General features: G+C 40.6%; 6 protein-coding genes and 1 pseudogene across 13 annotated transcripts; 5 read left to right on the plus strand and 2 right to left on the minus strand.

Moving 5' to 3' along the window:
• Nucleotides 1-6,808: 6,808 nt before the first annotated feature.
• LOC146556745 (ATP-binding cassette sub-family C member 4-like) lies at nucleotides 6,809-45,771 on the minus strand. The gene is made up of 32 exons (XM_085248937.1): nucleotides 45,692-45,771; nucleotides 45,474-45,588; nucleotides 44,902-45,012; nucleotides 42,132-42,252; nucleotides 41,809-42,033; nucleotides 41,633-41,722; nucleotides 41,096-41,259; nucleotides 40,868-40,993; nucleotides 40,448-40,697; nucleotides 40,244-40,351; nucleotides 39,919-40,008; nucleotides 39,393-39,584; nucleotides 39,172-39,266; nucleotides 39,003-39,089; nucleotides 38,829-38,925; nucleotides 37,487-37,715; nucleotides 37,157-37,284; nucleotides 36,970-37,007; nucleotides 36,584-36,678; nucleotides 36,014-36,160; nucleotides 30,432-30,511; nucleotides 22,167-22,317; nucleotides 21,412-21,531; nucleotides 21,139-21,249; nucleotides 20,931-21,031; nucleotides 20,326-20,517; nucleotides 14,668-14,823; nucleotides 11,808-11,897; nucleotides 11,176-11,348; nucleotides 10,610-10,715; nucleotides 9,198-9,332; nucleotides 6,809-7,782 (listed from the first exon to the last, which is right to left on the minus strand). Exons 2-32 carry the CDS (start codon nucleotides 45,545-45,547, stop codon nucleotides 7,705-7,707), a joined length of 3,960 nt encoding a protein of 1,319 aa, XP_085105063.1. The 5' UTR covers nucleotides 45,548-45,588; nucleotides 45,692-45,771; the 3' UTR covers nucleotides 6,809-7,704.
• A 111-nt stretch (nucleotides 45,772-45,882) lies between these two features.
• Nucleotides 45,883-49,613, plus strand: LOC146556746 (zinc finger MYM-type protein 1-like; annotated as a pseudogene).
• Nucleotides 49,614-51,378: 1,765 nt separating this feature from the next.
• LOC146556747 (claudin-10-like) lies at nucleotides 51,379-57,186 on the plus strand. Of its 2 annotated transcripts, none has more exons than XM_085248931.1 (5): nucleotides 51,379-51,592; nucleotides 55,547-55,708; nucleotides 55,784-55,865; nucleotides 55,963-56,067; nucleotides 56,173-57,186. In XM_085248931.1, exons 1-5 carry the CDS (start codon nucleotides 51,379-51,381, stop codon nucleotides 56,327-56,329), a joined length of 720 nt encoding a protein of 239 aa, XP_085105057.1. In that variant the 3' UTR covers nucleotides 56,330-57,186. The 2 variants fall into 2 exon arrangements, with proteins under 2 accessions (XP_085105057.1, XP_085105056.1); XM_085248930.1 differs by lacking the exon at nucleotides 51,379-51,592 and adding an exon at nucleotides 53,163-54,839.
• cldn10l2 (claudin 10-like 2) lies at nucleotides 57,187-60,844 on the plus strand. 2 transcript variants are annotated; one of them, XM_085248927.1, is made up of 5 exons: nucleotides 57,187-57,626; nucleotides 59,288-59,449; nucleotides 59,537-59,624; nucleotides 59,762-59,869; nucleotides 59,960-60,844. In XM_085248927.1, exons 1-5 carry the CDS (start codon nucleotides 57,395-57,397, stop codon nucleotides 60,150-60,152), a joined length of 783 nt encoding a protein of 260 aa, XP_085105053.1. In that variant the 5' UTR covers nucleotides 57,187-57,394; the 3' UTR covers nucleotides 60,153-60,844. The 2 variants fall into 2 exon arrangements, with proteins under 2 accessions (XP_085105053.1, XP_085105054.1); XM_085248928.1 differs by having other exon boundaries at nucleotides 59,351-59,449.
• A 635-nt stretch (nucleotides 60,845-61,479) lies between these two features.
• Nucleotides 61,480-63,451, plus strand: LOC146556749 (claudin-10-like). The gene is made up of 5 exons (XM_085248929.1): nucleotides 61,480-61,778; nucleotides 61,871-62,032; nucleotides 62,119-62,200; nucleotides 62,312-62,419; nucleotides 62,537-63,451. Exons 1-5 carry the CDS (start codon nucleotides 61,547-61,549, stop codon nucleotides 62,727-62,729), a joined length of 777 nt encoding a protein of 258 aa, XP_085105055.1. The 5' UTR covers nucleotides 61,480-61,546; the 3' UTR covers nucleotides 62,730-63,451.
• A 15,462-nt stretch (nucleotides 63,452-78,913) lies between these two features.
• On the plus strand, nucleotides 78,914-92,516 carry dnajc3a (DnaJ (Hsp40) homolog, subfamily C, member 3a). Its single transcript, XM_085248408.1, has 12 exons — nucleotides 78,914-79,162; nucleotides 79,644-79,754; nucleotides 79,849-79,973; nucleotides 80,297-80,371; nucleotides 82,269-82,421; nucleotides 82,557-82,738; nucleotides 84,809-84,928; nucleotides 85,398-85,503; nucleotides 85,598-85,718; nucleotides 91,108-91,240; nucleotides 91,651-91,799; nucleotides 91,987-92,516. Exons 1-12 carry the CDS (start codon nucleotides 79,081-79,083, stop codon nucleotides 92,127-92,129), a joined length of 1,500 nt encoding a protein of 499 aa, XP_085104534.1. The 5' UTR covers nucleotides 78,914-79,080; the 3' UTR covers nucleotides 92,130-92,516.
• A 67-nt stretch (nucleotides 92,517-92,583) lies between these two features.
• On the minus strand, nucleotides 92,584-136,349 carry uggt2 (UDP-glucose glycoprotein glucosyltransferase 2). 6 transcript variants are annotated; one of them, XM_085248404.1, is made up of 42 exons: nucleotides 136,226-136,349; nucleotides 135,667-135,811; nucleotides 134,061-134,143; nucleotides 133,831-133,961; nucleotides 133,125-133,237; nucleotides 132,814-132,991; nucleotides 129,677-129,773; nucleotides 129,526-129,598; nucleotides 129,274-129,374; nucleotides 127,659-127,758; nucleotides 127,144-127,204; nucleotides 126,779-126,870; nucleotides 126,109-126,259; nucleotides 124,963-125,082; nucleotides 124,483-124,568; nucleotides 124,218-124,353; nucleotides 123,827-123,958; nucleotides 123,571-123,735; nucleotides 122,962-123,085; nucleotides 122,785-122,883; nucleotides 121,456-121,550; nucleotides 120,717-120,923; nucleotides 118,272-118,403; nucleotides 116,717-116,847; nucleotides 116,284-116,379; nucleotides 115,978-116,080; nucleotides 112,180-112,259; nucleotides 109,606-109,795; nucleotides 109,323-109,481; nucleotides 109,104-109,189; nucleotides 106,499-106,583; nucleotides 105,474-105,556; nucleotides 105,130-105,153; nucleotides 98,712-98,816; nucleotides 98,515-98,599; nucleotides 98,235-98,417; nucleotides 97,947-98,107; nucleotides 97,290-97,502; nucleotides 96,914-97,028; nucleotides 96,712-96,828; nucleotides 95,962-96,127; nucleotides 92,584-95,826 (listed from the first exon to the last, which is right to left on the minus strand). In XM_085248404.1, the coding sequence occupies exons 2-42, from the start codon at nucleotides 135,789-135,791 to the stop codon at nucleotides 95,804-95,806; spliced, it is 4,806 nt and encodes a 1,601-aa protein (XP_085104530.1). In that variant the 5' UTR covers nucleotides 135,792-135,811; nucleotides 136,226-136,349; the 3' UTR covers nucleotides 92,584-95,803. The 6 variants fall into 6 exon arrangements, 5 of the variants coding, with proteins under 5 accessions (XP_085104530.1, XP_085104529.1, XP_085104531.1 ...); XM_085248403.1 differs by having other exon boundaries at nucleotides 92,584-95,829; XM_085248405.1 differs by lacking the exon at nucleotides 105,130-105,153 and having other exon boundaries at nucleotides 92,584-95,829.
• Nucleotides 136,350-137,387: the final 1,038 nt, after the last annotated feature.

Genomic DNA, 137,387 nt, shown 5'->3' on the forward strand with positions numbered 1-137,387 from the left:
AAGCAGTTATAACAACACTCAAAATGTCAAGGGCAATGTGATTTAAGCATGAGGGTTGAAGACAAGAAAGGCCGGTATCACAGTTGATAATTTCATTCGGCTCACAGCTAAAGTGCTCATGATGAAGATGAAAGCTCAAAGAGCACCTTTCCTCCCCGACAACTTCTCGCTAGTCCCTCGTGGATTTCCAACGCCAGCTGCAACCCAGCATAAACCCATATCGACGATGGTGAGAGCCGCTCAGTCCAGCGCCGCAGGTTAATCAACATCTGAAATTAGCCGGTGCATGTAGAAAATGGATGTGTACAGTGTGTTCGCAGTGGTTCTACAGGGTAAACAGGCATGCATCTAGGAGAGTAGCTTGATATTCTACTGGCTTGCATCAGGCATGTGTGTTACGCTTGTTAGCTTAGTAGACAGTTAATTGCCATGGTGGGTGGTTAGAGTGCTAGGAGCCTGATCTCAGGAATATGTCACATTTGCTAATCGGACATGCAGATGCAAATAATGTATGACAGACTGTGACCAACGCTACCGGAACATAAATACTGTTAACTTCAGAAATGTTCTTGGCTCAGAAATCTCACTGCATAAAGGCTATAATGACAACCCACTGTTTATCTATTTATTTATTTTGTTTAGCTATTTCTGTTCATGGGCCAATTTGACAAAAGAAGTGCATTAACAATAAAAAAAAATCCTACTGCATTACTGGCCTGATTATGTTATCTCCTAGAATTCATGTAAACCATGTGAAATCTGAACTGTGCGCACCACAAATGGAAGCAGGACTCAGTTCGCACAGCCTAATTCATATTCCTAGAAGGATTTGTAATTTGCAAAACATATCAGGTATCTGACAGCAGGGCACAGCCTCTTTAAAACTATGCTATTCAAACTTGCATACAGTTTGAAAAGCGCATCCATAGATTGATTAAAGTTGTAAAGATTTTACATCAGAAGCGTTTCTGATTAAAGCCACATGCCACAGAGATGCTACTCTTTTGAATCAGCCCAGTAATCTACCGCACTTGGTTGAAATTGTTGTTAACGCAGGAATAATATCAATGCAAACTATATTAATAACCATGCCGAGAGACGCTGGAGCAATGTCACTTAATCAATGAAAACAAATCACGTACACCTTGTTATGATTATCTGGAGCAGTTTGAATATTAATGTGTCGGTTGAAATCAATTTTGGGGTTGCATATATTGCCACCGGTGTTTACTCATGGTTAAGAAATTTCTGTCTTTTATATTTCTGCTGCATCCCTGAGAGAAATCAATGAAATATTAAATAGAGATATGATGCCGGCTATTATTGTAATTCAAAAAACACCAACAAAACAAGAACAATTGTATTATTGTAAACTATAAAGATGCGATGTTCAAATTTCAATTAACTTTGGTTTGTATTTGCTGATATTAATTAAGAGGGCTTGCAGAAGGACACAAAAGAGACAGGTTCATTGTCTCAGATTATTCTCATGAAAGTAGCATTAGTATGTAGCACAACACTACCTAATTAACTGGCATGGGAGGCAAGGCATTACACTGGAAACCTTTTGATTTGTGGGCGGTAATAGCATTGGGCAAGAAACAGATTCTTTATTTCATTAATTGATAAGAGGGCCTTTAATGAAAATATCAGCCCAGGAGCAAAGCAAGTCAGCATCACTACTTTAGTGTGGAGGAAAGAAGAAAAAAAAACTTGCTTCAAGGAGTATTGTTGCAGGCAATGAATTACCTCATGACTACAGTTCATTAAATAAAATGTGAAACACACCTGGTGGGCTAATGGAGGTCAAACGTGTAAGCAACAGCAAGAGCGTAAGGGGATGTGGCAATAAAAGACAAAGCAGCACCTAGCCTCTTTTTTGACAGGTTAATAAAATCCCTGCCGCTAAGTGTTCAGGTTGTGGGACTCGGCTCAGTCGCGTCTCCCATAGTCTGGAGATGTGACAGTGTTGTATCAGTGTCACTGAGAGCAATCATAACATTCCTTTCCTCCAAGTCCAAAGCTTGTTTTAAATTCCCTTGGCAGCAGACTGCTTTAGGGGGTCAAACAAACCAAATCTCTGCACAATAATGACCGCCTATCAGTTACATCTCTCACCTGTAATCACTGACTCGCATTAAAAGCATCTTTTTTTTCGCTCTGCATACTTGACTGTGAATGCTTTTGAAATGAGTATAATGTAATCTGTGCCGCAGATATCTTCAGCTTTTGTGCAACTATCCAAGTAGTGAATGGTTGGGCCTATCGGTTACTCTCTGGAGGTGATGTATACACTTTCTAGAACAATGCCACAAACAGATGAAGGCTATAATATGCTGCCTATTCCTATTCTGTCATTTTTCGGGTTTATTTGGATTTTTGGAAAAACAATTTAGGTGTATGCCCCCCCCCCCCCACACACACACACACACACACACCACCACCACCACAACAACTTTTATTTTCTCGAAGTAAAAGCTCATTTTTAAAATCTGCCTAACTCGGGTGGACTTGCTGAGAAAAGTTTACAGTTTAGCTACGAGCAACAGGAACTTTTTCGTGAAACACTTAATGTCAACTATAACTTGCACAAATACAAATATAGCTACACTAGTACAATGCAAAATGTACGTGCTATTTCATTTATTTATTTTTTAAAAATCAATGTAATCAATAAAGTTGTGGTGCAAACACGCAACACAGTGCAACAGCAGAAATCCATATTAATGCAACCGACGAGACATCAAATTTCCATTAGCCGACATATCATTTTGACATTATCTTTGAGATATAAAAGTTTTTATTCTTTTGACTGTGATGTGTGCCAGATTATCCACCTGCCTGTCTATCTGCATTACCGTTTCATTTTCACACTGACGGTTGTAAGAATAAAGACACAGGGTTTAAATATATCTCCCCGCCGAGCAGACATTCTTCACCAGATGTGCAACAGATAATGTCAGCCTAATCTTTGAAAGCAACAGCACCAACTTTACCATGTTTTTTTAATGATCTCCACAGATTATGATTTACATCAGCTTTGAGGTTAAATGTCACTATTTAATTAGAGTTGAGGGTTTTTTTTCTGCACATGAAAAAATGCAAAGAGAAGTCTGAGCCTTTGTGCACTCAACATTTAATTTGAGAGGCTATGCAGACAGAAAAAAGGATATACGCGCAGTGGAAGAAGCCATCTTACCACTTATTAGAGAGGCAGTAACACTATGTCCCACTTTATCAGAGATCTCCAGCATTGTCCATAGGGAGTTAACTTTTAGACTGTTTACTGGCTCAAAGGCCAGGCATGCATCTGAAGCCACATAGGCAAGATAATGTATCCCAGGCAACAAAAGCAGGCAAATCACTGTGCATTAGGACTGGACACACAATAGACAACAATAGCTTGCATAAACACTATTTAGAACTATTCACATGGCATTGAAGAGATGGGCGTCGACTCACTATTGCTGCAAAGCCGGCGCATTGTGCAAAGGTGAAAAGAAGTCTAATGAACAGGAAGCCTTATTTGAGAGAGCTGACAGTAACCATACAACGGCCGCATTGTGCGCTTGCCACCAACCCTGTGGGTCTCTACATTAGGAGAAATGATGAGAAAGTAACCCGAAAAGACACAGTGGGCCCTTGGACCCACGTAAATGCAACCAGACAATAATGGGGGGACACAAGCTGTCCCCACCTTTACCCAAAGCTGCACGTTTACATGCACAGAACATCAACCGCTCTCATGTCTAAGGATAAAAGCCCCCTGGCCAGATGGAACTTTGAAGTACATTTGGGCTAGTTTACCACCAAAGAGTGCAATTTTAGTGCAGCAGCAGTTAAAATATATGTCATACATTTTAAATTAAATCAAACTCTCCAGGGGAAAGTTCAGAACTCCAGAGTTTGGTGCACCAGGCCTCTCTTCACACACATACATTCACATTATGCCCCCTGCCTCAAGCTTCATCAATCTTACACAAAGGGATGACATCACCAATAAGCATAGCCTTTTATGTCTTTAAGCAATAAGCCTTATTTACTGATGAGATAAGCCCCTGGCTATTGTCTACACTCCACTTTGCTTCTTTCTCTCGCAGTTGAGGAATCAAACGGTACTTTTGAAAGGTGGCAGAGCATGTCCAGGATTTAAAGCTAAAGCATGCAAAGAGGTTTCCTATTTGTTAGCCTTTCAAAGGGCCACATTAGCCAGTTTAGTTCAAAGTAGTGGAGACAGGTAAAACTGCAAAAATGCGTAGTTCTTAGAAACCAAGTTGTTTTTTTGTTTTTTTATTGTTTGAACAACTTTTAGTGCTTGTTTCTCTGGAAATATTGCACAGAGTACTCAAGCTCTAAAGAGCTTGAAACACGCCACAGCCTGGATAATTTACAAAATATAATCATCCATTACATGCATGACCTATAATTATTGTTTGTAGCAGTATTACTCAGCGCGGTCACTAAACTGCTGAGGCACCCTGAGTCAGTGCGGCTTATTAAACCACATGTGTACACGGAGAAAGGAAAAAGTTTGAGCTGCTGTTTGTGTTTGTTTATGGTGTTAGATGAAAGAAACGCTGCCAGTTACAAGTCCTCTAATAAGTTGGAAAATGACACTTGGTGGCTCTCATTTTTGTAGTTTGACAAAGTCTGTCATGAGGAAAACTAGGTCTAACTAGATTGTTGCACCGATATAGAAAATATAGCATGTTTCGAATTGAGTGCCTATTTTTAACAAGATAAAAAGCCATTTTCTAACACAGTGCATCCAGTGTCACCACACGTATCTTCAAAACGTGCCATTTGTTGTTTGTTTTTCTTAGCTCTACACAGGGTTGTGTCAGGCCTTGGGAACTTGTCAGATATTCAGTTTGTAGTCACTTTAGAAAGCCTGAGCAGAGATTCTCTGGGGAATCGCTCCAGTCTCCCCATCTCCCCCCACCCCATGTCACCAGCCAGGAACAAAGCCGCCATAGTCAATTTTCCTAATTTCACTGCAGCCTGTCGAAAATCCCGTTCTCCTTTTCTCCTTCTCTTCAACAAGTACTTTATGTTGGGATCAGTCAGGTCTGAGTCGCCCACAAAAACCTGAGGCTCTCGCTTCATCGTCTTTCAGCACCAGGTTTGACACTCCCCAGCTCCCTGCCATTCAGACGCCTTCACCGTGCAATTTGTTTCCATTTGTCAAACAGCAGTATCAATCACAAAAGAAAATGCTGGCACAACACAAAGTCTGTAAAAAAATAAATAACCCAACAACATTGTTTCCTAAACCCAAAATGGCCTTCAGTCGCCTACTTATAGGCCAGTGACAAAACAATCTTAAACAATTTACAGCACTTTCACTTGTTACAGATACTTGTTACATTATTCTTCTCCAAAACTGACAATAAAACATCTTTAACTGAATACGGCAGCTGTCCCCAACCTCAAATCAGCACCAGTGTATCACTTCTCTCTTAAAAGTGTGGATGAGCTAGCTGCTGCGGTTTGAATTCATCATTTTATTCACTGCCTCCACATTGTGCTGACTCTTATTTTGCGTTTTATTTCTTTGGGATTAAACTTCATTGTGTGGACAGCCAGGTTTCCCAGACATTTGTTTATTAAAGCTATATCAGCACTATGTTGACAGCACTGCTATTCGCACACCTATTCAGATATGTCCTAAAATGGTGCTATTATTGACGGACGTAGGGAGGTATCTGGTTAATAATACATATTGTGCAAACTTTGTTGTCACCATTCTTGCGCTGGCTCTTATCAAGGGGAGAGCAGAGAGGATATATGCTGACTCTGATGTAGATAGTGCCATGAGTATTTCTATTGTGGCAGCTGCCATGTGGTGCAGTCCCTGATAGGGTTTCGAATGCTGTCAATGCTGCGTCAGGTGCATTAGCACCTCAGAGACCCGTGATGCTCCAGCTGCCGTGTGCCTACGTCTCCCTGGGCCCTGGCCGCCAGCCTGACACCCGACACAAAGTAATCACAGATCACAGTGTTTAATCACTGAAACAAGCACTCCAGAGGACCCCACTGTCAATATCCCACTCTCTCATTATCTGTTTGGATTGCACATCCACACTGTCAGATAAACAGAGTGGAAAATTAAGATTAAAAATATGGTAATTTCATTTCAGGCAGCAGGCTCCTCTCACTGGCCCATTATGCTATTGATTACCTCTGAATTCAATTTTTCTTTTCAATGTAAACTTTAATCTATTCGCAAGCCAACAATTCAGCTCCCAAGGGGCTATTTGAGAGTAAGTAACCATTTAATATGACGCCGGCTGAAGATTCACTGGCTTTAATGAATTGTGTAAATCACTCAGCTTTTAAAGGAACTGATGTCCCACAGTTCATGACCCAAATACGGGCCTGGTTAAATACCGCCTTTTAGACCGAGCTAAGTGTTTACTGACAAGAATCTGTGAATGTGTAATCACTGGCTTTGCGCTTGTCTGTATGAAGCCAAATTAAACAGCTCTTTTCTAAGAGAGCCGCTAATGACAAAATTACATTTTAAGACTTAATCATCTTATTGCACTACTGACATGTTAAAATAATAGAGTGCAAGGCCGCGCCACTTTACCACTGAAACAGAATTAGAAAATCACTCGACTCAGCACGATAATCACACGGTCGCTTCCTTTAACCGCTTACCAGTTTGTAGCATCGTGTTCAACTCCAGCTGTAACCACTGACCTGAAGCAAACACACCATTCAGGCAGCTGAGTGTGGAATGAGCAACAGCGGGGAGGAAACGCTGGTGAGTCAGTCTCACAATGAAGCAAAATGAAGCGAAACGTTCAAAACAATACTCTTTTATTAAATGAAATTTGAAACAAATCTAGTGTCAGTTACAAGTGAGCATTCCTCGCACTTATTTATGACTTAGAAACTGCAAAGTGCTTGAAATCTTACCTTCCATTTGTGTTACGAGCCGTAGACAAAGATGTAAAAAAATCAAACAGCGCGAATAATTACCAGGATATAAATAATCTCACTCGGTTCCATCCACATAATTACCTGCATAAAAGTGTTACATTCTCAAATAAAGTCGTTAATCAAACAAGCCAGGACAGAAAGTTGAGAGACATCTGGTTCCTTGATATTAGTCAGTATCATTGCCAACTGTTACTGGTCTTTGCTTACTAGAGATGAGGTAGACATAAAACCGATAGAGTCAAAGTGCAGGGAAACCATTCAATTTACAAACAGTGCAATTACTAGGAATCAATCGCGTGATTAAGGCACAATAATTACAGAAAGCATCCGTGTCCCCTCTGAGGTTCTCCTTGGCTTGTCAAGCATTTTTCAAGTAATGAAAAGACTTTATTCCTATAAAACAATGTTTTCCCTAAAAGAACAATTTAAGCCACAGGTAATTTATTGCACACAGAATATTGACATTCTTTTGAGCACCAGTTCCCCACTGTAGATACCCCAGAAGCCAGGACACACCTACATAAATATAGCCGTTTGCAATCAATAAACAGCCATGCAGTAATATGCTGTCAATGGAAGGCACAGCCCACCTCAGGCGTGTGCCTCCTTTCTGTTCCATACCACGGGTCTATGCTAATCAAATGGAGCGCACACTACACTGCACTAGGCCTGAAGACATTTAGGAATATCGGTGTGTCTGCTAAAATACTTGGTCACTGATGGCTAACACGAGGACCACAGCGACACTCCAAACCGTCAAAGGGACGTCTCGAAGATGACGCGGACGTCCTCGTCACGGCGCACGTCAGTCAGCCGCTTTTTGTTCGTGTAAACCTGAAAAGCGGATCAGGGAAGCAGTGTCACAGAACACAAGCACACTGTCCAATCTGAGCTACGATCTGTTAAGGCGCAATTTATGACAGATCCAGTCAGAGCACGGCGAGGGGATTTATCACCCACTGAAGCATACAAAAGTGGCTTATTTAGCCCAGTAAACAACTGTTAGATTAAAGGCAGGAAAATTTTTGGAGATAATTACAGGAATTATTTGTGGAGTTAATTTTCTCTTACGCTGGCTCCTAAGCTGCAAGCCGCTATTTAGAAAAGCCGGATTGCAGTGTTTGCGCCTGCAAAAGGCATGGCTTCTTTATGCCGAGCCGCTCTGACAGCTGAACAATTTCAGCAAGAAAGTTTGTGGAAAAAGAGGCAATGGAAGTGAAAGCTTGGCCATAGCTTGAGATATATGTACTGTCTACTCTGGGATTCTCTTTCAGCACGACAAAGGAGCTAGAGGTTGATATCAGATTATTGAATGTATTTAAACCTTGACTGACAACTATAGAAACTTGACACACAACATGCGGACTATCTCTGTATTTAATAAGTGGTGCTAGACAGTTATGGATGCTGCAGTAATCTGATCAAAGAAGAGCATCCTACAATAAAGAAAGGAAAACGTAAGGGCCCGAACAATGCCACTACCAATCCGCCAGTGTGCAGGGTAAGACGAAACCAAATAATACCACACTGTGCTGAGTCTTTGAAATCAGTATTTTACTCATTTCACTCCTCTGGCTGAGGAGATACAGTTCCGCTGATAAATTTGTGCGAGGGACAGAGAGAAAATGAAATGATGCCTACTTTTTCTTATTTCACAAAGACCTGTTTGAAGTTGCAATATGGTATCTGTAGTCCCAGACAGATGCACATAAAGTGGAATTGAACAATGAATAGCTGGCTCTTATCTGTTCAGTGTCTGAAGGGGAAATACATCACAAATGAATTTCACAGGGAAAAAATATGGACATTCTCTATTACAGTAATCCCCATAGAAAGTTTATCCCAAATCGCGATGAAGTTAAACCCAATATTTCAAAATAGATACAGTGCAAAGAAAGCTGCTTTTCTAGAATCATCGCTAAAATGATCTCAAAATTACATTATGAGAAAAAAGATTATACAGAGACTTTTTCCGATAATATCAGAGGATGTAAATCTACAAAGGGACAATTTCTCTCTTGAAATTAATGTTATGGTGTCGCAATGCTCCAAGTAGACACTTTAAATTAAAATGGTAATCAAGTGTCTTTGCATTGTCAGGGCTACACATATCTTCTGTTGCTTAGCTGTATTATTTTGGAGGTGAGCAATGGAGCCTGGAGTTAAGGGGAGAGTCTGGGATTACTGTGCAACGACTGGGCTCTTATTTAGGGACAGGCTTGTCCTGGGACAAAGGTGGATGTGGTTACCTGTTTGGCTGTGTGCAGGAGCGAGGCAGCCTCGGCTCTGCCTGTCTGTTGGACCATCTGGTAGAAGAGCCCATCCTGGTTCTGGAGCAGCACATATGGCTCATCATACTCCTGGATCATGCCAGCATCCAGAACCTGCAATCACACATACAATGGTGGGTGTGTGTGTGTGTGTAAGTGTGTGTGTTCCTGTGTCTGTATACTTTACTTTGGGGAAAACTGACATTTCAGCTGTTTCACTGCTGAGTGATGCAAGCAGACAGCGCAAGCTGAATGGGGAAACAGTAGTTCGGTGCACATAGGAACCATCTATTTTATGTGACTCATGCAACAACAAACACGGGTGCCTGTTTCTGCTCGAGAACGCCATGCACAATGAGGGTAACCTGTTAGCAGCGTGAAAGTCTGGTGCGCTGACTCTGACAGACAGGAGATCAGGGATTTATCCATGTATTTATCCTAGCGTTTCAGAGGCCTAGGGGTGGTCCTCAGTCAAATCCAACAATCACACCTTTAAGACTCGCTAGAAAATTACCATCATTTCTATGTCATCACATGCCATGTAAACCACACAAAGAATAGTGCCAATTCAGGCAGTTTGGAAAAGACTACAATTATATCACAGACAAATTTTAACAAGCTCGATCCCCTTACAGCGTTAATGAGCAGTTTGTTATCAGTAAAGCCCACTTTCAGGTAGTGTTTAGTATGAAAGGGAGACTTCTGCAGCTGCTGTCATAATCAAAAGTTTAGGAGCAGGCTACCAGGAAATGCAATTCGATTCTTGCAATTTGGACGATTCTTCCGGGTCCCAATTTAATTTTCCCAGAGTGTGTGACAGTCTGGGGGCATTTAACACGAGTGTACGTGTGAAACAGTCCCCTCTCTGTGATATTTGCCTTATTTCAGCAACCCTCTCAGTCACCAAGCGGCCACCGGGCCGTGCCCCGTCCTCCATAGACTCTTAACAAATGCCACCACAAATGGCACTAATTGGCACCTCTGCAGGCAGTAGCAGGAAAGGGCCAAAGATCAAGTGGTGCAAGCGAAGGTTGAATGAAAGGGAATGCTGCGAGTGAGAAATCTGCCCAGCTGTTGCAAAATAAGGTAGCGGAACTGAAAATAAAGGACAGAGGTGTTTAAAAGCTGCTTTTGTTTGGCATACAACAATGAGAATGAATGTGAAGTGCATGTTTTGCAGGGGACCCCAGATTTACTCTACAAATTCTGAAAACACTGAATGCAATATTTACTGTAGCTGGTGAGATAGTACAAGGGGTTGCCAAAGTTTAAGAGGGAATATCACAAAGCTACTTGCAGAGCAATGTTGGAATGAACTCCAGCAGAAGAGTCTCATTTTAAAACCTTCACTAAAGTGCTTTACAATGGAAATTTACTGCTTTCTTACTTACCAGTATTCTGTCACAGTCAATGATAGTGTTTAGCCTGTGAGCAATGGTCAGGACTGTGCACTCTTGAAACTTGTCCCGGATAGTCTGCTGGATGAGTCCATCAGTTCTAAAGAAGCAGGAAACAAAACACCTGAGAACTGAAAAGCTCTCTTCCTATACAGCCTTGGGCAGGGATTTTACGCAGCACAGAACAATGGCTCATCAGCAGAGAAATATGTGCAGCAACAGACAGAAAAAATACAGAATACCACAGGACTTCAGCTTTAAAAAGACAAGTGTGGTATATTTTGTTACATTTTTTTTAATTGACTTGATTTGATCTTCACCAGGTGAGATTTAGACTTATAAACCCATATATTTTTATTATGTGTGTTAAACAAAAAAAAATCTATGTTTGCACCGATGCTTTACCAAAATGATTTTAAGAAAAAAGAGAAAAGGTTTTATTCTATGCACTTAAAAATACCCATATTGTGTAGCACCATTGTACAGAAAAACAAGACACATGTGGAAGAGAGCGCTTCCACGCTGATGTATAATAATTTACTTGAGAAGTATAATCTGACCTTGGGTCCACATTAGCAGTGGCCTCATCAATAATGAGGATGCGGGTTTTCCGGAGGATGGCCCTGGCCAGGCACACTAGCTGCCTCTGGCCCACGCTGAAGTTAGAGCCCGACTCCGTCAGCACCGTCTCCAGCTTGCTGGGCAGCTCGTCCACCATGGCCTTCATCTGCACCTGCAGAGAGAGAGAGCTCAGCCCCTACCCTTCATTACTCCTGCATAAAGGCCTCCTGTGGGGATGTCTTTAAAGAGCCATCCAAACACACCCATTAACTGCCTGGCACAATGCAGGGCCAGGTCTACTGATGACCTTGGCCAGTGCTCTCTTGTGGCCAGCCTCTAGCTTTAATCCAGGCCACCAAACCCATTCAGAGACAGGACCAGGAGCTGAAGCCCTTCACTGTGGGGGAAGCCTTCATCCTGGTTGGCCTGACTGCCCAAACACATCTCCCCCAGCACTTTCAATGGTTACCCGTTACAAGCCGCACATTGAGCTGGGCCCCATGGCCCTAATGGGATTTCCCCCCATGACTTGTGGCGAGCAGGGAATCTGAATGGCAGCATTGTACAGGGGGACAGAGGGATCCCCCCCTGGGCTGGCAAGGGAGAATCATTCAGAGCCACGCTGGAGTACCTCTTGGAGTGCATTCCACAGGTCCTCATCTGTGTGCTGCTTGAAAGGGTCCAGATTCTTCCTCATGGTGCCCGTAAAGAGAACTGGGTCCTGTGGATAGATGGATATGGAAAGAGAAGGCCGTGGCCAGTTAAGATAATGACAAGGGGGAAGATGTATGAAAGGGTTAAGACAGGATTTATAGAAGAGTGCTAAGCAATGTGTGAGGGGAAGATGTTCACAAAGGCCTTGCTCCACTCAGGAGCTCTATTCAGTGCTCTAGCCAACTATGCTTCAGTAAGTTGATCTTTTTACTTGGAAAACCACAATGTGCGCATTGGTGCTGGTGGAGAATAGTCGTGCAAGGCTGTCTGAATGTATAATATGACACAAAAGGACTGTCAAGTTAACATTAAAATACAGAATAAGAAACCGTACTAACTAAATGTACAAGCATGTGTGAATAGTTAGGTTATCACATTAGTTGACTACCCTCATGAAAGGACAGCCTCACATCTCAGACAGGTAGGATGTCCAAGATATGTATTTATGGTAAGCCATGCACCTGTATCAAGGTTGAGCCACACAGCCCTCTTTAAGAGGGTAAATAAAGCTCTTTATTACAGTGTAAAGGAAAGAGCCTGTCCATGGGCACTGTTCCAACACGCCACTCTGTTTGTGATGAACTGATAAAAAGGAACAATCCCACATCATCTCATGTCAGGCCATATATAGTGTGCATTCATAAATCTTGCTCCAATGTTGAAGTGATTTACTCAGTAGAGGGCTCTCCTTGGACAGCATAAAGACCCTCTCGCTCACGGTACACCCCTGCTGCAGATAAGGTTTTTACATTGCATTTATGTCCACAGTGTTTGATCCGTGAGCAAAATAAGCAAGGTACTTAAATCGTTATAATGACTGTTTAAAGAAAAAAACAAGTTAATAATAATACAAGGCTGTTGAGTCTGCCACAGTTTGAGGTTGCACAGAGCAGCGACTGTCCATAACAAAAAGTGATGCTTCCATTGTATCCGCATCACAGTCAGAGGAACGCGATAACTCCAGCTTAGTCAAGATATGCATCTGACCTCGAATCAAGATACGATACGTTCATCTGGCAACTGTGAGATTAGACTAGGAGCAAAAGTAAAGCACACATTGAGTCTAAAAAGCTTAAAGGTTACAGAACTATTAATATATCCACACCTTTACATCTGTTCTCTTACAGGTCACCTTTATAACAAAAGAAAATGAAGCACACATTTGGGTGTGGAAGCACAGCAAAAATTAAAAAGTCATGTCTCAACAAGCCGCCATATAGGTCAGAAAGTGCAGGGCTAACTGCTCAATTTCAATCCAGAGAAAGTAAAGCTTTCAGGGTCTCATCCCTGCTACCTGTGCCTTGGAAAATGTTCCACCTCTTTACTTCCAATAAGCTTTTCCCTCTGTCACCAAAACACCACCTTGTCATTAAGCCAGCTGAAGTCCCAATTCAAACTAGTTCTGTGACACACTTTAATTGACGATTCAATGTTAGGTCGGAAAAACTGCTTTCAAGCACAGTTTTCTATACACCGATTATGTGCTCCACCAATTCTAAGCCCTCTGTTTGCCACAGAATTCATTTTTTTTCTCCTAAGTCATTCCTGAGAATTCAATAGAAACTGAAATGGATCCCTTTTTAATGCCATATGCTAATACAAGCTTATCATAATCAAATCTGTGGGCGTCAAATAATGAAACTCCTCAGCGGCAATGTATAGTTTACATATCAAACTCAAAATTCCAAATGAAAAGTACGACAACCAGCAATTTATGTCAAAAAATTTTTTCCAAGTGAAAGGTTGACTGCATATCATTTCATCGACGTCTAGCGGGAGAATAAAAAAAGGCTTTCAGATGAATTTGTGTAAATCCAAGAGTCTTCGCTCCATATATAAGTTTGTAATACTAACAACAGACTACAGAGAAACTCTACTCTCCCGAGTGCTGCCTACATAATGAAAATGCCATCCAGCATGTGATACAGATGAGATGAGCGTGCAGTTAAAGTTTTGACTCGTAACCTGCCACTTTGTAGCAGTCTCTCCCTCTAGGAGATGCAGAAAGAGTAAACAAAATCCCATCAAACATACATCACATCCATCGCAAACTAGTTTGGACTAAGAAGTGAAACTTTATCTGAAGTAGTAGCAATGCCAGAAACCTATCAAATCCACAGAAAAGCATTAATGAAACTGTTTTTGGGCATCTTGGCTGCACCCTAGAAATGTTTAAGACTTGAGCTAAGTGACGGTGTACAAGGGGACTCTGACTGTGAGGATGGGGGAGACTTCTTCTAAGCAGCTTTCCCATGTTTGGGGGGTAGAGGGCTAATCCTCTGTCAGGGATGGGGAACTGCTCTCTTCACAGTATAGGCCGTGGGAGTCTTCTCCCCTCCCTCCTCTCTGCTGACACTCACCCGCAGGCTGGCATTTTCTTAATGCCGTATCAGTTTCAACAAGCGGAAATAAAGTTAAACTGTCTCAAGGCATCCGTTTGTCTCACTTTCAGAAATCCCCTGAGTGACGACTGTAATTCTCCTCACTTGTTTTAGCTTTTTTTAAAAGCCAAGCGTCTAACAAGGGCAAAAGCATCCAGGCTTCTGTTACCGTCGTGCAGCTGACATTTCTGCCATTACTCAATCATGAGGAATCATGGGACCTTGGAGAAGGTGTCAAAGCAAAGCTGCTTTAGAACGAAAAGGTTAAACATGGTAGTAATTAATATATTATATTATAAGTAATATCTTTCTAACCTAGACTCACTGCAGATGATTATTGGTTACTGTGTTTAGTTACAAAACACAACTGCTGATACTGAAATTAAAGAAACGCACCTGTGGGATGATAGACATTTTCTGTCGCAGTGTGTGAAGACCAATCTCAGACGTCAGAAATCCATCAATCGTTATTCTTCCCTCAGGTTCTGCCAGCCGGAACAAGGCAGAGATCAGGGAGCTTTTACCAGCACCAGTGCGTCCAACAATGCCAACCTACAGTGGAAAGAGCTAGTATGTTATATCTGTAAAGTCTTAGTAAATGCCCACAAAAAACCCCATAAATAAATAAAATAGTGCTTATTATTTTGTCAGTAAGAGACCCAGTTGCCTGGCAAACTACAATATAAACCTTTGTACAATACTGGCATAAAAACTAAGGGAAGATTCTCTGTCCTATAATATTTATGTATGAAATTGTTTGTGTTTTACTAGACAGTCAAAATACTAAAAAGAAATGGTGGGCAATGGAGAAAATCCTTCCGTAAGCCTCTCTAACCCTCATAATCAAGATTTAAAGCTAAAAATATTTCCTTTAATCAAATCAAGTCATTTATATCTTAATCATATTTAAGTGCTTTAGCGTAATGCCACGTATAAATTCATTTGTAGCATTTGTGTTAGGGACAATTAACGTGTTTATAATTCAATTTAGCTATTTTTAAGTGTGCTATATTTATTTAGATCTGTGCTTATCTCATAAACACCAATGTGGGTGGGTTAGAAAAGTGTAGTTACTCATTTTAACCAACTGTAAAAGGTGACATAAATGGGGCTCTATAGTTTTGTGGCTCTTCTAAAAGTCACCCCATCAGAGTCAGCGTATCAAATCTATCAAATCTCATTGAACACACCTAATAAATTGGCCGAGTCAAAATTACCACTCACTCATACTTGTTTATGTCCAGTCCCCCAAACCCCTGACAGGCCATCACCCTCCTCCCCCTCCCTTTCTCCCTCCTCCCCACACCTGAAATTCACTGAGGAGATGATGGAGCGGGTCAATGCTGGGCTCAGATCTACCCCCCGTCCCAATCCCTTTTTGTCCCCCATAAACCCCCCACCAGAGCGGCCAAAGGTTCGCCATCGAGCCCCACCCTCAACAGAGCAATCGAAGTCACATTGCCCAGCCTCGCCCCCCTTAGTTCCTCTTCATGCCCTGTCTCCGCAGTCTGATGCGTGATGTGTGAAGGGTCCGGGCTGTGAGGATTATGGCAGTGATGACTTTTCCCAGGAGAAGCTGGGACCCTGTTTACTAGAAGGTTTTAAAATTTCTGTACTTTTAGGTGACAGGAGACATGTGGCCTGGTCAAAACACAGAGAGCTGCACTCTAAAAGATCTTTAAACATAGTAAACATACCTTGTGTGCCACAGACTGCTCCCAAACACGAGGGGACAAGTAATACCTCTAAAACACTTAAGTTGGCTTTATTAAACATTAGATCTCTAGCTGGGAAAACATTTTTAATTAATGATTTAATCACTGAGCACAGCCTTGATTTTATGTTTTTAACTGAAACTTGGTTGGACCAAAGTAACAGTGGAGCTGTTCTCATCGAGACGACCCCTCCTAACTACAGTTTTATCAGTGAGGTTAGGGCGAGCAGGAGAGGAGGAGGGGTTGCTGTCTTATTTAATGAATCATTTCAATGTAAGCAGCTATCTCCTGGAAGTCTTCAGTCTTTTGAATATGTGGCTTTACAGCTGAAGGCCCCATCCAAAGTTGTGTTTCTTAATGTTTACAGGCCTCCCAAATACTGCACAGACTTTTTTAATGACCTCAGTGAACTGCTGTCTGTGATCTGTGTTGATTTTGACTGTGTAATTATTGCTGGGGATTTTAACATTCATGTGGACAACCCTCAGGACAAAGGGACTAAAGACCTGAGTAACACTCTGGGCAACTTTGGGCTGACTCAGCATGTAACAGAGGCCACACATAATAGAGGACACACTCTTGACCTACTGATCTCCAAAGGCCTGAGCATTTCAAAGGTTACTGTGTCTGATGTGGGCCTGTCTGATCATTACTGTGTTTTCTTTGAAAGTAAAATCTCAGCCCACACAAATATATCAACAACAGTGATCACAAAACGGTGTATAACTGAACACAGTAGTGCAATTTTTAACCAGGTCTTCCCATTAACACCTGACCTGTCCAGAGGGTCAGTCAATGAGCTCGTCAATAGCTTTAATGCAAAAATGTTAAATGTAATGGATACAATTGCTCCCATTAAGGTGAAGGTTATCTCTGGATGGAAAAAGTCTCCATGGAGAAACTCCACACTGGTGAAAAATGAAAAAAGAGAGTGTAGGAAAGCTGAGCGCAGATGGAGAAAAACAAACCTCCAGGTTCATTATGACATTTATAAAGAGAAACTTCACAATTATAATTTACAACTGAGGAATGCAAGGAGGTCCTACTTCTCTGACATCATCACTAAAAACAGCCATAATGCTCGGGTCTTATTTTCTACAGTTGACAGGCTAACAAACCCTCCTGTGTCAGTGGCAGCTGAACTTCATTCGACCATGGCCTGCAATGACTTTGCCAAATTCTTCACTGAAAAAATCCAAAAAATTAGACAAGCAATTGGTACATCAACAGCAGATCCAGGATATGTACTGTGTCCACCAAAAAACTGTTTAAACACCATGAAACAGTTTCAACCTATTAACAGCAAAGACCTGGAGGACATCTTAGGTCAACTGAACTCCTCCTCCTGCTGTTTAGATGTCCTGCCAACAAGTTTTTTCAAAAAGGTCTCAAAGACTTTAGAGTCAGACCTGTTACAGATCGTCAACTTTTCTTTATTATCAGGTGTGTTTCCAGAATCACTAAAAACTGCTGTAATCAAACCTATACTGAAAAAGGACAATCTTGACAAGACACAAATGAACAACTACAGGCCGATCTCAAATCTCCCGTTTTTAAGTAAGATCATTGAAAAAGCAGTTTCTCAACAGCTCAGTTACTTCTTAAAACAGAATAATTGCTACGATGCCTTCCAGTCAGGTTTTAGACAGAACCACAGCACTGAAACCGCTCTGACCAAAGTGTTTAATGACATATGTCTGAATACAGACAGTGGAAAAATGTCAGTCCTAGTTTTACTGGATCTCAGTGCAGCATTTGATACAGTTGACCACAACATATTACTCAAACGACTGGAGAACTGGACAGGTCTTTCAGGAACTGTACTAAACTGGTTCAAAACATACGTAGAAAACAGGAAATACTTTGTATCAATAGGTAACTTCACATCTGAGCAGACAAGTATCACATGTGGAGTTCCCCAAGGTTCCATCTTGGGACCCCTTCTGTTTAACATCTACATGCTCCCACTGGCACAGATTATAAACAACAACAAAATAAACTATCACAGCTATGCAGATGACACACAAATATATATCACAATGTCACCAGGAGACCGAGGCCCTGTACAGGCTCTTGGTAAATGCATTGAGGAAATCAATGACTGGTTGTGCCACAATTTTCTCCAGCTAAACAAAAACAAAACTGAGGTAATAGTCTTTGGCGCCAAAGAAAAACGATTACAGGTCACCAGAGAACTTCAATCTATACATCTAAAAACCACAAACCAGGCAAGAAATTTGGGTGTAGTGATGGATGCAGACCTAAACTTAGAAAAACACATTAAGACAATAACAAAGTCAGCTTACTATCACCTCAAGAATATATCAAGGATAAAAGATCTGATGTCTCAACAGGACCTGGAAAAACTAGTCCATGCATTCATCTTTAGTAGGCTTGATTACTGTAACAGCATCTTTACAGGTCTACCTAAAAAATCAGTCAGACAACTACAGCTCATTCAGAACTCTGCTGCTCGAGTCCTCACTAAGACCAAAAAAGTGGACCACATCAGTCCAGCTCTGAGGTCCTTACACTGGCTGCCTGTCCGTCAGAGGATAGACTTTAAAGTTCTGATGCTGGCCTATAAAGCTCTGAATGGTTTAGGACCAAAATACATCAATGACCTCCTGACCCAGTATGAACCATCCAGATCCCTCAGGTCATCTGGATCCGGTCTTTTATCAGTTCCCAGAGTCAGAACCAGACACGGAGAAGCTGCATTCAGCTTTTATGCTCCTTATATCTGGAACAAACTCCCAGAAAGCCTCAGATCAGCTGAAACACTCAGTTTATTTAAATCCAGGTTGAAGACTCACCTGTTCTCAGCTGCATTTGAATAAAGCACCAAATCCACACTTTAAGCTTAAATTTCAAAACTTACATTTAACTACTGATTTTATCTACTGTTCTGATTTTATCTGTTTTGATTTTATATACTGTTGTTTGTTTGTTTGTCTGTTTGTTAATTAGTTAGTTAGTTTATTTGCTTGTTTTAATCAATTTTAAATCATGCTTTTTATTTGTTCTTGTTTCTAATGTCTCTGTAAAGCACTTTGAATCACCTTGTTGTTGAATTGTGCTATACAAATAAACTTGCCTTGCCTTGCCTTGCCTTGCCTATGTGCTCTATGGTACTACCCCAGGGTATGGTAACCTGCAGGCCATCACCCAATACTTTCTTTAAAGCACAAGGTCATACCATCCGCAGGTATCTGCTAATGCTGTACATATGTGTGATGGTAGTTAACACATAAAATGACAGTATAATATAGGTGTTTCCAGTATTTTACCAGACTTGGGATACCAAAGAACAAAAACTCATGCTGTGGGCTGAATCCAATGAACAGGAATCTTATTAGCATTGCACCGATTGCTCTGCTGAACTAGTGTCATACCATTTAGGTTTGTTATATGCTGTTGCATAGCCATTGGGCATGTGGATACAGAAAGATAAGTGGTTAGGCTGACAGGTAATAGAGAAGTAATGATATGCTTACTCTCTCATGCTACATCCATACTCTCATAGGAGCTATTAGAGTAACTCACATTCCGATTTTTAAAACACATAGGCCCTCCCACATGTGACAATTAAGCCCCACCCCCAGTACTTATACAGTAAGTGCCTACATGGACATTTAAAAAATTACCAAGTGCTTGTATGAGACTGAATCTGAAATCATGTCTCTGCATTCATCTGCTTTAACCTACATAAGAAGAATTCCACACTACATGAATGTAAATACACACCACAAAGTGAAAGGATCTTATACTGTAGATGGTAGGTGCAGGTGAAAGGGTGTCAGGGGAACTGTCAGGATGCACAAAGCCTTTTACCCCCAAGGCATGCGGTAGAGATCCCTCCCATGGGCTGTCAGAGCCAGGGCCTCTGCACTTATCAACCCATCCATTGTGAAATCAGCCGCCCTGGCCAACCGTAGCCATGCAAAATACACCCCCTGCATTAAACACAATTTCAATCATCCTCAACCATCTCCCTCAGCCTTCCCCTCTCTCGCTCTTCCTTCACCCCTCTTCCTCGGCCTCTCCTCTCTCTTATAGTGAATAAACAGTTGTCACCGTCAGGTAGCTCAAAATGCAAATTGGAGACAAATGGATCCACTTGAACAGTCTTAATTACATGATATGTATTCCATGAATCACAAATGGTATAGTCCTGAAGATTCAGAAGCACAATGCGGTGTCCCTTTAATAATTGATTTGAGAATAATGCCACATAAAAAAAGAATCACACCACACCTACTACACTAGCTGCATATCAACCTTAGTCATGGGCTATGCACTCCAGTAAGCATGCACAGGTGGGAATAAAGACAAGGACCTTTTCTCTAGATTTGAAGACAAGACTCAGGTTCTTCAGGACCAAAGGCTCACTGGCACTGTAAGAGAAGTTGACTCTGTCAAAAGTGATGCAGCCTGCTTTGGGCCAATCGCTCGGTGGCTGTTTGTCTGTCTCCCATGATGCCTCACTCTCCAGCTCTGCATACTCAACCACTCTCTCCACTGATGTCATCTGCAAAAATAAAGCATATAGTAGGCACCTTAAAATAATTTTTCCTCTTTTAACTATTTTATGAATAAATAAATAAGCTGCTCCTATATAACTTCATGTAACAGAAAATCCCTATAATACAATTTAATAGATTCTTTAAATTGACCCAGACTGGATATAACAAACCTAAAGTGACAATCGTTCTACCTGCATTTTTTTTCTTATGGCCAGCAGTGGCTATTTATCTGGTTTAATAAATCAGTTAAAATCTGTATCTGTGACCACAGTGAACACTATGCTGATGAGTTTATGGCCTCAGTCTCTAGTTTCAAGCCTAATTTAATACATCGTGTTAATTTAGCAAATTATGGTCACATTTGGACTCAAATGGAAGTTAACCAACCATCGAACCCTTGTTCATCACGTGTTCTCACCATGTTCTCAATTTCTGCACTCTGTCTGACGCCCCACTGGAACATGCCTGTGAGCGTAACTGCATAAGACAGAGCCAGACCCACTGCACCTGGTTCCAGTCCTGTATTATCAAAGAAGTAAACATGCAGTCACACATCCACGAGTCCTTCCTCTTGCTTCTGCTAATAATGTCTCTTAGCATGCACAGAGTCAAAACCCATACAGTACCATCCCTGAGGTAAAGACAGCCAAAAGCAGTAATGGTGACAAAAACTGAGCAAATTCCATCGAGTCGCACGGCAAACCAGCGGGAGGTAGTCAGGAATAAGAACCAGGCCTCTGTTAACAAAGACAGATTCCACATGTTGCATATGAGGAAATACTTCTTAATACAGTCTGAATATCATGAATGGCTTTAGATGAGACTGATAATGGAGCTCATTAGATGTTGATGTCTTGCATATTTGACCTTATAACACAAATATGTCTTTTTTGTCTCACCTGAGTGAAGATCTTGATACTCATCAAACATTTGCTGGAACCTCTGCTGAACCTTGAAGGCGCGGATGGTGCTCAAGCCTTGAAGAGAGGAGGAAAGGTGGGAGAAAACAGGACTCCGAGCTATGGGAAATATACAAGGCAAAAAACCAGCTTAGCGAGGCATTTAACATTTTTAAGAGTTTTGACCAGATTTCTAAATACAATTATAGTGTCAGGGTACATTTAATACTAATAGTCTGAACTGTTCGGTTTTATTTTGCAGCGTATCAGTATGAGAAGTGAAAAATATGAATGTGTACTCTGTTATACTAACAATAATACAGGTGATGCCCCTGATTTTTAGCGTGATTTAAGGAAAGGTCGCCATTTAGCCGTCTTTTGTTTCAACTCATTAGACTTACAAACTCCTTAACAAAACCTAAATGCCTCCTTGAAGGATTCAAACAAAGCATTTGTTCTAAAAGATGATGCCACTTGTTAGTCAATGTGCATTTTGGCTCTCAGCTTTGAATGAAATAAAGGAACTAAAGCTTGATGTGGCCTAGTCATGACCACTTGACATTTTTTCCTATTATATGTGAAGTCATGAACTCTCATCTTTTGAGGAAACTGCGTGTGACCAAGGCATAGGCCACTGCCATCTTTAGCCTTTATGCTAATGATCTCTGCCTTTTTCAATAGCCTATTAGCATTCCTGTAGTCTGTGCTTTTATTTCTTCCCAATCCCACACCACAAAAAATAAATAAAAAATTACTGGTAGATTCTAGACGCTTGATGTCCCTGGAGGTCTGCAAGAAGTAGCATCGCAGAAACAGGAAGACAACAAGAAGAGGAACAACAGGAATAAGAATCCAGGGGATGATGACAGCAGCTACTGCAATCACTCCGATGACTTGCAGAAATACCTGGGAGAAAAGGAGAGGAGTAAGCACAGTAATAACTCAACAGCATCAGCGTCAAAAGCTCTGCTTCTGTTGTGTGGGCTACCGATGGGGCAGTGAGGCTTATTTGTTAGGGCTGAACAAGAAAAACCTTTCAGCTATATTTGTGTGAGACCATCTCAGGCACATAGTAAGGTAACAGCAGGTTGTGGGACTGAGCTTAAGTGACTCACAGTGTGAAAAGAAAACGATCGCAGCGCTAATTCTCACTTAGTAGCAGGTGAGAATTTACCACTTGGCCACTGCAGCTCATATCCCTGGCTCTCTAGGGTTTTCCCTTCAACACTTCTGGCCTGTAAGCCTCCCTGGCAGAGCAGCCAGCCAACGGGCATGGCCACAGTGACTGGCAGAGAGCTCTGGGAACCACACTGTGGGTGTCTGATACATCACACTCAAACCACACAGCCCTCAACAACACAGTGACTCATCACCCGTGTTAATGGCTCTGTGACACATCTAGACCAGGATACCAGAGCTGCCTAAACAGGATTGCAGGCAATGAGTCTGACGGTTATCAGAGCACCTACACCTGCATAACGTTTAGAAATAACCACCTCATAAAGACTCATTATGACTATTAATCTTAAAGATAAAATAATCTTACCTCAGCCTATATTGATGGTAATTATCAGGCACTCAAGTATCATGTGAGGTGGCATATAAAGTTTTATTATAGAGATATTAAAATTGACATCACACAATGACTCAACAATCTGAATAAGAAAACATAAATGTAAATAATATTACCTTTGATACTAATACATAATAATTGCTGATTGATATATTTAAGTTAAAGTGAGCTAGCAAGGGTCGTTGCCATCAGTTACTTTAATACTGATACTTTTATTAAAGATCGTATTAAACACCAGTTGAGAAAAAAAAGAAACTACTTTTGAGGAAAGGGTGCTGCCATAAAAAAAGAACAGCTCACATTTTTAAGATTTTTGTTATGTTCACTTTATTTAGAAAATTATATTACATTTCAAAAGGGAAATGTAATCTACTTCAATTACATTTTTTTTACATTAAAAGTGTTGGGATATATTTACCTTGATACAACACTCAAAATAAATTTGTCTGTCTCATTGTTTCTTCAATCACCATCAAGTAAACTTGAAGTGAGCCACCAAACTTGGCACTGTGCCGGTACATCTTAAGGTTCTCATCTATGTTGCATATGATGTATTCAGGTTACCTAGCAACCAGCTAGCAAAGGGTTAAAGTTTTGGTGTAATTTTTCTTTTGCAATGACAAGTTCTAATTTGTATCAGTAAATCTTAATTTATACATTATATATAAATATGCCATCAGGTTGCCTGGCAACCACCTAGCAATCGGCTACCATGACACCAGAAAAGCATAGTATTGATTTAATTTTGTGGCCAACAGCATAAACACAGCAAAACAATACTGTAGCACAGACATGTAGTAGTAAAACATAATACATTACTAAAGATTTAAGAAAACACAGTTTTTGGTTTGTTTCCTTACTTTTTATGTGTTAAGCATTTTCACCAAGGAGAAGTAATGTCTCCTCTTTTAATTCCGAGTACTTTTTTTCTATAATACTTTTTTTCTTTTAAATAATCCTGCACTTTTTATTTAACAAGGGCACATGACTTCTGTTAATAATGTCTCTTGTTTACCATTGTGGTCTTAATAATTTCCTTTACTTGAAGTACAGTGGGGCAAAAAAGTATTTAGTCAGCCACCGATTGTGCAAGTTCCCCCACCTAAAATGATGACAGAGGTCAGTAATTTGCACCAGAGGTACACTTCAACTGTGAGAGACAGAATGTGAAAAATAAATCCATGAATCCACATGGTAGGATTTGTAAAGAATTTATTCGTAAATCAGGGTGGAAAATAAGTATTTGGTCAATAACAAAAATACAACTCAATACTTTGTAACATAACCTTTGTTGGCAATAACAGAGCTCAAACGTTTACTATAGGTCTTTACCAGGTTTGCACACACAGTAGCTGGTATTTTGGCCCATTCCTCCATGCAGATCTTCTCGAGAGCAGTGATGTTCTGGGGTTGTCGCCGAGCAACACGGACTTTCAACTCCCGCCACAGATTTTCTATGGGGTTGAGGTCTGGAGACTGGCTAGGCCACTCCAGGACTTTCAAATGCTTCTTACGGAGCCACTCCTTTGTTGCCCGGGCGGTGTGTTTTGGATCATTGTCATGTTGGAAGACCCAGCCTCGTTTCATCTTCAAAGTTCTCACTGATGGAAGGAGGTTTTGGCTCAAAATCTCACGATACATGGCCCCATTCATTCTGTCCTTAACACGGATCAGTCGTCCTGTCCCCTTGGCAGAAAAACAGCCCCATAGCATGATGTTTCCACCCCCATGCTTCACAGTAGGTATGGTGTTCTTGGGATGCAACTCAGTATTCTTCTTCCTCCAAACACGATGAGTTGAGTTTATACCAAAAAGTTCTACTTTGGTTTCATCTGACCACATGACATTCTCCCAATCCTCTGCTGTATCATCCATGTGCTCTCTGGCAAACTTCAGACGGGCCTGGACATGCACTGGCTTCAGCAGCGGAACACGTCTGGCACTGCGGGATTTGATTCCCTGCCGTTGTAGTGTGTTACTGATGGTGACCTTTGTTACTTTGGTCCCAGCTCTCTGCAGGTCATTCACCAGGTCCCCCCGTGTGGTTCTGGGATCTTTGCTCACCGTTCTCATGATCATTTTGACCCCACGGGATGAGATCTTGCGTGGAGCCCCAGATCGAGGGAGATTATCAGTGGTCTTGTATGTCTTCCATTTTCTGATGATTGCTCCCACAGTTGATTTTTTCACACCAAGCTGCTTGCCTATTGTAGATTCACTCTTCCCAGTCTGGTGCAGGTCTACAATACTTTTCCTGGTGTCCTTCGAAAGCTCTTTGGTCTTGGCCATGGCGGAGTTTGGAGTCTGACTGTTTGAGGCTGTGGACAGGTGTCTTTTATACAGATGATGAGTTCAAACAGGTGCCATTCATACAGGTAACGGGTGGGGGACAGAAAAGCTTCTTACAGAAGACGTTACAGGTCTGTGAGAGCCAGAGATTTTCCTTGTTTGAGGTGACCAAATACTTATTTTCCACCCTGATTTACGAATAAATTCTTTACAAATCCTACCATGTGGATTCATGGATTTTTTTTTCACATTCTGTCTCTCACAGTTGAAGTGTACCTCTGGTGCAAATTACTGACCTCTGTCATCATTTAAGTGGGGGAACTTGCACAATCGGTGGCTGACTAAATACTTTTTTGCCCCACTGTATATCAACATTTCTTCCAGCCATTAATGTGGGTTGGAAGAACACTTCCTAACCGAAAGGCATACGTTGTGTTCGACTGAAACCTCACACCCTGAAATTAGATACATCCAAAAAGATGAATCCTAAAACGTGGAGATTAGGATCATACTGTTACCTTCAGTGGACTCAGACTAGCCCAGAGAGATGAAAATTTAATTTAGCACCTTAATTACGGATGTTATCTGCTACTTAAGCACACATTTAAGCATGATCACTTTCAGTGTAGTTTTATGATGAAAAGCCAGTCAATTCCATTTGCAGTTCAGATAAGAGGGAATTACTAGTCTAACCATTGCAGTAGTGGAGCCCACACAATCAAACAGTGAGTCGAAGCTACTGAGCACAACTGATCCCAAGAATTTCACAGTACATAAGTTTCAATCTTAGCCTTGATGGAAGGCTACCAGACTGCAAAGTGAGATGGTGGCACACAGGCCATTACCGCGTGTTATCCAGCCTTCCCTTGCGGGGATCAAATATTAACTGAACAAATGTCTTATCACCTACACTGTTTTTCTTTCACTACCCAGTTGATGACTGGTGAAACAGTGACACTGCTCATTCACATTTTGCTGGTTGGTTAATCTGAATTCTAATTGGGCCCATTTCAGCAGTGGCCACAAACGTCTGAGCCAGGCTGGCTTTATCTAACAGTGGGGTCATCTAAGGGGACCGTAGGAGGAACAGGAACCATTAGATACAAGCCTTGCCTCCTCCTGCTCCCCAGGGCCCGCTGTCGCCAAGGCCCTGTTTGATGTGATCCATTTGCGTGGTTTGGCGCTTATCGTGTCAGGATCGGGGACACCGTGGCCCCCACCCACACTACACACAGATGACTCTGATAAGTGAGCCTACAAGTATACACCTCACCCCCTCAGACCACATCCATATCTCCTATGAAACCACACAGGAACAGAAAACTCCCAAAGCCACATCCCGCTGCACATAAAAGTGGATAAAAGGATGAAAGGTTTTGTATACAAACTGTTTAAATAAAGAATTAGCTCTAATAGCTCTTTAGCGAGAAAAGAAAGCTACCGCACGCATGCGATTCAGTCATTCAGGCAAACTGGGCGCACTGCTGTGTCCAAAGACCATTCAGATCTCTGCTGACCCTAATTGCTTTATTTTCTCAATTATTCTATCAGCTCTTTGATGTCCAAATAAATGTAGAAAATTGGAGTTAATTGCTATATTTGTGTTCGGCAATGATAGCGACTGTTGTTCACCAGCTGAAAATAAACACTTCGCTTTAATTAAACATCCCTCCGGACAGACGGAATCATTATGCTTTTTACAACTCCCTTTTTCATCCTCCCTTTATTTACTGACAGTGTGCAATATTTGCCACTGGGAAAGAAGTGCAAACAAAACAGGAAATGAGGGGTGAGCGTGGTAAAGAAAAATTCTCAAAAGAAGTCCTCTGTCATCGTTGGAATTTTTTCTTCTTTTTTTTTTTTAAACTCCACACTTTTTCTGTGACTGAGCAGCACAATAAGTTGCAAGGGTCAGTGGTACTGAAACAAAACAGGGCCGTTCCACTTGGGCTCTGGAACAATACAAGTGACCCAATCCATTCTACTCTGTGTTTGGGCTTTATTTTAGCATTAAATGCCCAGATGCTGTGGCTTTTCTTTGGGTGAAATGACTGTGGACACCTCCTTCACATTTTCCCTTTCTGGGCCATTTTCACTTCATAAAGCTGCAGTCAATGTGTTTTGTGTGTGGTGAGGAAGGTCTGACACATACTGTGGTGGTCTCAGACGCTGTCTACATTGGTGGCTCAAGTAGTCCTAGGATTAGGCCTTTGTGTGCTGTGAAAAGGTAAAAGAAGTCACTTATTTGGGCTCAGTCAAGCTGCTGATTTCCAACCCCATTTTGGAAATAAGAGAAAGGCTTTGAAATGTGGTCTCCCCTCACTCTCTACTATAAATCACTAGTGTCCAGCAAATTCATTCAGCCTTTTTTTTCCCTCCTGAAAACAACACACACACACAAAAAACAACAATTCAGAAATACAAAAGTCAGCCTAGAATTCATTGTCCTCGTCATTCTGACGTGAGGTGAGATTCAAGATTAGATTGGGACTTTGTTGTGTCAGTTCCCAGGCTCAAAGGGCCCTGGGTCTGGCCTGCATTCTGAGTCAGACCAGCTGAGGTGCTGGACCACAGCATCATGGGAGACCACACATACTCACACGGGAAGCTTTTGCTGGCCGGTGCTCGCCATCAAATGACCATGTGTGGTATTGCTGAGTGGCCAGTTAAGCGCACACAAATACACACGCAGGGTCACATGATGATGTTTTCCTCTGTTTCGCTTTATTTTTCAGGGAGACAAGCATAGGTCAGTGATCCTAAGGCCGCCGCTCACCTTTCTGTGTCACAAAGGCACTGTCATAAAAACAATGCTCAAAGAGGGTTAATGGCACAGCCTATATATGTTTCCACTGGACCATCTTCTGTGTTTCTCAGGCTAACCTGTGTAATGCCTGGAGCCAGTGCAGTCTTTAGTCGCCAGCGTGGTAAAGAAGCAGAGAAAGCCAGGTGAAATCCCATCCTACAGCGTCCACGATTACGTCAGCAGTTCTCATATCCCACAAAGCCACTAAAGAGGCCTGATACACAATGTGCCACAATATAGAGACTCACACAACGATCCACCCGCCAGTGTTTCTTTAGACAATAGCTGTCTTTTCTCTGCACTTGTGTGCGTGTTCAGCCCTTCAGTGCTTGGTTTGTCTCTGTTTCTTTTTTTGCTCTTTCTCACACGCACACAAAAGGGTTTATTGCCGTAATTTGTTTATTCCCGTCTTTATAAGGAATTAGCGTTGGCAAGAGCAGGCTGGGTCACACTTAAGTCAGCTGGTGTCTTAGTGAAAACATCCGGACAAACTGAATTTTGACTGGATAAGCAGGGCTATAAATGCAGTGCAGGTCCCAACAGTTGGTGGTGCGACTTGGTCAAGAGCCTTCACACAAAAATCCGCTGAAAGACCCCTGTACTCACCCCCTATTGTCTTGGCCTCCTCCTCTGCCCTCTCTGTGAAAATAGAGGCAACCCAGGATTTAAAGGTCAAGTCCACACAAAAGCTGACAGTTCCCAAAGCCTGAGGTGTTTTTAATTGACATTTCTGTCTTTGTCCCCTGACCATAAAGATGGAAGAGAAAGAGGCTTTTTCCCCAATATACTAAATTACTACTAAATGAGACCTGTGAAAAATAGGGCTCTGGGGTGTAACCAGGTTCCCCCAGCTTGAGGGAATCCCCTTGTTAGGCAGGTTTGGGGGGCAGTGCTGAAGGGCTGTGAAGTGCTTACTCCACCATAGAAAGGAGGGGGGAGAGGCTAAGGCACAAATCCCCACACAGAAGCGGCCTCTCTCCATAGAAAGAGATAAACCAGTTAGGGCATTGTTTATGAAGTTTCACTTTATTCCCTTCTGACAACCATTTAGACAATAACTATGGGGAAACGTCCCTCCACGAATGAGCAACAATAGTGGAGATCAGCAGCTTTTCTCAACAGCTAATACTTTGATAAAAAAAAGAGTGAAAATCTTCCTTCCTGAAAGCATTAAAGGCTGCTCCGTGAAAGACACCTGCAAACAAGAGCAGAAAGCAGCACAAACAAAAGTGCTTTGTCCAAAGGATGCTACCTTTGTCCACTCTAACAATCACATCCCACTTTCAGCTACAGCAAAAGACTAATGCGCACATATCCAGTCTGATTTTGACATGGCCTGGTCTAGATTTTATTTCTTTTACATCAAGACACAGTTAGAAAAAAGAGGAAAGCAGGAGAAATTCAAGTAAAAGTGCACAGCTGAAACCCATCTGTGTTTTATGTCAGGACGTGGTCTACTCTCACTGTTGTTGGTTGGACCTATTGGCCCTCTACAAAAGTTATTATTTTACTTTAACCATTATTCACCTTATTATCAAAATGAGGGGAACTATAGCAGACAAAAAGCTTTTGTGCGTTTATTCTTTTGTGCTTTCAGCATTTAAGATGGCTTTTGTCTACTGTGAGATGGGTATCTGCCACAAACATCATTCAGGCATTGTGGAGGGGGGATTCATTTTCAGCGCGCCTTTGTTCTATTCTTTGGCCCGAACCAAGGAGCCACGCCTGCTCCTCTACCTCGAATTGTGCAGCGAACATTCCCTTCTTTGTGGCGCTAGGTGCATGAGCTGGCTCATCTCCGCAGGGTTTCGTGGGAGATGGCTGTCATGGTGGCAGGGTGGCATTTGGTAACCTAACCTGGGCTTGCATCAGGGTGGCCCTTGGCTAGCAGGTCAATAAGACCTGTTAAGCATTAAGCGAATTGGGCTAAGAGGCGAAAGTCCAGGTGTACTCCTGTAAACACTTCATGTCAGACTTTTTCTCTTTGCCACTCGACACAATATCCTCACTTCACCCTCTCCTGACATTTCCACTATTTTCCCTTCCACATCTGACCCATCATGTGGCTTTATTTCCTCTTTGGTCCCTTTCTCTCTTCCAATCACTTCCTTATTCTCCTTACACATTCTCTGAAGATGCCACTTCTGTTGTGCCACGCTGAGGGAGCCACACCCTCAGCCTATGTGCACACTTTTATTAAATCTGTGCAGGCGCTGGGCTGCGCTGGCGGGTAATCCTACAGTAATTGTTTCCAGATTAGGGGACCCGGACCACAAAGCAGGTTTAGCCAGGCATGAAATGGCCTCCCCATGCTGCTGCGCCAGCAACCAAACCTGCCGAGGTGAGACTCACCTGGATAAAGTCCACAAACGTCCATGGAAGCAGAGAGTCCAGGTAACCGATGTCCTTCGAAAACCTGTTGAGGATTCTTCCTGAGAAAAAGCACAACACAAAAGAACAGATTAAAAAAATATCTCTATAATAGAAACAGCATTTTTCTTATATTGCCAATATTGTTATGCCATTTGTACAACAATAATAGTGTACTTAAGCGAGCTGAAAAAATAAGCAATTCCTTGAATATTTATCATATTAAGTTTTTTACTGTTACAGGTTCAGATATGACATTCGGAGCAACAAATCTAAACCAAATGCAGATCTGCTTTATCCATTAACTACTCTGCATTCATAAAAACAATATTTTGTTAGTTTCAATTCCGTTCGTGTCTTTAGACTATTAAGCAACTGTTATCAGAGTCCCCTTAATAGAACAGAGGTTACATACAGTGTGATATCAAATGGAAAACACAGGCCTATCTAGATTAAACAATGAATCATTATTTATCTAGTGATTCATAAAGACTGTCCTACTCTTGGCTGAATACACGAGGGAACCTTTTGTTAGGGAACAAAAGGCCAACAGAAGCTGCGTACCTGCCTTTATGTTCTGACTGGCAGTGTCAGTGACGTTAATTGAGTTGCCTCCAATCTGCTCGGTCATTCATTATTTTGGCTAGTGCTCTGCAGGTGCTGTGGCAGCCCCTTATTGTTACTCCTTTAGTAACTTTGCTCCACTATTCTGATCCCACAGCACATAAGATTACACTCCAGCTGCTTTCACACACTGTGTACTGCAGGGTCACTGATAGCCAATCCCCAAAGCACACTTCCTTAAAGGCAGGCAAGACAGAAAGGCTTTTACTATCTCTGTCCCTGAAGGAAGACCCCTGGCTCTCAGAGGCAGACAACAGGTACCAGAGCAGCGGCAGCACTGCCACAGCTTGAACTCTTCTAAGGTCAAAAGACACAAACAATCTGCAGTGTGCCTAAAATACGGCCATGATGTTTGTTAATGTATTTAGGAGAGCAGCTGTATTCCACTATGACAAATGGCTATGCACACAGTAATATCTGTCTGACGACAATGTAAATAAAGCAGTACTCACAAAATGCAGGGTGCAACCCCTGATAGAGTTAAACAAACCAATACAGGCATGCAGATGAGTTTATCTAGGCTCACAGAATACACCATGGAATAGGGTGTGACTTGGTAAAAGAAAAGACAAAGGAAACACTGAGCAACATGGTGGCAGAATGTGGTGGCATGGCACTCTGGAGGCGTGGTGGAGCCATGGCACGGCTGACCTAAAACTTGCCTCCGAGCCTCTTAGTCAGTCCTACGGAGGTGGGCCCTGTAATCACCTCTCTCCACGGCCGTAAGCAGCTTACAGCTTTATCCAAAATGCCGCTCCTGCCTAAAAACATGCATGCAGACGAGGCCGGGCTCCCCATAACAGCCATTGCAAAAACCCAGCCAGAGCATTATTCCCCGCAACAACCCAGCAATGCTCCAAATCAGCACTGATTCAAAGTCAAGTGGCGTAAGCATGTTGTACACTTGGAGGCAGACTAATCTTATTCACAGTGTGAGTGCCCCTTTAGCATACAGACATCCCGAGGGGAGGGTTCAAGCAAGGGGGTAGAGCGCTTACTATACCAATGCAGAATTTCGCTGCTTTAGTCTGGAAATAAGGGGGGAGTACTTGTCAAACTGTGTTTGTGAAAGCTCCAATAATATTTTACGTAATTTTACTGTCTAAGCCATAGATGACCCAAATTCATGCATATCTGACAAACAATGCCAATAAGAAAAGGATAGGTTTCTCTGGGTTACATCATACAATGGTTAGAGGGTGCTAGAGCAGAGAACATCAGTCAGCTATCAGCTGTTTGACAAGCGGCTCAGTTAACACAGAGTTTCAGAGGGGATGAAGTAAAGAGCCTTCTCCATCCTGCACAGACTATAGAGGGGATACATTACAGTGATGCAGTTACACAAAGACATTCACTGCATGGAAATGCCTATGAGGTAAGATCGGTGTGGGACAATGGCTTCAATCACTCTGGGTGGTTGTCAACAATATCACCTATTGTGTGCAGAGGGGTATAGACGTTTCAGGATATCAGCAGCATTAGTATCAAACAATTTCTCATGCTTTAAGACTCCAGGGGTGATTTGCACCACTTTTCAGGCTCAGGAAATATCAAACCCTCCCAACTAAGGTGGCCTCTTAGGTGGAGATATTAGGTGAGAAGGGCCCCCAATCACACTTAAAGAAGTGGAACAGTGGGGTCCGGCTAGAGCGGGGCGTGTGGCAAATCGCTGTTCCCTGTAAACATCAAGATAAGGAGACGACTCAGAGCCGCTCCATGTGTGGGCCCCAGTGCAGTTGGAGGGGCCCTTCAGTGAGACAAGTGTGATAATGAAGAAATACTAGGGAGGGGGCTGCCAAGGCTGGAGGTGGCACGGCTCACCTGCACTTCCATGAAGGGCCCGGAGGCCTGGGGCAGCCTCCCACCGCCGGCGCCTTGCTGCCAATACTAATACATTCTAAATCCATTCTCTTCGCTCACACCGCCAGGCTCCTGCAATCTCCTCTCCTTCCCTTTCATGCAATTAAATAGTGGAAGTGCAGAGCGAGGGGGAGCCCTATCAGCCATACTGCACACACACACACGGCTCCATCTCCACATTCAATTTACACACTTCGATATCATCATCCTCTCTGCAGTACTTCCTTCACTTCACTCCTAACACTCTTGCATCCCAGACCTGAAATACAGACATTAAAAACATTGCCTCTGTGGACACAATTAGAATCTCACATCAGTGACTACAGAAGATCTAATGTTCACTGCGTCAACAGCAACACCCAGCTCTGAGATGGCCCACTATGCTGATGGGAGACAGGGCTGTGGATGTGTGTCTGTGCATGTGTTGACTGAAACTCCACTCCTCGACTGTGCTGATGAGCTGAAGCCCTGGCCTGCAGTCTCTGAGGGGATTAGCCCACTCAATGACACTAAATTACAGGGATCAACATCAGCTCAACACATCCACCGCTGTCTGTGCTGCTCTAAATGGATCACATTTGGATGAACAGCTGCAATAAGACTGTACACATTACTCAAACGGGGCAACATGAATATTTAAAGCCATTTAAAATAATAAAACGGAGGAAAAAGCTGCTTGTGGTTTCTGTCATCTCTAAAATTATCAAAGAGTACTGTCACAACGCGAAAAAGAGTTTTAATCACTGAAAGCACCAACTTGGAAATCAACTATGTCTGTGCAGCACAAAAGATAACACAGTCACAGATTTAAATGGCGCAGTGGTATTCAGTGGCAGATACAGAAGAGCCACAATACCTCTCCGTCAATCATAATTCACCACAGCTGTACTCCATTGTTATAAACCACATTCACAGAATAACAAATAAGACCTTTGTGCAGCGACGCTTGAAATGGTAACCTTTAACTCTGAGGACAGCTATCAAACACCGGGCCTGTTCAGCAGCAGCAGCAGCAGCAGCAGCAGCAGCAGCGCACCTATCACTTACACATGTAAACAGCTGTCAAATCCTTAACAACACATGTGCACACAGTTACAAATCACTCACACTTACGACAAGACAGTAGTGAATGTAAACGCTGTGATGGAAGTGGCAGGGTGTTTTTTTTTTAAAGAACAAAAGTGTTTAGACAGAAAGAAAACATTAGGAAGGGAAGAAGAGGAGCTGACAACAGCTGCTTTTGTCATGCTGCTTTTTTACTTGAGGTAATAAATTAATTAAAAATACATAACAAAAGAAGGGGGGGGGGGTAAAATATAAGTACGTTGAATTTATTTACACAGTGCAAATAAAAATACTGATATATATTTTCTTAATTTATTGCTGACTGAATGGAGGAAAAAGGAAACGCAGACTCCGGGATAGTTGTGTGTGTGTGTGTGTGTGTGTGTGTGTGTGTGTGTGTGTGTGTGTGTGTGTGTGTGTGTGTGTGTGTGTAAATCCAGTCAAACATAGTGTTGTTTGCCAGACTAGCAACCGAGCTGTAATGACTGGACTGGTCACACAATGGTTACTGATAGCAGCACAACAGCGATCAGATAGCAGTGTCTGTTAAGCCTCTCCTTTGCTGCGCTATTAAACAGATTATTACATTATTCAAAGTGTTTGTTCTCCTCCTGTGCATAGATTACCGAGCAAGGCACACCCAGATAAGCTGCCAGGTAGTCCAATGCATAACACAACGGCGGCAGTAAAAACAAAAGTCAAAGATTAAGACACGCGGTGTTTGCTCCAAACACAGCTTTGCAAAGAAAAGCTTTGTCGCTACACCCACTTCTAATGCTAGCAGAAACCACAAGCTCCTGAACACCCTCAAATCATATTTAGACTTGTGTTACCAGCTTATTATGACTCATTATACAGATACAAGTTCCCCTTCTTGTTGAGAATTCCCACCCAAGCTGATTGTGTTGTACACGCATGTCACTATGAGGAGATTAGGCAGAGTAATTATCTACTGACGGGTGAACAATGCTCCAGAAAAATTAAAGTTATCAAAGTGGGCCACTTGACAGTTGACTTTGGATATGAATGACAGATTGTAGTGACATTACTTCACCTAATTAAAACAGGTCTTTAATTAATGCACTAATATTATGGAGATAAATTATGGAGAAGAGGGGAAAAAAAGCTAATTTAAGCAAATCTTGAATTATCCACTCACATTCATTGACGCCTATTTAAAAAAAATAAAGAAAAAAGAACTGCTTCCCTCCCTGAGTAAAGTCAGACACGTTTGGAGTGTTTGCTCACTTTTAAAATGACGTCCATCTGCCAGCTTTAGTGACCCAGCAGCTCCAGCCTACAAAGCTAATGAAATAATCAACATTTCTGATACAGCGCACAAAGCAAATATGTCTCTATTTACACTTCTTTATAATCCACACGCAACACCGTCCAAGATCTACTGCAAACACCATATATTCAATCTGATTGTTTGCTGTTTTTGTTCAGGCTCACAATGAAATAGATAGCAGTTTCTTTGCTGGTTCTAAGTACATTATGGCTAAAAAATGAAGTCATATCACCACCGTTTTGACACAATTAACATCTTGCTTGCACAGTCTTTACCTGCCAGCAGTGACTTTTACAATCATTTCATTTTAAACTTCTTTATTATTATTATACATCTTAGATAAATATTTATGAGTTGTTTATATTGTTTATTCACATTAAATAAAACATGACTGTTTAAAAACCTAACATGGGAAAAACATCTTAATTAAGCAGATTAAAATATTAATTAAAAATAAAAAAACAAAACATGAATGTATAAATGATTACATCATAAGAAACCTGATAGCCATGACAAATTATAGAGGATAAAGAAAAGTATTTGAATGTTTTTAAGTGGATGAAAACATGACAAAGTAAGGAGCAGTCTGCTCTCTAGTGGCCAGATGTTCCAGCAACGACTGGATGCAGGTCCTTCTGGATATAAACATCTCATATCACTGACCATGCTATAAAAAAGGCTATGTCATTAAAATGTGAACGCGAAAGGCTGGTGAGCCACTTACCAATTGGGTTGATGTCAAAAAAACGTATTGGCGTCCGGAGGATGGCGTTAAACATGTTGTTGTGAAGGGTCTGGGCCGAGCTCACCAGGACATTGAAGAAGATCAGACTGCGTACGAAGCCAAACACAACTGAAGTGGCTGTTAAACCTGACAAAAATACAAAAACTAACATCAGCACAGCATAGTCTTATCCTTGTGCTTGTTCTGTGATTAGCTATGCATTTCAAGTGACATTGTTGAGCATACTGTACGCACAAAAACACATTTTTTTCCTCTTCATTTGTGTTTTTTTTTTTTTTCATTTGCTTGAATGCTGATTTACCACTGTGAGCACAAAGCCTGAGCGAGTGAAGAGGCTGAGAGTCACAAGGAGGCAATCGGAGCAATCCAACGGCAGAGAACAAGAAAGGCACTGCTATCTCGCTGTACAGCTGAGGCCCATGTACACATACACTGGGCCTTGAAGGCCTTGGGCTACAGCCAAAGAACTGTGGATCTGTTCATTGAATGGCTGCGGTATTCAGAGATTCAGGAGTACACAAAAAGCAATATGCGCTCAGTGAGCTTCACCTGCGTAAACACCTAGGTACAGGTCAAGGTCCAGCTGCCGAGGGAAGCTGCCATTGAGGTGCTCGGTCACACTGATGTGCTTCTGTTCAGAGGCCCTGTCGAGTCAAGTCACAAAAGAAACAAAAATCCACAAGGACAAATAAACACAACAAAGGAATAAAGCTGCAACGTGAAGGCACTACACAACACACATTCCTCCCATCTCGAAGCACAAGGTCAGTTTCAACAAGTGACAGATAAAGTCAAGAAAGACAGTTTTGTTCACTTATGTTCTATTAAACCATTTTCAGTCCAGGTAAATGCGCCCAGTTCACTTATGAATCCCATTATTTGATTTTTTTTAAATTACTTAATGTATTTATTTTTGCAAAAAAACAAATCCTCACCAGCACGCAAGCCACCAGTCCTGCAGAACAAATGTAAGCTAAAAAAACAAAACAAAACATAGATGTTTTTAGGTCAAACATTAAGAAAACAACAAAACTGCTAATGTCACTACAAATAATCTTATGTTAAAAATTAATAATCCTTTGTATTTTTGCAATAATGATAGAAAGTAAAAAGTAAACTCACATGTGCAAGGGCATTCAATAAAATGAGGACCAAGAGGACCAGGAAGTTAGCACCTGCCATGAAATATTTCACATACATATGCAGGCCGACGTTGCCTTCAAAGCGGCTTTCCTCCTTTGTTGGTTGCACTACCTAGAAATAGACACTAGTGTCAATTCCAGTCATCTAGCAACACTTCAAAGCAGGCTGTAGTGAACGGTAAGCAGGAAAAGTTAGCTTCTCCTGCACTCTAGTGGCTTAAAGGATGCACAGCAGGCAGGCACATGAGGAGTTTTATACATGCCTGGTTAAAAACCTTTTTCCAATTAAAATCTAGTGCTTTACATACACCTACCATTGCAAGTGGCTCTGTTCCCTCAATCAAAGAGTAACGAGAGGAAGAAAGGGAAGACATAGATGAGTTGTCAGAGAGTGCGTGGGGGAGGCCGGAGACGGGGCCTGAGAGAGGAGTGGTGTTCTGCCTCTGCTCGTCCTGGTCCTTATCCTCCTTGAGCAGAGAGGTGAAATCTAGTCCAGAGCCCTGCAACTCACTGTAGGTCCCTCGGGCCACCATCTGGCCCTGACAGAGAGAAAAGAAATGCAGTTAATAACGGCATAGCTGATTTATATTGTCATAAAGATTCTATAGGCAACATAAAATGTAGGCTCAAGAAAATGTACTACTGCTAATATTACCAATAACAAACTCGTAGACAAAGAAATTAACAGTTTTGGCTTCTTTTTTTTCTTTTTTTTTGGCATTTTAACTTATTTTTAACTTATTTTCCTCAAAGTCAAAAAATGTATTGCAAAAGGGCAACAGTGTTGCAAAAAACCAAACTATTACGAAACACTCCTGTTAAAGTAGAAAAGTACATTGTGCCTTTTGCCTAGCTTTAATGCTAGTTTAATGCTAATCAATATAATATTACATTGAACATGGCCATGTATACTAATTAGATGGCAGGAATTCATAAATTTCATCTTTAAATGGAGATATTAAGTACAAAAAAAGGAGCAGAAGTTCATTTTTTTAGGTTGATTTTATTTTTTCTTTGTTTTAAAACATAATAATTTGGGGTATAGAACTGTTGAAGTGTTAGCGAGCTTTTAAATACAATACATCATACAAAATAACAAACTTTTAGCAGTGACCAAAATCTATGTCTAATAATACAAACTGTGATTAAAACTCCTTGAACGGCGGATGTACTGGTTATCATATTATTAGTTCAGTTCATCCCTTTTCAGATTATGAAACGTTTTTCCAATCGAACTCAGAGATTTTTGCCACTGACTCTGTTGCACATGTTCTCCTGGAAGTTCCTTTGCTAAATATATAGAGGAGAGTTATTAAATCAAGTGTGTAAACTGATTGGCTAAAATTTGCAACACACAATTTACACCTAATCGCGCTGATATTTAACACCAAAAAAGCCTGTCATACTTTTTGTGCTTGATACTGACATGAACTTATTCCCCCTGTGGTTAGAAAACAGCCCAACTTTTATAAATCACCCAAAAAACTAAACACAAATGCAATTTTTCCCTGTTTACTGGCCCTGGCCCTAAATGCACTGACACCCTGCCATGTGACTGGATGATTAGACGTTTGCATTCATGAGAAGTTACATAAGTGTACCTAATAAAGTTGCTGATATTTTGTATTTTAAATCAAAACTCAAGCTCACACCTCCTTTAAGACGACGATCTGATCGGCAGCCTTCAGATACTGTAGCTGATGAGTAACCAGGATACGAGGCTTCTTCCTCAGAAGTCCACAAATACACCTGCAGAGAAGAAATAACATGAAAAACTGCCAACTTCTTTTCACAAACAACAGTAAGATGCTGGCAACAGGACTTACTCCTCAAAGAGGTGCCGGCCCACCTCAGCATCCACAGCACTGAGAGGGTCATCAAGCAAATAGATATCTGCATCCTGGTACACTGCTCTAAAAAGACGCACACACAGACTTTATCTCTGTCACTGTTACCAAATAAGCCGGCATTTTTCTGTATTGTTGTCCAGCACACCTTGCTAAGCTGACCCTTGCCTTCTGTCCTCCGCTGAGATTGGCCCCTCTGTCCCCGACAATCGCCAGGTCACCACCTGGCAGCAGGTCCATGTCCTGATCAGGGTACAAAAGCAACTTTTCCCAACATTCCCATTTGCACCAGAGTACTGAAAGCCAAAATAGCTCTAACTTTGCTACAAGACTGTATTATTGACAAGCATGCTTCAAGGTGATTCTCACTCTCTTTAGGGCACAGGCTCTCAGTACTCTATCATACTTCTTGAGGTTGAGCTCCTTGCCAAAAAGGATGTTGCTTCGAATTGTACCAGGTAAAATCCAGGGTTGCTGAGAAGTGTATGTAAGCTCTCCTTTGACTTTGATGACACCACTTTCCTGGCTCAGTTCTCCCAGTATGGCACTGAGGAGCGAGGACTGAAATGCACAAACAAAAAATTAGGTTTAAACTGCAATATTTACATTTTGGGAAATACCTTTAAAATCGCTTTCTTGCTCAGAGAACTCAGCATGGAACTGGAGTCGAGAGGCCTAGCAAACCTACAAAAACTTAGGGAGGACATTTTAGTATGTATGTATTAAACAAGCATCATATACTAATAAGGAAACTTAAGAGGCAGGGTTTCTGCTGTGAAATTGGTGGTAAACACAACAGATTTTCAGTAAGAAGTATTTAGAGTTACCTAACCCATGTCAGGCTCATGGTCATGTGTGTGCTTCACTAAATCTGAGACTTGACAACAGACCTGACCTTTCCAGCTCCAACAGGTCCAATTACTGCCAGGAGCTGCTCTGATCTCACTGCGAAAGACACGTTCTGCAAGGTTGGAGTTTCAAGAGTCTGTAAGAAAAAGTAAGCCAGTTTGAACATCGGTGTGTGTAGTAAATACACAACAATTAATTTAATTCTTGGTTCACCTACTATGCATAGCTCAAAACCACAAATTTGTCTCACAAGCATCGCAGCTGGTGTAGCATAGTGTATAATACTAGCTATGCTTCGAGGGCTCAAAAGATTGCATGCGATACATATTTAGGATGAGAGGGAAAGACGCATTTCCCAAAATGTTTCCTACCTTATTCCAGTAGCATATTAAGTCCTGAATTTTCACCATGCAGTCCTTCTTCTCTGCCACAGGAAGGCCAAGATGCTGAGGAGCAACTTCATCCAGCAGAAGAAATTGCTTACAAGAATAGTAGATTATTTGTTTTGGTTTTTATACAAAGTAATCAGAACACACTACTGGAAAATATATAGCCTCTAACTGTAATATATTTACTTTAATCCTTTCTATGCTGATGAGAGACTCAGAGACCTTCTCTATGGCACAGGGGAAAAAAAGCGTGATGGTGAGTCGCACTGCCCCGTAGAGGGAAACTGCCATGAACACTCTGCTGGCAGACAACTTGTTCCCTGTTAGTACATAAACGCAGATGGTGACAAAGATGATGACCTTGCTGGCTGCAAAGAAAGACGCCATGTTCAGGCCACGCAGGTAAGAGCTTTTCATGATCTTAGAGATTTCCATTCTGTGGAAAACAAAATAGGATGGCAGTTTTTATTTTATTGCACTTTACAGTAATCTTCCTTCTAACTCACTCTAATATTCATATTAAAAAATAACTTTACAATATCACACTTGAACCTCTACAGGTAGACATTTGGAGGCTGAATATGTATATTGTTAGATCAACTGTACCTTCTGACCTCATCCACCAGCGCACCAAAAGGCTTCTCCCACCCGTACATCTTTATAACTCGGATCCCAGAAATGACTTCACTCATTGTGCGAATTCTCTCATCTGTTAAGACTGCTGTTTCAGCCCTAAGAGAAAAACTGAAACTATGGAATCAATGCAACACAACACGTGGAGGAAAAACAGCACATGTATGGCATGTTTAATGAATCTGGCAAAAGACTTCAAACCTCAGTCTTGAGAACAAACGTCCAAACATGGTCTGTACTGGCATCATAAAGAAGAAGACAGCCATTCCCGCGAGACACGACGGGCCGATCGCATACAACAACAATATTATCACAGACACTGCTTGCAGGGGACCAATCCACAGAAAGTGCAAGTATAATGTGACCTGTAAGAAAAGCATAAGCAGAAATATTGCAAAGGCAAAGAGAGTAAGGTCATCTATAATGCAAGTCAAAAGAAAAACATTAACTCAAAGATACAAGATAATAAATCCCTGCAGAAAAACCTACGTAAGGCTATAACTTCGTGTTTCTCTTTTAACACCAACACTCAAATAAATACAATGGACAAAATAATAGAAACACCTGTCAGTATATTACAGTATAGTTCAGCAGCACCACACAGCAGAGACTTCAAAATAATCAAAATAAATCAATCAATCAATATATGTATAAAACAGTTCCAAGCAAAATTTAGCAATATAGCTTTCAGGAAGGTAGCATTTAAACTGGAAGCTGAGTGCAGATATTTTCATTCACCTCGTCAAACTTGTTGACATCATTGGATAAGAGGTTCACAATCTGTCCTGTAGTTGTTTTGGCCAGTGCTGAGCTGTTAAGACACAGAGCCTTTGCGGAACAAAGGTGTAAGTTCAATTTACCACGGCAGAATTCAGAGGATGGCATTTATTTGCAGGCATATCATAATGACTCGCCTTTCGATAGATCATATGGCACACGGCCACGCGAATCTTCATCCCAGCTCGTTGAACGTGGTAGAAATAGAGATGGTGAAGGACAGTCAGACTGATGGTTGAGAGTGAGATGCCTGCAGCGTAGATGTACGCCTCAGAGACCGCAGGTGAGTTAGCTGGGTCGTAGCTCTCAAAGTACTCGATCAGCTTTCCAAGTAGCACTGGCTGAATGACTTTGATGACTTCCTGATAGCAAAGGGAATGTAAAACAGAAATGTCAGTGTATTTTACATTTTAAAGCTTCTCACTTCTTGCTGTGCACTTTCATTGTTACTTTGATATACCTCTATAAAGATGTACGATCCAATGAGCAAGTATGATTTCCAATAGCACTCAATGAGGGCCTTGGTAAGTTTAGGCGACCGTAAATCGTTTGCGGCCTGTTGAATTTCTTGATTCCAGTACCTTTGAAATGTGTCGGAAAATAGAAAGAAAACCAATTAATACTCCTGACAGGAAGATTTTCAAAGCCAGTAATAAAGCAATACACTGCTGGTGATTCCCCAGGAAAGAAGCAAAATCAATTTCTACTTAGTGTATTTTAAGAGAAGAGTGAAGGATTATAATTGTTAATTTATATTGCTCATACTAACTAACCAGGTATGGATCACTATTATCGCTATTATCACTACTGCTGATACATAATATTAACAATAAATACAATGCTACACAATGTGAACAGTATGTGGCATACACACTGCATAGCTGTCTGGATTTTACACGCTCACATCCTGTCATATCAACCTGAGACATAAACAAAGGTAAAAAGCAGGAGCAGGTTCGTGAATCCAGCTGCGGCTTTATCCACCATCAACCTCGGCCCTCTCAAAATGTATTTAACATTGCACAAAAAACTGTTCAGTTATTCTTATCCTCTCCAAACAATTCCAACAGAGTTCAACAATTCACTATTTCACAACCAATGTGAATGTAGCCTTGGTGACCTGCCAATAAGGTTCTTATGACCTCCTTACCTTGTCTGGCCCACTTCCCTGCTCATGTTTACTTTAATTTCAAATTTTGTCAAGAAGCTAGACAAAAACCATCTGGTCATTCTTACTCTGTTCTTCTATTAGAGTGGTTACTGTAACACCCCTTATTGTTACATACTAAGACTTTGCTCTCAATGCTTAATTCCAGGCCAGTCATCAGGCCCTCCTTGACATCAATGCCACATCGGCGTTTGTAGTAAAGAGAAGAATTCACCACTCAACTTTCTGCTAGTACTCTAAAATGCCATATGCACCAGACAAAGGTGCACTCTTTTCCAATAGCAGAATACCCAGCTGCGTAAAAGCCAACCAGAGATTCATGAAGGTCCCTGCCACTTCCTGGCACCTCTTTAATTGGACATCACCGATTTATGGGAGGGACTGCCCCCTGTGAGAGTGTTTGGCATTAAGGTTGACATTGTGCTTGGAGGTGAGCCCACCTATATATAGATAGCACTACTTCTCCATCTCCCACATGAGACCAAGCTCCTTACCCATGCTGCTCTTTAGCCAAATACTTGATTGTAAAAATCACTGTCTTCAGAAAAGCCTTGACATTATTAGATGTTTGTAAGATGCTAATGAAGGGATGAAACATCATTCTTCTAAAATACATGCTAAAGAGAAAGTTTCACATTTTAAAATAAGTTTAATTGAGTTGAGATCTGTTGACTCTGAATGGTTTTTATACTCATCAAATTATTCACTGATCCTTTGAGCACTATGGATACTCATTGTGGAAAAGACCATTCCCATCAGGATTGCCTAAGACGGTCACTTAGATTAACTTTGCACTAATTTACCCTTCCCTCTGCAGGTAAGTAAACCAAGCCAGGAAAATCCCAGATCCCCTGAATGCAAGGTAAAACGTTTAGGTCAGTGCATTTGTTTTGGGCAACAGCAGACATACCCTCTGTCAAGAATATTTAACCATATCCCTTTATTCCTCATCTCTGCAGACCAGTGCTTATGGATTCTGCACCGCTTAACTCTCAGATTTACAGATTGATTTCTGCACTGCAACTTTATAAAACACTGTTTGCAGACTGTTTTTCAAACACAGTCTGATCCTGTATTGACATTCTCGGTCTTCTGAGGAACACCTGCTCATGTATCACACTAACGCTTAAACATCTGCGGCGTACAAAAGAGTGCTGTCAACCATAACTTTTATGCCCTCAGAACTACCATCTAAATATAGATGGGCCCATCTCCAGGGCACACTTTTGATGCCAAACTTCGTCAAAGGGGGCAGCCTCTCCACACACACAGGGGTTTTAGCAGTGGAGAAGGGAGTCATTTCAATCCAACTGGTACTTCCCAGGAGTGTGCAGCTCTAGCTTCAATATATAGTAGTTCAGAGTACTGGAAGTGAACAAGGTCCTGAATGCCAAATGCTGACATTTGCGCAGAAAAAAAATTGTAGTGAGTGTTACCATAAGCTGGATGTTTCTACAGTTTTAAGCTGACATTTTCACTGCCATTTCCACAATCACTGATGCTGGCAGCAAGAAAGGCCCAAAGGTGGTTTGTGTCTGTCCTCTTCAAAAGCTCTGAAATGGAAGTGAACACCAGCAGGGAAGTGGGTCAGTCAAGGTAAAGAGGTCACAAGGGCCTAGTTGACACTGGCAGGCCACAAAAGCTGGAACGGCAGTGTTTGTAAAACCCACTCCATGAAGAGTTGCTCAGAGAGGACAAGCATGATAGAACGGCCTTTTGTGCTATCTAATAAAATGTCACAGGATACAGTACCGGAGAATAAAGCAAAAATGATGGCAAATGTGAATGTGAGTTCTGTTCATGACCCTGGTTCTGTGCTGTAATACTCGACCTGATATGAAGGCGGGAGTTGCTGAAAAGTCGGAACCGTTGTCTGAATCAGTGTTTGAATTTATTAGCACGTGAGACTGTTCAGTTAGTACTTTGTATAGCTTGACTTTCAGTGGAATCACTGTTAAAAAAGGGTGCCTTTATTACAATGAGGGCAAACTGGTAGACTGATTCTATAAGAAGCACCAAACAAAAACCTTGAGTACAATCAGACATAATAAATTTAAACCACCTCTGTAGTTCCTCTCCAAGTCGATCAGATGCATCCTCCGGGAGAACTTTGTACATGTCATCCTCTTGCAGCTTCCTTCTGTATCCAATTCTGAACAAGGGATTTAGCCAACTAAAGGAAAAGTAAACAGAAGCAACTTTTTTAGGCATAATTTTGTTTTATTTTGTTTACATTTTAAAGTCATAAGTAAATACAGTACTTTTTTTTTAATCACACCACATTTATGCTTTTTAATACACACATATTGTCCTAGTTTAAATAGCTGCATGTATATAGTACATATAATGTAAATAAAATGGGTTAATTAAAAAACTGATGCTAATTCTCCATTATTACACATTACTTGTCATTGCATCACTGATATTTCAACTTTACGGCACTTTACTCTAGAACAACTCTTATTTTCAACACCACGTAACAAACTTCACTCGGTAACCGTGTGGTTTATTCAAGGGATGGACCTTGAATAACCATGGACAGGCCTCATTGGGTGGTCACAAACTGTCAGACAGGAGAGCTCTTCACTCGGTTAATGTCACAGAAAGCTGTCAGCGTGAGGCCGGTTTTCTTACCAGAAGAAAATCTTGGAGAGAAGATTAGCTGAAGCCGAAGGATTATCTTTCGCCTCCTTCCGCGGAGGTTCCATGACCCAAACAGAAAAAGCAACCTGGAGACAGTCTCTGCCTGCTGTGTGGCAGAGGGGTTGTCGATAAACAATGAGAAGTGGAAACACTGACTGAGCAGCTGAGCAGCTGGGGTAGACTCCGACTACTGTCAATACTACACCTACCGACGTCCAGCACGGGATTATCCCAGGTGGCTGTCAGCCGGTTTGGCTGTGATGAGCGCGGACGATGCGTGGCCCGCCCACTGTATGCAGATTGGCTGATACAAGAGTCCATTACAAGGCTCCCTCTGCTTCATATGAGAAACATTTTTCTTTGCTGTCTGTTACAGATCCCAAGAGGGGATGGTGTCATGTTGTACCTTGTAGTAAATAGCAGTGGCGTCGTTAGGCCTATTTTAGGGGTGCTGAAGCCTCCCTAAAATATTCTTAAGCCCCCCTAAATAATTTGGTGGGGTTTTTTTTTTTTTTTTAACTTATTCGATTTTTTTTTTTTACAGAACTTGCAGACAAATTCAATATAAAGATGCAGGAATATGAGTTTAAAGAAATAATAATATAAACCTGTCGCTATTCACACAAATATGATCATAACTCGGTTGGTCCCTTTCGCTTTACATTGTTAAGGTAGCGTCAGTGCTTCGTTATCCAATCCCTTCCAGTTGTTCACAGGGGACATCCACATGACTGAAAATCCAGTCCTCGTTTTCACTGCTACTTTACACTCCGCTCGTATACACCTGCAGAAACACTAGCGTGCATGTGGCAAACGGCAAGAAATCATGGATATACGCAAGTTTTTCAAGAAAGTAAGTCTTCATCACTGGCTGGTAGTAACAATTAGTTAGCTCCAGCTAACAGCAGAGAGTCCCATGTAAATAATGAACCAGGTGCTCCCCATTTTGTAAATAAAAACCTGGCTAGCGCACTAAGTTAAATTGTTAGCATAATGTTAATTTCTGTCACTCGTTTTAGCTCTGAAAAATCCAGCTGAGCTCATTCAGGTATGGTTATCATCAGTGGAAATAATAATAATCACTCCATCCCCATTAACCTGTAGGAGTCAGGGCAGAGGAGCACAGAGAGGCAGAGGGGAGAGACGTCTGCTGGAGAGGTGAGTCAAAGGATGGAGTCATTTGTGATGGAGACAGTCTGATTAGAATTTTATGGGACTCAATATGGATATGAAATATGAAACATTTCAGTCACGGTACAACATATAAGACCTGTTTAACTTGAGCTTTTATTTAGGAGAGTCAAGGTTAGAAAGTGGAGAGAGCAAAGAGAGAGATATGTATATAAGTCAAATTAGCCTGACTCACATATTTTTGAGGGTTCTATTTTAATATTACTTCAATTCAAGTAATTTAGTAATATTTTTCAGGGCTTTAAATTGCAACCATTTTAGTCACATGCGTGCTCAAAATATAATGTTTGTAACTTCAAAATATTTGGGAGCAACAAATTACTGTGGAGCGGGAGCAGAAGTCATGATATTAGCAATTTACATTACAATTCAGTATGTTTTAATGTATCTTGAAGGGTGAGGCAGAAGGAGTGGCTGAGGGAGAAAAAGGTCAACAGGCAAGTTCAAGTCAGAGAGAGCAAGGAGAGACAGAGGAGCTGCAGCAAATAGATCGAGAGGCAGAGGAAGATCAAGTTATTACAGAGAGAGGAGAGCAAACAGGCCAAGAGAGGGAAAATGATGAAGCAGCTGCAGCAACTCATTCTACTACAGGGTTTGATTTAGGTGACAAAGACACAGGGCCCAGACAGGTGAAGCTGAAGAGCTATCCACATGATACTTTTGGTACACAGAAGCGAGCATTTAACCACAGCTGGTTTGAAAAGCACAACTGGTTAGAATATTCAGTCAACCAGAATGCAGCTTTCTGCTTCCCATGTAGAGTGTTTGGCAAAAACATCAAACATGATAGTTTGGTCAGTAACGGTTGCAAGAACTGGAAGAAAGCTTTAGTCATCTTTGGCAAGCATGAGATGGCACAAACACATAAGGACAGTGTTGTTACATGGAAAAGCTACCAGGGAACTAGCAAACAGGGAAACGTTGCACAGATGATAGCAACTGCAAATGTGAGTGAGATAGTCGAAAGAAGAGAGTATCTCAGACGAATTGTTGCAGTCACCTCTATGTTAGGGAGACAGGGACTCCCTTTTCGTGGTCATGATGAAGGTGAAGACAGCCCAAACAGAGGGAATTTTCTTGCGTGCATGGAGCTTTTGAAGGAGTTTGATGCTTTTCTTCAAAAACATAATCCCCCATCAAATGCACAGTATATCTCACCAACATCCCAGAATGACATGATTGACTGTTGTGCCCAGGAAGTTACTAGTGTCATTGTATCTGAAATGACAAAGTCTAAAGTCTATTCCATCATGGTGGATGAGGCAAGGGATAAAAAGGCAGAGCAGTTAGCTGTTTGTGTCAGGTACGTGTCAGAGGGGGCAGTGAAGGAGCGTTTCCTTGCACTTGCAGAGATAAAATCATTTGATGCCCAGTCCATTGCAAATGAGATTCAGCAGCAGATCCAAAACTATGGTCTTGCAGAGCTTAAGTGTGTAGCACAAACATATGATGGTGCAGCCGTTATGAGTGGCTCCACTGGAGGTGTACAAGCACATTTTAGAAGGCTCCATCCTGAGGCTATCTATGTGCATTGTTATGCTCATCAACTCAACCTGGTTTTGTGCAATACTTGCAAGGCTGTCCCAGAGGCTGTGGAGCTTTTCAGCTTGTTGGAGTGTGTGTATTCTTTCTTCAGCACCTCCCTAGTCAATCATCATAAGTTCATGGAGACTCAGGCAAAGCTTGGATTGACAAAAACTGAGCTTGTGCAACTTTCAAACACTCGCTGGGCATGTCAGTTGTGATCAATCAGTGCAGTTCTTGAGACATTGCCTGCCATTTTGGAGTGCCTATCTGCAATTGGATCCCCCATAGCTGTTGGTCTCAGAGCAAAGCTCTACAAGTTCTCAGCAGTCTATGCACTACTGATGTTTCAGTCGATTCTGTCTGTAACCGAAGGACTCCACAAATTCCTGCAGAAAGAGACTTTAGACCTGGCAGAAGCTTTTATCTGCAAACAAGCTGTGTGTGACACACTTAAGGGCAAACACTCAGATGCATTTGCTACAGAGCTGTATGAGAAAACCAAGGCCCTGTGTAACACCCACAGTATCCCTGAACCAGGTGCCAAGACAAGGCACAAACAGAGGAAAATGGAGGATTTTGTCCTGGAGGCAACTGTGGGTTCACGCACTGAATTGAACAACTCAGACACATTGAAAAGAGAGTTACTTTTCCCTTGTGTGGATCGGATGGTTGGCGAGCTTGATCAAAGATTTTGCAGTGTAGATGCAGGGCTGCTAAAAGGCGTCCAGGCATGCAGTCCTAAATCTGAGAACTTCTTGAGTGAACCACACTTGAATGAACTTGCAAAGCACTACAGACTTGACCTGAAAAAAGAGGAGGTTCTGGTGGCCAGAAACTTTCTTACCCGGAAAACAGAGGCTGGATGTCCACCCAAAAATATGTTGTCTGTGTACAACCTCCTTGATTCAGACATGTTTCCCTCTCTGAAGGCAACCATCCAAGTTGCCCTAACAGTGCCTGTCAGCAGCTGCTCGTGCGAACGGTCCTTTAGTGCACTGCGTCGGCTGCACTCCTGGCTGCGTCAAACAATGGGTCAGAAAAGACTTCACAGTCTTGCAGTCATGTCTATTGAAAAAGACACGCTTCAGCATCTGAGTCACAACAGAGTGATTGACCGATTTGCCACTCTTAAAAACAGACGTCATTCTTTGATGCTTCCACCCACCAAGTAACTGGTGATTGCAGCCAGAAAAATGTACTTTTTTATTTTCAGTTTTTTTCTTGTTATTGATGCAGCAAACACATTTCCTCTGTTTTTTTGTTGTACTGTATTATAAAGCAGACTGAAATAAAACAATAGATCTATTGGTGGCCTAGGATGTTTAATCTGTCCAAAAAAGTAGGAAAACAATTTCTCAGTCTTTGTTTTCTGTTTGTGAAATTTTGTGCTCATTCACTACGTTCGTTCATGTCGTGTGCATCTCTTGGGGGCTAAGCCCCCCCCTGTCCTTAAAACCTAGTGACACCCCTGGTAAATAGTATAATGTATCGCTCAGTAGTTCAGAGATCATGCACCCATTGTACATGATGACTCTTCTTTATGAATCTACAGTGCATTCAATTAAATGGTCAATAACGGAAAACACTGGGAGGAATAACTAAGTAGTACACGTTTATTTGAGTATTGTACGTCAACTTTAATACATTTTTTTAAGTAATCGAGTACACAAAACATACTTACAGTTATTCAACAGCTGAAGCAACTTTTTAGATTCACAATTCTGTTGTGAACCTCTGTTCTGTTTTCACATAATAGGTTGGAATAATATATCTTTCAATCGTTTCTAAGATAAGTTTTCTAAAATGCACATTACACATTTTTGACATGTGACAAGCTACAAAATACAGAATCTAAGAAGTGACCAGTGTCCAATTCAGAAGTCTCATGGTCACTGTGGCTTAAGATGTTAACTTATCAGAAGGTCGGTGGCTTGAATGCTCCTTGAGTGTTCTTTGGCATCTAAATAATGTCCTCTGGCAGGGTAGTGAACCATGAGTTGTTTCTGATGCATCCATCAGAGTGTGGGAATGTTAGGTTCAAAGCACTTAGGCACAGAAAAAGGTGCCTATGCAGATGAAGCTACAAAGCACTTGTAGCTACAAAGCACTTTGAGTATTCAAATTAACTAGAAAAGTGCTCTAATAGGTGCCAGTCCATTCGAGTTTTTATCTAAACTATTTATCAAATTATCTCAATTCAGTACAAGAGCAAAAATTAAGCAGTGAAAGTGCCAGGCCTTTGTGTTTTTTTCCAGCCCCTCTCATTTATCTGGTAATCATTTGGAAACGACCGGCCTCAACTAGACTAAAATTTCTAACTGCATATAAAGTAAGCAAAACCTGCTCCAACTTTAGCAGCTGAAACATGCAGTAAACATAGATTATTTTTTTAATTTTATATTTTTTAAGAGCATTTGTTGATAATATGCATTTTAATTATAGTAGGTATCATACTTCTATCAGATAGTTTCAGTAGTCATTTACACTGCTCATGCAACGAAGGTGGGACTTGTAACAGCTGATAAAAGGGCAACACTGGGCACAGTTTAGGGCTGACTGTTGTTATTATTGGCTCATCTCATTTCCAGAGGGAAGCTTTAATCTGACTCTTATGTCAACATGACTTGGCAGGAGTGGCTTTATGCCTGAACTTTTAGTCAATAGGTTGATTTAGTATTGGAATGAACACATATCAGTTTTTTTCTTCTTTTTTCTGTTTTAGATAAGTCTGACAGATTTCTCTTGAGTGAAACCAGGAGACATGACAAACAACATATATGTTAAAATGAGCTTGCAAATCATTAGACATTCAGTTGCTAAACAGAAGCAGATGAACAAGAACTGGACTTTGTCACTTTGACTTTCATTTTGTTAGGATTACTGATTACTCTTTTATTATTTTTTATGTTAATGTGTCACTTGACAGTATTTTTAGATGAAAACCTGGACAAACTAAGTGAGATTTTCTCAGAGTCCCTTTCAAAATGTAATGCTTAACTGCCCACTTCCTTTACTCTTTGCGTCCACCCCTCAGCTCTGGATGTGCAGGCAAGATGTTTTGTCTGTTAATCATCTCAGTGAAACACATGTCCACGGTGTAATTTGCTAGCCTGAAAGGATTTTTATTTCTTCTTTCTTGAGGCTACTAAAAGACTGCTAACATACCTTAACCCAACAAATGTCAGGCTTGCAGATTTTGGCATTCCTCTGTGGTGTGGCTGGGTTAGGAGCCACTATCGGTGCCACAGTGTCCAATGAATGGAGGGCCACCAGCCGGGCTTCCTCAGTCATCACAGCAACGTGGGTGCTCCAGGGTCTGTGGAACAACTGTGCTGGAAATGCCATTGGATCTCTGCACTGCAGACCACATCATACTATCTTACAGCTAGAAGGTTAGATCAGAAATCTTATATTTCCCAAACAGCCAGAACATCTATGTTTATGGTTAAATAACACATGCATTATGTTGATAATCTTTTTGAGCTATAAATTTATGGTAAGGTACAGTGTGGATACTGCGGAATTGCTTCTTTAAATAGTCTTGATGTGTGGTGACTAAGTGAAACAAATGTGTCACTTTTTGTCTATTGGCAAATCTATCAGCAAAGTCCTCAAAATTCTTTAAAAGGTGAAATTCAAAAATGTATTTGAATTTTTTTTTTTAATGGAATTTTGTAAGATATGCACTTTTTATTATTTTCTTTTTCATGGAAGCATGCATTCAGTATCTGTCACAGTAGATTATGTAACACAGTCTCTGAACTCTATCTTTTGTTATTTCTGTTGCTAACATTTTTTTAGCCACAAGTACAGTTGATTGATTTCCATTAAAATGGGCCCTTAATACAAAGCAATCAAACAGTTAATTCAATTGACAATTTGCATTTCAGAGACCGATTGTGGCAAATGTGTAAATGTGTAACCTCTTTGTAGGAAATGTCAAACTGGGTGTCTCTGGGGTCCAGGTACAGGGGAAATAACCCAAGACATGTAAGCACTAACAGGCGAGAAAGACAGAAAACGACAGCATAGGTCTAAAATAAGCATAAAATACTAAAATAACTAAAATGCTTTACTTTCTCACAATGGAAAGAAACAAAAAAAAATTCAAAGAAAATGCATTTAAGTTATGTCTATAACATACCAAAATTAATTATGTTTAATCCTTTTTTTTTGTTTGTTTGTTTGCCACATATTATCAGTATTACCAGTTTCATATTTATTTTTCCACATTCTACAAAATATCGACAAAAATAATCCCAGAAAGGATGGGTGGGAAAAAAACTCAAGGTCCCTCCATATGAAGGTGGGAGATACTAGTGTACAGCCACCAGGTGGAGCTGTAATTCACATACTGAATTCAGTTGGCCTTTGTCAAAGACGCCCTGATCGCCCTTTTGTTCATCTCCTATAAACACATTTCTGTTGACTCAAGGGACATTCGTCTGAGGTAAGACATCAGAGAGAATGCCATGTTGTTAATAAGTTATCTAAATGCGGCTATTTTAAGTGCATGAGGAAGTGGTGGTAACTGTTGCCTATACTGTTCGTGACTTCCCAGTGCAAGGTGAAAAATATAAGGTATCTTTTAAAATGTTTGTTTGTATTTGTTCAATGAATTAAATTTTATTTATACAGCTCCAAATCACAACAACAGTCACCTCCCCACATAGCAGACAGGTCTGGCCTGGATCTGGTGTCAAGTCGGCACTGCGGGCTGACTTCTGGCATGGTAAGTGGTATGTCATCCAGATATGGGCCAGGCCTGGCGCAGATGGCACTGTTTATGTGATGGCATGCCACATCTGGCCCGCTTATGGTTTGGTTTATGTGGCCTAGGCTCATAGAAAACAGGTCTTCCCCAGATCTGGCATCAAGCTGGCACTTCTGACTGGCTGGTATCATGGAAGGGTGTATGTCCACCAGATGTGGGCCAGTTCTGGCAATGATGGCACTATTTATATTCCTATTTTCCTATTTTAGTTCGAAGACCCAAATGCCATGTTGCAATACTATACTGCTGTGGTAACCAACATTTCAAATGCAGGTTTGACAGGTTTGTGAGTGTACACTTTATCCAAAACCTAGTGAGAGTTTGCTCGCGTTTACCACTGGGTGGCTGTAGCTCAGGCGGTACAGCAGGTCACATACTAATCAGAAGGTTAGTGGTTTGATCCCTGGATCCTCCAGTCTCCATGTCAAGAGTGGGAATGTGCATGGAAGTAGTTAAGAAGTGCTCAGTTTAGAGAAAGTGTGTGATTGGGTGAATGAGCATGTTGTATAGAGCACTTTGAGTAATCTGAGAGAGTAGGAAAGTGCTATATAAGAATCAGTCCATTCATTGAGTTTTGTCATGTTACTTTTGCACTGTTGTGTTCTGGCACATGTTGTTATTACTTGGCTTGATTAAGGTACACATTAGGCTGACATCTGGGGCCAGAGCTGAAACTGTTCTGGGCCAGCACAGGGCCAGCACAGGGCCAGCAGTGTGTCTGCAACTGGCCTTGTGCTGGCCCATGTTTGGGCCACCTCTGGTAAACCAGATCTGGGCCACCAAAGGGACGTCATTCTTTGCGGTATGTGGGCCACGTGTAAGCACATTGTGTGGGCCAGATCCGGGCCATACCAATTTTGCTATGTGGGTCAAGGTTCTTTATATTGTAAGGTAGACCCTGAAATAATACATACAGAGAAAAACCCAACAATCATATCATCCGCTATGAGCAAGCACTTGGGCAACAGTGGGAAGGAAAAACTCCCTTTTAACAAGAAGAAACCTCCAGCAGAACCAGGCTCAGGGAGGGGTGGCCATCTGCCGTGACTAGCTGGGGTGAAGAGAGGAAGACAGGACAAAAGACATGCTGTGGAAGAGAGCCAGAGATCAATAATAACTAATACACCTGCCCTGCCCGACTCTGCGCAAACAATCCTGCTCTAAATATGTAAAAAAAAATTTACTATGTCGTCAATATTTTTACTTATTAATAAAACTATTTAAATAGTGCCCCTCGTGTCTACTGCAGTCCGCATAAAACACACACATACCTGCAGCTACCTAGAAACTGTGCTTGAGGATGTGTGCTAAGCTTAATTTTAAACCCTTTTGTGAGATCATCGCAGTTCAACTTTTCAGGACTCTCAGTCACCAACAGCAGGACTGCGAGTCACAGTGACGTGTACCGTGGGTGGAAAACACTATAAAGGACCACTGGCCACCTGTTGAAGTTTAAGGCCAAACTCCTCCCTTCCCAATATAACAGTTCACAACACATTAACTGTAATCACAGCCTATTCATTGAACCTACTTGTGCCAAGAGCCTAGCTACATTTTCAACAAGTCTCAGGGAAGCATTCGTCCATTTCAGGTCCCATCAATTTAACTGCCAGCCACAGTAAAGTGGAGGATTCTTCTCAGCATTATGAGCAGCATGTTTCAGGAGATTGTTGCCTTTTTTTTCTCTACCGCTGGGTGGATACTGGAGTCTTCTACCTTGCCGACTGACTACTGGAAGGTGTCTTCAGATGATGGATCAGTCATTACCACAGCTTCCTACTGGTCAAATCTTTGGAAGACCTGTGTGACTGATTCAACAGGAGTATCCAACTGCAAAGAATTTATCTCGATGCTGGCACTGGATGGTCAGCTGTTCTTATTATACACCTATCATTTATCTTGGATTTTACTAGTATGCTGGATTCATTTAAACCATAGGTCTCAACTTCTGTTTATTTATTGTTAGTGTGTGTATATATATGTTCGTATGCTTACTAATACCATAGTATATGATAGCATCTTAAGACTTTTCAAATGCTCTTTTAACCTAATTTTCTGTGTTTTTATTGATCCTTTCTCATTTTCCTTAATGTGCTTAAACCTCTGCTCTTTTTATCTTTAAATCATTTTTTGAAAATTCACGTTGAAGCTTATTGCTACATCGGAATAATTCAAACCCTAAAGCCAGTCTCCAACTCATTTACCGTCTAATATGTCAATGTTTAGCCTTAGTTCTCAGAACCTGAAAACAATAAAGAAGATTTACTGGGAACCTCAGGGAGTTTTGTTCACGGCTGACTAGTTTCAGTGGTTAGCTTCCAGGCTAATGTTTGCCTCGAAATTACATTTCAATGGCATTTTTTTCACCCAAAGAAGCAGACACACTAACACAAAGTAGCAGAAACCACTTAAGGTTACTCATGACAAATTGTTTTTCTTACTTTATGTGTTAAGTTGGCCACGAGGTCAGTAGCTCATTGACCTTGTGGTCCAGACCACAAAAAAGAAGCATAGTGCAAAAAGACTCCTGTGGTTGCATTTAAGTAGTAAGATTTTTGTTTTATGCCTGTAGGTTACCTCATAGCTTGCAGGGCACTCATGATTTCCGCCGTTATTCTGGGCTTTTTCGGCTCTATATTTGCCCTTGTGGGAATGAAGTGCACAAAAATTGGAGGATCTGACAAAAACAAAGCGAGGATTGCCTGTTTTGCCGGTGTGCATTTCATTCTTAGTGGTAAGTATAGATGAACCATTTGAGCAAGAGCACATTCAGCAGTTTAAGATAATTAACATTTCCCTTTTTACTCAGGCCTGTGCTCACTCTCATCCTGCTCCATCTATGCGCACCGGATAACATCAGAATTTTTTGATCCAATGTTTATCGCGCAAAAGTAAGGAGCATGTTTGCCCTACAGAGTCTTTTAATGTGGCTTGACTTAAACATTAAAGACATAAACATTATCATTAAATTTTACTGTTTGTCTCTAGGTATGAACTTGGAGCTGCTCTCTTTATTGGCTGGGGTGGATCTGTCCTCTGTATTCTCGGGGGCACCATGTTATGCTTCTCCATTGCAGGTTCTTTTACCAGTAGGTTAGTAAGTAAGACTTACGCATGAGCACATTTTACAGGCCACTGTTTGTTGAATTATAATGGTTTTTGGCATGTAAAAATTAAGCTATGTCTTTTTCTTCACAGCAAAAGAGAGGTAAACTATATCTACAGAGGCGCTGCCTCACATTCTCGTATCTCCTCCTACCCAAAAGGGCAGGCGAAGTCTGTAAATCAGAGGCTAACTCCAGACAACAGCACCTCCTCCAGGATCCAGCACTTTGATAAGAATGTTTATGTGTGACAAATGTGAATATACTTTTGGTTAAAGCCACGTTTGGGTACTAGAAGATATATTAATTGTTAATTATAGCACAGTCTGTGTGACTTTGTGGTGTTGGTCAAACAACAGTTGAATGTACTGATATTGATTCATATCTCACCAGGAAATCAGTGTCAAATCCTTACATGTTTTTTGAAGCTGGATCTTTTTTTCTTGTTTTTATGATACAGTTTACTCTCTGGACTTGGGGGGATCAATAAATCAAAAACATTTGGCCCACAACAGAGATTTCTAATCAAATGCTTGCATCATTTTCTATTTTTGGAGCTTTTTTATGGCGATGAGCACGTTCTATTTATGTACAAAATTGGATTTGTTGGTTATGTCTTTAGCTGTATGTAGCTTCTGCGTGTCTGTCATTAATCTGTAATGACCGCAATTAAAATGATGACAGACACCCATTTATCTTGTTGAATATGACGTAACCATAAACAACCTTTGTAGTGTACAAACTTGTAGAGGGTAAAAAAACATGCTGAAATGTTTGGTGAATTATGAGCATTCTTGGTTCCTTAGCACATTGCTCTGTTTAGTTAAAACATGTTAAAGTAAATACAACTAAGTTGCAGCAAATTCTGTGTCTGTGGTTTTTTTTTATTTTTTGTTTTTTTTAAGTGATTACCTCAGGTCAACAGAGTATTATTATGAGCTATTCTGTTCTGTCATCTTCCCTTTCCTATTCAAATTATGTGCTAATATGCTTGAGAAACGAGCAAGGTGTAAACATGATGAAGCCTTTTAAGTACATCTAAATATTGCTACAGCAATAATCAATACAGTCGTTTGAAATATCTACAGGAGAAGGTATGATCCAAAAAGTTTACAGTAAACACAGCATGAAGTGGTACAGAGCCCTCATCAACACATGACACTTATGACGTAGTTAAATGGACACCCGGGCCACATTTTACTTGAATCTAGAGCAGTAGAACAGTTAGTGAGCCAGAGTAGACGTCAATAGATTTTCTTCTTCTAAGGTCAGCACAATCCATTAAACCTGCATTAGCAGGCTTCTTGATTTCCACAATGAGAAAACGTGTGATCCAAATATCTGGCTTCTTGATTTCATCGTTGGGATGGCTGTTTGTGCTCTGCACCATGGCAATGGACTATTGGAGGATTACCAAACTCGGAGGGCAAGGAGGCTCGTACATCATCAAAGTGGCCTGGTACTGGTCCAACCTGTGGAGCGACTGTTACACAGATTCTGCGGCTGTGACCAACTGTAGAGAATACCCAGTGCTCTGGAATGTTGCTTGTATGTTGCATTTGCCTCACCAATAATTTTTATATAGATTATGTACATGCAGTCAGGTGATCAGTCATTAGTAATTTTTTTAAGTCTCATTCTTCAAATAATTGTACTCCTGACTATAATTCTGTCTGTTAATCTGTCACTTTGAATAGTATCGCCTAGTTTTGCAATGCTATTGATTAACAAGTAGAGCATGCTGTTGTTCTGGATCCATATTAAAAGTTGCGTTGACTTTGCACCAGTTCCTAAAAGTGATACTATAACTCATTTGAGAAAAAAAGGTCAGATATTTGGGAATTTATAGAAACGTCTATAAAATACCCTGCAGACTTGCTTTAATATACTTAACCTTTATTTGCTAATGCTAACTTTGAATATATAAAAAATAAGAGCTTTCTCAGTGAGCTCACTTTATGACTTGGCTCTGATTTTGCTAAACTTCCAATTCTGGCGACAGTGGCAGCTGATCATAAAAGTTTACCTACACCCAATTTTTTTTGTAAACATATATTTATTGGATTTTGTATTCATAAATATCCAACACTTTAAATTTCTTGAACATATGGCAGTAAGAAAGCAATAAAAACACAAGACACTAAAAAAAAGAAATAGCCCCCCCCCAAAAAGCAACTAAACTGAAACAAACAAAAGACCAACAAACAAATAAAACAACAACCAAGAACAAAATACAAAATAAAAACAGATCAGGTTACGGTATACATTCCCAAATTTAGTTACATATTTTCCATTACCTTACTCTCTCGCCACCTTCTCAACTTCCCCATTTTTTAATAGATCCAGAAACATCTTCCAAATGTCAAAAAATTCTGAAGATCTTTTCCTAAATACACAGGTCAGTTTCTCAAGAACTAAACTTGATGTTACATTGTTTATCCATTAACCAATGGTTAAACAATGGCCCCCCATTAACCAAAGAGGGGCCACCAACAATTCTTCCAGCATACTGCACTACACCATTTGGCCTGGAGTAAGTAAAGGTCAACCATCTTCCTCTCTGTATGAGCGAAATTACAGTCATCTGGATAAATGCCTAAAATACAGACCTTAAGACTTAACACTATATTTTAACACTGAGCACCAAAACTTTTGAATCTTTTACGTACACCCAAATTAAGGTGTTTCCATATTCCTTAAGTCAGTTGATTGAAGGTCATGGTCTCCCCATGACCATGTATCAGATAGGCAGAAGAAAATGGATGGTTGGATGGATTCAACAAAATATATAATGTACCCTGATGGGTTTAAAAATATTCTTATTGCGTCTATAAATTCAATCTTCAAATATTCTGGACTTTATGAAGACTGCTAAAGAATACTTAAAAGAGATCATCTTTTGTACAATATTCTTCAACCATATCCAAAAGAGGGATTTATTCATATTTTTATTGACTCTCAGATTCAATGAAACAAAAAGACTTGGTGCAGCATTATGTCATCCAAGCATCGCCAAGCATCTGCTGATTGAATCTTTACAAATCTGAGAAAACATTGCAGAAACCATTGTAGATCACAATCTCTGCACTGCATAGCTGTTTTTATAGCTGTTTTATTTATACTGGTCTGATTTGATTCTCATATCAACCCCTTGTTGTTTATTATTTTTTCTCATTTTCTCCTTTCTGAACTCTTTTTGATTTGAACAGATTACGTGCAGGCAGTGAGAGGATTGCTAATGTGCGGGTTAACTATTGGATTCTTTGCTGTAGTGTGCTGCTTTGTCGGGATGGAGTGCACTTACATCGGCGGATCTGACAAAACCAAGGACAAAGTGCTCTTCGCGGGAGCAGTGCTTCATTTTGTTGGTGGTAAGCTTTGAACATACGCCGTGCTTCTCTCTGTAAATGTTTTGCCATCATTTTTTTTCCTCTGTTCACCGAAACCTCTTCACGCAGGTATGTCAGACATTGCTGCCTACTGCTTATACATCAACAGAATTGCCAGGACAGCTTTTGCTCGAAAGGTCGCATCAGGAGTTTTGCGGTACTGCTTTTTCCACTCCATACACCATTTTACATCAAATCTTTTCAAATTATAGACATATCTGCTATAATTTTTGCAGTAACTTATATTATTTAAATGATAGCATGATTTTCTCCTCGTCCTTTCACTTCTTCCAGATATGAATTAGGATCTCCAGTTTTTCTAGGATTGGCAGGAGGCTTTTTCATCCTAGTCGGGGCTGTTCTTTATGCTGTGACAGTGTATAAAGTAATCCGCAGAAAAAGGTGCCTAAATTATTCCACTTTAATCCCTTTTCTTGTCTCTACTACCACTACATCATATAATTAACATCATCAATGTTTTGAATTTTACAGCAGAGTAGTACAAGCCTGTGATGCTCACACGTACATGGCGCCTCCATCCAGAGGAAGAACCATTTATTCCGGATACTACAAACCCTCCAAGCTGTATGGGTCTAACTATATGGGCTCAGGACGATCAAGCGCCCAACTTTCAAAGCTTCAGGCAACACCAACGAAACCCTCAGACAGAGATGCATTTGTCTAGTTGGTCTGTTTTAACTCAAACAGACACTGCAATAGTTCAACTTGTAGATAGGAGGAAAGTAATTTTTTGTCATGTTTTGTTTCCTTTAGATCACTTCATACTCAGTCATATTCACCTCGTGAATAAAACAGATGTGCAGTCTTAGTCTTGTGTTTGTACCAGTGGTTGTCATAGTCTTGTGTTTACACTTATGTTATAATTGCTGTGATTTAACCAAAAGCATTTTCTGTCATCTCACTGAAACACCTATGACGATGAACAGATGTATATATCAATTAATATATCAATATCACTTTGATCACCACCACACTGCTCAGTTTAAACCTTCGATAAAGATGTCCAATATTTTATTGGCAAAATCACACCTTTATAAAGATATTAGTGCAATTATTATGCATTTCATCCAAAGAAATGAGTCTTCTCCTTGTTTTATGTGTAAAGTAACAACTCAATGGTGCACAAAACTAAAACTATTCTCGTCGGGAGACTGAGTATCAACAACAGCCACGCTGATGGAAATGATCTTTCCAAAACAAACAGGTGCAGTCTGAGGCATAACATGTTATGGTGTTCTCTTGTAGTTGTGTGTCTGTGTTTAAGTGTGTATAAAGGGGACTTGGAGAATTAAAAAAAAACAAAACAGATGAACGATAGATAAACCTGTGTATTTATACAGAGGTCAACACATGAAAAGTGGCACTGTACAAGATTTTAAACTTTATTTTGAATGGCTTAAATAAATGTTCTCTGAATGAGAAAACTTGTATTTTGACTCCTTCTTCTTTGACTATATATACAACAGCATCATCCTATGAAGCGCCTTGAGGCGACTTATGTTGTGATTTGGCGCTATATAAATAAAATTGAATTGAATTGAATTGAATCCTGCAAGCTATTTGACTTCAAAATATAATTAAAAAAATGAATGTATAAATTACATTATTAATCATAGCTGTTAATTACTTAATGTGTATATTACTTGCAGCTTGCAGCTGGAGATGATTTTAGTGAACTTTATACTGCTGGTAAGTTTTGTTAATAATATATGCTTATATATGAGTAGATGTGTATTAACATTAAAAGATTAAGTATGCAAATAGTATGGATTCATTGGTGCATCACTAATAATTCAGGTAATGAAATCCTACCTAGAAGGCTTATTATTTATTTATTATTTATACTGTTCCTTCTCAAGTAGCGTTTCAAATAGAGAAATGTTTTGTCACGTATCTAAGTGACTTCTTCAGGGGGGCGGTGCCACTGCATGCCCTCCTCTATTCAGCACGTGAGAAGGGAGTTCAAAGAAGACAGTTCTGGAAAAAATGCACTGTGGTTTGTGTTAAGGAGCTTAGATTTGTTAGTAGTCTGTCTTGGTGCTGAAATCTGAAGCAATAATGGGTTATAGGACTATGGTGATGTACATGGAGATAGGCTGCTTTGTAGTATGTGTGTGTGGATGGATTCTGGTCTGCTCCACAATGCCAACAGATATCTGGACCTGGTCTGAAGTCAGCAACGTGGTCCTGGCGACATCAAACTACTACTCGAACTTGTGGAAGGACTGCATATCTGATTCAACTGGAGTATCTGACTGCAAGGGAATTCCATCCATGCTGGCACTGAACTGTAAGCAAACCGTCCCTCAGAATACCGTAAATTAAAGATAAAAACCCAGTGAACTTAGTGCCTTTAACCGCTTTTTTTCTGCTTGTGGACAGGGGACATTCACATGTGCCGGGCTCTTATCATCATCTGTATTATCCTGTGTTTCTTCGGATCAATTTTGGTCTTAGTTGGAATGAAGTGCACTAAGATCGGAGGGTCCGAGCTTGCTAATGCAAGAGTAACCTTTGCCGGAGGGATGAACTACCTTATAGGAGGCAAGACAGAAATTTGTTTGAACTGAGTCACATTGTTAGATATTGCACTGTTTAATATTTAAGTAATTGTGTGAGTATTGTTTCAGGGATGTGTTCTATGATTGCTTACTCCTACTATGGAAATAAAATAAGAGCTGAGTTTGAAGATCCAAACTACATGGAACAGAAGTATGTAGCAGATATATATGATAAGTCTGCGTACTTGATGACTCACATTTAGATCATTGTTTTTCCTATGAGGGAGAATTGCACTTGAAATATTCTTGTATTTATTGGCAGGTTTGAAATAGGAGTAGGTGTCTTCATTGGCTGGGGAGGCTCTACCTTACTTATTGTTGGAGGACTTATTTACAGTATCTTTGCAGGAAGAGAAGGGTGTCACTCAAGGTAAAATACCGCTTCTGTGTCATTTGTTTGTTTGTTGTTGTTTTTATAATTAGCCAACCTCAGTCTGCAATACACAATTAGAGTCATGAATTCATTTTCGGAATTGTACCTTGACAGCTCAAAGAGGTATGCTACGCATCAGTTCCAAGATGCCTACACTTTTGTTCCAACACAAAAAAGCGTTGTGTCTTTGGCTTCCACAGAGATTAGTAGGAGTAAAAAACCAAGGACGATCAGCAGCAGCAGAGCCAGTAGCATCTCAGAGATCAACAGTGTCACCAAGACATCGGTCACTTATTCATATGTGTGACGAACCTACACAGAATTATTTTTGTTTTTCTTTCACAAAGAATGTGTGTGTTTTACTTTGAGAGTCATTAAATGTCAAATCAAGTATTTGTCTTTACAACACTTTTGTGATTATGAAACCAAAAGTGTTACTAATAATAATACGGGCATCCTGAAACAATGGAATTTTTTTTTTATTGATGGCAACACAGCTTCAAGCTACTTCTAAGAGCTGTTTAAGCTTTCAACTGTGACATGACAGGACATATTTACTACATTAATTTTTCCACTATCATGAAACAAAATTGTGTTTTCCCTGCATCTGCATCAAGGTGCATCATTTAAAATTAATAAAGCATAACAGAAATGTAAAGTGCACATTTGCGTATGAATGGTGGTGCTTTGTTTGCATATTGAGGAGAACACATTGAACTTGGGTTTTGAGGGGTACCTCCCCAGGGAATTTTGAGTATCGAACGCACCATTTTTTCCTTCTGGTTACTTTTATTAATCACACAGTTTGTACTTTTTTTTTTTTTTTGAAGCAGTTTATATAGAAATTATCTTTATTCTTAAAGACAATAAAACAATAGAGAGTAATGAGTTGGCAATTTTGTTTAACGAGAGGCTACTTTTTGTCTGTCTTTGGTACGAGCAAATAATGTATTGAACTTCACATACTGTTCATATTCTATACCTGGACAGTATAGTCTGGGTCAAAAGTTCCTTCATAATAAGGGTTTACAACAGCTGAACTACACACCTATTTTTTTTAGGTTTTACATTACTCAGTTCTTATGTCCTGTTTTATCTAAGACATGAAAACACAACAGTTATAACAATTTAAATATGTCAAGAGACGCTGTGTGGCAGGCGGGAGTTGGACCCAAGATGCAGGCACTCAGGCACGAGGTTTAAACACAAAAAACTCAGCTTTATTTACTGGCAGGGAAAAAGCATACAAAAGCAAGCTAAACTCACAGGGAGACACAGGGAGATCCACACAGCATGAGGGACGACGTGACACTGACTCAGAGAAACACAGGGTTTAAATACAATGGGAAGTAATGAGGGCAGTGGGACACAGAAGGAGGGCACGGCTGGGAGAAATCAGAACTGACGAGACAAGGAAGCAAAGTAGAACACATTCACATAAGACACAGACCTTCAAAGTAAAACAGGAAGTATAACACAGAGACGCAAACTTGACACGGTGGAGACAGCAGCTAAGAAACACAGAGACATAAACCATAAAGCAGAGGACTCTAAGAACCAAAATACACAGAGGGAAATACTAAGCTTGGAACACAAGAAACTAGACTCGAGGGAGTAACAAAAGACCAACCATGAGAGCATAATTCACAATACAGAGTGACAGAAAACACAAGAAACTCGAAACATGCAAAGACACAGACCAAGAAACACAGACTTACACAGAACAGAGGGGGCACAGAGAAACATGAAGGGCAAGGGATCCAAACTAGAAACCATAGAATAAATCACACGAGCACAAAATACAAGAATCACAAATAACTAAAAACGCTGGGTCAGGAGACCCAGGATCCCGACAAAATATATGAATCTGAAGGTGACATGCAAGTGTTTCCCACACTTATTGAAATGGCAGCTCAGGTGACTTTACAATCTTATGACCCCTAGGCCTAAACCCTAAATCTCTGTTTTAATCTCAGTTCAGGTAATCTCAGTTAGCTAAGAATAAATGGATTTGAATTTTTTTATTGTTATATTAACATTAGCATTAGCATTTGTGCTTGCGCATGCAAAGCAGAAGCACCAACAGCGTCATGTAATATACTTGCATTTATGTGGCACTTTCTAATGTTACTGACAAACTCAAAGTAACTTTAATTAAAGGTCACACTTTAACCATACATTCATACAGCACTTTCAATTCAGTTTTATTTATGTAGCCCCAAATCATAACAACAGTTGCCTTAAGGTGCTTTATATTTTCAGGTAAAGATCCTACAATAATACAGATATATTCCCAACAATCAGATAACCCCCAATGAGCAAGTTCTTGGCAACAGTGGAAAGGAAAAATTCCCTTTTAACAGGAAGAAACCTCCAGCAGAACCAGGCTCAGGTAGGGGCAGCCATCTGTCTCCATTTAGTAGGGGTGAGGGGCAGGAGACAGAACAAAAAACACACCATGGAAGAGAGCCAGAGTAGCACATAAACGCATAGTGAGTGAAAAGCTTTATTCTCTACACTCCAAGCACTTTATCTACCTCACATTCACAGCCAGCTTTGCATCACCAATTAGCCTGACATTCATGTCTTTAGATTTTGGGAGGAAGCTGGAGTATCTGGAGAAAACGCACATCAGGTACTGGAGCTGGTCAAATATGCAAACACCACACACAACCAGAAGCTTTTTCTGCTATGAGGGGAGAGTGCTAAACACCGGACCACTCTATTTCTGATCTTGCGTCTGTGTCGAGGAATCCTCTGACATCTGTTCTTTATGTGCCTGTATATGATCTTATCTTCTGTGCTGTCTGGCTGTTTCACTTTTGCCCGTCACTCTCTTGCCAAACAGACCAGAAAGTTATGCAACATTAGTTCAAGAATTATCAACCAAGCAACAACACATATATAAAGTAGCTCACAACATCCTAATAGAAGATATTGTGTGTTCCGCGGGGATACTGATGTCCAGTGTGATTTTATAAACTCATAACTGATATTCAAAAATATCTTTATAATTTTGAGAAAAACTTACAAATTACAATCTTTGCAACAATGACTGCCACTCTCTACTTATCCCTCCTGACTGATTTTCTCAACTTTTGTTGTTGTCCTCATGACTGCTGGTGGCATGAGACTGTAGCTTGCACAAATGTCTAGCTTCTTGATGACTGCACATCAATAATTGGTACTACAATATTTGTTGTGTTTGCCAGTAAAGTCTCGAGCATGTGGAGGATATACCCAGAGATTGGTCATTACATGTAGAAGGCTCGACAGGGAAACGGGTGTCAACCCAGCTGCAGGACCGACATTTGCTCTTTCGTTTGAGGAGAAACAGGAGGAAAATTGCCAGAGCTCTACAATGTGACCTCCAGTGAGCTACTTATCCATGTTCCTGACCAAACTGTCAGACTCTGTGAAGTTGGCATGAAGGTCTGGCATCCTGGAACCTATTCTCACAGCATAGTACTGTGTAGGGTATTTACACTGATGACTCTTTGGATATCGTGCAAAGAGGTCTGATTTCTTATTCACATTAATCTCAGACAACCAAATACTGTTACTGAAAGATATATACATACATACATTTTCTTCCGCTTATCTAATTCAGTGTCGCGAGGCAGCTGAGATAGGCTCCAGCCCCCCTGCGACCCTGAAATATATATCATAATAAAAGGTTAACTTATACATATACATAATAAAATAAAGTATTTTTCATTTCCCAGTTACTTAGTGAATATCACCAATCAATTAAAATCACAGTTTTGTATCATAATAATCATTTACCATCTAAGTACGTAATGAGCCTTCTCCTGCCATTCCATCAGAAGCCTGGGCACCAACAACAAACACAATGACCAAGGTGATCTTTACAAAACACATGGAAGACAGTAAAAGGTTAAACATGTTTTGATATAACCAAGTGTGTCCTCTCATGTTTGCCTGTGTTTGGATGTGTTTTTCTGCCTGAATTCAGTAGCTAATGAGGGGGTTAAGCGCAGACAGTTCTGGGACACTGTTTAGGAGCTTAGATTTATTAGTACTCTGTCACATGTGCCGGGCTCTTATCATCATCTATATTATCCTGTCTTTCTTCAAATCAATTTTGGTCTTAGTTGGAATGAAGTGCACTAAGATCGGAGGGTCCGAGCTTGCTAATGCAAGAGTAACCTTTGCCGGAGGGATGAACTACCTTATAGGAGGCAAGACAAAAATTTGGGTGAACTGAGTCGCATTGTGATAATAATAATGGATTGCATTTATATAGCGCTTTTCAAGGCACCCAAAGTGCTTTACAGTGCCACTATTCATTCACTCTCGCATTCACACACTGGTGGAGGCAAGCTACAGCTGTAGCCACAGCTGCCCTGGGGCAGACTGACAGAAGCGAGGCTGGCATATCGCGCCATCGGCCCCTCTGGCCAACACCAGTAGGCGGTAGGGTAAAGTGTCTTGCCCAAGGACACAACGACCAGGACAGAGAGCCCGGGGATCGAACCGGCGACCTTCCGGTTACAGATACGCTTCCCAACCACCTGAGCCACGCTCTCTCTCTCTCTCTCTCTCTCTCCCTCTCTCTCTCTCTCGCCGTCACGCCTAAAGCTTCCCCTCTTCCTAAACAACCAAATGTCATGTTGCCATATCATTTTTTTTAATTGGTCGGCATGGTGCATTTTTCCACCAACACAAACGGGCTGTTTTTGTTTTGTTTTTAAATTTTTTTGGTCATAAGCAGAGAGTGCTCGCTGCGCTGTCCTTAGTAAATGTGACGAAACTATTGAGGAAAAAACGCCGCGTATATATTGTTTATCATGACTCTGGTTTTACGAGGCCTATCAACACAATTTAAAAACTGGTATATATCACTTTGTTGCTTTGTAATCTTGAAGTGGTCATGTAATTGGCTTACCACGACTACTTTATTCTTCCTCAGTCAAACAGCAGCACACATGCGATTGTTTTACCCCCCTAGCTCCAGGTGTTGTGCCAAAAAGTGATCGTCTGCCAGAAAACGATTGCCCTCCGTGGGAGCGCTTAGCTGCTTAAAGCTGTAGCGCCCAGATTACTTACGTAGACAGCTACTTCCGTGCAACTGATATAAGAAGCAGTAAGCTGAAGACAGCTTCAACCGTCTGTTTGCTGAAAAATAGTAATGCGACAGCACTGCATTTTCTTGCTAGTAAGTAAGTAAAATAGGTAAGTAAAATTTTATTTATATAGCACATTTCTAGATAAAAGATCACAAATTGCTTCACAAGGTATAAAACAAAAACAGACAAAAGTTAACAAAATGCACTTCTAAAAAGATGTGTAATGGTAACAGCGTTGCAACGATAGCAATAGTAAGTAGTTAGATTACTCGTTACTGAAAAAAGTAATCCCGTTAGTAATGCCGTTACTTGTAACACCGTTATTCCCATCACTGCTAATAAGTAACATGCCATCCATCCATCCATCCACCCATCCATTTTCTTCCGCTTATCCGGGGCCGGGTCGCAGGGGCAGTAGCCCAAGCAGAGAAGCCCAGACCTCCCTCTCCCCAGCCACCTCTTCCAGCTTATCCGGGGGAACACCAAGGCGTTCCCAGGCCGGCCGAGAGATATAATCTCTCCAGTGTGTCCTGGGTCTGCCCCGGGGCCTCCTCCCAGTGGGACATGCCTGGAAAACCTCACCCAGGAGGCGCCCAGGGGGCATCCTTGTCAGATGTCCAACCTCAGCTGGCTCTTTTCAATGTTGAGCAGCAGCGGCTCTACTCTGAGCCCCTCCCGAATGGCCAAACTTCTCACCCTATCTCTAAGGGAGAGGCCGGCCACCCATCAGGGGAAACCCATTTCCGCCGCTTGCATTCGCAATCTCGTTCTTTCGGTCACTACCCACAGATCGTGACCATAGATGAGGGTAGGGACGTAGATCGACCGGTAAATTGAGAGCTTCACTTATACGCTAGCTCTCTCTTGACCACGACGGACCTGTGCAGCGTCCGCTTCACTGCAGCCGCTGCACCAATCCATCTGTCGATCTCCCGCTCCCTTCTCCCATCACTCGTGAACAACATGTAACATGGATGTTAGGAAATCTAGTGACACATATTCCAGTACCGTCCGGTGCCATTGAGTCTTACATGGGGCCATGTCTGTGATCCAGTTCAAAAGGACACATTTCCTTGCGCAGATTGTTAACAGCACATAGAGCTGCTTTCCAAACTCCCCCCTCATTTTGTCCTTCGCCACTCCGAGCAGCATACACAATGGATTGCATTCAGTGTCAGTGGTGAAAATCTTATCCAGTTCACACTTTATGACAAACCAAAATTGTTGTATTATCTGCCAGGACCATAGTGCATAAGGTTGCCCACCTCTATTTTACATTTAGGGCACATAGAGAAAGGCCTGAATTGTATTTATGGCATTGAGAAAGTGACATGTGAGCTCTGTGTAGAATTTTAATTTGGATTGTCTTTACTTTATTACAGATGCTCAGAGATTTAGCATTCTCACAGGCTTCTTCCCAGACCTCGTCAATAATCTCAATATGTAATTCCTTTTCCCAAGTCCTCTTCAAATAAGTTGTGTCCGTGACCCCAAATTCTGTTAACAGGCCATAACAAATTTTCTTCTAAGGTTTGGCTGAAATATCTGCTTTTCACAGTTAGAGACAGTTTGATTATTAAGTATTGTTGTTGCCCTTTGGATATGGTCCCTCACTTGTAAATATCTAAAGAAGTCGTGCCTATGAATGTTGTATTTATCAGGTAGCTGGTCAAAGGACACAAGGTTAGACCCGTATATTAGGCCATAAAAGGTAGAAATACCTGGGCAGAAAGAGAGGATAGTCAGATAAGGGAGTGAAAAGAGAAGTTAAGTGAGACCTTCCTTCTAGTTTTTGAACCATTTGCCAAGATCTAACAGTAGACAATGTTTGTAGGTTGCTACAGAACATCCTTAAGGTCTTAAGTTTTCCCACAAAAAGCTTTTTTTTTTTCAAATGGAAGTTGGACAGAGTTCTCAATATCCAACCAGACAGGAGCAGGCTGTTGTACTCAATCGGCAGCATATAGGTGCTCAGCTGATACTTCCACATAGCTGGGAAATTAAGGCCCCCCTTTGAGGATGGAAGACATAACGAGGATATTGTAAGACAAGGTTTCCTCCCTTCCCAAACAAAGGAGCTACACCAGCCATTTAGAGTTTGAATAGTTTTTTTATGTGGGAAGAGGGTTGGAACCATCTCTATTGGGTAAAGTAGCCTGGGTAGAATGCTCATTTTCAGAAGTGCAATACGGCTGAGCAAGGATAGAGGTAAGGACTGCCATCTCTCCAAATCTAATTTGACTTGCTCAGATAAGGGGGTAAAATTACTTATACATCTGGTCGAAATGCGGGCATGACCCTAATTCCCAGATACGTAAAGCCCTGTGGGGACCAAGTGAAGGGAAACGGAGAAGGGGCACGTGGATTTTGTTTTAGACTGCCCAATGGCATCACTTCTGATTTACTGAAATTAATTTTATAGCCTGAGATCTCGTTAAACCTATTAATAGTTTCAACCAGAGAGGGGATTGATGTTTCCGGCCGAACACAACAAGTACATCATCAGCATACAAAGTAATCTTATGCTGTCTTTGTCCTATGGATAAACCATGTATGTCTGCCTGAGCTTGTACCACCTCTGCCAGTGGCTCAATGGCTAAGGCAAAGAGCAGAGGGGAGAGGGGACAGCCTGGTTCCCTTCAGTATCTGGAAGTTGGAGGACCGCACCCCGTTTGTGAGAACTGCAGAGCAGTGATTGTTATAAAGTAACTTAATCCAGTTTATAAAATTTCCACTGAAACCGAATTGGTGTTGCGTAAAAAACAGGTAAGACCATTCAACACAGTCAAAAGGCTTCTCGGCCTCAAGGGAAATCACCGTACCAGGCAGAGACTTTTGTTGGAAGAACTGGATCATATTCAACAACCTACGCATGTTATTATAAGAGTTGTGCCCTTTAATTAAACCCATTTGGTCCTCATTAATTAGAAAGGGGAGTAAAAGTTCTGGACGTTTCGCTAATATCTTGGAGAGGATTTTCAGATCCACATTCAACAAAGAGATTGGCCTGTAGGAGGCACAATCTTCAGGTAGCTTACCCTTTTTAAGTATAAGGGATATATCGGCTTCCCTAAAAGAGAATTGGGCAAGAGACCCTTTTTAAAGGAGTCATTGTACATGTTCAACAGCGGGCCAGCTGAAATTTCTCTGAATTCTTTATAAAACCCAGCACATCTTTGCTTGAAGTGATATTCTGAGAGTCTGATTTCTTCTTAGTCAGGTATACTAAGTATTTCCCAAGTTTGCCACCGTGTTCATATAACCTTTGCCTAGCAAATCAAATTTTAGTCTCTGCGTCTTTTGTCAATAGACAGTCTAATGCCGAACAAACAGCATAAATTTCTTTGAGTTTACCCTTAGAAGGTTTTTTAAGATAATCTCCTTCTGTGTGTTTTAGCTTGGATTCCAAAACCTTCCTCTGCTCTGCTTATCTACGCTTCTTACCTTTAGTATATGAAATAATGAGACCTCTTGAGTAGGCCTTTAGTGTCTTCCAGAGTAAAGACGGGTTTTCCGTGGAGGGTGTCTTAATTGACAAAAACTGTCCAAGTTCCTCTGTGAGGTAACCTGTGAATCCAAGATTATACAGGATAGAAGGGTAAAGTGCCAATGTCTATCCCAGGGAGCCACATCCCTGAGGTTACAATGAATGAAAACCGCCGCATGGTCTAATATAACTATGTTACCAATAGTGCTAGTTGGGTTTAAATGACAGTTAAAGTCCCCTCCAGTGAATTGAGTTTCTAACATTTAAGTTCACCAATTTTGTGAAGCTAACTGGCAAACTGAAGAAACAATGCTCAACGTTACCAAAACAAAAATAAGAAGAACCCCCTGTCCCGCTCCTAAAGCGGAGGATCGTGAGTGTAGTGGTTTCCTAACAGCAGACGATACTTCCCTACCCCAAAAGAAAAACACCCCGGGTGTTATAGCAATGCTCATAACATACCATATTTAGCAAGATGATTCTACAGGGTGGGCCATTTATATGGATACATCGTGATAAAATTGGAATGGTTGGTGATATTAAAGTCCTGTTTGTGGCACGTTAACACGTGAGGAGGATCGAAATTGTGTTGATATCTGGTGAATGCAGTAACCGGGTCATTGCACCAGATTTCAATGCAAGACACCCTACGAGACCACCCATCTCCCATGCTACAGTTAGCAAACTGTAGTCGACCTCATAGCGAAAGATAGTGATAGTGGCACTGAATGTTAACTACTTAGCGTCTGAAGGAAGAAAAAACTGAGAAATATATAGGAACAGTCAACCATAGGCAGCTACTTGAGGTGTGGAGTAAAAGAAATCCACGATCGAGTTGGACGACGAATGGAGGCCAACTCTCACTTGCCGTCAGCCACAGGGGCTAAGTCCAACGACTCGATGAAGCCTTCCACCTCAGCCACATCTCTGAAGATCTTAGTGGATCCACGGTGGGTCACCTTCAGCAGAGCAGGGTAAATCTGCCTATAGTCAGCTCCAATGGATCTAAGGCGCTTCTTTATCTCATCAAAACTTTTTCTGTTTATGTACAATCGTGACCAAATAATCCTGGAAAATCATCACTGTGGCGTTCCCGTGCTTCAAGGGCTTGTTGTCCCTGCTCATTGCCCATGCTGCATTCATAATCCGCTGTTTGTCTTGATAGTTGTGCAGTCTCATCAGCACAGGACGTGCTCTCTGTCCAGAGGACGGACTTGGGCTGCTGTGCGGTGCGCTCTTTCCACTTTAAGTCGGCCAGCTTTTGTTTTGATATTAAGCTCAGGCATCCAGCACTCGAAAAAACTAATAGGGTCGCTACCTTCTGCGCCCCCCAGGACACCAATAATACAAATATTTTTCCTTTCCCCTCTATTTTCCAAATCATTAGCGCGATCTGCTAGCTCCTTTACCCGCTTCTCTAGTGACTGGAGCTTATCCAGCGCCGGGTTTGTGATCTCCTCCAAAACCGACATCCGGGCCTCCGCTTCCTTTATCCGTGTCTCATGGTCCTCCAGCTGTTTGCCTTGCGCTTTTAAAAGCAGAGAGACTGGTCCAAGTTTATCTTCAATGACTTTAGTGAGGTTCACAGATACTTCCCGGATTACCTCGCGGACCGCTGGTTCCAATCTAATGGTAAAATGGCCTGTAAATGGCCTGTATTTATATAGCGCTTTACTAGTCCCTAAGGACCCCAAAGCGCTTTACATATCCAGTCATCCACCCATTCACACACACATTCACACACTGGTGATGGCAAGCTACATTGTAGCCACAGCCACCCTGGGGCGCACTGACCAACTCCATGTCGGTTCCCATGCTAGTTCCCTCATTAGCTTCTCCGCAGTGTCAGACACTACAACTTTCCTTTGCGGCATGTTGTCGGACTGTTTAAAAAAATGGTTGCTGATGCTCATCCCAGACTTACAGATAGTTAATATCCGTGTTATAGCTAGTGTAAAATCAGTGAACTGGCGTGCTAGCACTCCCTGGTAAAACCTCACTTCAAGCTGCCATCTTGAAAACCCCAGTTTGAAATGTTGACTGAAATTCAGAAAAACTCTTCATTTGGATTGGGGAGTTCTGCTACACTTCAATCAAAGTACCTTTTATTCATTTATTTTTAAATGGGGGCCTGCATTGGAGATTGGTGGTAGAACTATCTCTGACTTGTTTAAGAGTGTGTAAAGCTGCTCCACGCCTGTTGGTGTCATGGCTAACGGATACATCCAAGCGCAGACAGAATTCTGGCAATCAAAAGGGTGACAATTTATTGACACAAAGTGAAACCACAGTGATACGTATATACAGTGAAAGGGGTAGTGGTCCAGGGCTCCAGGGGATGGAAGGGAGGAAATCCACGCTCACTTTTCACACAGTCCAATTTACGCCACTCCTCTTCTCTCGCACAGTCACTTGTCCTCACCCACTCTTGCTCCGATTCCCACTTATGCTGACACGCTCAGGGATCAGACAAGATGGCGCCGAGTATGGCAGCCTCGTCGCGAGCTCCCCCAAGCAACGGCTTTCTTCTGTGTTTAATTTTACTTTTCCTTTATTTTTTCACGAGCAGCACTTGTCTCCTTGTGTACGACCGACAAACCTTACTGGACATAAAAGACGGTCTTTCTTATAACTTTCCGGAGTTCAGGTTTTGCAACACGGACGCTCCGTTTGCAGACCCCCCATTCATTTCACCTGAGACGCCTTTGTTCTCTGGCCCTGGAGGCCGCAAACGCCGACGCAGAGGGAGAAGATCTGGCGTTCTGGTTCGACTGAGACGGCGCACTTACAGACCACCGTTACCCAGTTTATTACTGGCTAATGTGCAGTCTCTGGAGAACAAGCTGTGCGAGCTTCGGGCACGGATCTCATTCCAGCGAGAGATGCGGGACTGCTGCGTGATCTGCCTCACAGAAACCTGGCTATCGGACAAAGTACCGGACTCCGCAATACAACTACCGGGGTTCTCCGTGCACCGCGCGGACAGGTCACAGGATCTTATTGGGAAAAGCAGAGGCGGTGGTGTGTGTTTCATGATCAACAACAGCTGGTGTGATTATGCGAACGTGCACCCGGTCAAATCCTTCTGCTCACCGGACCTTGAGTACCTGATGATTAAGTGCCGGCCATTCTGGCTACCGAGGGAATTTACAGCAGTGATTATTACGGCTGTTTACATACCCCCACAAGCCGACACTGACCGTGCACTCAGGGAACTGTACAGCGCGATCAGCAGCGAGGAAACCGCACACCCAGAGGCAGCGTTTATCACAGCCGGAGACTTTAATAAGGGAAACCTGAAGAAAGTCTCACCAAAACTCCATCAACACATCCTTTTTAACACACGTGGAAACCGGCTACTCGACCATTGTTACACCTCTTTCCGGGATGCGTACAAAGCCCTCCCCCGCGCCCCATTCGGCCAATCAGATCAGTGCTCCATCCTGCTCCTGCCCGCCTACAGGCAGAAGCTGAAACAGGAAGCTCCAACCCGGAGGGCGGTGCACTGTTGGACGGACCAATCGGAGTCTGCGCTGCGGGACTGTTTTGATCACGCGGACTGGGAAATGTTTCACGTGGCCGCCAGAGACATTGATGAGTACACAGACTCAGTCTGTGGATTTATCAGGAAATGCGTGGAAGATGTCGTCCCATCCAGAACAGTTAAATCCTTCCCAAATCAAAAACCCTGGATTAACGGAGATGTTCGCGCGGCACTGGCGGCACGGAACACCGCCTTTGCCTCCGCGAACACATCGGACTACAAACACGCACATTACCAACTCCGGAAGACGATCAAAGCAGCCAAACGTGAGTACAGGGACAGGGTGGAGCAACAGTTTGACAACCCTCGGAGTATGTGGCAGGGACTAAACACGATCACAGACTTTAGAGGGAAAACCAGCACACCGCAGACCACGGCCCCTCTGTGTGAGGATCTAAACGTATTCTACGCTAGATTCGACACAGCGAACACCATGAGACCGGACAGTGTGCGCACCGCGGATGACGTCAGTGCGCACACTGTGTCTGAGGAGGATGTGCGGAAGTGCTTCAGGAAGGTGAACGCACGCAAAGCTACTGGTCCGGACGGGATTCCCGGCCGCGTCCTCAAGTCATGCGCGGCTCAGCTGGCTGGAGTGTTCACACACATCTTCAACCTTTCCCTCTCTCTGTCTGTAGTCCCAGCCTGCTTCAAAATGGCCACCATCGTCCCTGTACCCAAATCCTCCACCATCTCCTCATTGAACGACTGGCGACCTGTAGCCCTGACCCCCATCGTAAGCAAATGCTTCGAGAAGCTGGTCAGGGACTTCATCTGCTCTGCACTACCCGACTCACTGGACCCTCTACAGTTTGCATACCGCCACAACAGGTCCACTGATGATGCCATAGCCCTGACACTACACACTGCCCTGTCACACCTGGAGAAGAGAGACACGTATGTGAGAATGCTGTTTGTAGATTACAGCTCAGCATTCAATACCATCGTTCCCTCGAAGCTGGACAGGAAACTGCAGGATCTAGGACTGAGCAGCTCCCTCTGCAGCTGGATCCTTAGCTTCCTGTCTGACAGACGCCAGGTGGTCAGACTGGGCAGCATCACCTCATCCCCCATCACACTGAACACTGGTGCTCCACAGGGGTGTGTACTGAGCCCTCTCCTGTACTCACTCTACACCTACGACTGCACAGCCACTAACAGCTCCAACATCATTGTGAAGTTTGCGGACGACACTACAGTGGTGGGTCTTATCACCAACGGTGATGAGACGGCTTACAGGGAGGAGGTCAGCGCCCTGACCCACTGGTGTCAAGACAACCATCTCACCCTCAACGTCGCAAAGACAAAGGAGTTGATAGTGGACTTCCGGAGGTGCAGAGAAGTACACACCCCCATCACCATCAACGGCGCTGCTGTGGAGAGAGTGAGCAGCTTCCGGTTCCTTGGAGTACATCTGACTGAGGATCTTACGTGGTCAGTACACACAAACAAAACAGTGAAGAAGGCGCAGCAGCGCCTCTTCTTTCTCAGGAGACTGAAAAGATTCGGCATGAGCCCCCGCATCCTCAGGACCTTCTATCACTGTGCCATTGAGAGCATCCTCACTGGATGCATCACCACCTGGTATGGCAACAGCACCGCCTACAACTGCAAAGCTCTCCAGAGAGTAGTGCGGTGCTCTGAACGGATAATTGGAGGTGAGCTTCCCTCCCTCCAAGACATCTACAGGAAGCGCTGCCTGAGGAAAGCGGGGAGGATCATCAAGGACTCCAGTCACCCCAGCCATAAACTGTTCAGACTGCTTCCATCAGGAAGGAGGTTCTGCAGCATCCGGTCCCGTACCAGCAGACTGAGAGACAGCTTCTTCCACCAGGCCATCAGACTGCTGAACACGTCATAGACACCTCAGCTTCACTACTGGAACTTTAACATTATGCACTCCATACTGTATATAAATGCCACTTGTTTTGCACATATTCAACTCTGTATATTTTATATATTTTATTATTATTATTATTATTATTTTTTTATTTTTTTTACTATTTAATTTGTAAAAATGTGTATACACACACACACACACACACACACACACACACACACACACACACACACACACACACACACGTAGGAAAATATTTAGTATACACATCCAGAAATGCATACACTATTATATATTGTACATATATTTATTAGTTTCAGGTTGGCCATTCTTGTATTTTGCTCGTTTGTGTTGTTGTGTTTGCACATCTCTGTTGCTTGTGGGGCTCGCACACAAGAATTTCACTCGCATGTGCTGTGCCAGTGTGCCTGCACATGTGATGTGACAATAAAAGTGATTTGATTTGATTTGATCACAGGTAAGGGTCCACCACCAGTTCCAGGGAGATCTAAACAGAGACAGCTCGATTAGATTCAATACACCATTAAACACTGAGAGAGTCTTTTTAAAATAAGAGCTAAGAGCATGAACACGGGAGGTTCAACGTTCCAGCGCTGACTGCTCCGTGCCACAGCGTTAAATAGGGTAAAGCAGATCAGCGACAGGGCGAGACCCAGAGCAAGAGCCCACAATGGGCTCCGCCCAGGCAAGCAGGAGAGAGAGAGATAAAACAAAACAAACCTGTGGCAAACATGAGCCAGTCAGAGAGGCATGGGGACCATGACAGTTGGGTTTAATGAAGAGTAGAATTTTCGGATTATCACCAATTTTATAAACAGTACATTTGCATAATGACTAAAACTAGCACCACTGGCGAACAATAGGCTGTGAGTTCAGTTTCTTGATCATTAATATCCAAATTGTCATGATCATTGATCAACAACCACTGATCAAAGACCATTGATCAATGACAATTCATCAGTGGCGATGGGTACCATTCACAGAGAGTTGGGCTGCGCTTACAACATTGGTGAAAGATGAACCCTCAAGCCCCCTCCTCGATTCAGAGCTGGTCTTTCCCTTTTCATGTAAATGACCGCCTTGATTCCACATGTAAACCATGATTTTGCCCTGTCCAGGATGCGTATTGAAATAAATCAAAAGTGCTCCAAAATATAACTCTAGGATTTTATTAATGTTTTCCATTCATCCATGATAGTCATTATTCCTGCTTGATGGTAATGTTTAGGTTCACTGTCTATGTATGTAACTGTTTGTGAGGTCATGACAATTTACTTTGGTTGGCTTCGTTGCTGTGTTTAGCATTCTGCTGGTCATCTCATTATTTTATGTTCTTTTAATGTAACAAATTTCTGCATAATGTTCATATGCAGGGCCGTCCATATGTTTGTGGAGATCCACTCTTTAAGAGCATTTAGTTTAACACATGGTTGCTATTAATAATAAATGCTGCTTCATTTGGTGATTGAAATAACTTGGCCTTGATTTGTGGATGCTGCATGCCACACTTTCTTTGTTTCCTGTTTCTTCTTTGTCTTAAGTTTGGGGGGTCAAGGATTAGAGAAGACCCAAGCTGGTTTTTGCCCTAATCTATTAAAAACTATTTGAGAAAGCTTTTTGGTAGGGATGTGTTATGGTCTTTGTCTCCTTTTTTTTAACTGCACTTTATACAGTAGACACAGTAATACTTAATGATCATATAGTTTCAAACTATTTATGAGAGTCCTTTGAAACTATGACATTAATAAAAACTAGAAACTGAGAGAATACAAGATGAAAATGTGTAACTGTTGTATATTTTTAGTGAATTCATTATATGATAGTTTATTAGTAAAAGTTACTTTTCATTTTTAAGTTTATAAAGCATGTATTGCTATAGTCAGCTCAAAAAAGGGTTAAGTACCTTAACCCTTAAAGTCCTGGAGGTCTTTGTAGCACTGCCAGGGCACAGTCATAAAAAGTTGTTAAATATAGTAGACTATAAGTTCTAATTTCCTTTTTTTCTTGTTCCATAAATCGTTGGGTTGCAGGCTAATATTTTTAAGAAACAGTTTAAAAAGTGTCAGTGTTTACTAACTCGTTTATTGTCTTTTTTCGTTCTGTCTCTGGCCCAGCCATAAACCAAGGAGAACTTCTGTATTTGTAAATTGTCTTTAGAAGCCAGGGTCTTTCGCTTTTACCGTAAAGATTTGACACTTATGTTTGGGAAACGTTAAAAAAAAAGGAGGAAAATCCACATAATTAACTGCTACAAATAAGAGATACAAGTAAATACAGATTTTTTAAAAAGATAAAATCTTAATGTCAAAATTACGGTTTACATTCTAGTTGATATACTTTTTACCTCAAAAATAAGGTGACTAGTGTACGTCCATAAGAACCACCGACCAACGCAAGCGCGCACGCACACACGCGCGCACACTGACTGTGCTTGTGCTGCCGTGGCTGCTCTCTGTTGAACCAACAGATGTGGGCGGGGTTTTCCATATAATTCAGCCAATCACGATCACCCACGACCGGTCGGTTGCGTATGCTGGTCTACAGTGGCTGGGAAAAAGAGAAGAAATGTAGCCATCCGCCAACACATGGGATTGTAGCGAAATAAGGGGAGAACTGGTTGAAACAGTGACAGCTGAAGTCTGCGGGACGTGTCCAGAGAGAGAGAGAACTTTAACCATGGTTTCCATCGACCATGTGGCTCACAAAATACTGACGTACTTCCCATATGTTCTTGTTTTGATTGATATTAGGTTTCAAGGTAAGACGTTTGCTAGGTGTACTTTACATTTATAGCTGGTGAATGCTACCACTAACTTGAACTCGGGTTAAAGTTCAGACAACTTTATTACATGGGTAATGTCACTGACAGCATTAGCTTGTGAAATCGCTAATATTATTAGCTGACGTTAAGCTAGCTAGTCACTGGGTCAATTTTATTACTTAAAGCTAGCTGGTTTGAGCCTAAAGAATAAAAGATGATAGATAAAACTGCTTCTTTGATTATGCTTGCTCGTGAACGTCTTCAAGCTTGTAAGAAACCCAGGTACTTGTGAAAGTCTTTACCAATTACTGTGGGGAAAGCTGTTGCCGTTGCTCTTGTTATTGATGTGATTTACATTTTTGGGCAGGTCATATACAGGAATATTTAAATAAAATCTGATTATTGCATTACTTGAATGAGTAAAAATATGCTCAGTGTTGTTTTGTTGCACTATGATTTGTTCTATTTGTTTTTTAAGGAGGGAAATGTGGCAAGGATGGGAGTGTGGACAATCACATGGAGATGGGGAAGAAACTTCTTGCTGCTGGCCAGCTAGCTGATGCCCTCTCTCATTTCCATGCAGCTGTGGGTGAGTGTCAGAGACATGCTAACGACACCAAAAAATGCCTTGGATTTTCCCAAAAGGTTTCTTCTAAAGTGACAGTTTCATTGGCATTTTACAGATATAGATCCCCAAAACTACATGGCATACTACAGAAGAGCTACAGTGTTTTTAGCAATGGGGAAGTCAAAATCAGCATTGCCTGATTTAAGCAGAGTCATTGAACTCAAACCGGACTTCACATCTGTAAGTTGTTGTCTTTACTGTTTGTCTAATGTGTATTTCTTCAGAAATGTTTTTTTAACAGATGTAAATTTAAAATGTACATTTGACAGAAAATAGAATTTCAAAGCAATACTTCGTGTCATACTGCAGACTAACCTTTAAGGCAGAACTCTGTGATAAATCTATGCAAATAATTAGATAAAGCATGCAAACATCTGGCAACATTATCTTTTTATTTCGGCTGCGGGCCCAGGCGTGCTGGGAAATCAGTCGGTTCTGGAAGCTGTGTTGATAACTCTTTATTTTACATGCGAAACAAATTCTTGATGTGTCTCACTCAACAGGCACGGCTTCAGAGAGGAAATCTTCTTCTGAAGCAGGGAAAGCTGGATGAAGCGGAGAGTGACTTCAAGAAGGTGGTAAGTAAAGCAATACCCCCTTTTAAAGCAAAACTATGCTGGGGCAGACACTTGTGAGAGAAACAACAGTTCACCAGGAGGTGTCAGTGTTGATCTATGGCCGTAGTAACGTTGCAGTAGTCTTTTTTTTTTTTTTTTTTTTTTTTTTTTTTTTTTTCTTCAGAATGATAAATATAAGTACAAAGACGTGTATTCATGGTTGTCTATACAGTGTCCTCCTTGTGGTGGATTTCAAGATAACAGATTAAAAAGCACTGTGAAGGGTGTGTTTGAAGAGATAAATGCCACTGAATGAAACTTAATTTTCCTTTACAGAACATAGAACGTGAGCTAGTATTGTAGTAGTAGTATTATAGTATTGTATAACACTTATAACACTACAGTGAGGAACAACAGTGTGAGATTTTTGGATAATGACAGGGTAAATGCACTTTACAAAACACATGGTTCTTCGCAGTGAAACACCAGGGAAGTTGAAAGCCTTAAAAGAACAGGAAAGGGGGGTCATGTATATTTGAGTTTACTTACTAGATGTAAATAATGGGGAACGCTCATTTGAGCATTCTCGCACCATTTTAGAGGCTTGAATTTGTAAATGCATGTCCAATTAGAATCACATACTGCCACCTAAAATCATACAGTAAATGGCCTTGCCATGTCTGTGAATAAGTCTTAGGTTCCAATCGGGCTGTACAATATGAAGAATAATAGGATCAGATGGATGATATTAAAACATCCATCTTTTTCACATTACACTCGTTTTATACATGGATATGGTTTGGTTATGAAAAGTCTGACACGGAGCACAGAACTGGTCCCCAACACAGACACAACAAACCTTTTCTACCGGAGTATAGAAAGAGTTTACGAGAAGCAAAAAAGAGCCCCCAGGTGCTCAAAACAAACCTTACACTTAAAGGTTAGAACAGGCTTTTCCCTGCAGTGTGCCATGTAATAAAGACAAGTCAAAGTCACAACACTCGACTGCAGGTACACGACACCCAGCTATAAACACTTCACACAAGTCGAGTTGCCTGAGATTCACAGAATTTACAGAAAATGCACTATTTTGCGATTATATATCATTATCGGGATGAGAAATGTCTTTGGATAAGAGATTTTGGTCATATCGCACAGCCCTAAGTTCCAGGGACTTGGATGAACAGTTCACATGGTGTCACTTTGACCTTAAAGTATGCAGGTCATAGGCTCGTTTTTGGTCACCTGTCCACACTTCCCTGAAACCACCACCAGCAAGCTCTGAACTTCAAGTTGAAGCTTAATGATTAGTCCCATAATCATTCTTATGTTCTTATGTATGCTACACTGAATGATCACAGCCTTGGAATACTTTTAATAGTCTATTTCTGGAATTGCCTAAAGTATGGAAAAGTATTTAATTTTAAGCTGAGATTCATCCTCCATCAAGAGTGCAAAGAGTTCTTTTGCCTCCAGGGGGAAAGATTACATCTGAGCTTCTGCAGTCTATTTTTTTATTTTTTGTGGACTTCGTTTTGCTGGTATACTGTTGAGGGAACGGGTCAGAGGTGCAGGCTGTTCTGCTGCTTCAGCAGTCCACAACATTGGCCTGGTGTAATGCGTCACATTTATGCTCTTCCCTTAGCTGAGCTAGCAGGAACCATTTAAAGAGTAGATAGGTCTATTTGTAAGAGTTGTGCCATTAGCTGAGATGGCTCTTGTGAGTATGATGACCTCTGCAACGAGATTCATTATAACGTTATCTGTGCAGGGACTGGCAAGCACTGCAGTGATAAGTAATATTTTCGGGAGGCAGAAGATGGCACAGAAATCTCAAATTGGAATACATCTATGAGAGATGGAATCACATTTTCTTTAGCTACATTAGTACTTAGCGTAATGCCTTGAAATCTTCTAGCTGAAGTCCAACCCCAGCGACAAAGAAGAGAAGGAGGCCCAGAGCCAGCTGACAAAATCAGATGAAATTCAGCGCCTGGTTGCTCAGTCACGCCGGAGCTTCGACGACAAGGATTATGTGACAGCTGCTGCACAGCTTGACACCGTCATCGAGGTGAGAGACATTCCTTGCCAGTATTGACTGATTTTCCCACAAGCATAGGATTTTCTGCATTATCATCGATACAGAGAGTACAGAGCATTTGCGTATCACCTGAAGTCTGTAAGCGTTATTGTCCGACTGTTGCAGACGTGCATTTGGGATGTGACCTCTCGTGAGATGCGAGCAGAGTGTTTCATTCAGATGGGAGAGATGGGGAAAGCTATCAGCGACCTTAAAGCTGCATCCAAGTTAAAGAATGACAATACCCAGGCTTTCTACAAGCTGAGCACCATCTACTATAATCTTGGAGACCATGAGATGTCCCTCAGGTAAGGACTCGCAGACTGTTTGCTTTCAAGAAGCTCCCTGCTGCTGTTTACACTGTGGCAATGCCACAATAAGGCAGCATGTCACTATGGTTGATACTCTACTAATCACAAAGCTTTTATTCTAAATTAAAAAAAAATAGCAGGAACATTTCTGATAATGATTTAATCTTAGTTATTTTTTCTTAAAAAATATATTGGATTTACACTTCATCAGAGTGCAGTATAGTGGGTAGCTCATTCATAGACTGTGCCTCATAAGAATAAAAAAAAAAAAAAACAAAAAAAAAAAAACAAAAAGGTAAACAGGAGTTTAAATTTTGCTATTATCTTAAAAGGGTTGTCTTTTTGTACAGCCATGCTCTTTTGCCCACTCTCTGGAAGTCTAATTTTCACCACTTTCAGTAATATGCATGAGTGAAGTGTGCTAGATTTCCTCCTCTGTGTCAGAAAAGGCAACACTTTAGCTTGAATGTAAGTTTTGAGGAGGAAATGGAGTCAAGAGGCCAAAATAGCTGAGTAGTACTGCAACGGTTCATGTGGCCCAAAAAAAACCCCCCAGAACTTGTGCTTATTTAAGGTGCTGTGAGTGGGCGCACAGTGAAGGCTCTAATGTTTAAGTCGACTGTCTGCAGAAGTTTGCATTCAGTGGTAAAATTGCAAAACAAGAAATGAACCAAACATAGTGGTACAGAGAGCAGCGTATGGCTTCACAAAGGCATAGCCTTCATGGATTTCAAAACACAACTGAAATTAATATTGGAAATTTTTGTGTAGATACTTTTATATTTTATAAAATGGCATCTTTCTATTCTGATGAATGTCATGACGAATGCATTTCCACCCTCAACATTACAAATGCGTGTATGATGATGATGTGGACTGCTGTTTCAGTGACTGGCCTTCTCATTGCTATTATTATTATCATCATTAGAAAGACTGTAGCCATAAATGACATAAGTAAGTTACTAACAGTGTAGGGACTAATGCGCTATTAAGTAACGCGTTACAGTTACTACGTTATTTTTGTGTGGTAACGAGCACAGTAACTAGTTATTATGCGAAAGCCAGGAACACGTTAGTCGTTACTGGGATTTAGATAGGGTCGTCATTGGTTACGCAGATTCAGTAACATTAGCAAGTGGTGGAGGACAGCAGGTGGATGAGGGAAAGGGGAGGCAAAAGGAGAGACCCGAAGTGGCCGCCAGTCCGAGTGTCAGGTGAACTGAACTTCAGGTAAGAAGTTATGACCTGCAGTCTATCTGGGTCAGATATAAACCAAGTTTAGGTGGAGTTTATTTTCGTTATGCTGACTTTTCCGTACTGCGTACTAGCTAGCATGACGGAGTTTCTATACAGCTGGGTGGGTGCTATGATGTTACTGAAGTTGAACTTTATTTTGTTCATAAGGTTAATTATTAGAGTTGCCAACCGTCCCCTAAAAAAAACGGAATCGTCTCGTATTCAGAGAAAATATTACGCGTTTCGTATTGAGGTGAAAAGGAACACAGTTTGTCCCGGACTTATGCTACAATGAAAAAGACACAAAGCTGGATTTATTCTGTGTCTTTGCTGCACAGCTGCCTCTTCTCTCATTCTCCCCCCTCCCTCAGCTGATCGGCTTTTCTCTCTTGTTTGTTTATCGCCCACTTCACGCCAGAAAGAGGAAACCGCCGGATGTCGCGCTAAACAACAGCAGCACGTTTAAGCTTGATCCGCTGTTGTTAGAATTTATTTAAAATTAATTTCTAGTATCAGCTGATGTTTGCTGGAGCCACAGCTGTAAAGCAACACATTAAAAAGAGAATTCTGAGTAAAACCAAAGTTACTTTCCCTAGTAACTAGTTACTTTGAAAGTAACGAGTAACTTGAAGTAACTGAGTTACTTTTGATAGAAGTAACTAAGTTACTAATTTAAAGTAACTTGCCCAACACTGGTTACTAATGATCATGCATTTGTACATTAGGGTTTATTTACTGTAAATCTGGTGTGTTATTGTCATTCTGTTCATGTCGTCACCATTGAAAGTTAGCCTTTTCAGCCTCACCTTTCCTCTGTCCTATGATCTCCAGTGAGGTGCGTGAGTGCTTGAAGTTGGATCCTGATCACAAGCAGTGTTACAGCCATTACAAGCAAGTGAAGAAGCTCAACAAACAGATCCAAGCTGCTGAGGAATACATCCAAGAACAAAGGTGTGTTTGTATGTTCATGAAAACATTTTTATGAGCACGAGTTTAAATTGAATCCTCAGGAATAATGTCGTTTTGGTCCACCTTTAGAGTGCTGGTTTAAGTGGTAAGAGTAAAGTGGTACGGCTAACAGCATATCAGTGAGTGTCCTCACAAAGATAGAAATGTGTCAGGAAAGTCTTCATCTCTGTAAATATAAAATAATATCCCATCTGAATACCGGGGATTGCATCAGCTGTACAATGACGGCTCTCTTATCCTCAGGCTCCCCCACTTCTCTGGTTTTACAAAGAGGCGTGCAAATCCCATCTTAACGTGAATGGATGTCACATCATGTTTGACATATATAAGGTTTCATATTTACAAGACTTAAAAGAGAAATTAACGATGGTGTGGTGTTTGTGGGTGCAGTGATCCATGTTGCAATCCCCTGTTTTGCCAGCGTCACATAATCGCCTCCCGCTTCCTTTAGGTATGAAGACGCAGTGAGCAAGTACGAGGCGGTGATAACCACCGAGCCCAATGTGCAACATTTCTTGCTTCTTGCCAAGGAGCGAATCTGCCATGCGCTAACACAGGTAAGCCCCTTTACTGCTGCAAAAGGATGTGTTAGGCCGCTGTGCTTCTATTAAAGGATCTATCCAAGCTTCGTTTTTTCTTTGTTATGACCAGGCCCAGCAGGCTAGCAGAGCAATCTCAGTCTGTAGTGAAGTCCTAAAGTCCAATCCTGCAAATGTTAATGTGCTGAAGGACAGAGCTGAGGCCTATCTCCAAGATGAACAGTATGAGGAAGGTAAGCCCGACATATGTAGCTGCATCAAGGTCCTTCAAGATCGAGGGTGGGTAACATTTTGTCTGCTGGCTGGACTGACTTGGGAACAATAAGCAAACAGGAACACATCAGCTGAATAGAATCCCTGCATCAGTGAATAAAAACAAAATGGTACAAATATATATGCACTTTATAAAGTCATAGATTATAATTGTTACTCACTTGCACTTCACCAAATGAAGAAATTCTAGATTAATATTTACCATTTATATTCATATGTAACGTTTCCCATGCATTGACGTCACAATAGTTGGCTATAGTTTTAGACTTTCATTTTCCAAAGTCTGATACAAAAAGAAATTGATTTATTAGTGGCCAGTTCCCTTGCTCTTGTTTTGAAAGTTCAGTTCCTGCTAACCGGATAGCATAAGGAGGTCTCACCACTCAGCAAGCACCTTGGTAATGCTTGTGCACGGTTACTCGCACACTTGAGCCACATTCTCTTTATCTCAGAAATCGGAGGTCATCGGAAAAAGAAGTGTTTTGTCGGATACCTGAAAAGTTGAACACAATGCTTGTTTATTGGTGCTTAAAAACGCTGCAGTGTTATTAGCTCTCTCTATGGATTGTTTAGAGAGTCATAAATGCACAACAGCAGCAGCGTAGATTACAAGTAGCCGTTTAGTGCTGCTGATGTCTTTGTAGCACTAGTTGCCTTGTGGGTTCTCCTCAGTAAGCAGAGAGAGGAGAAACTTGAATTGCTCACATACACACAGTTCGTTATTGTAATTAGTACAGGGGGGGAAAATGCTTGCTTTGCTGAGTTGCCCTACTTCAGAGCGCCGTCTGCCTCTCGTACTCGGCCACTGTGCAGCCGCTTGCTGTGCTCCACGGCGCACACTCTCCTCTGACCCCACTCCTCCTATACAGGGAGAGAGGTTAATTAGCAGATGCATGCAGGTGTACCACTCTCTCCCAGCTGGCACTGCTCCCTAAACACTTCTTCCTACAGCTGATCCAGCAAAACAAACCCCACCGCCACAGTCTTGCATTGCAAAGTCAGGGTCTGTGTTGCTGATCCAACTTTCCTAATGGGAAATCCAACTTTAGGGGGCATTCCAGCTAAAGGTTTCCCACTCAAAATGGAGCGTGGCATTATTTTGAAGCTTGTGTGCAGATGGCCTGTTTGTCTTCAGTTCAGTTTGGGTGTTTGTTTTATGTCTGTCCTGCTTTTGAGCGCACTCAGCAATGTTTGGATGGAATTTCTTTACATTTGGCAAAAACAATCACTCAAAGATTAAGTCATCAGAATCTAGAGGTTAAAGGTCAGGGATACTATGACTTCACAAAATGCCTTTTTTGGCAATGCCTCACACAGACTATCATAAGACTGTCACGTTAATCTACAAGAATAACATGGTGAACTGTAAACTGGACAGAAGTCAGCTTCACTGAGTCTCGACAGACATGTGTGCAAACTGCAACTTTACATCTGCAAAGTGGTAATTACAGATCAGCTTCACAAAAGCTGTTACACTTCCAATCTTGGAGCCTGCAGCGCTGTAGATGCTGAAATTCAATTGAAGACCTGGGTGATCGTGGCTCAAAGAGTTGGCAGTTTGTCTTGTAATCGGAAGGTTGCCGGTTCGAGCCCCAGCTCGGACAGTCTCGGTCGTTGTGTCCTTGGGCAAGACACTTCACCCACCGCCTACTGGTGATGGCCAGAGGGGCCGATGGCGCGATATGGCAGCCTCGCTTCTGTCAGTCTGCCCCAGGGCAGCTGTGGCTACAACTGTAGCTGCCTCCACCAGTGTGTGAGAGTGAATGAATAGTGGAATTGTACAGCGCTTTGAGGGCCCCGAAAAGCACTATATAAATGCAATCCATTATTATTATTACTGCCAACACTCCTTTTATGGAGGCGTTCACATTCGTTGCGGATCAGTTAATCGCGTGCATTTGATTATCAGCTCCTGACTGCTGTTTAACCTGTGAGTTTGTCTGAAAGCAGCACAGGTGTGCTTTTTGCACTTGACTGTAATTACCCAAACTCTTGTGCACTACCTGTAACTGTTTGTTACAGGTAGTGCTAACCCCGTGTTTGCCTACTGGTGGTGGTCAGAGGGCCCGGTGGCGCCAGTGTCCGGCAGCCTCGCCTCTGTCAGTGCGCCCCAGGGCAGCTGTGGCTACAATGTAGCTTGCCATCACCAGTGTGTGAATGTGTGTGTGAATGGGTGAATGACTGAATGTAGTGTGAAGCGCTTTGGGGTCCTTAGGGACTAGAAAAGCGCTATACAAATGCAGGCCATTTACCATTTACCATAACTGTTGTCATGCTAGGAGCCCAACACAAGGGGTCCTTGTAACACAACACAGTATGCAGAGTGAAACAAAGTTAGGCGTCAGTGAAACCTCTTTTAAGCAGCTTCCTTCAGATCTCATAACTGTACATAGAAACGTATGTAGAGTACATCCTGCAAATTAATTTTTGCATGTAAACCAAAAATATTGTTTTTCAGACAGAAGAGAGATTCTAACATCTAATTACCTTCTGCCTCATTCAATACAATCTGTCTGTTAATTACCAAATGCCTTCTATTTTTGAATTTAGATAAGCACAGTGCAGGTTACATGTGTGGCTAAATATAAGAATCTTCATTTTGAATTTGGTTGAAGCATACAGCTAACAGATCTCAAGCCAGAGAAGACAAACGTCACCAACCCTGAGAGCACTTTATTACATACAGCATGATTAGAATTAAATGTGGAGCCGAGTGTTGGAGGTAAATATAACCTGCGAGATGTAGACCTGCCCAGCACTGCTGGCAGAGCAAGTGTGCAAAATTACTTGTTTTTCAAACATGAAGCTTCAATGGTAGTGGCAGAAAGTGCACGCACACACACACACACACTCAGCTCTTACTATCCTTAACGCTTTACTGACAGAAGGTGGGATTAGGCTGAAACAACGGTCTCCCCATCTCTTGTCAAATTGCAGAAATGATGGCAGATGGTGAAATCTGCAGGAATAGTCTCCCACTAATCATTTTACCTGTCACCTGATGTTCAGCTACTGCTGTGCAACAGACCAGTGCATATTTTTATCAAAATTCCTGCCTACACTATGTGTATCTGTCAATTAAATTTAAAATGTAATGAAAACCATCACACCCATCTCAACATGTTTTTATACAGACGGATATTGTAATAGCCAAACCTTTGGTGCTGTAGGACTCGAGCTGGGTAGTGTTAGCTTGAAGGTATATTAAATAATGACAAACAGTGTAACCAGTGACTATATTCAGCAGCACAAATGTACAGACACATTTTGAATGTTTGGACAATCATTAGGGGACTTAAAGCAATACTTGAAGCAGATGATATAATTTTGAAACATATTGGCTTTATGAGTACACGATTAGTTGAGACGATGCAAATTTCTTGGTCTCTGCAGCATTTGAAGATCAAATGATTCATGTACTGGGCTGTGGTGCAGCCCCTCTGTTTAAATTCTATGAGATTGGCTATTTTAGCTCCTCTCCATCTAAGGTAAATTTTTTTTTTCTAAATCTGATTGGCTTACCTTTACAAACAGAAGGTTTGAACAGCAGGTGGGTGAAACTGCTCACAGCTAGAGCCCTGTGTCTGAGCTCCTGTGTGCTTCTGTGTTCATTGTGGCAAGTGATAAAAATACCAAATTGGCACAGACAGTTGAAGAAACATCAGGAGCACTTTGCTGTTGGAGAGCAAAATGTTGCAACTCTCGCTTTAGTAGATTTCTAGTGATGGAGAACGATGCATTTGCAAAATCGCTGGGTAAATTGTGTTTCTACTCTGCAGTATTAAATATTAGTTGTATCTCAGCTTTAAACTCAGATGTCAGAAACAAAGGTCAACATATGCATAAAGAAAATGTTAGCTACAAAAAAAATAAAGATAAATTAAACCTCTGTGCTTAAATTAGACTGTATAACCGGCAACACCCATATTGATATTATTATTGAAGGCTTGCATCTACTAAGCCTTTATTTCAACTCTTACAATAAAACACACCCATGTATCCATCCAATTAAACCCACAGTAACTGCTGCCATCAGTCCAGGCAGGTCAGCCTGACAGTAATAATATTCTTCTCAAAGATCCCAGCATCACCCCAGCAGGTGATGCTGGCTGGACTAAGTCTGTGTGTGTTGTAATCACCATGGCATAAACACATCAGCAGGTAGTGAAGCCAGACCTTGTGTGGGATTTTTACCTGTTAAAAAACACGGGTGTTAATTCACCACAGAGGGTAAACAAGCCTCAAAGCAACCAAACGTGTGCACACAAACAGCCTTAATATGAAAGTTTATTCAAGGACACTAGTGACGTAATATCACAAAGTGGATATTTGTGGATCCCGTGCTTCACTACTGATAACAATCATTTGTTACGTTTCTTTAAGCGTCTGCTGTGAATTTAAGCTATTTTAATTTAATTGCCACTACCATGGTTCTTCGGTTTCAGATACACGGCAACCATTGCTCTGACAGCTGGATAGTTTCTGAAATTTTAATTGCCATACCTTGTGTAGGTATTTTTATTTATTTAAAAATGTGTCTGTACTAAAGGAATCAATTCTCCAGCAAGTAAGGTGTGTTTAAATCGGCGCAGGTGATGCCGCTCTTCACCGTTCAGAGAGTAATGCTTTTTCTCTGAGAAGTCTATTCTCATTTGTAGAGGTCGATACTGATTTTTACAGAAATTTGTGACAATATAGCATCGACAGCTTGAGCAGGAGACATCATAGATTCGAAGCAGTTTCAGTTTTAGCTATATAGTGGTAAAGTACAACAACAGTCAGCTCAATGCACTTTACATTGTAAGGTAAAACCCGACAATAATAAAGAGAAAACCCCAGCAATCAAACAACACCCTATGAGCACCCACTTGGCGACAGCAGGAAGAAGAAAAAAAAAAAGTAATGTAAAGTAATGTACAAAATTTTCTTATATTAAGAAACCCCCAAAATCGGGCTCAGGGAGGGAACGCTGTCTGCCACGACTGGCTGGGGGTGATGAGAAGAAGACAGGATAAAAGACATGGACGATTAAATGGAGAGTGGTGTATAAACACCATATAGTGAGTGAAGAAGAAAAACTCACTGCATCATGGGAAGCCCCCAGAATCCAAATGATCCAAAATCATCTGCATATTAACCCATAGCCACAAAGTTTCTTGTATTTGAATGAATGAACTCTTACATAAGGGCAGGGGAGGAGCAGGAAGCTGGATATACTGTAGATTGGTGTTAGAGCAGTTACATCAAAGATGTGTTTTTTCAGTTAAGGTATTGTTTACATCACATTATTAGTTTTCAGTGAATAAATAATACTAATTTCATTGTACTCCTTTTTTTTGTCCTCTTCAGCTGTTAAAGATTACGAGACTGCTGCAAAACACAGCGAGGGGGACCGTCACATCAAAGAAGGTCTGGAAAGAGCACAGCGGCTACTCAAACAGTCTCAGAAGAGGGATTATTATAAGATCCTTGGAGTGAAGAGGTGGGAATCGGTCAATGGATTTGGGAATTTTTGCAGATCAAGTTCAGCAAGAAAATGTAACACATTATTGCCAATCAGTTGGTGGAGAATTTAAACTTAAAAAGTAGTTTTCTTATGAAAGACTGCTGGTTTGCTTTTAGGTTGCTTTTTTTATCAGGCCAAAACATCACTGCTCTTGAATATTTCATCATTGATGCCTTTTGAACATTTTTGAGTTTAAAAGGTCTACTGATAATCTGAGATGGAATACAAATTTACAGCCACGGAGGCATTTGTATTACACTGGGGCTAGAAAACTAACTCTGACACTTGGATGAGTATTTTTAGGTCTGGCTTAGGTCAAAATGAGAAAAGAAAAGCTGTTCTTATCTTTGACAAATGTGCTGATAATGCTGTCGCCGTGGTCACAGAACTGCCCAGAAAAAGGAGATTATCAGAGCCTACAGGAAACTGGCACAACAGTGGCACCCGGACAACTTCCAGGATCCGGAGGAAAAGAAGAAGGCAGAGAAGAAGTTCATAGACATCGCTCAGGCTAAGGAGGTTCTCACTGATCCAGGTAGAGAGAGTGTGTGTGTGTGTGTGTGTGTGGGTGGAAAGTTGTTAATGCAAGCCTAAATCACTTCAAGAGTTGCTGTACCATTACCCTTTAGATTGTTCTCTACAGCTCTAACACTAATGGTTTTAGAAAAAGAGACACTGATTTCTAATTCAAGTGTGTGACAAGAATCTTCACGTTTTCCTAGAGATGAGAACCAAGTTTGACCACGGAGAAGACCCCATGGATCCAGAGAGCCAGCAGGGGCACCATCATCATCACTTCCACGGCTTTCAGGGTTTCAATCCGTTTGGCTCCGGGCCCTTTAACTTCAAATTCAACTTCAACTGAGGCGGCTTACTCTTCAGCACAGCTGGAGTGAATATTTGTACTTTCCTCCCTATTTAAAAGGGAGATCACTGGCATAAAAAGACTGTTCACAAGTATCATAAAAATGTGGAGCATAAGGTGACTTGATTCAGTGAGTCTAATTAATTAAAAATGCATCTTTGCTGTGGGAATCAAAACTTTGGGGGAAAAGGTCTCCTACTCTGCTAACAAATATCAGACTTGAAGCGGCTTTTATCTATCAGATCTTACTCTTGTATCCTCTCCACAAATTGTACAATCACTTCACATCCATTCGTAGGAATGTATTTGTACAGAGGTACAGTATTATTTTTGTATGAATGGAGGGTTTTTTGAACTGTAAATAAAGAGCTATTTATGTACATTAAATTGAATCGAGAGCATTTTTTAACCGACATCGACAGAGACTAAAGGGTAATAATTGTGACTCCTTAAATTCACGCTGAAAGTGTATATATTGAAGAACAGACCAAGAAAATCTCCTCAAATACATCTTTTGGACCATGAATCATTAACTGACCTCAGTGGTGAGCACAACTCGCAAACAATTTTTGCAATGACATTTTGTAGCAAAGGTTTATTCTTGATCCACCAAACAGTAATATAAACAGTTCAGTTTGACACAGCACAGTGAAAGATGGGTGCCCTGAGAGCAGCCTTCCTGCGCCCGTTTTCTTTAATGTTCACTTTTAAGACATAAATCTGCCGTTTGCTTCAGTCCAGCAGCAACACTGATCTTGGGACAGTTGATTCCTGAGACAAAACTGGTTCATTGTGGAATTGAAACAAAAAACCAAGAAAAACTGTAGAAGTACAGTGAAGTTGAAGACTCATAACATGTAAACATCTTGTAATAACTTAAAATCCCCTACCATCCATTAACCGTGACCTTAAGTGTGCAAATGAGGAGTTTTTCATCCGTAATATTAAAGTCTCGCCTGAGGGATGTACCACAAAGCAAGATGAATGGGCTAAAAGAATGATGGCACTAAAGACGGGAGATTTCAATGTCACCAAGGTGGCTCTCTAGTTACAATGAACTCCTTACCTGCTCACAGTTTTGACAGTTCTGAATGACGGGCTGCTGTAAAGAATGACATAGACGCTCCGCTGTGGGATTACTGTGTTATATATAAACCCACAGAGATGCACATTAATACAGTAGCAGTAAACCGGCAGAATCCACATACAGTCAACTGATGATGCGCAAAATGCATAAATATCCTTACAATTGGTTCTGATTTGCTGCAAAGTCAGTTTTATACTGTTGGTATTGCAGTTATTTGATTATTGGTTGACTATTTATCACAGCGAAAGCTCAGTCAATAACAGTAATGTAGGTTTTAACAAAAAGTCAAAATGATAATCACCTCCATTCCACAGTGGTGGTAGCCATGTAGTTACTTCAGTGGGTACTTAAGTAGTACTTGAATATGTGTATATGATATATAAATCAGAAAAATCAAACAGAAATAAAGACATCTTTTAAAACTGGTGTATAAAAAAAAAGTTTCCAGGCTTTTGAGTCAATATTACAAATGTAACCTATTTTCAATTTAATAACTATTTTACTGGCTGAGGAAGTATTTATTTACCTTTACTGAAGAGTAGCAGTGCTCTGCTTTCAAAATCATGAAAGAACACGACTACCAGAAATTTACCAGAAATAAACTGCATACTGATTATGCAGGATGGCCCTTTTCAGAATTCTATACATCCTATTAACTGATTAATGTTTACATCAGTTTAATGGTGCAGCTGGAGATAAAGATTACTGTAATGACTTTATTTAATTGCAGGCTACCTTAATTCATTCAATAAAAGATAATTTATTGATTTATTTGCAAATTAATGTGTACTCAAGCTTGAAAATGCAGAGAAGAGTATTTGCAGTAGAAGTAAAAAGCAGCCTTTGGAGAACACCCCGATCTTGGCTGAAGTGAGTTGGTCCATTTTCTTAAGTGTGGGCCCAGGCCTGAAGCCTAAGTTAAAGGGCCTGGGCTAACAAATAACATTTACAACCACTGTTATCACACTCTGATTATATCTGATTCAGGCTTTAGCTTTTATGGTGAGCTAATGCAAAGAAAAAGCCTTGCGATGTTAAACTTGCTTCACAGTACACCCCTCCTGGCTGCTGAACTAAAGTCATATGTTACACCACACCTTTTTTTTTTTCCTGCCTGGCTCTCAGTTGTCTCACAGCGTGTGCACGGGACACGAAGACGGCAGCAGTTGTACTGCTCTGCTTTTACATTTATTTTTAAGCTAAATGTTTTTCTTCACCTCTCCAGGTCGAATGCGGGCTTTTACTCAAACACTGAGATATAACTTAAGAAACAAGTTAATACTTTACCATCTAACAAGGCAATACTTTTTCATCACATGGTTAAAAAAGAATTTTTGGAGTCGAGAGAAAACATCAAAAGAACAATTAGTGATTTTAAACAACTTTTTAGAGTTTCTTTTTTTGACGTTACACGTTTCCTTAAATCATAGAAAAGAAAAAAAAACAATGGTTTGCACCATAGAGGTGAATGCATGGCTACACCTGAGGGGACAGAACTGATGACAGAGTTACATGTGCTTGGGACAAAGACTACACCTTCACCCACCTACGATCGATGGCGCAGTCTTTGAAATACAAGAGCAGCATAGTTTGTATACTGATATTCGATGTTTGCTACGGTTCAAAAATGTATTTTATCCCCCAAAATAATGTAAAAATAACGCCAATAGCTGAAGATACACCCCCTGTCTTTGGACAAGCAGCTGACCAAGATAAAATTTGTAATTTAAAGCCTGGGCAGATAACCTTTCTGGTATCCAGAAAATCCTTTCAGTGTGTTGTCATTTCTGTGGTCTGAGAGGGAACTGGACTGGAAAATCTAGGCAGGGACAAAAGCCTATGGCCAATTACAGGTCTTTTTGGGCCAGGTAATAAAAGTAATATAATATAATGAAGGATAATTCTTCCTTCAGAACATGCTGTACATCATTGGGTGGCAAAAATAGGAGAGGGGACTGCTGCAGGAGAAACGTTGTTTCCTAAATGTCTGCCGAGGGGAGCTTTACATTTCAGGTGTGTAGATTCAAAGACGTTTAACACTTTTTTATGTAACAACTTGAAAAGCAATTTTTAAAAACTTTCATTTGACAATTCAGTCCTAATGTTTTCATAATTATAAATTAAGAAGATGTAAAAGTAGCTTTTAAAATTTTCAAAGAAAGGTTAAATTACATTTGTAGAAATGTGCCTTTGCTAATTGAATTCTTTGCTCACATTATCAGTGCAATAAATGCCCACTGTTTGTCCTTCAACACATACCTAATAAAGCCCCTTACTGGCCTCACGCTTTTACTCTCTGTTTTAGCTTCATTTTTCAGGAACCACTTACTTAACAAGATATGTCTGTAGTGCTCAGCACACCACGAGTTCACAGCTGGCAGTTAACAATTACACCACGTGTTGATTCTCTAAGATGTACCGAGTGCAGAAGCAGGTATGGCGTCTGAAAATATCACATCCTCCTCCAGCTGGAGATGTAACACTCCATGGCTATGTTTAGATGGAACTGTCTGTCTTCAAGCTTCACAGGTGGCCTGTGTGCAAAAGGTGCCTGCCTCCTTCCTCTTCAGCGTGGTGCTGGCAGATACTAAAGTTCATCACGGTGGTTGTCTGCTGTGCAGAGTGTGGAGGGGAGAAAGTTGGAAAGAAATGCAGAGAATGATCACAGTGGTAAGAGAAGGGGTAAGAATAACCATGCAGAAGAACAGAAAGACTTTGTAGCCCTATAAATATATCATTAGTAACCTTTTTTATGTTGTGAGGCAGCAGGAATCTGTTTTTGTGTTGTTGTGTCTTCCTGTTCCTGGACCCGTCTCAGCAGCTCTTTGATCTCCCTGTCATATTCAACCCACTCGGGCACAATCCTCGCTGCAGCCACCAGCTTGGGTTCCTTAGTCATTGGGTTATTGCACTAAACGAGAAAAGCAGATAAAAACACATCAGTCATGCCGCCAGTGATGCTCTCTCCCAACGAGTCAGATCGTCATTCTCAGCGCTGTCTGTGACAGGCATTTAAACCTAATTTGATTTCCAATTCGGTTAAAAGGACATTAGGCTATGTCTTGTGTCTGAATTACCAAGTGGTGACCTATACTACAATGAAACAATACTTCCTATTCCAGTCTACTGGACCCTGTCCAGTAATTCTCTAAATTAGTTTAGGACGCTGCAGGATTGCTCCTCGGCTGCTTCCTAAATACCAATGCCTCATGGACAATTGTGGCAGCGAGGATGCTCTTGCATTTTAGAGCTGTAGCAGCTGCAGCACGCTATCACAACAAATAAAGCAGATAATAAGGCGTATAATGTAGCACAGAGATATTTTTCAGTTAACCCAAAAAGAACTTAAAGAAGACACTTGTGGATTTTACAATCTCAATAAAAGGAACAATTTCATTTGGAGCTGAATTATTCAGCAAAGACCGTGTGTCCCGCTTAGCCTCCCACATTATTATTTAGTATTACGCAGTCAAATCTAATTGCTGTGCGACTCACCAGGTCTATAGTCTTAGCAGTGGTTTTAGAGGTATCATCACACCATGTCTCACACCACAGCCACTCCTGAGGAAGAGACTTGATGGCTACCTGGTGAATCATGTTGTTAGGAAGGTCCTACAAATATCACAAAACGAATTAAGTCTTGAAAGAGCAAACTCTGCAACACGTAATCCAACAGCACTATGCCTGAGTTATATACCTGGTCCAGGTTAGACAGACTGTTTGGGTCTTGGCTCAAGGCTTGGTACTGGCCTCGTAATCTGTCCCCGGCTGCAATTTTACGGAACTTCTTCAAATCGACTACATATAAGGCGCTGGAAGAAATATGAGCGGAGAGAGAGAGAGGAGACATGGAAAGCAGGTGTTAGAAATCCATTTCCTGAAAGGGGAAATCCCACCGGAATGAAAAAAAAAAAAAGTAAATGAAGATAAATACCCCAGCCGCATTCACATTATTGTACCTGACACACTATATTAATAAACCCAGAGGTGCAGAATATGTAGTTTCACTTAACACTTATTAGATTTAAGTCTCCCAGAGGATATTCAATGCCTCGTGTTTTTCCTGGTCTCACTGATCATCTCTCATCTTTGATGCTTTTGTCCTGCTCTTTGGAGCGTAGCACCATGCTGGTATCCAATCAAGTCGCTGTGGTTTTCTGACTTTTCTTGTTCCGACACTATCAGTCGGTGGTGAAGTGAAACGTTCTGCTCTCTGTTCATCCACTGGCTGCCTCGCTGTCTGATTAGCCATCACACTGACAGAAGGAGAATTCAATACCACAAGCCTAGCAAGGAGCAGAACATTGTATTCATGACAGTGATTTATGATTTTATATGTGCCATGACTGTATACAAAAATAAAGCACTTAACTCTAAGCCCACCTATGTAAACGGCTTCTCACTAGAAGTTAAATGTTCAGTTCTGAGGTGTATGACACCATATTAATCCATTGCATTATTTATTTAGCAAAAACACTAAGCCAATTGTGGAAACAGTGTGCATAGGAATTAACAAAATGCAGTGGAGGAAAAGACATCATCAGTGATCTTAGAGAAGCAATTGTTGCTGTCCATCAATCTGGGAAGGGTTATAAGGCCATTATCAAACAATTTTAAAGTCCATCATTTTACAGTGAGAGACATTCGCAAGTGGCAAACATTCAGGGCAGTTGCTGATTTTCTCAGCAAAATGTAAAACATCAGAGATCAAATGATTAGTAGAAGTTTACCTGATGTGGTACTTCCTGTGTCCCAGATGTGACGCCCAATATCCAGTTTTCCAGAAACGATACCCTTCCATCTCTCTGCGGCTATCACAAAATGGTGTGTAGCCATAAGGAGCACCCTCCAAGTCTAAATCCCTCAACTCTTTCAAATCAGCTCGAACTATCTGCAACACGCAGCAAAGACAGACTTTGGTAAGCAGCCAAAGAACAGATGACACTTCAAAAAGTCTTGCTTTCAGTTGCACACTTCCAATATAGCGGTTTCCTACGTCATTTCTGTTTGATCTTTACCTGGTCGGCATCCACAAAGATGATCTTGTCCACAGCTAAAGGGAATAGAACATCCAGGAAGAGGATCTTATATCCCCAGATAATCCTCTGCTTCTCAGTCTGCTGGTGGAGCCAACGGGGCCACTTGTACTGCACTAACTCATACTGAAAGCCGTATGACTCTGCCATGTGAGAGATGGTGTCCTGACCACAGCAAAAATGAAGTCCAGAGGTCAAATTAATGAAATACAAAAGCTGGGTTTGCCTAGCGAAATATTTATGTGATGTAGTAAAGATTTACTTTGAAAGAAGGAGATAGGTAATTCTTGAGAAACCAGAATTTGACAGGTGTTTGTGTATGCCGAAGCACAGACAGCATCATTATTCTGAATTGGAGACAGAATGGGAAAAGGTTAAGTTTGAGGATCAGGGATAAGAGGAACACAATGTGTAGCGCTTGAAAAGGAAGTGCGTGTTTGGAAAGTAAAACTGACCCACCTCAGAAAACGCTCATACAGATGGCCCGAGGCCACAGAAAAAATGTTCAGAACGTCGTCTTTTTTCTTCTCTCCGTCATCCTTCTTTGAGCCACCACCTGTGATGCTGTAAATGAGACCATGATACACGAGTCAGTTGTGTTTGGATTGGATGCGTGTTTTTCATAGAGTGACAATAAATCAAAACTAAGCCAACAGCCACCATGCTTTTGTACTGCCAGAGGTAACAGCAGCTGTAACAGCCATCAGAAAACACTTTCAAACAAACCATGCAACGCGATGCAACACGCCGAGATGATTTATTCAAATAAAATGATAATAATGGGGATGGAAATGCTGTGGAAATCAACACATTTGATATGATTTTCAGCTCCTGCTGGCTCCCAACGAGAGGGCTGAAATAAAGTTTTAGAACAGACCCAGCAAACATTATTCAGCTCTTCATGTTTCCATCCCCACAACATTAACAGAGTCCATGATACAAAGTGAACGATTCATTTGAAAAGCAAATCACTTAAGATTTATGCATAGATGACCTGCTTTAAATGAGAGCATCGTGTCATAGGATTGATGACTTTGGCAGGGATGACACAAATACTTCTGGCACCATTTTTATGATTCAAGCTGTAAAGTGTAAGTGCACTATTACAATTCACTGGTGCAATTTTGACACAGTGTGGCGTTTGAGACACTTCAAAAGAAAATGGGTTGTAATGCAAAAATGAATTATCATACATTATAGTTAATTGTGTTAGGGCTTGGATAAAAATCAAGCCAATCACATCAGTGTCCATTATCTCCTTTAAAAGCAACAGTCTTCTTCATGTGGAAAGTCTGTGGCAGCTTTTCCTGAGGAGAGACTTCCAAAGAAACATGCAGACTTATCTATAGTAGCTCTTTTAATTATTTTTTTGTAAACATGTTTCCATTGCTTCCAGATTTGATTGAAATTATGATCCTCACAGTTTATTTAAACCTTTATGCTGTTGCTTTCTACAGATTCATTTCATAATTAAAACTGGGATGGTTCAGGTGCAATTATATCAGACCCCTTTTTAAAGAATTATCCACATGGCCGTTGCCCTACTACCCTGTGTGGCTGGATGAGGGTACACAGGAAGAATGGCCCTGAAGGAATACCATGATTACAACTGAATGATTTAAATGACTTAAATATTTTTATTTTTTTAAGAAATGGAAATTGAACTGAATCAGCCTAGTATGGGAATGAGTACTCTATTAGTTGCATAGCAGATGAAAAAAAACTGTATTGTTTGTTGGACACAGGTCTCTCTTGTAAATGAGAAACTGAGACTACCTGTATAAATAAAGGTTATATAATTTAATTAATTAAAAAAATAAATCAACAGTGTTTTAGAAAAAAAGACTAGTAGCTTTTCAAACGTGAAGACAGAAGATTGGAGTGATTTTGTAGAGTAATGTGGAACACACGTATGAAGATAATGCCAAGCAAGTCAGCACATTACCTTTCAGACAAATGTTAGCTTTTTAATTAACTTAAATGTAAAAGAACAGATAAAAATCGACGAGCTAAAATATTTATATGCTGAGATAAGGGCACAAATGCAGGAAAAATCCAAAGTAAGGACACTCTCCACACTTGGGAATGCATCAACATACCCTAACCGCTACTAAAGAGCAGTGGTTCATGATGCAAGGCACATTTAGCGGACAGAAATCAGGACTTGTGCTGGAGGGTAGATGAGTCTGCAGTCAAACTGTGTCCTTGTCTGTAATAGACTGCTGATGAGGGAAGGAGTGTCTCTCCCACACTCAATCACAACCACAACCTCAGCCCCCAGGCTTCAGGAAGACACCAGTGAGTGAGAGGGAGGTGTGAAGGGAGGGGAGGGAGAATACAGTTTGTCCCTGCATGTCCTCTAAAACCAACTCTTTCAGGCACATCTTACCGATAAGAAAGATATACCCACAAAACACAAACTCAGCGATGGCCCTTTATTTACTTATTTTAAATCTGTAGTTCTGAAAATAATGTGCCTGCAGTCCTCTTCAAGATAAAGTATGACTCTTGATAGTTGAACAGTTGGCTTCTGGGTAGTCACCACACATCGGTGGGATCTGGGGAAGCCGACTGCCTGCCATGACTAAGCCAGGCATTATGAAGGGCCTCCAGCACAACAACAGGGTTCCCAAGATAAGCAGCTTTGGAGGGTCAGGTGAGAACCTGTTTGGCTGACTCACCCAAGATAATCTGGATCTCTGGAAGGGTCCACAGAGCTCTGTATAAATCCTGAGCTGTGGACAACACCAACTGGACAAAGCTCTACTTCTGTTTGCCCTCTGCCTATTTAGATTGAACAGGGTGTTTTGACATTTACCGAGTCATTCATTGCCCCCATTGTAACTACTAATACACCTATATACACGCGCAACACACCATGACAGGTTAAAAATAACATTCAGTTTCTCCATTATGGAGAATCAATACATTTGCCTTACTCAATCTCAGTATATACAGAGCAATATAAGATAACCTAATAACAAGGATATCAGCAAATAAATACACGGAAAACACTTTCTATTCCGGCTATCTAGAATCAGTTTAGAAAAACAATGACACAAATGTGCTTTTTACAGCACCCTTCACCTAAAACCTGAACATCTCCCTCAGGTAACATCAGCGCTGCTCTCTCTCACACCCCATGTGGTCCACATGCTTGGTATTTCTAAGTGCAGCATAACAAACACTGCTAAGTTCCTCAGGCTGGGTAGAAACAATTACTTAATTTTTTCCATGCTAGAGACAAAGGGCAGAGGCAGCTAAATGACAAACTCAAAACGAAACAAAGAAAATACGCAAAAATGTGTGTGTGTGTGTGGGGGGGGGGCATTTGGAATCAGTCCTGTTGTTGCTCTAAAGCAATGTTAGACTTAGTGATGCTTGCTGACATGAGTGCATCTCACTGTTTCTTTGGGAGATTGGGAAAATACATCGTCTTCAGCTTTTTACAATGAATCTCTTGAACTATTTTAAGGATATAAATGAGGTCATGCTTTAAGGTCACCGTTACCATTAAATCAACTATCTTTTGGTAAAATCACAAACTACAACGTCTTTGATGAAATCTTGGGATTTTAACTTTGTAATATCTGAGCTATCAAATAGCTGTCCTCAGCTGCTTCTTGTTTGTGGGTCTGACTTCAGTAACTGAAAAGCTGTTCCACTGGGCTGAGACAGGTGACTGACCTGGCCATTAAAGAATATCCAATTTCTTTGCCTTAAGAAATTCTTGGGTTGCTTTTGTGGTGATAACAGTCATTACCAATTTATACTACAAAGTAGGGCTGCATGATTAATCGTTAGAAAATCGCGATCTCGATTCATACTTATGTGCGATCTCATTTCCAAATGACAACGATTTAAAAAAGAAAAAAAGAAAAAAAAAGACGACGACGACGATTGTACCGCATTTTGATCCGGGACGTAATCTGCATGAAAACAAGCGCTCACTCTTCCTGCTCAACAAATGAAAAGGGCGGAGCCTTATACCACGTGATACAGAAGCTGTGCCATGTGATGCTAAAATTAGCAGGGAAAAAACAACGGAGAGCACGTCAGGGATGACGAGAAAGTGACAGGAGAAAATCCGTCCCGGTCAACCACCCAAACATCAATAACGGGAACCTTATACAGCGCTTCCCTATAGACGTCGAACTCCCGCAGGCACAAAGAAATTACGGAGGCTATCACTTATCACCTGACCAAAGATATGGCTCCCATCAACACTGTGCAAAACGAGGGATTTAGAAAAATGATCAACACCCTAGACAAACACTACACAGTGCCGTCCCGCAACTATTTTTCTATTGTTGCACTACCTGCTCGATACACGCAGTGTCGAGCAACGGTGGAGACGGAATTTCAAGCAGTACAACATTTTGCAGCAACAACAAAACGTGAGACATTTGTTGTTTTTATGTTCAGTTTCAACTGTTACGAAGTTGATGTGCAGTTAATAAGTGCAATAAATATTTATATTGGAAAAGAAAATCGTGAGAGAATCGTGATCTCAATTCTAAGCCAAAAAATCGTGATTCTCATTTTATGCAAAATCGTGCAGCCCTACTACAAAGCAATGAGTGATAAGTTTTGCAGCAATTTGCTGAATCCAAGCAGAGAGTAGAGTCTGTACACTTTAGAATTCTATCATCATGCATAAACACTAGTGACTCTATTCCACTGGCAGCCACACATACTTATGCCAAAGCATTGCCTCCACCATGTTTGACAGATAATGTGGTATCTGGTGTTTGGCATGCTGCTTTCCTCCTTCTCCGTACTGTTCTGTTTCCTTCATCTGGCCTTCCTGCTCTTTAGCACAGCCAGTGGTTTACAACCTTCTTGTCAGGCCTCTGTATTTGCATTCATGAAGGTGTCTCTTGATTCTACTACTTGATTTGGTTAGATGTTGTGAAGATACTTTTCTCTCTGGACTTTCTATCAAGAGTTCTACTGAATAGCTAATAAATACAAGCTCAACACTTTGAATCAACTCCAGATTTTAAATTAAGTTTTGAATATTGTGATAAATGGCCTCACTTGACAGTTTAACTGCTCCTAAGTCGATTGCCCTCCAAAATGAAGTACTATGCATAAAAAAGCTTTAATTTTTAAACAGTTAATGCAAGATTTTTCCCATACCTCTTGAATGAATATAGAAGAACTGCACTTCAGTCACATCTTTATTTTATAATGGTGACGTATGAGGCAAGATTACAAAAGAAAAAAATAGTGTTACTATCCAAATAGTAAAGGACTCGACTGTTTATTGTTATAATGGTGGAAATTCACATTAAACATGTTTAAAAGTGTCAAATGACCACTTCAGTATGTGTACAATTAATTCATGTGAGCCAAAACTTGAGGCTTCACGCTGGCTCTTAATCCTCAGTTTCAGACAGTTGTTTTTTCTACTCTTTGCTCTGCAGGATGTTAATGAGAAGAGATATCCTCTCTTATGGACAACAGGCTTCTAACAGACTCGAGACTTGCCTGTCCTAGTTTTGAAAGGAGGAAAGAAAACACTCTCGTCTACAAATGCAACTGAATTTTAATTTTAGATATATACATTACAGCCACTTAAGGGAGATTTCCCCCCCTAGCAACCATCTTATTAAGCATTTTATGTAACATTTTAATGGCATGGGTATTGTCATTATTTAAATATAAGCCTATCATGAGATAATAAATGCAACTAAGTTAGAAATGGTCTTAAGAATCCATCCAGTTCAATTTGCTTCATTATTTAGCAGCAGTGATCCTTCTACAAGCACCTCTGCCAGCACATCAAGGACATGCTAGATCATTTATTGGTACTTCAGTTATAACTCTGACTGCAAGTACTTTTTTATGGTAACATTTAGCTACACTTCATAATACAAAAACACCCCAGGATATAGGGCCCACAAATAATATCTAGACCTGATAAGCACTATACAATCCAATAGCAAATACAGCACACTACTGAATGTGAGGTTCCAGGCATAACAGATCCAGCACTGTGGCGAAGAAGTCCACTTAAGCAACAAAGCTGAAAAAACTTCCCCTCACTCCTATTGTCTTTCAGTAGGAGAGCTTCTCCACTCATTAATTCACTCTATTTTTTAAGTATAGCAGCAGGTATAAGGTCATCACAAGATAAATCATTAATGAGTCTCATTTAGTCTGATGCTAGAGCACAAAAACTCAATAACAAAAGATCACAAACGATGACATCAGACAAGCTGTTTCTTTCTACCAAACTCTGTCAGGGTTTAACCACCTGCTTAAAGTGCACCAGCTGAATTTCAGTCCCCATATAACATCTTCTCCAGTGCTTCAATCAGAGGCTGAAGTAGGCTAAACATAGTGAAATACCATCCAACGTGAAATATGAAAGCACTGGGTACTGCTCTTCTGCTCTGTTCCAGCAGACAGGTGACATACATATTCCCAGAACAAGGGAAAAAAAATCAAGCTAAACACTCCTACTTTATGTTACTTATGTCAGCAAAACAGGATTTGTGATGAATCCCGTAGCACTGTTTATGACTATTATTTCTGATTCTGAACAATACAGCTTAATGCTGTGTGTGTGCAGATATATGCAAGTGAACACAATAAAAAAAAAGTTGACCTTACGCATGAATACAGGCTGCAAATTACCTCACGACTTGCTGAAATCGTAGAAAAAAAAATCATCACATGAATAAACAAATGCAAAAAAAAAGAAGAAAAAAATCCTTTCTACACTATTACCATTAGAATAGAATATCACGACTGATTCCCATTCATTACAATACTTATGAGAGCACTAAAAGCGACCAATAAACACTGCATGCTAATGAGTATGACGAGAGGTATTAGGTGTTAAATGGTTTGCAGCAAAACTGCCTACCTTTTCTCAAATGTGCTCCAAACACTTCACACAGCAAGCATTAAGTGAGGAGACAGGATCACACAGTTAGGAAGGATTTGGGAGGAAAACACACAAATGCACACACATACCTACAGAAGCACATATTTTTTGCAAGACTAGATCTTACAGCATAATATTGCAGTCTGGATCCAGGGGAGGAGTAAGATCTCCTGAAACCGCAATGTATAATTGACAAATGGAAGGCGCATCAGCACATCTATCAATCCATCAATGAGCTCACAGCTGTTACTGCCTGTCAGCTGGAGAAGGGCTTTAAACCTAAAGCCAACCAAATATAAGCTGTATTTGAAGAGATTACGCACCTTGCTATGGATTCCCATATGCCTTTGCTTTCACTAGCTTCACTTAAAAGATCTTCGCCAAGCTTGTCTGCCTTTTTCTGCACCTATAAATATAAAATACACAGAAAATAAAACAATACTGGAAAATATTTTAGCATGGGTTATGTAAAATTGTTTTGACACCATTAATTTGTAATCAGTCAATCCTAGGCACATCTTAGAAAACTTCCAGCTCTAATTTCTTTATATTTGGTGAGAAAAATGAGAAATAGCTGCAGGGACTTAAAAAATGTGCATACATACATTGGAAATATTTGTACAATTTTAACAGGCTTGAAAGTCAATATTTGGCATGACCACCTTTATTCTTCAACACAGCGGGAACTCTCTCAGGCAAGCTTTCTTGTAATTTCTTTAAGTAGTCTTCAGGAATAGTTCTCCAAGCTCTTTGAAGGAAATTAAAAGCTCTTCTTTGTATGTTGGCTGTCTTTTTATTTTCCATTCTCTCTGAAGATGATCCCACACTGCTTCAATAAGACTCAGGGCTGTCAGGAGGCCAATCCATGACTGATAGTGTTCCACTGTGTTTTGCCCAGGTATGTTTTTACTTCATTGGCAGTGTGTTTGTTGCTCATTGTCATGCTGAGAAATGAAGCTGTTGCCAATCATATTCTTTCCAGATGGTACTGCGTGGTGGACCAAAACCAGACGGTACAACAACAGTGCCTTGAGGCAAACTGTTATTATGATTATGGGACCAGATGCATCTCTGTGATCCTGTCACTTTTTCTTTTTAATTCAATTGTCAAGTTTCCTCAACTTTTTTTAAGAGCACCCTGCTTAGACCATTTAAAAGTCTGACTCATTGGAAGCAAAATATAAAGAAGTAAGAGGTGGCTCAAGACTTTTGTCCAGTGTATTTTAGCTTGGATTGTGTTAAGTTGTCTTCACACCATTCATTTGTGATCCGTATATCATAGAAAACTGAAGAAAAGCATTTTCAGTGTGACATTTACAGTAGCACATCCAACAGGAAACACACTCACCCTGACTTTGATGATCTTACTATGGAAACTGTTCAGCACAACTATAACATCACCGGCATCTGCAGGTGAATCAGTTCCATCGTGCCTGAAAAAGTGGATAGAGAGTGAGAAAATGCTAATTGTTACTGAGAGTTTTAATACTTTTTTTATTTGTCAAACAATCTGCAGCTCACAGATATACATGTAAAGAATTTAGACTTTAACGTAGAAACAGACATACATTCATCAGCAGTCATAAGTCAAGTCTCTGTTAGGCAAATTAATAAACGTGTTTAAATAAGAACAATAAAATTAATGTTCCTAGGATTTAAATCCCTGTTTTTAACACTGCTACTGCAAATTGATCATTCAAGCTTATAATCTAGAAGTTTTGCTAAGCTGAAAAATGTGAAACTCAAATAGACAGAAATACATTTAAAGCATTTGTTTTTCGCTGATTTTGTGTTCAAAGAACATTAGAACACCAGAGCTAATATTTCAAGTAACGCAATCAGTCTACGACCTGCAGTGTCTCTGTTGCAAACATTAAAGGGAAATACATGTGATCAGTGGCAGAGACTGCTTTACATGCTTCATCCATGGAAATAACACATGAAGGAGACAACAGCTGCTAATGGACCGACAGTGTGAGCACACACTTAAAAGCAAATAGTGGGACAGCTGCCAGGGTCACACTCTGACCATATTCATTACCCTCCATCATCATTAAGAATCACCTTACCATTATTTTACCCATCACTACTTCCCAGCCTTGCTCTATATACTCGTAGATTTAATGAGAAAGTCTGTGCAGTATTGATTCCGTAAAACAGCCTTTCAGTGTAATTGTTTTAGGACTGATTTTCCCAGCACAGAATGTGTTTTGGCAGGCAGAATCTGCTGGGCCTAATGGTGAAACACCAGAGAGCAAACTTCAGGCGGAGATGAGCAATAGGCCATGATGCACTACAAGCCATTACAACCTCAATGCTTACTAAAGGCAAAAATCTAACCTTATCACTATGATAAATGCCCCTCTCTCATTGGAGCCAATGCACCCCTCCACCGCTCGTGCTCAAGTGCTGCTTGTATTTTGCCCCTTCTGCTGTCAACGGTGCAAGTCAGTCTTTAGGGCTTGTTTTAGAAAGCACGAGAGATCAATCTGTATCCCTGCTCTGAGAAGAGGAGAGCTGGCCATCTCATTCATCGCTGTCAGAGCGAGGTGTCTTGGCAGCACGGGTGGAAGAGGAAAATTCACACTCTGGGACTGGAGAGCGCAGACACTCCCACTAGGCTCTGATCGGCCACCTAACCAGAGCAGAGTGCCGCTAACCACAAGAATAATGACACTGCCAAGGTGAAAAATGACATCACCTCTTAGCTTCACCTGGAGGATTGGGGGATAAATCTTGGTTGTCTGAAATGATTCGAGAAGAACCGAGGGCTGTATGTGTCCTAAATCTTATGTGAGGATAGCCAGAGAGAAAAGTATCTGTGATTGTAGGGACATCTGGACCAGCGCACTAGAAATGCCCATACAGACTCGCATACACAGTTGGGATTACCACCACTTTGCTGTAAGGCAGTGCCGCTTTGTTATGTTACGAAGTAAAAAGAGGTTCCCTTGAAAAAAGAAGAATTTGATTTATTTTAGATCAAACTGAAAAGTGCAAAAAACACATTTCAAGTGCAGAATTCAAAGAGTGCAAGGACTGAAAAAGCTGCATTTGCTAGATATTTATCCAACAAACCAAAGCAAAGTAATGTTTTTATTTATCCAGGAAAATTAGACAACCACAGCTCGCTCACTTTAGTATGTGGAGCCTTTGACTCCTACGCCAACCCAACTAAAACACATTCTGCTGCTGATATTCTGTTGTCTGAGGTAGATGCCATGGCAGGTGACCAGCTGAATCATCTCTCTACTCTGTCTTCTCTTTAATAGCAACCCTTTCCTCCTACCTGTCTCTCTCAGCTCAATGCTGAGCAGAACTCTGAGCACTCATCAAAACCTTGCATTGCTACAATGTCAGCAGTGGTCCACGTTGCCATAGTGATGGGTTTCATAGCTACCAGAATGAAATGGAGAGTTAGCTGAAAGCAACTTTGATGTTGAGCTATGGATAAAGGTGCCCAATAAACACGACTTATTTACTTAGATAACTTAGGTCTATCTAGAAATATCAGGACTTCCAAACAGCTTTCATGCTTGTGGCTCTGTACCCACCAGACAAGATAGGCATAGGATGTTTAGAAATTGTACAAATGAACATAAACACGAATAAATCTGGTCCTTTTTTCTTAGTTTTGTGAGTGAGATGTAGTTTGGGCTGAGCTGAGAACAGGTGACTGACTCTGCTATTGTCAAACAAATACTGCTCCACTGAACTTGCAGTAAGTTTTAAACCTGGTTTTAACCTTTACTCTCCAGTACTCTCCTTATTGTGGTAGACTACAATGACCTGCATTGTGGAGTGCAGCACGCAGTAGGATATTGTGAAGATTTATCATTCGTCACAAATAGGACCCTGGAATCATCTGGGCTTTTTTGAGAGCTCCTTTGATGGCATGTTGACTGTTACCTGCTTAACTGATGATGAAGAAATAAAAACAGAGAAGAACTCACGTTAGGATTTGATAGATTTCTTCTGATCTCCCTTTACGTAATCTTAGGATCCAGGCTCCAGGATTTGCTTTCAGCTGGAAGTATCCCTGTTTTGGTGGAAATGGCCTTAGTAATGGCAATTAAAATATGATTCATTCTCAATCCTAGTGCAAAGAAGCTATGCTTCTGGACTTAACACAGTGCAAGAAAATTTGGGTTGTAGTATAAAAGGTTGCTGACCAGGTTAGCCATGACAATGGTGTCATACATGAGTGGGTCTCGGCTCATGCCCAGCGTAAATTGAAGTCCACGAGGAGGCTGGCCAGTTGACAGGTCAAAGCAGTGGCCCTCTAGCAAGAGGTGCTCCAGTTCAAATTCTGCTGCCACAACCCTGTTCACCTGGAAAGAAAAAAACAAAAACAAATTACAGAGCACTAAAATAGATGGGGGGGAAGCACTTTGGCGCTACCTAAATGTGAGAATGATGAGATCACTGGGTAGTAATGAGTCAGCATTACAATACCTCCTGCAAATGGATGTTATCCAAGTCATACGGGCTCCGGACTGCCTGCACCATCCAGCTCTCAGGTGTGATCATATTAAGAGTGAGGAGCGGAGTTTCTGGGAGCTCCATGAAGCGGGCAACTGGCCCTGGAGACACGGTGTCATTGGCCAAGAAAATAACATCCGGCTCCAAAACAAAGCGGTAAAAACTGTGAAGACAAGCAAAATCAAGTTAAGGGCCATTCCATAAATTTCAGTTCAACAAAAAAATAAATAAACTGACCTCAAGATCAGCTTATTTTTTTCTGTAAAAATATTTCAGCCTATTATGAGCATCTTGTAATTTCACAAGTCCTTTTTCCAAAACCTTTTAGTCCTCATAACTTAGTATATGAGACAGCTACATGGCATTTCCAAGCCTAAAAGTACAGCTCTGTTAAAACACACAACAAGATCTTTTTTTTTTACACACACTCCAAGTGTCACAACCTAAAGCCAGAACAATTATCTATAAGTAAGTTTGAGCATAAATATCCTGAGATGTGCCATAGTTTCAAGATCAAAAATGAAACCAATTTAACGTCTACGACATCGAGTAACAGAATCAAGCACTGGTACCCTGGATGCTTTATCTGTTATTGAATAATTCACTAGATATGTTGAATAAGTGGCTGGTTAAAACAAGTTGCAGCATAGTAAAGGTTTACTTTTTTTAATCTACTTTTAGGTATCAAGGTAATTAAATATACTAGAGGTATTTAAGAGAAATGATTCAGAGTGGGTCAGGTGGGAAGGATTCACTGATTATCATTGGATGACCTATAATATGCAACAAATAAAAGACCGAACCTTTTTCCACTGGACCGAGATAAAAATTCCATCCAAAAACTCATTGTCCTCTTCAGCAAGCACTGAAATGATGACATGTTGTGCAATAGTCTTCTTTCTGTGACACGAGAGATGGGCCCTGTTGTGACAGCTGGGTATATACAATTTCTTCAAAGTGAGGAATCTAATTCTATTACTGCCAGTGTTCCTGCTCAACCAATAACAGAACTACGTGCTGCACTCTGTGTACCTGGAAACTTCTCTTTCTCCATCATTACAATTGGTGCAGAGGCTAGCTCCAGGCTAATCTTTATGCTAATTGTTTTTCTTCAGTGTGCCCTCTGACACAGAAGACTTGTAATGAGTGTAAATAACGTGGCAGATAAACATTACCAATGCTAATTCTTTTAATTCGCAATGCCTATAACACATTTCTTATTTAGAATGAGAATTCTCAGAAGTTATTACCAACTACAGCAGCAATGTGGTGACTCCAGGGTGAGATGGGAGCAGTAGAGAAAGTTAAAGTTAAGGAGGTAAAACCAAGCACACTACAAGAAACACAGAGTGCTCATTTGATTGGTTCCAATTTGTGAGATGGCCAATTCCCCACAAGACGAAAAGTGAGAGAAAGAAGATGAGCAGCCCTGCGGCAGTCTCACTGCTATGAGAAGTACACTACTGACTAAAATGAATCCAGTGACATAGAGCAGGATTCATGTGTTCCCACCATCAGCAGTATCTCCAGGGGCGAGCTGTAAGATTACCAAGCCTGTGGCTCTAAAAAGTAAAACGAAGTAGATACTTTGCGTTAAAAAAAAGATTAAAAAATAAATAAATAATAGTATAAAATTAGTCCACTTTCAGATTTTTCTAGCGAGAGTATTTAATGATATATAATATTTTAGGACATTTCTTTCTTAAAAGGGTACTGTTTCCACAAACCACAGATCTCCAGCAACGCCAACAACGTGTGGCTGGGTGATCCTGTTTGTTGTTTTTTAGAGTCTGTCCTTCACCCATGAGCTCACATTTAGTCAGGCAGAAAGTGAAAATTGCATATAAAGAAAGCAAAACACAAAACACCTTTCCCACAAAGGTAAATACTATGATACATGTCTTTGTTGTTATATGCTGAACTATTAGAGGATTAATACTGCAGGTTGATTGTAGACATTTAGTTTACTTAGATCATATAATGTACTTTTATTGGCTACTTGATATAAATGTAGCAAGTCGTCAGTTACATCAAATACAGGCAAGTTGTCAGTTGGGAGGATATGGAGTGGATGGGTTGAAGAGAGTAGATGTGCCAGTGACTTGTGGAGGGACATATCCTTAATTATACTGGTACTATGTCTGGTCAATTCAAGTCATTATGAAAATCTTCCCTGGAAAGTGAAGATTTAATTCTTGAAGGATTTTTGGCTTTGGTCATCTTTCTTTTTCACAAAAATAAATAAATAAAAGCCCACACCACATCTGAGCTGAATGCTGATGAACAGTTTCAACCTTTAATTTGCTTTTTTTTTTTATTACTACTATTGTTTTCACTGCATGGTTTGAACTGCAACAATGAAGGTTGTAAGCAATTTGCCCAGAGATGCAAGTGGAGGCCCAAAGCAATAAGGTACTATTATTAAGCAGATTGCATCTGTGCAGTATAAAGGACGGTTCAAGTTAGAGATGCTAAGTCTGCAGCAGTAAGAGGATACACAAACAAGCCAAACAGGAAAATTTAATTACTGTTGGAGCTAGATCTTACCTCTTGAGAGGCATCTCAGATAACTTGGCCCTGCAGTTCATAAACACCTGCAGTCTCACATTGACCACTTGACTGAGCACCTGCAGGATTCACAGAAAATATGACCCAGTTAAAAATCAAGAAACAAGTACAACTTAAAGTGGCTGAAATGTGTTAAAACACACGTGAGCCGTTTTCTTACTAGTTACTTATTATATTGAACTTTTAAAAGTTCTTCAATGGGAAAGCATAGATATCCTTACATACGTTTCAAAAATTATTTTTTCAGTTAAAGAAAAATATCTTATATAATTATATCTATAAAAAATATTATATTAAATATAGTACAATTGCATTTGCAAGATATGAAAGTTTGAGTAAATCTCAGTTCAATTACAATGCAATGATTTTCAAGTCAACTGAAAATAATACAAAGATGAATACAAACTTTTCTCAAGTTCAGTATCTGACATGTTGTATTTGTACTACAGTGCTGTGAAAAAGTATCTGTCCCCTTACTCATTTCTTTCTTTTTTTTTAAATATTAGACAAAGACACCCAGGGTTAGTTTAAAATGCAATTTTACATTTATTTAGGGAAAAGGGTGGAGGTCATTTCTTTTTTCCACACAGAGCCAGGTAGGTTTGGATAGCTTTTTCCCTTTAATAAATTATATTACTTAGATATTTTAAGCAAATATAAAATGCAGTTTTTTAAATGACGATCATTTCATTCATTAACATTACAATTTGTGAATATCAAATACATAAATGTGACAAATAGACAATAAAATAAGAAAGGGGGCAAATACATTTTCATCCATCCAACCATCCTTCCGTCCGTCCATCCATTTTCTATTGCTTATCCAGGGCCAGGTCCCAGGCACAGCAGTTAGAGAATTACAGAAGTCCAGACATCCCTATTCCCACCTGTCCCCTACTCATCCAGGTGCATTCCCAAGAAGAGACATAATCTCTCCAGCGAGTCCTGGGTCTACTTAGGGCCTTCTCCTGGTAGGACATTTCTTAAACACTTCATCGGGTACCAAACATCCTCAACTGGCTCCTTTTGACATGGAGAAAGAGCAGCTCTACTCTCAGTCCCTCACGAAAGAATTAATCTTTCCCCTGTCTACAAGAGCACAACCACCCTTCAGAGAAAATTCATTCCTACTGCTTGTGTCCATGATTTAATTCTTTCAGTCATTACCCAGAGCCTATGAGCATAGGTAAGGGTAAGAATGTAAGAATGTAGATCAACCCATAAATTGACTACTTCGCTTTTACACTCAGCTCTCCCTTCACTACAAGTGATCACAAAGGATTGATACAGCATTCGCATCACTGTAGATACTGCACCAATCCATCTGTCAGTCTCCCACTCCCACTCCCCTCTTTCCTCACTCATGAACAAGACCCCGAAATACTTCATCTCCTCCACTTGGAGCAGCAACTCGTCTCTGATGTGGAGTAGGCACTTCACCCTTTTCCTTCTGAGAACCATTGTCTCAGACTTGGAAGAGCTAATTCTCATTCCCAATGCGTCACACTGTGCTGTGCACTGCTACAGTGCGAGCTGTAGGCCACCACCAGCCAACAGCACCACGTAATTTTCCCCTCCATTAATCGGCACCTACGAGGTTCCTGTATGTTATGTTGTGTGTGTGTGTGTGTGTGTGTGTGTGTGTGTGTGTGTGTGTGTGTGTGTGTGTGTGTGTGTGGAGGGAGGGGGCTTAGGCTTGGTGCAGCCCGAAGAGATGACCTGGGTCCGCCCTTCTGTGGGCTCACCACCTGCAGGACCCATAATAGGGATCAGGTGTATTGTGCATTGTGTGTTAATAAGTAAATGGACTGATTCTTATATAGCGCTTTTCTACTCTCCCGGCAGTGTTGGGGAGTAACGGAATACATGTACCGCCGTTACGTATTTAAAATACAAAATATGAGTAACTGTATTCCGTTACAGTTACCGTTTAAAAAGGTGGTATTCAGAATACAGTTACTTTGTTGAAATAAATGGATTACACGGCGGTACTTTCCTGTTTCATATTGTCGCGGGTCAGGACTGTTTGGGTTTTGTTTGACAGCTACGTTCTGATGTTCCAGGCGGCAGCGTTACGGTTGCCATGGTTACAGGGCGACGCTCTCTCTCTCTCTGCGACTGTGTGTTTCCTGGGTGAGAGAGCGCCTTTTCGTTGTTGTTGTTGTTGTTGTGCTAAGCTAACAGGCAGAATGCTACAAGCATAGCTCTAAAGAATGTAGCATCATGGGCAGTGTAGTCCGTGTTGCAGGGAGAATGGACTGCCATACCCGTTATGGGTCTGTGAGCGCGAGGAGGGAGAAAAAGGGGAGTGGAAAGGTACGAGTTGTCATCGAGGAAAAACGGGAGCTGGAAGCATGTAAATATAATAATAACCACTGCAGCCAAGAAGAGTGCCTGACGAGCCCAGTTGTAAGTAAGCTATTAAGACTCAACTGTACACCGTGTTCGTGTTTTCCTCCGAAAACAATAAGTTCCGTTGGAGCAGCCTTTCAACGCCTCTCTCTGTCTCTCGCCAGAAAAGTTGACCCACACAACAAAGTAAAGCTATTTTTCGGCTACGAGCCGACAGGGACCCCGCCGTATTAGTCAGAGGTCCCTTTACTACAGTTCGGAGTCGCGGACCTTCAGTAATAGTAATAAATCACACAGCAATAGTACATTCACGTTGTTGTAAAAAGCATGATAATATATTAAGTAATCCAAAGTATTCAGAATACGTTACTGTCATTGAGTAACGTAACGGAATACGTTACAGAATACATTTTGGGGCATGTATTCTGTATTCTGTAATAGAATACATTTTAAAAGTAACCTTCCCAACACTGTCTCCCGGAGTACTCAAAGCGCAGTATACAACATGCCTCATTCACCCATTCACACCTACTCATACAAGCACTTCTAGACTCAAGTGCAAACTAACCAACATTCACACACATTCACACTCCGAAGAACGCATCGGAGGGCAACTTGGGGTTAGTATCTTGGATATTTGGTATGCAGACTGGGGAAGCCAAGGATCAAACCACCAACCTTCCAATCAGTAGCTGATCTGCTCTACCACCAAAGCCACAGCCACCCAAGTGGCAGTAAGGGGCGGAGGCCCTGATGGTATAATCCCCTGATGGTCCTGAGTTCGATTCCACCACCTGTCCGGGGTCTTTCTGTCTATAGTTTGCATGTTCTCCCCATGTTTGCGTGGGTTCTCTCCGGGCACTCGTGCTTCCTCCCACAGTCCATAGACATGCAGTTAGTGGGGTTAGCTTAACTGGTAATTCTAAATTGCCCATGTGAATGTGAGTACAAATAGCTGTATGTGTTTATGTTTTAGCCCCGCGACAGACTGGCAGACTATACCCTCCCTCTCACCCTATGGTAGCTGAGTAGCTGCCATAGGGTTCCAGCTCCAGCAACCCTGACAAGGATAAGCGGAACAGAATGGATGGCTGGATGGATGTTGTGAAAACTTTCTGGCCAAATTAATTAATGTATACACATACACATACACATTTTCTTTGTCATTTTTTTCCAATAATTCCAATAAACAAATAATTATTGTATTTAAAGTAAAGTCTATAAAAGAATATAAAGACTAAAATGGATCCCAGTATGATCCTGAAAATGACACAGTCTATCATATTTTTTTTACCTCAGCAATCTGCATGTCTTTCTACCCTTCCTACATTGAAAGTGATTTTAGGTGTGATTTTATAAGTTCTTCCTATATCAGAAAATGATAAAGAATAATGGGGAAAAATATAAAAATGCACTACAGCTTACAGTCAGAAGGGAGGAAATCTTCTGTGCTTCTCTTGTGAGGGGGTCAACGATTGCCACAACATCATAGAACACCTCGTTCTCACGTGGAGAGAGATGAAGCACGCTGAGGAACAAAAAAAGCACACCAGAGCGAATTCAACAAACAACGTCATACAATCCTTAATCAGCAGAACTGCAAATCAAAAGACTTGCAGCTTGGCACTCCTTGAAATGATGGCATTGCAATTTTCAGGCCCATTACAAAAAAAGGAGCATGAATACTTTCCAATGAGACTACAGATCCCAAAGGGGAAAAAGAAATCCCACCTGTGGGTGTCTTTGATAAAGTGGACATCTCTTCTGACTTCTCCTTTGGGGGCTGCAGTTAGCAAGGCATCAACTTTCATAACTAAGTCACTGGCACTGAGGGGGAAAAAAATCAGTTTGTCATTTTCTTTAAAGCATTTGTGTTAGTGAAGATGTTAACCAGCCCTTGCGCAATATAATATCAAGCTTTAAATAGGCAGAGTCACGCCTTAATCAGGCTACTGTACCTTAAAACTGAGAAAGTGACATTTCTTCATGACAGAATACTTTCAAACATTTGATACATGAGGAAAAAAGAAAATCCTACACTAACAGATAATTCTAGACAAACTTAATGCAAAGGTGACACAGAGGGAACGCTTAAACAGATGCACACATTTCTATCACAGACACTTAAAAGAGACAAGTAGGCCAAAAAGAAATACAAACATACTGCTTTGGCTTCATTCCCATCTGTTTAACTCTGGCTTTGACTTTCTCTGCAGAACCGCTCAGAGTAATCTTTTCCAGCAAGTGGAAATCCTCCACAGTGAATTCTTCCTGCTCTTCAAACGGACCAAGGATCTAACATGAGGAAAATAACACAGTCAGAACACGACTTTTCCCATTCTTATCTCACCATGTATTATGTACAACTTTCCCAGGGGATGTTAAATGTAATGTGATTGTGACACAGTGTTTTATCCACTTAAAGTCACGGTATTCAGTGAGGCTGCCTGGTTTTTCTATTCTGGGAGAAGAGCCCTACCACTGCAGCAGAGCAAAGTAAGATAATATTAATTGTTACTGCCATCACAGAGACTGGCCTCTTTATCCGTGGTTGTCAGCATTGCTGTTGCTGAGACATCAGTCACCAGCTCTGTACACGTACAGTGAGCACGTGTGCGCGCACACACACACACACACACACACACACACACACACACACACACACACACACACACACACACAGCCGTGCCTGCCACTTGTGACCTTTGAGAAATAGACATGCTGATATGACAGTGCTAAGAAAGCACTCTGAAAACACTAGAGGGAAAAATCCTCCAAAAGTGCAGCTGCATGGAGAATCTTTCTCTGCTGTAGCAAATAACACCACCAGTGCTTCTTGTCACTGGCAATAAAATGTTTTCTATTCAAGAGAAGCCATCTAAAGAATCAGCTGCCTGTCAAAGTAACTATTTTTCAAGTCACAAGGAAATTGGTAGTTGGTGAGTCTCAAGTCAAAAACCTTATCCCAGTGAAACTTCTTACAAGAAGAAGTCATCTTCTAGATCATTAGTTGCCAAGTTACTGTCACACTTAATTTTGAACAGGGCAATAGTTTCATTAAGTTAGTCGTATACTGAAATTAAACATCTAAAACAGTTTAATACATTTTCAAAGCTGGATGTGTTACTTTTAAAGAACAGAGGTAGATATTAATCATGTGATTAATTTTGTGTGATTTTCTAACAATACTTTTGTACTGCTTATTAATTTCCCGTGGTTTTCGGAATCTGTACAAGCTGCATTACTACATTAAGGGAGAGAAGCTTTGAGTTAAAATGAGTTGAACTGTGGCTGGCTACTTGTTCAGACTGTGATCACACACAGTTTATTTATTTATTGTGTTTCCGATTAGAATATTGGGAAGTTGCTTATGCACAGAAAATATGACACTATTGCAAACATTTGCTTCCTCCGTGTGTAGCATGACTGCAGGGCTTTTCCTGCTTATGAAATTTTCGAGCACCAAAGAGCTTTGGTTTTTGCCCAGAGAAAAATCACCAGGACTGAGTTTTTATGTAGGTGGGGTTACTTTTACTCATGAGCCTTTACCCATATGCCAAAAAATAACAGCAGAAGTTACACAGCCATAAGTATATGTGTTCACTCATTAGTGGCGTGGTTCTTTTAGACCGAGGAAAAACCCTGGATTTTCTGCCATTGATCTGATTGACTGCATCCATTGTCAGTTTTTAACTATGCATAAGCTGGAGCCCACTCACCCTCCCATTGCTGATCACTGCACGCTGTCCAGGATTGAGTTTCAGTACGTCTTGACAGAATAACTGCTGAGTGCGGATAAAATCAACTTCAAGGGTGTTGAATTTTTTCTCAAAGGCATCCATATCCATGCCCTACAGCAGAAAAACAAAAGTTTGTTTACAATGTCAGATAAATTGATTGCATCGCTGGCTGGCTAAGAATATGTGATGTAATCCATAGTTTGTGGTCAACTGAAATATCCAATAACGCAGCTGAAAGACATTTCTCTCATTTCAGCCTGTCCAAAAATATAAAGAGTGATGCATTGACATAAAAATGATGTATGTGAGACAAAAAAAATAAAAATTATTCACAGAATCATTGATGCCTCGCATCAGCACAATCACTGCAGTTTTCAAACATAAAATATTTCAGCCAGACCTGTCAGAAATGCACATGTGTGAAAATGAGATTAATCAATTTGTAATTAATATAACAAACTCCTAATTAAACCCCTGCCAGTTTTGTCTATAACAAATTAGGTTTGGGAGTGTGGAGGGTTTGTGGAGTCAGGTTATTAGTTTCTCCAACATTTCTCTCCTCAGGAGAACAGGTGAAATACCAATAATGTCAGCACAATCCAGTCAGCAAGTCTGTCTGGCAGCCAATAATAAACTCATATCCCTTGGCTTTGGGTCTCAAGTCACACTGCTACATCCTACCTATCACCCCATCTCTATTTCCAGCCTATTCTCTCCCAATTGTGAAAGGCTAGTATAACTGAGGGGAACTTCATTATAGTAGGTCCTAAATAAAAAACAAACAAACTACACAATCTACTGCATAACTGATGGTGAATATACTCCATCAGCTGATTTGTTGATTAGTGGCTGAGAATTTGCTTGCGTATGCACAGTCCTTTGTGGGTGGTTACTGCGCATTACAGCATGAAGACGGGAGAATGATTTAGTTCTGCCTTAAAGCAGCAGTGATGGTCAGGCTTGGCTGAAAACATGTGGATCACATAACCAGAAGCTGTGAGCAGTTGGCTATTTATCAGCTTCGGGAGACCATGTTTACACCAGCACATTTTAGTTAAAGATTCATAGCGTGTTGCAGTCTTTCAATGGCCTCAGTGACATTTCAAGTGGAACTGACAGTGAGCAGGCTGTTTGCCTGGGTGTCCAAGGAGTGTGGAGTATCATGCGTGCTGTAAATGCATTCCGTGAGTTGATGTTGAGGAGAGAGATAAGAGAATGGGCTCATCAATCACTATTTTCCTGACTGCGCACTTTTTCTCCTTTTACCTCCATTAAACCATTTACCTAATCAAATATATTATTAAATACTTATCAGTTATATCAGAGCAAAGCAACTTTCTTACCAAGTGATGCACTTGGTATGAAACTGAAGTTTTTTCTTTGGACAAGTAAACTTTGATAAGGTAGCCATGCACAAGATTCAAGTTAATCTAACTTTTGTGTGTCTAAAATAGATAGCGTTCCAACAGTTTTAACTGCTGTCTACTTTATAAATGCACACGGATTGCCAGCATCTTGCCATCAATCTGAATAAGTCTTTGTCAATGACTCAACTCAATTCAGGTCATATTCTTGTTATATTCCTATAGAACAGGAAGGGTGCTGAACACAAATGTAATAGTTATATGTAATAGTTAACAGGCAGCAAAAGATATATAGATATACAATTTTCAACAATTTATCACAATTATTCCCAGGTTTATTATCAGAGATAGATTGTATGAAACTGCCAATTTGATCCCAGTCGATCACAGACTGATATCCGACTGACTCCATCTTATGCCAAGATTTATGGCCGGTTTTAATGACAGCGTTCCTATGCTTGACAATCTTATTGTGCAACAAAAAAATAACTGCAATAACTTTATCTTACAGAATAAAATAAATATTTGACAAAGATTAACTTTGAGGACATAGTTTCCAGTTAAAAAAGGTGACAAATTAAAATGTGCGTTATTGGAGCACTGATAATATTGGAAAATGTTATAAATCACAATATCATATTGTGGGTGAAATATTGCGATAATATAATATCACATGGTGTCTGGTGATTCCCATCTCTACTAAACATCAGCATGAATATAACGCATCCAAAATATATAGATGGGTGGACTGTTGGCAGCTATACATCTAATCTATGTCTAAATTTGGAAATAGTTGGATTAAAACAAACACCTATTTGATCAAATAAAAACTCAAAGTAAAAAAAAAAGGAGCAGTGAAAAAAACAAGCTCTTATATTAGATTTTCCTCTTTCAAGGTTTGCCACCTTCAAGGTAAAAGTCAAATCATGTGGTTACAATATGATTTAAAGTAGTGATTCTAATATAAAAGAATATATATATATAAAGTCCAAACAAAATATGTGTAGTCTGAAAAGAAAAGAAAAGAAAAGAAAAGAGCATTCTTTAATCCCCTCTTTACCTGCATCAGTAAGTCTTTCATCTTGGTCCCCTGCTGGAGGAGCTGGCTGCTCTCCTCTTTTAGGAGTTTATGCACAAACTCTGCCGCAGCCTTATTCTTCTGGGTGAGGAGAGAGGCCCAGATAGCCCTGTACAGCACAGTGTTATCGTCGTAGGGTTTTTCACTGGGGTTATCTATCACCCCCACACGCACTCCAGGACTGGCCTTCTGCTTGCACACACACGCGCACACACATATAAACATAACGGCACTATAATTCACAGTAATAGCAGACATGCTCATATATCCAGCTACCACATATGTCACTGATGAAGAGCTCTCAAAAAATAGTGCTTTAAAGTAAAGATCTCACCTTTTCAACCTAATCTACTACTAATGATCTCTAAATGACAAAAAGAACATTTGCTTTATTACGTTATTCATCTGTAGAATATCACCACAACATATTTCAGTTAAGACGAATCTACACTGATGATTTTTTGTGAGAGCACACAGCAGAAAATGACATTTTAATTATAGTTTTTGTTATGAACCTGCCATGATAATCACCACCAAAACCATTTCAGAGTTCTGCATCCCTTCCACTTCTATTTGATTTTTTTTAGTGCACAAGTTTTGTTGCTTTAAGGATAAGTTAGAGTATTAGATTTATCTGTTACGCCTTCTAAGACGTCCTGTGTACATCCTAAATGATAACATAAATTAAAGAAGTGAAAAGAACAGTATTGATTTTACTTACCAGGTGTTTCAGAGCACTGAGCAAGAGTTTTCGTCCTGACACCTTCTGAAAATCCCCAACTACCCACAGAGTTACAGGAGTCATCCCATCCTCATCTGAGGTAAAAGAGTAAAATCTTTATAGAATAATGTGTACAATACAAATAAGAGCCATTACTGCCATTACTGTAAACCATTCTAAACTCAGACTCTACTTTATATTCTTTAGCTTTCTAATCGTAAGTCTCCTGTTATCCCCAAGAGCAGTCTATTTTGGTTGTTTCTAGTGTCCTGTTCTTCCCTGTTCTTCAGCTGCAGCAGTCTGTTCTCTCTTCGAGTGTAAGGTGTAGCAGCTTCAACCATGTCTGACTCTTCTTCTTCACAAGTTGTTTTGCTCACAGAAGTGTCGCAGATTTTTTGTTTGTTTTGTTTTTGTACCACTAGGGACTGTTTTTCATTAAATCCCAGGAGAACAGCGGGTTTTTTGTTTTTTTCATTTTTAGATATTCCGATTTGGCACCAACTAAAGGCACTTAGATCCCATGTGTTTCTCATTCTAATGTTTGGTTAACATAACATTTTGGCCACGTTTGTGCGCTTTTATGTACTGAGGTGCAGCATTAATGGGATAGTATGCAGGTGCAGCTGATTAGTTAGCCACAGCAAGTATAATCACTTCACCAGTAGAGGACAAATTTATTTATGAAGAATTCAATCTCTCAATGTTGACCTAAATGTTTACACAGCTTTCAAAGACAGTGTCTTGTAAAAGGTCCTACTCTGTCTATACACTGATAATCACATGACATTGAGAGGGGAATGAAATGTAGTTATTATAGTGAATGTTTAGTTTGTGTCAGAGGTGAGAGAGACTAAGACATCTGTCACATATTATAGAAGAACCTTGCCACCTGTCATGGTTATATTCCCGCCCCGGCCAGTCAGCCAGTCCTTCAGAAAAGCAGGCAGTTGGCCCGACAGCTACTCCACAGAGAGAGAATGGCAATCAGCCTCCTCTGAAACACTGCAGCTAGACTCTGGGCCCGAGCAGCGAAATGCAGCTCTGATGACCATTTAGACTGCTGGCCAAAAGCCAGTCAGAAGACCCAGCAATGATTTTGCTGGAGGCACAGCCTGCCAGCCCTAATAAAACCCAGTTTCATATTTCCATACATCAGCAAAGCAGTGTGGGATTCAATTTGTTTATAACAAAAATGCTAATTTTACAGATACACCTTATATTAATGTAGAGTAGTTATTCCAGTTTATACAGCATTATGTTTCTAAATATGAGATTTCATCTGAAATAGTGTTTACTGGGAAAGCAAACCAAAAAGAAGTGACTTCTTACCACTATTTGTGAAGTACTTCATTCTCTTAGCAATCACTGCCGTTTTGTCTCTGGTGTCCACATAAGAAAACATATATGTGTCTTCCCAATCATCTGCAACTGCATATAAAGGAAAGTATAACATAAGAGGAATGTAAACAGTGGCATCCATATTTTATGGCATAGAACAAGGAGCACCTGGAGTGGCTGTGAGGTCAAGGTACTTTCGGTCACTGCTTAAAATAAGAGGGTTCATCCTGGGAACCACATTGGCCTGTTCCATTAGATAGTCTACCACATCTGAGCCTTCAGATAACTGGCCCTATAAGGTGAAGGACATAAAGTGTGTTAGTTACATAACTGACAGCATGAACAAATTGCCACCGGTGCAGTTCCCCAGTGCTTGAGTACTTCAGTTCACTCATGTCTGGGTTTTTCCTGACTCAAAGTGGGCCTTTGGGAAATGAATCATTATTGGTCCACATATAATTAAGGTAATGAGTACGCATTGCTTTACTTAACAGAAGTCTTATGAATTTCCCTCTCATTTCTTCCCATTTGAAAATTAAAACTGTATTTTGTCACTCAGTAAATTAATCTCCATTCAAAGAAAACTCTTTAAAAAGATGTTTTAATGACATTGCTGCTAATTTTGGTCAGATTTTCTTTCATATGCAGGACAAACCTGCCTATATATGAATGTAAAAATTTCACCTCTCATTACAACAACAAGACAAAAAAAAAAACACATTGGTTTCATAGGCTGAATATGAAGAGTGAGTCTCGTTTCATGCATATGCATCATACCATAAAGACGGCTCTTTGAAAGGCAGTAGTGGTGTCCATTATGCGCTGAAGGATGACTGTTTCCAGCTCCTCTGGGTCCATCTCATCAGGGCTCAAAGGGACTCCATTAAATAAAGCCAAAGGCAGGGCACCCAAGCCACTCTTTTTGTAGAAGAGCGCACCATCCTACAGCCAACAAAAGTTAAAATCAGACCTGCTGCTCTTCATCAATCATACGTTATTACTTTTACTTTCAATTAACAAAAAAACATCTTACCTTCCTTTTATCATCATACTCTGAATCAACTCCTAGAATCCTTTCAGAATTGGCTTTTGGGAATTTTCTCTTTAGGTAAGCAGTGATTGTATCAGCAGAGAGCGTCTCCCCTACATCGACTTTGCTATACAGCTGCAAGAGAGTAGCAAGGAAGTTCAGACTTGACCATCACTCTCTTCGGATCCCTCTCAGTGTCAGTACTTTCCACCGCAATTTTAAAAAGCAGATAGCTGAGGAAAAATACCACTGACTCATCTATTTCAACAATGTCTCAAACTGTAGGATAACACAAGTAAAATATTATGCAACTGATTTCCTAGGCACGCAGAGATATGAGCTGGCAAGAAACACTTGCTAAAACAACAGAGATTTATATATGCGATATACTTACTGAGACCACAGACATCAGAGCCTGGGGTAAATCATACTCGTCTGCAATGTAATTCAGCAGTCGGTAAAATCCAACCCCTGCATCTGAGAAGCCATCAATCTCATCTTTGGTGTTGACAACAAACACAAATCCAATTCTGTACAAACGGGACAAAACAAGTATTCAATTTGCAGGTGAAATGAGAATCACTACCAGGTAAAGATTATGAATGCCAAGAGCGGACCATATAAACAGCTGTGGAGGTGTGAAAAATTGCAGCATCTACCTCAGGGGGATCTTATGCTTGTAGAAAAGCTCTGCTAGCTTCACGAGCTCACCACTTTCTTCCTGCAGTGGATCTAAGAACAGCACCTAACAGCAGAGGTATCGTTATCAACCCCTGGTCGTAAAGCTTTGCAAACAACTGTGTGCCAACCTGACTTACACATGAAGCAAACTTTAGAAAAAAACAAATCAAAAACCAACACATCAGCAAGTTGAACCCAGACAAACTAGAAAAACAGAGGCAGTGATTTCAATTTTTTATTTTGTCTGACAAATCCTAGGACATGTACAATTTAAATGTATAATAAAGACCTGTCTCAGCTCCATTTCCTTTATTACCCACACCACTGTTTTTTCTTTATTGCATTAATGCAGTGTAAACAAATAGGAAATGCAAAGTCCAGCTGACTAGTACTCAAACCATTTGTGAATTTACTGGCTTGTCTCTCACTTGGTACTTCACTTGTTCTGATAAACTCACCAGGTTAAAGAAATTGCGTCTGATCTGCCGGATGACTCCGGGAAAGGTGGCTCTGAGGAGCTCCTGTACACCAGTTGGCCAGCTTCGGTACATTAGGTCATTCTCAATGTCATTTATCCACTAAAATGTACAGGTACAGGGCGCAGAAGAGTTAGTGGGAAAATATTCACTAGTTAATAATAACAGTAATCCCAAAGGTGCAGCCAAAATATGAAAAATAACAGAGGGATTAAATATTTAATGCATGAACAGTTCAGACTTCCTCTCTGGTTGTCATATGTAAGAATTTAGAGACATTTCATTTAGGAATGTGGAATTTTATAGATATATACACTTGAAATTTGCCCAAGGACACAACGACCGAGACTGTCCAAGCCGGGGCTCGAACCGGCAACCTTCCGATTACAAGGCGAACTCCCAACTCTTGAGCCACGATTGCCCTATGTTCTATTTCACAATATTAAAGAAAGTGATCTAGAGCTGTGAAATTTATTGGGTTACTCCTTTTCCCACATTTAAATTCAGCTTAGTAGTTTTGTGTAATCTTGTTGAAAAACAAACAAATGGCACCAATCATGCAACACGTCCTCCTCAGCAGAGGAATTATATACATGCAAATAAAGCAAGTAGAATGCCAGTGAAGCTGGCTAGTTTTGATGTATATAAAATTACATGTATTACTGTTCTTAAGTTCTTCGATCAGAGAAAACTATTGGACCCTGTAGATGTTTTTTTTTAAATAATCAACCAGAATCAGATGCATAACGATCCATCTGGCAATAATACTGGTCTTTCTCTGTGTAACTATGAAGCCTCACCAGCAGACTATCAGCAGGGGAAATGCAAGTTGACAAATATTTTGGTTGAGGGTGGACAGGCTTAATATCGTCATATATTTCTGACATTTTTATAGTACTTAATGTAATAAAATTGCCAGAGGCATCAAATGAAAACTTGCAAGTTTTTAATTTAATAACATTTCTTGGCTAACTTCCAACTTAATAACTTCCAAATAAATGAGGTTCCTGGATAGCTTCAGATTGTTGCAATAGGCCGATGACTGCTCTACTAATTTCTTACTTTAGGATCCCTAAACAAGAACACGTGTGTTGATCTGGGAATATAGTCCTTTTAGACATCACTTACCATTATGGCTGGGTGTCTGATATCTAAGGCATAACTGTCATCCACAGCATTCACAGGTAATCTCAGCAGCTTATCTTGATGTTCTCCTTTTATGCCTAGATTATGTAGACCCTCTAAGACCTTGGCCTCTGACTTAAGTATGTCCAAGATGCTGAAAGTGCAAAATTATGTGTTAGTCTTTGATTCCATCTGTGTGTCAGTATATATGCATTGCACCAAATGCTTTACTTCTATCAGAGAGTGTCTTTTATTAATGCAATTTATTGTGTCCTTACTTTAAAACATATTATTTTGTTTATAACAAGTGACATTCACTACAAGTGGTAGTTATTATGCAATATTTCTATCAGGAAAAACATGAAAAATATAGCCCCAGCCAGATAAATTAAACCAGATATTCATTCATTGATGAATATCTGGTTGATATAATCATATATTATATCTGTGGTATTGAAAGCAATATTCAATATACCATGATGGAAAATGTTTTCTTTGTCCACAAAATATAAGTCAGAGAAGCCCTGGACTTTTATCTTGCTAACACCATTAAAAAAGTAATTCAGCCAGAGCCAAGGAGACGACCAGCTAAAAGAAGAAGACATCACCCTAGGTCTGGCGCTTCCAGGGGGGAGCACAGGCATATGACTGTACCTTCCTGCTGTGTTCCTACCTGAAGGGATTGTGAATGTCCAGATCAATGTGCAGCCCGTTGATGAAGAGCTCACCGTCTCCTGGGTGAACACCAATGGTCTCACTGAGGTGCTGAAAGAACAAGCTCAAAGTGTTAGTTGAATCCCAAAAGCCCTAAATGATTGATTCTAACATTAATGTCTGATCTTTTCACATGAAACGATGTGCACTGAGACTACAGAAACAAGTAAGGGTAGTAAGAGAGTAGGAGAAAAGCAAAAATAAAATGTCAAATTTATTGTGAAATTTATATGACACAGAGATTAGAAACTGATTCTCTAAAATAGAATGTGTGCAATGGCAACAGATATTATCAAAGACAGCAACTACGCTATGATATCGCACCTTTTGGTTCTCCTCAATTTCTTTTCTCATTTCCTGCTTTACAGCCACTCTTGTCAGTGATCTGTGGGAACAGTAAAACATGTACAGTCACCATCAGCTTTTACCGCATCCCCAGCCGGCAGTAAAATGCCAGTTTTAATTTCCAAAAACCTGTGGGTCCTCAAGATGGTGCGTTTGCAGTCAATTCCCTGTAAACACCCGACTCTTACTCAGCACTTTTTGAAGTTATTACAAGCTGCCGGTACCAAAATAAGCAAACATCTTTTAAAAAAGCTGATTAGATCCCTGTACAACAAATTATCTACATTCATTGCAGGGTTACAAATTGTCACAGAAAGGAGTAATAATGCTCAAATAAATGGGGCTATAAAAGGTATACTTTATGTGCACTTTAAGAACAGCATTTGTTTGGCCAAGATTCATACAGGGCAGGGCTTTGACAGGAATTGTGAAACCACATAAAACGTGTTAACCATTGAGCAAGAAAAAAAATAAAATAGGATGAATTTTCTTACCTGGCTTTGCTTGGAAAGTTCTGACTGAGATCTCGCAAGAGCTTTAAAGCATCAAACTTTGGTGCAGACATGATTCTAGAAGCTGCCTGGAAACTCAAATCTACATAGATCGAACAAAAGAAATGATCAACATTTATACATCTATGAATGCAAAGGTAAAGTCAAAGGTGGCTATTAGCTTTTCAAGCTCTATTTTCTTTTAAATACATAACACTAGAAGGGGCACCTGCACAACTTAAGTGTATTTCCTATGCAGATGACGCAATAATCTACACAGCTGCATTCTCTTCTCTGCCACAGGCTCCAGACGACCCTTCAAGAACTGCAAGCCTCATTGTAACATTTGGCTAAAATTGTTACGAAAACTCACTGAATACTCAGTGTATCCAGACCGTTAAGGGGCATTTAAAAAGAAAGAGGCAGCAATGTAGCAGCAAACGAATGCCTATTAAATTTAGCGATGGCAGCTGTGTAGCACAATGTATATTTTCGGTGGTTACACCTTTAGCACTCATTCTCTGCAGAGCTGCATTAAATACAGGAAGGTAGTGAGCTTTTATTTTAAGAGTGTGTCTTCAGCTTATAGATCAGCACAGTGTTGTGAAAACTCACATTGTTCAGTGAGATTGTGCACCATGGGCTGTTGCACATTTACAGAATACAGTTAACTGTCAGGACCATCAAAATAAAAATGGTAGGCACTCGGACATCCACTCAGAGCCTCATGCTCACCGTCTGATGACAAAACTCACATCACTCAGACCCATACAATATCAACCCTGTAAGTTTCCAAAGCAGAGCTCCACTCACAAATGCACCATTTTCACACTGCTTTCATTGTAGCTGCTGTTTATAGTGCAATGTGACAACATCCACGCCATGAGCAGTTCCACATATGTTGTGGACTTATTGCAGCCAAGCAATTGCCACCTACCAATGAGTACTTTATAATCAGATTTCTTGGCCCTTATTAAGTTTAATGTGACATTAGCAGCGGTACATATTTTTACGCAGAAATAATGTTAAACTCCCTCTCTCCCCTTATGATATTGCTTCTGTAGATCACTGCTCTACAGGGTACCCAAGATATATTCAGAACTTGGTAGAACAGCCTTCTTTGATTTTATGACCGGGTCACGAAGTAACCTTCAAAACACACTAAGGCTCAATAATTTTCTCTCCCTGGGGGAACTTGAAACGCTGATTTAAAAAAAAAAACTGCAAGTAAAAAGCTGGATTTTACTCCATGTATCTGCAGTCCTTTCCTTGTTTTAATGTGTCCCAGGTTGGCTTTTTTGTGATTTTACAATTTTTGTAACCTTGCAATGCTGTGCTTTCTTGGCCAAGACTCCCTTGAAAAACTGTTTTTTAATCACAATGTATGATTACTTCCTGGGTAAATAAATATTACATTAAAAAATAAAAAGTAAAATAAACCTCACCTGCACTTCATCAGTAATAAAACATACACAGTGAAGGCCTCACCTTTGATCCTCTTTTCAGTTTCAATAAATCTAAGCTTTTTCTTAGTGCATGATAATAGCAAATGCAGACAGACATTGAAAAATATCCTCAAACTGTTGTCAACAGCACTGAAAGGAAAAAAAACTGATACCTTGCATTTCCCACACTTTGAGAGGGGCCATGTCATTGGTACTCTCAAGAAGATGTTTGCGAAGCTCAACAAGATGCTCCTGGAGTTCAGGATGAGATTTCCTTAAGAGAGATAAAAGAAAAACAGAAAGACACGATACAAGGTGAAGATTTCTTTTTGACTCCTAATCAAGTGGTGTCAAATACACAGTGACAAAAACAACAGAAAAATAAACGATTAAAACATCTTTAGGACTGATAATATATTACTTACTTTAATGTCCCAAAAAAGAATCCTTGGACTTCATCATTATCATCATCCTCCACATTTATAACCGTCTTTGAATCTATAAAGCAAGAGATTCGTGTTTACTTGCCTGAGAAACAGAGTTCAACACACAATGCTGGATAAATCACTAACTGACCTTTTACTTCAGTGTCATCCACAGCTTTGTATTCTGTGCTTTTGATAGCCAACTCAACACCATACCCAGATAAAAGCATCTTTTGAGGCTTTGGATTCTGTATCAAATAAAAGCAAAGCAATGTAAAACAGTGCAGAGTTGAATCTGAATTAGAGCTCTATACAGAAGATACTTTCTGCCTATATGTACCCACTATACTCTATGTGAACAAAACTACATTCAAACACATTTGAAGTAGAATGCATCACACTGGGTGAGTTTTGGCTTGAGACTGTCGCTGGATGCCATCTTTGTAATAATTTTTTTCCCCTGGTCAACTATAACTGGAGTTATGAAGTGGAAAATGTCTCGAAGCAACAACGGTTTAGCCACAACAGAACACGCTGACACTAGTGACATGCTGACTAGTGCTGACACCTTATAAACTTCCTATAGAAGTGAGAGATAATGACAGCACAAAGATCACCCTGGCTTTACAGCCAGAATCGATGTAAAGTACGTCTCCTAATTACATTTGTTTTTGTTCAGTTTGTTTCAGCATGGCACATCTTTAAGCCCATATCTAGGTGCCCACATACCTGTGGCAAAACATGTTGCCTTTTTATAGATTTTTCAAGACTACAGTCAGTGAAAGTTATAGACTATGAAACAGTTTACCTGTGGGAACAAAAAGCACACAAACTGACACGTACAGCAGCAGATACACTGACATTCAACCTTGACACCTGTGTCACCCAGACACTGCTTCAATCTTTCACAAGCGTAACGAGGAAGCTTCCACACCTACACACCGCTTTTCTTCAAGAAAAGCACATTTCCTACTTTCAAAGGCATCTGTTTGTCAGTTAGTTTTTAGAAATCTGTTAATTCTACCTCTGAACATTGGTCAGTCATACGTGTTGTTCAGCAGTGTCCATTTGATCAGGAAAAACTATGAGGAACAACATTTTTTTTCATGACAGAAAATATAAGTAATGGATAAAAAGACTGTTTACAGTAAAGTGTTAACTTTTTCTGGCCATCTTTCATCATGAAATTTGGCTTGTTTTTTTAGGGTTCTTTTTGCAAAATCCTGCTAGGAGTCAAACTTCAGTGAAAACATAACCTCTGTGACAGAGTTAATTTAAAAAGAAGGATAGACAAAACAGCAGCGACAAACAACAAACATGCAGTCGGCACTCTAGCTTAAATTTTTTTAAAAAGCTAATCGAATGCTACTAATGGAACAACTGCTAACACATCACAGAAGATTTGAAGCCAGTGTTCCATTTTCTTTTGAATCAGATATCTTTCCTGTATGACTTATCACCTAATGAAGTAGCCCTCCAACATGTTCACCAAATAAATACGCTTTGACAAATGACACTGATGTTGAACAATTTAGCGTCTTTTTTCTAAGCTCAGATGGAAAACAGGATTTATGTGAACAACAACAAGTGAATCTGGGTTTTTTTTTTTTTTTTTATGGCATTGCTCCTCTTTAGTGGACAAAACACATTGCTGTGATATTGCTCATGTTAATCAAGGAGAAACCTCTGAGGCAAAGACAAAATTTCTAAGATCTCCAGTTCCTCGAGTGACTAATTCAGGCTGTCTACAAAAGCAAGCATCCCCATAAATTCCAATGTTATAATTTCCAACTTTATAGCATTAAAAAGCTTATTCAGGTGTTGCAGTAGTTATCACTTTTGCTTCACAGCAACAACGTCCTGGCTTTGAATCCAGTAACTGACTAGGGGCCTTTCTGAGTGGAGTTTCCCCCCATACTTGTGTGGGTTCTTTTCAGGTACTCCAACTTCCACCTGCAGTCCAATGACATGCATGTGTTAGGTTAATAATGGCAGTTCTAAATTGGCTGTAGTTGTGAATGTGAGTGAATAGTTGTCTGTTTCTCTGTCTTAGCCAGGGCGTTCACTGCCTTTCACTCCATGATAGCTTGAATAGGCTCCAGCCTTCCAAGACCCTGAACTGGATAAGCTCAGCAGCATGGATAGATGGATTAATTTACAGTCTGATAAAAACAAAATGGTTTATGACTCTATGGATACCTTCCCACTTTATAAAAACTCTGATGAAGGAGATTTTTTATAACTCATCCACCTAGATGCTAGAGTTAGGAGTGTGTCTAGACATAAGCAGCTGGAGCTGATGGGTGTCTTTAGGCCTCACCTCCAGTACTTCCAGTTATTAGACTTTTTTACTGTGTGTGGAGATGGTGTATAATGAATTCTCAGGCTTATGTTAATTGCTTGCTGTGTGGTACAGACCATCCAAGAGGTTTGTGCTTCAGTTTTGGAAAGTGAAATTCTATTATTGTACTAATCTGTTACCTGCCACAATAATGTGTGTATCTGTGTATTGCACCCACACAGTTTGCCAGCACGGAATCCAGCTTGCCTACCAAACTATCAAGCATTGGCTGACAACTTAGCACCTTACCCTTTCACCTGAATAAGTTAGCTTCTGGATCCAAAAAACCCACATTGCAGCAGCTAAAACAAACTTCAAAACACAGAATTCAAAACTATTCAGTGGCTGCTGTGGGTACTTCTATTTCTTTATGCTGTCTTTGATGCTAAAAGTGTAAAGTGTAAAGTGTGCATGTTAGTCCCCATAGGGAAATAGTTCCTCTGCATTTAACCCATTCACCCAGTGAAGCAGCTAATTCTAAGTAAGCAGGATGAACTATGTTTGAGCGATAGCAGTGCTGTTCAAACACAGTTTCCTTAAAGAGATTTACTAAAGAGAAGTTTCCTGTTGTATCACTGATTAGCAGTAATCAGTAATCATGAGAAAAAAAATATACACAAAGATGGCATCAATGTTTTATTTTAATTTCACTGCTGGAAATGAATCTAATTTACTTCTTTTTAAAGACAATAATTAAACAAAAAGAAGTCTGTTAAAATTAATTCTACCAAAACAGCAGAGAGCAAAAGTCAAACTTTATTCGTCACTGTTGCTCTGATAACACTAGTTCATCAGTAATTTCAAAGTTCATTTAGAATTTTGTTTTTATTCTCTACAATTAACCACGTCTACAAAAATATTTATATATATTAATAATAATTAATAAGTGGAATGTAAGTGAGAGTTAAGGCAAAGCAGTGGGGGGAGGAGGGTATATTTCTACTCACCGCTACAAAATGACGCAGCACATATGTAAGTGTGCCCTTTTCAGCTTTCTCTGACAGTGCCTTGTGAAAAGAGGTGAACTTCTTTGTTCCAATCTCTGCATACAAGATCACAACTGGCACATCTGTTATATTGACCCCTGGATATGTGTGATCGTTCTTGTATAAATATGGTTTTGGCCTGTGAACATTTGGAAAATGTGGTTAAAGATATCCCAGAGCTAAACATTGATAGGTGAAAGCATCAAATATTAAAAACACAATTTTAAAAAGTTTCAAATAACTACATACATAAATTCAAACTTCCATGTTACCTGCCTGCAGCTGCCTTAAGGAGCTTCTTGATGTCCTTGGTGCTGCAGCTGTGTTGCCCATGGATGGAGACAAAGGCTGGGCAAGCCTCAGGCGGAGGCTCATCTTTGGCTATCTGTTATGAACAGAAGGAAGAAAAAGAATGTTTGGTAAAGTAATGGCTACAACATAACCTTACTAAAGCCAGGGTTTGCTGGTTTGGTCCCCACCTGAATTACTCGTTTTAAAATACATGTGATTATAACACGACCACTTCTCTACTTTTGAGGTTAGGCATAAAAGTTTTATTTTGATAAAAGTGTTTAGTTAGGGTTGGATCAGTTGAGCCCTTAGTTACGCTGCTACAGTTTCAGGTTGCTGGGAGATATCTTATGATGCGTTGAGCTTGTCTTTTCCAGTCTCCTCTGTTTTTAAACCCCCTCATTTCCCACTTCTGAAATTCATACAGAGAATGTTCTTCTACTTTTTCTTTTCATTTTTGTGTTGTTTTGTTTGTTTTTCATCATACTTTCTGTGACCCCCCAGTGGAGGGCTGCCACGCCGTGAGCTTGGCTCTCCCAGGGTGGGAACAGTTCTTCCTCCGCAACACTGCTAGGTGCTTGCCTGTAGAGGATTGCCTTGAAATGACTGAGTTTTAAACTGGATCTGTACAAATTAAACTGAACTGAGCTGAAAATATTACTTTATAACACTTTGATCAGAACATACCTGCTGGGATGCATGAACAGCTGGTGAATAGGAGCGCAGGGCAAGAGCAAATTTGAGAAGATTAACTTGAAGATCTGTGAGGAACTGTCCGGCTTTCTTAATGATCAAGTTGTAGTACGAGCGCACTGACTCTGTAGAATAAACAGTGGTGGGACAAAAACTCAAAACTCAGTTCAATGAGTTACACCTCTTCATATAAAAGTAATAGTTTAATGTAAAAATAGACATACCTCCGTGCTTGTATACAGTAAGTTCTTTTACAGTGTCGACAAACTGCCAGAATTTCTCATTCCCATCTTCTCCAATAAATTCGCTGCACATGAAAATACGTAAGTATAATAAGCAAACATTATTTTGCTCCTCAGCAGTTAAAACTACAGACCACCAAAATCATTAATTTCTGGAAGTAACTGTGCACATATCCACTGTAACTCATCATTAAACAAGATAAAGGATCAAGTTTTTTACTACGGCTATTTAAACACACAATCCAATTATATACGAAGATTTCTACAAGGTTACCAAAGAGATTGGTAAAACTAACACTGATGATAAAATCATCACAGACTATTTTGAAACAGGAGAGGCCACAAAGAAGGATGCAACAGAGAAGACAGACATTCCAGCTTTAAGCGTATCAACTTTACCAGAAGTACACCAACAGGGATACAGCGAAGTTATATTTTAAGGTGATTTAAAAAAGTTAAAGGCAGTAAAATTACATTAAATCAATAAATAACCAGTATAAAAATCTGAATAACCTTCCAAGAGTAATAAAGCAGAACGTTTTTGTGGTGATTTTTTACATAAGTGTCCTTCAGAAATCATAATAAGGCAACTCATAACATAAACAAAGTGATGTTTATATTTGGTCCCCATGAAAACAGCCTTGCTTGGTGACACTTGTGATTTAATTTGAAAGATAAATGGTTCTGTGCTGAATAATAAATAATAATATAAATGTGAGAATTAAGGTTTTCTAAATGTTCCAGCACTGTTTTCTACTGTGATAAACACAGTGAAATAACTTCTGTCTATTACTTAAAGTCTATTGTAAATGGACAGAATGCACTTTTTAAATTGTTAGGTCTGTGATGGGATTAATCATTCTGGATGATGGCTGTCAATATAACGAGACTGATTTTTCCACAAATGATATTCTGTTTTAGTTTAGCTACAATGTAACACAAGAAAGTCTTTCAAAAAAGCTAAATGATGGTAAACTACAATGTATTTATGACCATGAGCACAGTTACCGTGGAGAACATTGAGGCTGTGACCTTTATCTGGTAATACAATATACTATTATAAATCCTTAATTGCAGTGATATTAAACAAAGCAAAAACAAACCAAAAAAAAAGAAGTAGGAAAGGGAGAATAGAGTTTCCTAGTAATATTCGTGGAACTTTCAGCCCAAGGTTGGCTGAATCACCAAAGTTAGAGCTATTATCCATCAGTCTGCAAGGAAAGATTTGGTGAAGGTTTTGGTTACGAAAACATCAGTGTTGATGTAAGAAGTGAAAGAATTAGTATTGGATAAATAAATAAATGCATTAATGAATAGCAATCAGTAACTACTTTAATACTAAATAAATAATTTCAGTTTGCTTTCAGGTGAATGCAGTGCAAAAATAGAAATCATTCAATATTTCTAGTCTCTGGTCCTGACCTGTCTCTGGGAAGTGTAATGAGATTTTATTTTCTGTTTAGGACATTTAAAGATTAAAATACAAACCGCGGATTAATAAAAGATCAAAGCAGTGCATTTAGGAGGAGGGGCACCTGGCTGTGCCCCGTTTTATTGCACATATGCATTTCCAAGAAAAGTACTGTACCTCGTCTCCAGGAGGAAAGGCGTCATGCTCCACTTGGCTTTAAGACTGGCAGTGACGCCTTTGGGGGCTGATATTACGTGATTTATGTTCAGCACCAGTAGCGACAGCACAATAACGCTCCTCATTGTCGCGATGGAACATGAACCTATAGCAGTGGTAGAGAGCAAAAAGGTACGCCGTCAGTTCAGCTTTTGAGAGGTGCCATTGAGTGCCACGTAGTTACTCTGAGTTATTATCTCAACCTCAAAGCCAACACACACGCACACATACTCGTCTGAAGAAGAAAAAAACAGCTCGCAAGATTATGGGAGATGCTAGAAACATGAGAGGTCCTCGTTAACCAAGGAGAGTAATAATAAAATAACGTCTCCTCATAAGGGTCAGGCAAAGGAGTGAAGTTAACTTAGCTGCAGACTACAAGTCAGCTGCCGTGACATGAACTAAAACATCCCAGCAGCGTGTTTTGACTAACGGAGACCACGAGCATGGGTTGCCACAAACACGTAACAGTGGACAGACTATTATTTAGCTACAGTGTTGCCAATAACATCGAGCTCACCCAGTCAGTGATGCTAGTGGTTTCCATACAAAGCAAAGGGCTTCATTCAGCTGGATATTTTGGGCAGCTAACAGCCTGTACGGCTAGCCTGTTACCGGGGTTGCGGGGTGTCGAGGTGTCTCGCGCGGACCGTTATTCCTACCCGAAAGAACCGGAAACCGGAAAACAAAACGTGGCCTTTAATTATTTTAAAACACCGTTTTTTATATTGTTTATACAGACCAGGCGAGAAAGATCGTTGTATAATTAAATTAAATTAGATGATAATGTGGCAAATTATTCTGGCACATTGGCAGACAGCTAAAGAGACAGACGCTGAAGCTCAAGCACTAGAGCATGTTGTAGCAACACTAGTAGTGAGTGATGCGTGCGCGCGCGCGCGCGTGTGTGAGTGTGTATTTGTTGAATCTCCAGTGTGAATCTCCAGACACTTCCTGTAGGCTGTGGAAAGGAAAAATCCAAAACAGTGAATCCAAAAATTAACCGAAGTTGTTACATTACGTTTAGAATAACTTAGTTTTTGTAGCCTTCATAATGATAGTGATGATAATAATAATAATCATTATAATAATAATGTTATAGATTATTTGAACTACTTTAAAGCTATATCAGTTATCCATTCATTCCTTTTTTAGTTTTTATTAGATTTCCCTAAAGATCAGTAAAGATTGTTATGTATGATTTGTTTTTGTTTTTGTTTTTTTGTTTGGGGGGGGGGGGGGGGGGGTTGTTTGTTTTTTTGTTTTGTTTTGTTTTTTTGTTTTTGTGTGACCCTACTTTGCAAATGTACCCGCAGAGAGACATTGTTGCCCGCGGAGAGACATTGTTGTTTTCACATGCTTGTCTTGTCTTCACATGACCGGTAAAGTATTATGTCCAAAATGTGCAGACTATTGTGTGGGGAAGCAGACTATTACTTTAAACTCAATTTCGACATCACTTTAAAGGTGCATTTAAGCCTTTCTAAATGTAATAGCCATCCAAACGACACTATAAGGGCAGTTAGCCAATATAGTGACACAAAAATAATAGGGTTACATGACTGAGCTGCAGATAATGGGACAATAACAGGGTGCGCAAAGGAAATGATAGATAGATAGATAGATAGATAGATAGATAGATAGATAGATAGATAGATAGATAGATAGATAGATAGATAGAT

Source organism: Mchenga conophoros, linkage group LG16, assembly GCF_057382185.1.
Source record: "Mchenga conophoros isolate Kocher_MC1m ecotype Shallow Benthic linkage group LG16, M_conophoros_male_GT1.1, whole genome shotgun sequence".
Taxonomy (NCBI): Eukaryota; Metazoa; Chordata; class Actinopteri; order Cichliformes; family Cichlidae; genus Mchenga; species Mchenga conophoros.

Coding starts and splice junctions, on each gene's coding strand:
- LOC146556745 (XM_085248937.1), bottom strand. CDS start 45,547: ATGGAACCTCCGCGGAAGGAGGCGAAAGATAATCCTTCGGCTTCAGCT. Junction 40,009..40,243: donor TAATATGCTACTGGAATAAG/GTAGGAAACATT, acceptor TTTTTCTTACAG/ACTCTTGAAACTCCAACCTT. Junction 21,032..21,138: donor CTGTCTTTACCTCAGGGATG/GTACTGTATGGG, acceptor TTGATAATACAG/GACTGGAACCAGGTGCAGTG.
- LOC146556747 (XM_085248930.1), top strand. CDS start 54,620: ATGAGCAGCATGTTTCAGGAGATTGTTGCCTTTTTTTTCTCTACCGCT. Junction 54,840..55,546: donor CTCGATGCTGGCACTGGATG/GTCAGCTGTTCT, acceptor TTATGCCTGTAG/GTTACCTCATAGCTTGCAGG. Junction 55,709..55,783: donor TGTGCATTTCATTCTTAGTG/GTAAGTATAGAT, acceptor CTTTTTACTCAG/GCCTGTGCTCACTCTCATCC.
- cldn10l2 (XM_085248927.1), top strand. CDS start 57,395: ATGAGAAAACGTGTGATCCAAATATCTGGCTTCTTGATTTCATCGTTG. Junction 57,627..59,287: donor AGTGCTCTGGAATGTTGCTT/GTATGTTGCATT, acceptor TGATTTGAACAG/ATTACGTGCAGGCAGTGAGA. Junction 59,870..59,959: donor AAAGTAATCCGCAGAAAAAG/GTGCCTAAATTA, acceptor TGAATTTTACAG/CAGAGTAGTACAAGCCTGTG.
- LOC146556749 (XM_085248929.1), top strand. CDS start 61,547: ATGGGTTATAGGACTATGGTGATGTACATGGAGATAGGCTGCTTTGTA. Junction 61,779..61,870: donor ATCCATGCTGGCACTGAACT/GTAAGCAAACCG, acceptor GCTTGTGGACAG/GGGACATTCACATGTGCCGG. Junction 62,420..62,536: donor AGAGAAGGGTGTCACTCAAG/GTAAAATACCGC, acceptor GTACCTTGACAG/CTCAAAGAGGTATGCTACGC.
- dnajc3a (XM_085248408.1), top strand. CDS start 79,081: ATGGTTTCCATCGACCATGTGGCTCACAAAATACTGACGTACTTCCCA. Junction 79,163..79,643: donor GATTGATATTAGGTTTCAAG/GTAAGACGTTTG, acceptor TTGTTTTTTAAG/GAGGGAAATGTGGCAAGGAT. Junction 91,241..91,650: donor AAGATCCTTGGAGTGAAGAG/GTGGGAATCGGT, acceptor CCGTGGTCACAG/AACTGCCCAGAAAAAGGAGA.
- uggt2 (XM_085248403.1), bottom strand. CDS start 135,791: ATGAGGAGCGTTATTGTGCTGTCGCTACTGGTGCTGAACATAAATCAC. Junction 134,144..135,666: donor CCTTTCCTCCTGGAGACGAG/GTACAGTACTTT, acceptor TTTCATGTGCAG/CGAATTTATTGGAGAAGATG. Junction 129,774..132,813: donor TGCTGCGTCATTTTGTAGCG/GTGAGTAGAAAT, acceptor TATTTGATACAG/AATCCAAAGCCTCAAAAGAT.